This window comes from Procambarus clarkii, chromosome 19, assembly GCF_040958095.1.
Source record: "Procambarus clarkii isolate CNS0578487 chromosome 19, FALCON_Pclarkii_2.0, whole genome shotgun sequence".
In the NCBI taxonomy this organism is placed as follows: Eukaryota; Metazoa; Arthropoda; class Malacostraca; order Decapoda; family Cambaridae; genus Procambarus; species Procambarus clarkii.
In genome coordinates, this window is record NC_091168.1 from 41,189,942 (window position 1) to 41,319,670 (window position 129,729).

Here is a 129,729-nt window from a genome sequence, read left to right on the forward strand (position 1 = left end):
GGGTTTAAGGTGGTTTGTAGTGGTAGACCCCCATGCACAGATACCGTAATTAAGATAGGGGTAGATTAGTGCATAATATAGTGAGAGGAGAGCAGAGTTAGGAACATAATATCTTATTTTAGAGAGCATACCAACTGTTTTAGAGACTTTCTTAGTTATGTATAATAATAATAATAATAATTTTTATTTAGGTAAAGGTACATACATAAAGAGATTTTACAAAGTTTGTTGGCTTTATAGATATAAGCTAGTACATACAATGCCTAAAGCCACTATTACGCAAAGCGTTTCGGGCAGAGAATGTGTTGAATGTGGGTGCTGAAGTTGAGTCTCTTGTCTAGGAATAGGCCAAGAAACTTTCCATCATTTTTATTACTGATGTTAATGTTGTCTATCTGAAGCTGAATTGCATTCGATGATTTGCTTCCAAATAAGATGTAGTAGGTCTTTTTTATGTTTAATGTTAGTTTGTTAGTTGACATCCATAAGTGGACTTTTTTTAATTCAATATTCACAACATTATTTAGTGTATGTGGGTTGGGGTCTGAATAGATGAGGTTAGTATCATCAGCAAACAATATAGGTTTAAGAATATTAGAGACATTAGGCAGATCATTGATATATATAAGAAATAGAAGAGGTCCTAAGATGCTGCCCTGTGGCACTCCAACGGTTATCGGTAGAGTGGAAGAGGTTGTATCATTGATGGTTGTACATTGGTGTCTGTCACTAAGATAGGATCAGATGTAGTCAAGGGCAAGGCCTCGGATTCCATAATGCTGGAGTTTAAGTAAGAAGTAGTTGTGATTAACAGTATCAAAGGCTTTTCTTAGGTCAATGAAGAGTCCAATCGGAAACTCATTTTTGTCAAGGGCTGAGTAGATCACGTCAAGGAGACTAATAAGTGCATCATTGGTGCTCTTTTGGGACCGGAAGCCAAATTGGCAGGGGCTGAGTATCTTGAATTTTACGAGGTAGGAATAGAACTGTTTGTAGATAATTTTTTCAAATATTTTTGATAGAATGGGTAGATTTGATATTGGTTTATAATTGTTTATGTCCGCCGGATTGCCTCCTTTATGGGCTGGCGTTACTCTTGCTTTTTTAAGGATATCGGGGAAGGTGTGACACTCTATAGATTTGTTGAACAGTAGAGCTATGGGTGGGGCAAGGGCATGGGAGGCGCTCTTGTATACAATGGGCGGAATTTCACTGGTGTTCCCTGCCTTGGTTTTTAGAGTGTATGATGGACACAACATCTGCCGGGCTGACTGGTGAAAGGAGAAGAGAGTTTGGATAGCTGCCTGAGAGATATGTGTCTGGGTCTGTGGGATTTTACTGGCAAGATTAGCACCAACCGATGAAAAGAAGCTATTAAATTCATTTTCCATTTCTAAATCAGTTGACGGTGTATACCCATCCTTATAGAGTTTTATTTGGTTATGTGAGTGTTGTTTAGTTCCTAGGATACTAGAGATTGTTTTCCATGTGCTTTTCATGTTGCCTTTTGCTTCATTGAATCTATTCACATAATATGAAAGTTTTGTCTTTCTTATGATACTGGTAAGCATTGATGAGTACCTTTTAACTACTTCCTTTATAACTAGGCCATTCCTAAGTTTCTTTTCATATTCATGGTTCTTGTTGATTGAGTTGAGAATGCCACTTGTGAGCCATGGATTGTTTAATCTTTTGTCAGTTACTTGCTTGGTAAGAAGGGGACAATGAAGGTTGTAGAGGCTTAGAGTTTTGGAGAGGAAGAGGTTAGCTAATGAATTTATATACAGAGTATTATTGAATTCAGAATCCCAGTTAATATTGTAAAGTGCATTTGTAAGATTGCCTAAAGCTGATTCACTGTGTAACCTGAATGAAAGTTTCTTGCTTTTTGGTGGTGTTATGTCCATGTTTGCTATGAGAAAGGTAGGATACTGGTCAGTTGTTCTGTCATAGATTACCCCAGATGTAAGGGGAGCTGTTATGTTAGTCCATAAGTGATCCAGGGTAGTGGCTGATGTTTGAGTGACTCGGGTAGGTTTGGTGATTGTGGGGATTAGCATACAGGAGTTCATGCTGTTAAGGAAATAGTCAACTTGAGAGCAATTTTGTTGACCCAGGTCAATATTGAAGTTTCCTCCCAGAATGATGTAGTTTTTGTTGAGATTGTTGTTTATAATAAGATTCCTTAGGTTATCTGAGAAAGAAGCTATGTTAGTATTGGGAAATCTGTAGATGGCTCCAATAGTCAAAGAGGATTTAAGAGATTTAATTGTAAACTGAGCAGAAGTATATTCACAGTAGTCATCTCTATCACTAATGACACTGTTTCAGATAAATGTATCTCGGTAATATATAGCTGTGCCACCACCTTTTTTTATTAGGCCTACAGTTGTGAATGGCTTTATAACCAGCTAAGTTGTAGAGTTGGGTATAGTCTTTATTTAGCCAAGTTTCTGTTAAAATAATGAACGAAAAGTCAGTACCTAGTGCTGTGAGTAATGCATTTATATCGTCAAAATGTTTACCAAGTGATCGAACATTTTGGTTGTAAACTGATAAGCAGGTGCTATTTTGGAGTTTGTTTTTTGCCTGGTGTGCTGTGTAATACTTGCAATAATGATGATCAATGTGCTGGGTGGTGTAGATATGAGACAGAAGATATAGATCAGGATCAATATCAGTGTGCATGGAAATGCAGAGGGATCACGATACATTAAGACAAGCAATTACAGAAACAGTTAAATACTAAATCTGCTGTATAAACAAAGTAATTATAGCAAGGCACAAGAATAGAAGCAAATACACATAAAATAGTAACAAATTAGAAGTAAAATAAAGATCCAATAGATCCTTCCTGTAACCAGGAAGGATACAGAAGTTAGATAAAAGAAAAAAACAAAAAATCAGTAAAGACTGACAATATAAATGTAAAAAAAAATAAGAAGAAAAATAATAATCATAAAGTAAAATGATCTTAAAGATAATTAGCTTAGAAATGGTTAGTTAAAATCCTATAATTAGTATGGACCTAAGAAAGCAAAGTGAGCTCAAATAGATAATTCCCAAAAAATGACATATAAATCTAAGTAAATCTAGAAATTTACTCTAATATAAATTTAAGTGTGAAAATAAACAGGGTGAGAGTATATTTATGTGGAAGATTTTACTACGATACTAAATAAATAAAATAAATAAATAAACCCATATAGAATCACACCAGAAACAAATTCCTATTTCATATTCCAAGAGTACGACTTAACCAAACTAGAAATGCTCTACAACACAAGGGACCCAGAATGTGGAATGACCTCCCTATTCATGTCAAAGGCTGTACCTCTCAAACCATTTTAAGAATAGAACTAAGTACTACCTAATTGACTCCATGTAACCTACCTTACCCCCTAAATGTCAACCCGTCTTGCAATTCTAAACTATGCTGTTTGTTGACCAACTTGTACAGTTGCTAATTTCTGTCATGTTCCCCCCCCCCATTTTTTTTCTTTTTTTATTCCTTTTTTTCAACACAATTTATACTTTAATCCCAATTACTATTAAGTTTTAGTCTAAGTGTTTTCCCTCCAAACCCTGCCCGAAACTCTAGGCGTATTAGTGGCTTTAGGTATTGTATGTACTAGCTCTATCTATAAATCCAACATTGTGTTTGTAACTCATCATCTATGTATGTACTTTAAAGTGAATGTACTTTGTGTACTCTAGCTCTGCCTTTCCCTTCAAAAGGTTTTAACTTTAGTTAAAAAAAAAAGAATAATATTGTCATCTTTATTATTGTCTTTTTTTCTTTTTACTCCCATGTTCCATAGTACACTGGCTTTGCCTGTGTCCTCTAGTATTAACTTCATTATCCAGTGTTCCTGAGTGTATCAATATTTAAACTACCTCAGTTTGTTTTAGTGTAACTTTAGTATTCAACTATAGTGTACTTATAATAGTATAGTAAGCAAGCTTTTCATCTTATAGATTTCATAATTGTTTTTTTACTTTTTTGGTCATCTATTGTTATTAATTATTCTAGTTAATTTTTTACATTCCTAGTTCCCATTAAGTTTTTTTTTTCTTTTTACTTAAAATTACCATTAAGTTTATTTTACTTTAGAATTTTTAATCTACTTTTTTCTTTGTTTTCTATTTTGTAATTTGCCATTCTTGCCTTGTTTTCCTGCAAACAGCCTTTTTATGCAGACAAGTATAGACCCAGAACTAAACCTCTTATCCACTATCTATGACAGTCATCACTTCAATGATCAAAATTGCAGATATTTTACAGCACATGATGTAAACAATGTATTAACAGATAATCACAATATCTCTGTAATCAACTTGAACGTTAGATCCCTAAGTAAACACTTCGATGATGTTAGTGCCTTGATTGAAACTATTGACAACAAATTCTCTTTTATTATACTTACTGAAACGTGGTTGAAAGAGGATACTACTCAACTCTTTAACATGCCTAACTACTCAGCAATTCACAACTGTCGTCAAATGCAGAGAGGTGGTGGTACTGCTCTTTACTACCACCAAGAACTAACATGCTTAAAAATAATTAGAACTAGAGACTGCTGTGGGGAGTATATCTTTGCCAGTTTCAGAGTCAAGGGTGCCGAGTCTGTCCTGTCTGTGGGTGCAGTCTATAGAATTCCTAACACTGATGTGTCTGAATTCAACTCAAACCTTAGAAATCTAATACTAGATAACAGATTGAACAAAAACCATCTAATTATCGCAGGGGACTTTAATATTGACCTCTGCGAGCCTGAACACCCTACTGCTGTTAGCTTCCTCAACTGTATGAATTCCTGCTTCCTCATACCCTTAATCACTAGACCAACTAGAATCACTGATAGTACTGCTACGACTCTAGATCACATCTGGACCAACATAACCTCTCCGCTTACTTCAGGTATAATCACCGATAGCACTACAGACCATTACCCCACATTTCTCTTAACTAACATTAGCAAACCACCTCTAGAGACAAGGGAGTTAAGCTTTAGGCTGCACAATGAAACTGCTATAACCAATTTTATAACTGCTGCTGATAATGTCAACTGGGAGTCCGAGTTAGGTAACATAGGGGACATCAACCTAGCAGTGCAATCTTTTCTACAAACAACTCTTAGCCTTTATAACACCCACTGTCCTATGCTTACAAAACAAGTCACAAGCAAAAGACTTAACAATCCTTGGCTTACAAAGGGAATACTTAAATCCATTAACAAAAAACACGACCTTGAGAAGAAGTATAGGCTAGGAACAGTCTCCAAAGAATTCTCAAAGAATTACTCGTTATTGCTATCTAAAATAATTAGACGAGCCAAAACTAAATACTATGAAGATAAATTTACCCAAATAAAGAGCAACATTAAAAAAACTTGGAGCACAATTTCACAAATATTGGGATCAAAGAAGATTTTAAATAACAAACCAACACTCCTGTCCAATAACGTTGATCAGCTTTCAGCCTCTGATTCTGCTATTGAGTTAAATAGGTTCTTCTCTTCCATTGGGTCATCCCTTGCAAATGTTATTCCATCTTCCTGTACTGATGTTAAGGACTATCTTACAGGTAACTATCCTCAGTCTCTCTACCTAAAGCCTACTAGTTCCACTGATGTCAATGAAATAATCCTTTCCCTTAAAACCAAGTCTAGTGCCCTCGAGGAGATACCAACTTTAATTTAAAAAAAGCCTCCAGATCTCTAGCCCCTGCTATTGCAATGCTCTTCAACAAGTCACTTGAACTCCAAACCCTTCCTGACATTCTAAAAAAAGCAAGAGTAACCCCTGTCCACAAATGTGGCGATCTCACAGATGTTAACAACTACAGACCTATATCAATCCTGCCTAACTTGTCAAAAATATTCGAAAAACTAATCTACAAGCAGCTTTACTCTTTTCTAGCCAAACACAATATACTTAGCTCTTGTCAATATGGCTTCAGACCCAAAAAAAGCACTAACGATGCACTTATTAGTATGATTAACTTAATTCACGCAGCTCTTGATAAAAAGGAGTTTCCTGTTGGGTTATTTGTGGACCTGCGTAAGGCTTTTGACACTGTCAACCATCAAAACCTTCTTCTTAAATTACATCATTATGGAGTCAGAGGACACTCCCTGCAATACCTCAAATCTTATCTTACTGACAGGCTCCAGTATGTTTCTGTGAATAATACAATTTCTCCCACCCTACCCATCAACATTGGTGTTTCTCAGGGCAGCATACTTGGCCCTCTCCTCTTTCTCATCTATATTAATGACCTTCCAAATGCCTCCCAACACCTCAAACCAATTCTATTTGCTGACGACACAACCTTCATTTACCTTCAACTTACCATTTACCGTCCTGACCCCCTTGCTCTAAATGCCACAGTAAATACTGAGCTAGAGAAAGTCCATCTTTGGCTAACTGCCAACAAACTCACCCTTAGCATTGACAAAACGTTTTATATTCTGTTTGGCAATAAATCCTCTAATCAGATAAATCTCAAAATAAACAATACCCAAATTAGTAACAAATTAGATGGCAAATTCCTTGGCGTTCTCATCGACCACAAGCTGAATTTCCAGGGTCATATTCTAAATATATCAAAAAAAGTTTCAAAAACTGTTGGCATTCTTTCTAAGATCAGATATTATGTACCCCGCCCTGCCCTGGTTACTCTCTATTACTCCCTCATCTATCCATACCTCAACTATGGTATTTGTGCTTGGGGTTCTACTACCCAAAATCATTTACGTCCTCTAATTACCCAACACAAAGCTGCTATTAGGACAATATCCAACTCTGGCCCCAGACATCACTCGGTACCCTTACTCAAATCTCTGAATATGTTAGATATTAAGTCACTGCACATTCTCTCTTGTGTATTATACATATATAAAACGCTGAACTGTAATGCCAATCCTGACCTCAAAAGCTTCATTGAAGGTTGTAACAGAACCCATGAGCACCACACCAGAAATAAATACAGTTTTGATATTCCTAGAGTACGACTTAATCAAACTAGAAATGCTCTACAAATCAAGGGACCCAGAATGTGGAATGACCTTCCCAACCATGTTAAAGACTGTACCTCTCTCAACCAGTTTAAGATAAAAACTAAACACTACCTAATAAATTCCCTGTAACCTACCTCACTCCTCTATTGTCAACCCATGTCTGTTATTTTTTTTAATCAACACTGTCAACCTATTGTATTTGTGCTGCTTTTTCAGTCATGTTCCCCCCTTTTTTTTTATCTTTATTTGTATTTGTTCTCAACACTTTTTATTCTTTATTCTCAATTAGTATTAAGTTCTAGATATTAATGTTTTTCTTGCCCGAAACGCATTGCGTAATAGTGGCTTTAGGCATTGTATGTAAAATAAAAAAATAAAATAAAATAAAATAAAATGTTTATTTAGGTAAGGTACATACATACAATAAATTTTTACAAAGATTGGTTGACTTATAGGTAGAGCTAGTACATACAATGCCTAAAGCCACTATTACGCAAAGCGTTTCGGGCATGATAAACTTAAATGACAAGCTTAATACTAATTGAGCATAATGAGTAGAATGAAAATAAGAAATGAAAACATAGATGAAAAAGCAGAACAAATACAATTATGTCGACAAACAGCGCTCTTTAAAAAAAAACAGACATTGGTTGACAATAGAAGGGTAAGGTAGGTTACAGGGAATTTATTAGGTATAGCTTCGCTTTTAACTTAAACTGGTTGAGAGAGGTACAGTCTTTAACATGGTTGGGAAGGTCATTCCACATTCTGGGCCCCTTGATCTGTAGAGCATTTCTAGTTTGATTAAGTCGTACTCTAGGAATATCAAAACTGTATTTATTTCTGGTGTGGTGCTCATGGGTTCTGTTACAACCTTCTATGAAGCTTTTGAGATCAGGATTGGCATTATAGTTTAGCGTTTTATATATGTATAATACACATGAGAGAATGTGCAGTGACTTAATGTCTAACATATTCAGAGATTTGAGTAGGGGTACCGAGTGATGTCTGGGGCCAGAGTTGGATATTGTCCTAATAGCAGCTTTGTGTTGAGTAATTAGAGGACGTAAGTGATTTTGGGTAGTAGAGCCTCAAGCACAAATACCATAGTTGAGATATGGATAGATAAGGGAGTAATAGAGAGTCACCAGGGCAGGGCGTGGTACATAATATCTGATCTTAGAAAGAATGCCCACAGTTTTTGAAACTTTTTTTTGATATATTTAGAATGTGTCCCTGGAAATTCAGCTTGTGGTCAATGAGAATGCCAAGGAATTTGCCATCTAATTTGTTACAAATTTGTTACATGTACTATTTGTTACATGTACTACAATACAATACAATTTTATTTAGGTAAGGTACATACATACAATAAATATTTACAAGGATTGTTTAACTTATAGGTATAGCTAGTACATACAATGCCTAAAGCCACTATTACGCAAAGCGTTTCGGGCATGATAAACTTAAATGACAAGCTTAATACTAATTGAGCATAATGAGTAGAATGAAAACATAGATGAAAAAGCAGCACAAATACAATTATGTCGACAAACAGCGCTCTTTAAAGAAAAAAACAGACATTGGTTGACAATAGAAGGGTAAGGTAGGTTACAGGGAATTTATTAGGTATAGCTTCGCTTTTAACTTAAACTGGTTGAGAGAGGTACAGTCTTTAACATGGTTGGGAAGGTCATTCCACATTCTGGGCCCCTTGATTTGTAGAGCATTTCTAGTTTGATTAAGTCGTACTCTAGGAATATCAAAACTGTATTTATTTCTGGTGTGATGCTCATGGGTTCTGATACAACCTTCTATGAAGCTTTTGAGATCAGGATTGGCATTATAGTTTAGCGTTTTATATATGTATAATACACATGAGAGAATGTGCAGTGACTTAATGTCTAACATATTCAGAGATTTAAGTAGGGGTACCGAGTGGTGTCTGGGGCCAGAATTGGATATTGTCCTAATAGCAGCTTTGTGTTGAGTAATTAGAGGACGTAAGTGATTTTGGGTAGTAGAGCCCCAAGCACAAATACCATAGTTGAGATATGGATAGATAAGGGAGTAATAGAGAGTCACCAGGGCAGGGCGTGGTACATAATATCTGATCTTAGAAAGAATGCCCACAGTTTTTGAAACTTTTTTTGATATGTTTAGAATGTGTCCCTGGAAATTAAGCTTGTGGTCAATGAGAATGCCAAGGAATTTGCCATCTAATTTGTTACAAATTTGGGTATTGTTTATTTTGAGATTTATTTGATTAGAGGATTTATTGCCAAACAGAATATAAAAGGTTTTGTCAATGTTAAGGGTGAGTTTGTTGGCAGTTAGCCACAGATGGACTTTATTTAGCTCAGTATTTACTGTGGCATTTAGAGCAAGGGGATCAGGACTGGAGTAAATGAAGGTTGTGTCGTCAGCAAATAGAATTGGTTTGAGGTGTTGGGAGGCATTTGGAAGGTCATTAATGTAGATGAGAAAGAGGAGAGGGCCAAGTATGCTGCCCTGGGGAACACCAATGTTGATGGGTAGGGTGGGAGAAATTGTATTATTCACAGAAACATATTGGAGCCTGTCAGTAAGGTAGGATTTGAGGTATTGTAGGGAGTGTCCTCTGACTCCATAATGATGTAATTTAAGAAGAAGGTTTTGGTGGTTGACAGTGTCAAAAGCTTTACGCAGGTCCACAAACAACCCAACAGAGAACTCATTTTTATCAAGAGCTGTATGAATCGAGTTAAGCATACTAATAAGTGCATCGTTAGTGCTTTTTTTGGGTCTGAAGCCATATTGGCAAGGGCTAAGTATATTGAGTTTGGCTAGATATGAGTAAAGCTGCTTATAGATTAGTTTTTCAAAAATTTTTGACAAGTTTGGCAGGATAGATATAGGTTTGTAGTTGTTAACATCTGTGAGATTACCACATTTGTGGACAGGCGTTACTCTCGCTTTTTTTAGAATATCTGGGAAGGTTTGGAGTTCAAGTGACTTGTTGAAGAGCAAAGCAATAGCAGGGGCTAAAGATCTGGAGGCTTTTTTGTAAATTAAAGTTGGTATCTCCTCAAGGGCACCAGACTTGGTTTTAAGGGAAAGGATTATCTCATTGACGTCAGTGGAATTAATAGGCTTTAGGTACAGAGACTGTGGATAGTTACCTGAAAGATAGTCATTAATGTCTGTACTGGAAGATGGAATATCATTTGCAAGGGATGAACCAATGGAAGAGAAGAACCTATTGAACTCAGTAGCAGAATCAGAGGCTGAAAGCTGACCATCGTTATTAGACAGGAGAGTCGGTTTGTTATTTAAAGACTTCTTTGATCCCAATATTTGAGAAATTGTTCTCCAAGTTTGTTTAATGTTGCTCTTTATTTGGGTAAATTTATCTTCATAGTATTTAGTTTTGGCTCGTCTAATTATCTTAGACAGCAATAATGAGTAATTCTTTGATAATTCTTTGGAGACAATTCCTAACCTATACTTCTTCTCAAGGTCATGTTTTTTATTAATAGATTTAAGTATTCCCTTTGTAAGCCAGGGATTGTTAAGCCTTTTGGTTGTGACTTGTTTTGTAAGCATAGGACAGTGGGTATTATAAAGGCTAAGAGTTTTTTGAAGAAAAGATTGTACTGCAAGGTTGATGTCCACTATGTTACCTAACTCGGACTCCCAGTTGACATTATCAGCAGCAGTTATAAAATTGTCTATAGCAGTTTCATTGTGTAGTCTAAAACGTATCACTCTTGACTCAAGAGGTGGTTTGCTAATGTTAGTTAAGAGAAATGTGGGGTAATGATCTGTAGTGCTATCGGTGATTATACCTGAAGTAAGCGGAGAGGTTATGTTTGTCCAGATGTGATCGAGCGTCGTGGCAGTGCTATCAGTGATTCTAGTAGGTCTAGTGATTAAGGGTATGAGGAAGCAGGAATTCATACAGTTGAGGAAGCTAACAGCAGTGGGGTGTTCAGGCTCGCAGAGGTCAATATTAAAGTCCCCTGCGATAATTAGGTGGTTTTTGTTCAGTCTGTTATCAAGTATTAGATTTCTAAGGTTTGAGTTGAATTCGGACACATCAGTTTTAGGAATTCTATAAACTGCACCTACAGTCAGGACAGACTCGGCACCCTTGACTCTGAAGCTGGCGAAGATATACTCCCCATAGCAGTCTCTGGTTCTAATTTCTTTTAAGCATGTTAGTTCTTGGTGGTAGTAAAGAGCAGTGCCACCACCTCTCTGAAGTTGACGACAGTTGTGAATTGCTGAGTAGTTAGGCATGTTAAAGAGCTGAGTAGTATCCTCTTTCAACCATGTTTCAGTAAGTATAATAAAAGAGAATTTGTTGTCAATAGCTTCAATCAAGGCACTAACATCATCGAAGTGTTTACCTAGGGATCTAACGTTCAAATTGATTACGGAGATATTGGGATTATGAGTTAATACATTGTTTACATCATGTGCTGCAAAATATCTGCAATTTTGATCATTAAAGTGATAATTGTCATAGATAGTGGATAAGAGGTTAAGTTCAGGGTCTATACTTGTCTGCATAAAAAAAGCTGATTGCAGGAAAAACAAGGGAAGAAAGGCAAATAACAAGGTAGAAATAAGCTATAAAATAGGGAAAAAGATGTACACAATACAGAACAAAGCAAACTCAAAAGGGGCTTACAGGGGTACAATGGAGTAAGGGAGTATGGCTAGGCTAGGCAACCTAGGTAATAAATGAGATTAACGAAAAAACATATAAACATGGACTATACAAAACACAAGATATAGAAATACAAAACAAAAATATAAACAAGACTAAGCAATACAAAAACAAATTGAGCAAAAATGAAAAATGAGGTAGATTGCTTACAAGTACTCTCAGGTACACTGTAAGTAACAATTTGCAATTTGAGATACAGGCAAAGCCAGGGGTACAATGGAGTAAGGGAGCATGGCGAGGCTAGGCAACCTAGGTAATAAATGGAATCAAAGAAAAGTTGAATAATAAGCATAGGCAAATTTAAGCTAATGATTATTAATTATAAATAGTTCAGTTATGACTGTATAATTAATAAGACCTGAAGAACTATTTATGCACTCAATTAAATAATTTCAGTAAATGACTAGTTAAGAGTAAGTTAAAAATTAAGTCAGAAAATGAAACAATGAGACTTAGGAAACCTAGCCCCACTAGTTGACAGGGGGTTAATTAAGTTAATTCACTGGGAGTGATAATGAGCTGAGACAGACCACATTGGGAGAGGAAAGCGTTGAGGTTCTCTTCTTTAGTAATAGTGAACATTTTGCCCTCTGCGGTTTTTCTCACCTTTATCAGTCCATCTCTAACGAAGCACTGATGAATCGCATCTGGGTTTTTTTGACGGATTTGACGCAGGCGGTAGAGGAGGTGCTGTCTGTTCCTAGTCAAGCACTCGTTGATGTATAATCCCGTCCGTTGGGCTACAGCTGTCCAGACTAGATTGGATTTCGTGAACTGGGAAGACAGCTTCAGGCGAATTTTCCGTTGGTTTTGACTTGATGGATTCTTTTTGCCTACTCTGTAGGCAGCAATAACGTCAGATTTGTTTAGAATGAGCTGCAATTTGTCTTTTATGAGATCCAGAGCTATTTCGACACAGTTTTCACCATCATGTTCCACAGGTATATCTTGGGACGACACTATAACAGAATCTAGCAGCTTTTGCTGGTCTTGTTCATCCTGGGAGACAGAATGCTGGGCTGAAAATGTACTGATACATGCAGTCATTTTGTTGAGGGCTTCCTCCTGTTTTTTAATGGCTTCATCAGTTTTCAGAAGGTTGCTTTCCTCACGGAGATCATTTAAATCATGCTGTAGTTGGTCTTGGCTTGCCTTGCAGTTTCTAATTTCCTTGCGGAGGAGGGTTATTTCTTGTTGTTGTTGTTGGAGATTAGCGCGGATCGCTAGATTCTCATTTAGAAGACTCAAGATGATAGCATTTTGAGACTCGAGGACTTGGCACAACTTTTTGAACCACTGATTCTCGGCCCAGTTATAGAATTCCGGTGAGGGACCGGAAGCTCGCTTGAGTTGCTTATAGTTACTAGCTCTATCTATATATCAATCCATTAATGTAACATCACTTGTACGTATGTACCTTACCTGAATAAACATATTTATATTTATTTATTTATTTATTTATTATTTGAATAAAAATTTGAATTTGAGACGCTGGATCTGTCCAGCAGATCTCAGTGAACTGCTGGACAAATATTTAAGTCTACCCATTAAAACGTTTCATTTTCTTTTATTTGTTTATTCGCCAGAGAAGAAAACCATTTAAATAATTATAATTATAATTATATTAGTTAAAAAATTAAATTAAAATTAAAATTAAAATGTTTATTCAGGTAAAAGTACATACATACAAGATGAGTTACAAACATAATGTTGGACTAATAGATAGTGCTAGTACATACTATGCCTAAAGCCAACAATACGCAACAGAGTTTCGGGCAATGTGTGGGGAAAAAACACTTTAAAACTTAGTATTAAGTTTTAGTCTAAGTGTTCCCCCCCCCTCACCTTGCCCGAAACGCTTGGCGTACTAGTGGCTTTAGGTATTGTATGTACTAGTTCTTTCTTTAAATCTAACATTATGTTTGTAACTCATCTGCAATGTATGTACCTTTACCTGAATAAAGAATCTGAATATGAATCTTAATCTGAATCTGAATCTTGAAACCCAGGTCCCGTCTGTTGTCGATCACTATACTTCGGTCGTTCATCGCTGCCAGTATGACTTAGCTCTCTGCTCACTTCTGTGTCTGTTGTTGTCTCTGGCCATTGCTACCTGAAAAGATCTGGAATCTTCTTCATCATCCATCGAAGTCACTGAATCGTTGTTGTTGTTTAAGATTCAACTACTCGGAACAAAAAGTTCCACGTACAACGGGCTATGGTGAGCCCGTAGTGGACATACCTGGCACAAAAGCTGGAGGGCTGCCTGCGTCCCGCTATGTTGTTTGATCTTCCTGGACATAACAATAATATTATTTAGCTTAAGTTTATTTATTATTATAAGAATTAGAAAGTAAATATAATTTTAATTATAACTTTATTATGATAAGCATTTTTTCTTTTAAAATATTAAGTAATTACATAAACATTTTTTGCTGATAATATTTTGTAAATAAATTATATGTTGATTCATAAACGTGCTTTGATACGTTGTAATGAAATGTTTTTTTTCTGGAATTTATTTTTAACGGATTTTATCCATTTTATAAATATATAAAAAGATATAATTAGGTAAAATAGTATTAAGAATTAGAAGATGAATTCTAAAATGAGTAATGAAGAGATTTGATCTTAAGCAGGTCCTTAAAAGTATCAACACGAAAAATGGGAATAAATTGGGTGAACAAATCCACAAGGGCCGTGATGAGGGTTCGAACCTAAGTCTGAGAGGATTCCAGACACGCTTTAATCGACTGTGCCACGACATGGTAAAAGAATTGAAATCGGGAGTGCTACTTGCCACGACATGGTAAAAGAATTGCGCCCAGGCTCAACAAGCTGTTTTACCTCTTCGTCTTTACTTCATTACACACAGAAATAACAATAACATGATGCATCCAATGAACAAATGCACAAGGGCTGTGATGAGGGTTCGAACCTACGTCCGAGAGGATCTCAGACGCGACTTAATCAACTGTGCCACGGACCTTAGGGATTTGTTCATTTGGTGCACCACGTTAATGTGATTTGTGTGCGTAACTTGGGTAAGTTTAGATTTAAGAAAGACCTGGGTATATGATGTTGTTGTTTCAGTTTTAGCTACTCAGAACGAAGTGTCCATGTATCAAGGGCTATGGTGAGCCCGTGGGGTATATGAGGCAGTTCCTCTTTATATCCACCTAATCTCATGCATATCATCCATCGAAGTCACTGAATCGTTGTTGTTGTTTAAGATTCAACTACTCGGAACAAAAAGTTCCACGTACAACGGGCTATGGTGAGCCCGTAGTGGACATACCTGGCATAAAAGCTAGAGGGCTGCCTGCGTCCCGCTATGTTGTGGGAACCCCGCTATGCGTCCGATCTCCGCTAGCGTCCCCGCTATGTTATGTTCCCGCTATGTGGCGGGAAACGCTGGCGGGTGGCACCGGCTCCGACACTGCTGCTGAAAATTCGTGTTAATTTCGTCTCCACTCAACGTTGCATGGCCTAACTGCTGCCCAGCACGAGTTAAGTGCATGAAGACTTAATATGCCATAACTCACAGTGAACCTCAACAGTAATCAACCAAAATTAACCATTTTCGCCTGCCTTTCTACGACCCTTCTGCCAAGCGTTCCCTATACGCCCATCCCTACTATAATTCACCAAGTATCTACCTTTAGAAACACTACCAAGAATCTATTCGCCGAAAACATGCCCAAACATAACAACAAGCAAGGTAGGGGTGCCTCTCGCTCTGGATCCATTACTCCTAGAGATCTGAATGGAACACTGGCAACGCTGCAATCCCCGCCGATGTTGGTAAACACAGCATCCGCTTCCCCTCCTCACTCCCCCCCTTCAACTCACCTCGAATCTCTAGCTGTAGAATTCATTCAATCTATGGCTCCCTGTCTAAACTTCAAACCTCTCAGAAGTAACCCATGGCTTCAGAAACTGCACAACCTTGTGAAAATGCAATCTGAAGCTATTTCGGCCCTCCAAGCCACAGTCACCCGACAACAACATACCATAGACCGCCTCCTTGAATCGTCGACGAACAATAACCAAGAAATTCTCAACTTACAAACTGTTGCAAATGTTGCAATGGATCAAATACATAAGATTCAGGCCGAAGAAACCCTCTCAGCTCAAAGTGACCTTCAAAAGCTGGAAAAACAGATCAATCTCCTTGAGATTCACCAGGCGGCTTCCGAAGATGACCAAGAGCAACAACAACTTCATGACTCCCTGATAATTAGCTCTACTGATCTACCTGATGAACAACAAGATGAGAATTGTTGTAACATAGCCCACACCCTAATTAATTCAAAGATCAGAGTCAGTGTTGAAATCAAATCAGCTATTAGGATAGATAAAAACAGTCCCCGTAACAGTAGGAGAATGCTCATCAAACTTGCAAATCCCTCTGCGAAGTTTGACCTCATACAATCAGCTGCTAAGCAAAAAACCAACCTCTATATAAATGAGTGTCTTACAAAGCAGCGTGGATCCCTCCTCTTCAGGCTGCGTCAAATTCGCAAACAAAACCCTGGTGTTATCAAGCAGTGCTACACTAGGAATGGTACGATTTTTGTGAAGAAGGAAAGTGCAGGAAAAAGATATGAAATAAAATGTGACCAACAACTCCTGGCCTTCTTAAGTGATTGTGGTATATCTGAAAACCTGAACCCGACCAATGCCAGTACTTAAAATAACTCTTTCAGTGCCTGAGCCTAACCTAACTTAATCTAACTTTGTCCAAGGTGCTGTCTCTGCCTTACCATTTACCTAATGTTCTCTCATTCATATAATTTCCTAAATAATCCATCAAGTCTCCATGCACTTATGCAAGCATCTACCTCAGTTTCATTGTAAAATTTTACTCTTAAATCTAATCTTACCCTATTACATTTAAATTTTAAATTTAATTGTATTGATCTATGTCATTTATTGAAATCAATTATTGATCTCATTTTTGTTCTTTTAATTAAGTTCATACTAATTATAGGTTAAAACTAAGCTAAATAAAATTTATTATCTTTAAGATTATTTTACTTTACAATTATCATTGTCAATTTTTTTTTATATATTCATCTTGACAGTCTCTACTGATTTTTTGTTCTCTCCACCAAACTTGTGTATCCTCCATGGCTATCTAGTGACTTTAATTCTACCTCTAATTGTTTCAATTCTTTTGTTTACTTGCATTTATTGTTGTGTTTTGCCATAATTATTCTCTAATTTAGCAGACTCAATACTTTGTAAGCTCTTATTGTATTGTTATATTATTATATTGTTGTGTTTTGCTATAATTACTTTCTATTTTACAGCAGATTTAGTTTTCATCTGTTCCTGTAATTGCTTATCTTATTGTATCGTGACATTATCTTATCTATATGCTTACTGATATTGATCCTGATCGAAATCTTCTGTCCCATATCCACTCTAATCAGCACATTGATCATCATTATTGCAGGTATTACACAGCAAATCTTGCAAAAAACAAACTCCTAAACAGCACCTGCTTATCAGTTTACAACCAAAATGTTAGGTCACTTGGTAAACATTTTGATGATATAAATGCACTACTTACAGCACTAGGTACTAAATTATCTTTCATCATTTTAACAGAAACTTGGCTAAGTAATGACTATACCCAACTCTACAATTTAGCTGGTTATAAAGCCATTCACAACTGCAGGCCTAATAAAAAAGGTGGCGGTACAGCAATATATTACAAAGATACCTTCATTTGCAATAGTGTCATTAGTGATAGAGACGACTATTGTGAATATACCTTTGCCAAGTTCTCCAGTAAATCCCTTAAATCCTCCCTGATAATCGGTGCCATCTACAGATTTCCTAATACCAACATAGCTTTATTCTCTGACAATGTAAGGAATCTTATCATAAATAACAATCTCAAAAAAATCACATCATTCTGGGAGGTGATTTCAATATTGACCTAGGTCTTCAAAACAACCCTCAAGTTGACTATTTCCGTAACAGCATGCACTCCTGTATGCTAATCCCCACAATCACCAAGCCCACCCGAGTCACTCAAACATCTGCCACTACCCTGGATCACCTATGGACTAATATAACAGCTCCCCTTACATCTGGGGTAATTTATGACAGAACAACTGACCACTATCCTACCTTCCTCATAGCAAACATTGACACATCACCACCAGAAACCAAAAAACTTTCATTCAGGCTACATAGTGAATCAGCTTTAGGCAATCTCTCTAATGCACTTCACAATATTAACTGGGAATCTGAATTTAATAATTCACAGGATATAAACTCATCAACTAACCTCTTTCTCTCCAAAACTCTAAGCCTCTACAACACTCACTGTCCCCTCCTTACCAAACAAGTAACTGATAAAAGAAAAAATAACCCGTGGCTCACAAGTGGCATAATTAAATCAATCAACAAAAAACATGAATACGAAAAGAAATTTAGGAGTGGCCTAGTTTCAATGGAAGTAGTTAAAAGGTACTCATCAGTGCTTACCAGTATCATAAGAAAAGCAAAACTTTCATATTATGAGACTAGATTCAAAGAAGCAAAAGGCAACATGAAAAGCACATGGAATACCATCTCTAACATCCTGGGAACTAAACAACACTCCCACAACCAGATAACACTCTCTAAGGATGGCCTTACACTGTCATCTGACTTAGAAATGGCGAATGAATTTAATAGCTTCTTTTCATCGGTTGGTGCTAACCTTGCAAGTAAAATCCCACAGACTCAGACACATATCAACACATATCTCTCAGGCAGCTATCCAAACTCTCTTCTCCTCTCACCAGTCAGCCCGTCAGATGTTGTGTCCATCATACACTCACTAAAAACCAAAGCTGGGAACATCAGTGAAATCCCATCCATTGTATACAAGAGCGCCTCCCATGCCCTTGCACCACCTATAGCTCTGCTGTTCAACAAATCCCTTGAGTGTCATACCTTCCCTGATATCCTTAAAAACGCATGAGTAACGCCAGTTCATAAAGGAGGTAATCCGTCAGACATAAACAATTACAGACCAATATCGAACCTACCCATACTATCAAAAATATTTGAAAAAATTATCTACAAACAGCTCTACTCCTATCTCGTAAAATTCGACATTCTTAGCCCCTGTCAGTTTGGCTTCCGCTCTCAAAAGAGTACCAACGATGCAATTATTAGTCTCCTTGATATAATTTACTCAGCCCTTGACAAAAATGAGTTTCCAATTGGACTCTTCATTGACCTTTGATACTGTTAATCACGATTACCTCTTATGTAAACTCCATCATTATGGAATCCGAGGCCATGCACTGGACTATATCCAATCCTATCTTAGTGATAGACACCAATGTGTAGCCATCAATAATAAAATCTCTCCCATTCTACCAATAACCGTTGGAGTGCCACAGGGCAGCATCTTGGGACCCCTACTATTTCTTATATACATTAATGATCTGCCTAATGTCTCTAACATTCTGAAACCTATTTTGTTTGCTGGTGATACTACCCTCATTTACTCCAACCCCAACCCACATACACTAAATGATGTTGTTAATAATGAACTAAAAAAAGTCCACTTATGGATGTCAACCAACAAACTAACACTTAACATAGAAAAGACCTACTACATCCTATTTGGAAGCAAATCTACAAATGCAATTCAGCTTCAGATTGACAATGTAAACATTAGCAATAAAAATGATGGAAAGTTTCTTGGCATATTCCTAGACAAGAGACTCAACTTCAGTACCCACATACAACACATAACTAAGAAAGTCTCTAAAACAGTTGGTATACTCTCCAAAATCAGATATTATGTTCCTAACTCTGCTCTCATCTCTCTATATTATGCACTAATCTATCCCTATCTCAACTATGGTATCTGTGCATGGGGTTCAACCACTGCAAACCACCTCAAGTCCATCATCACCCAGCAAAAATCTGCTATCAGAATAATATCAAATTCTGCTTTCAGACAACACACAGCCCCCTTGTTTAACTCCCTAAACATGCTAAACATAATCTCACTCCACAAATTCTCCTGTGTCAACTACATTTACAAAACCCTGTTCTTAAATGCAAATCCTTGTCTGAAACTCTTCCTGGACAGATGTAATAGGACCCATTATCACCACACCAGAAATAAATATCTCTTCGATATCCCCAGAGTTAAACTTAATGGAACAATGGAACAACAAAAAATATTTTATACCCACAAGCATTGTGAAATTAAACATATTAGAAACGTGCGCATTCTCCTTTCTTTCTTTTACATTTAAATAAATAATAAATAAATAAATAAATGTTTATTCAGGTAAAGTACATACATACAAGAGGTTTTACAAAAATTGATAGATTTATAGATAGAGCTAGTACATACAATGCCTAAAGCCACTATTACGCAAAGCGTTTCGGGCAGGAAAAACATTAAAGACTAAGCTTAATACAAATTGGATTTAATCCGACTGAGCCACAGCAACGCATGGCGGGTACAGCTAGTATTGAAAATAAACGGTAAAAATATAGAGAGTTAATGTGGGGACCCATAGCCTCGGAGAAGAAAATAAAAAGTATTCAGAGGAGACCTTGTGGTCTCTCACTGAACACTAATATTATCCTAGAGAGTTAATATATATAAATATTTAGGCACATATGTTGGCTATACACATGAGAGTTTGGAAGCTGAGATGAAAAGACTGTTGGATCAATGTCAAAAGAGATTACAACCTCTGAAGGCCATAGTGTTATAGTTGTGGAGGCCGAAGAGAAACAATCTTTGTCCACATGGTTTTATTCTTAACCAATAACAACAACAAAGCAATTATCAGGTACATGAAATATTATTAACAAGATCATAAACAAAAGAGCATCTGCTCCAAACATGCTACCTCCAACATCTGTAGTACTCAATCCCAACATTCCTCCCCCTTTAAATAAACTCTACTCCTACAGGTTAAGGGGGCATCTCCCCCGAAATATTAAAGTTGTTGTAGGGTATTCATAATTTATTATCCTGATACATGTGAAAGGTGCTGCACCTAGGCCAAGTTTCAGCATCTCAGCCTAAATAGAGAAGGAGAAAAAAAAATAAAAATAAAAAAAAAAAATATTTTTCAACAATGTTCAATTGCTTTCACAGCCCACAATTGTGAACCAAAATCATTTCTACGACACTCGCTATGACCTTACTATATAATAAAGATTTGGTAGTATGATCTTTATCCCAGATGTATTTAGTGCAATAATACAGATTTTTAAAAGTTTCCCAAAAACGTATGCAACAAAATGAAGTGTATCATTATTTATAAAATCAATAAATCTACGTAGATAAGAAAACATACTAGAGTTTTTAGAGGCGTAAACTCTACATATAATGTGCAAGTTTCATGTAAATTGAATAATAAATAAAGGCTGTGAAGGCAGATCTAGTTGTAAAAGTTGGAGTTGCGTAGCGCGCGCGACAAGTTACTCTACCTGCGGTCACTCGTGACTGGTAAATACTACCTGCGGTCACTCGTGACTGGTGATTTACGCATTGCGACCAGCTCAGCTCGTATGCATCTAGCTGTCAATGCTTTTCTCTTGTTCGTTAGGTAAGTCATATTGCAGTACAAATAGCAAAAATAGCATGTTCTGGGATATATTGTGTGAGCGCGTCAGCATACATCCTCTCTCCATGAGAGACACGCAGTCACTGACGGGCACCACCCTCTCACTCACACGATACTGTTGCCATTTATGTGAGTTTATATTCATTTTATGCATAACATGTTATTTTCAACGCTATTACGAAAAATAAGACATCTACAACGTAATTAAGATACAATACCCCGCGGCGCACTCACGCCGCGAAGACCAGATTCACGAAAGTTGCAGCGGGAAATTTGACTCTAATTACGTTATTTTTCAAGATATCATTAAACGGTTTGGACCACAGTGTTGCCAGAACGTTGTAGTATTTTTCGTAATTTTTCGTAAATATTCCATTTTTCATCGGATTTTCGGGTACCATGGCCCCTCAAGTTCATGTTTTTTTATTAATAGATTTAAGTATCCCCTTTGTAAGACAAGGATTGTTTAGCCTTTTAGTTGTGACTCGTTACGTTAGCACAGGACATTGGGTGTTATAAAGATTAGGAGTTTTTTTTAAGAAATGACTGCACTGCTATGTTGATGTCCCCTATTTTCCCTAATTCGGATTCCCAGTTGAGATTAGCAGCAGCAGCTATAAAATTGCCTATAGCAGTTTCATTGTGCAGCCTAAAGCTTATCTCCCTTGCCTCTAGAGGTGGTTTGTTAATGTTGGTTAGGAGAAATGTGAGGTAATGGTCTGTAGTGCTGTTATAAATTATATGTGTGGGGCTTCTATGGGGTACTGGTACTATTAAGGGGTAAGGGTAGTTAGAAGACAAGAGTATCAAATATGGGAGAGCTAAAAGGCCCGGCCCCCAAAATAAACTATCCACAGTAGTAATAACTTGCTACTAGACCATATATGTTAGTCTAAGGGTTGATCAATGCGCTCCCACATAGGAAGAAGGGATACTCTGTAATTCATGTACTTATTTATTAACCCCTTAACAACCCCCCATATACACTCACACCAATAACAATAATAATAATAACTTTACCACACTATCTTACGTTAACAGCCTTGGTCCACGTAGGCAGGATACAAGGTTTACACTAATAACAAGCTAGGGTAAAGAACTACTGGATAAGCACTGAAGCTGGATGCAGCTTAGGGTAGTGAAACCACGTGGGACCCTAATACAAAACACAACACTTAGGGGTACCCAAACACTGGCAAAATACTATCCCCAGGTCTCACCAATCGGTACTACCAGAGTAGGCACACTTAACACCATATAATACTTAACTTAAGGGTACAGGAACTTAGGTAAGGGAAATAAGTAAGAGAAGGGAGAAGAGTAGGGGTGCAGCCACAGAGTAGGTCTTGTCCGCACGAACACCAGCCAGAGAAGAGAGCTCCTAGCGACCAGCTGGCCTCCCTCATGTCGTGGTGCCGGAAGGAGCCTAATTGATCGTGCAGCTAAGCACATTAAAGATCTTCCCCTATGCAACGTATTGTTACTCTATGAATGATTAGAAAGTATTAGTAAGCAAAGTTGGTGCCTATGTTATTATTTAATAATCAACCCCCAGCTCAGTCTTTAAATGCTCTTTGAGAAACAATAATAGTCTTACGTCTGGCAGGGAAGATACAAACAATTGCCGTCCAAGATGCACTCAACTGTACTACTAGAAAGTTTAATAGCTCAATTTTGACCTCTGGTTTCCACTGGAGAACCCAGGGTCGTAACACTCCTCCCCCCTTCAGAGAAAAAAAAATGTGACTACTAGAATAGTAGTCATATTTTTTTGTAAGAGTATACAGAGAATAAAAAGAAAAAACATATGACAAACAAAAAATCAATCAAAAACAATTTCTCTGCAAAAAAAAAAAAAAAAATTCAAAGGAGTTCTCTGAAAGAAAAAAAAAACATACACAAAAAAATAAAAGAACAGGGAAGTAAATACATTGGACACGGAATATTTAATGTCACAGGAGAACCTAAAAAAAATTAACTAAAGCATGACAGTTGGTAAATGGCTTTCTGTAGCTCAGATGAATGTTATTCAGGCAACCGGGACAGAGCGTCGGCTATCACGTTGAGTCTGCCCGGTAGGTGGGTAATGGAAAGATTGAAGTCCTGTAGGTACAATGCCCACCTGAGGATGCGTTTATTCTTACCCTTCATCTGAGTCAGGAAGACTAGTGGGTTATGGTCCGTGTACACTTCCACTATATTACCTGTGAGGTAAACTTCGAACTTTTTACATGTTAACACTAGCGCCAACGCCTCTTTTTCTACCACTGAATAATTGCGTTGCGCCTTGTCGAATTTCACAGAGTAATAATATACTAGGTGTTCCACCTGATCATCCCCAGTTTGCAACAACACTGCACCAGCACCCGAGTCAGACGCGTCAACATGAATTTTAAACGGTCGGTCGAACCTTGGACTAGCAAGCACTGGGGCGGAAGCTAAGATCAATTTCAAATTTTTAAATGCCTCTGCACAGTCTGATGACCACTTAAATTTAACGGCTTTCCGCAACAAAAAATGATTTGATGATTTGATATCGATGATTATCCCTGAAGTAAGTGGAGAGGTTATGTTGGTCCAGATGTGATCAAGAGTCGTGGCAGTACTGTCAGTGATTCTAGTAGGTCTAGTGATTACGGGTATGAGGAAGCAGGAATTCATACAGTTGAGGAAACTAGCAGCAGGAGAGTTATCAGGCTCGCAGAGGTCAACGTTAATAAGTCACCAGAAATAATTAAGTGGTTGTTCAGTCGGTTCTCTAGTATAAGATTTCTAACGTTTGAGTTAAATTCAGTCACATCAGTGTTAGAAACCCTGTAGACTGCTCCCACAGTCAAGACAGCATTGCTACCCTTGACTCTGAAGGAGGCAAATATATACTCTCCATAAGGGTCTCTAGATTTAATTACTTTTAAGCAAGTCAGTCCATGGTGGTAGTAAAGAGAAGTACCACCACCTCTTTGTATAGGATGCCAGTTGTGAATGGCTGAGTAGTTAGGTATGTTGTAGAGTTGAGAAGTGTCCTCTTTTAACCACGTTTCAGTAAACACAATGAAAGAGAATTTGTTGTCAACTGTTTGAATCAGGGCATTAACATCATCAAAGTGCTTGCTAAGAGATCTTACATTCAAGTTAATTACAGAAACATTGTGATTACACGCTAAAACATTGTTTACATCATGTGCTGTGTAATATCTGCAATTTTAATCATTAAAGTGATGATTGTCATAGATACTAGATAAGAGGTTAAGGTCTGGATCTATAATAGTTTGCATTAGAGGGCTGTTTTACAGAAAAGCCAAAAAGACAATGACAAAAGAACTAGCTATGGAAAAAAAAAAAATATATATATATATATATATATATATATATATATATATATATATATATATATATATATATATATATATATATATATATATATATATATATATATATTTTATTAAATATGACCGAAAAAGTAAGATTAATAATTCTAACTCGAATTTTCTCAATCTTTCGTACATTATGCTTCACTGTTGGAGGTAAATCAAAAATCACTTCTCCAAAATTCATTTTTATTTCTAGTCTGACGCGACACGGGCGCGTTTCGTAAAACTTATTACATTTTCAAAAACTTCACAAATACACAACTGATTAGAACTTGCGTTTCCCTGATTTTATATCTACATTTGAGTGAGGTGGGAAGGGTGATGTGGCATTACATTTGAGTGAGGTGGGAAGGATGATGTGGCATTAGAGGATATTAATAGGGTATTAAAAGTATCAACACAAGACAGAACACGAAACAATGGATATTGAATAGAAGTGTTTGTAGAAAGCCTATTGGTCCATATTTCTTGATGCTTCTATATTGGAGCGGAGTCTTGAGGTGGGTAGAATATAGTTGTGCAATAATTGGCTGTTGATTGCTGGTGTTGACTTCTTGATGTGTAGTGCCTCGCAAACGTCAAGCCGCCTGCTATCGCTGTATCTATCGATGATTTCTGTGTTGTTTACTAGGATTTCTCTGGCGATGGTTTGGTTATGGGAAGAGATTATATGTTCCTTAATGGAGCCCTGTTGTTTATGCATCGTTAAACGCCTAGAAAGAGATGTTGTTGTCTTGCCTATATACTGGGTTTTTTGGAGCTTACAGTCCCCAAGTGGGCATTTGAAGGCATAGACGACGTTAGTCTCTTTTAAAGCGTTCTGTTTCGTGTCTGGAGAGTTTCTCATGAGTAGGCTGGCCGTTTTTCTGGTTTTATAGTAAATCGTCAGTTGTATCCTCTGATTTTTGTCTGTAGGGATAACGTTTCTATTAACAATATCTTTCAGGACCCTTTCCTCTGTTTTATGAGCTGTGGAAAAGAAGTTCCTGTAAAATAGTCTAATAGGGGGTATAGGTGTTGTGTTAGTTGTCTCTTCGGAGGTTGCATGGCTTTTCACTTTCCTTCTTATGATGTCTTCGATGAAACCATTGGAGAAGCCGTTATTGACTAGAACCTGCCTTACCCTACAGAGTTCTTCGTCGACTTGCTTCCATTCTGAGCTGTGGCTGAGAGCACGGTCGACGTATGCGTTAACAACACTCCTCTTGTACCTGTCAGGGCAGTCGCTGTTGGCATTTAGGCACATTCCTATGTTTGTTTCCTTTGTGTAGACTGCAGTGTGGAAACCTCCGCCCTTTTCCATGACTGTTACATCTAGAAAAGGCAGCTTCCCATCCTTTTCCGTCTCGTAAGTGAAACGCAGCACGGAACTCTGCTCAAATGCCTCCTTCAGCTCCTGCAGATGTCTGACATCAGGTACCTGTGTAAAAATGTCGTCAACATACCTGCAGTATATGGCCGGTTTCAAGTTCATGTCGACTAAGACTTTTTGCTCGATGGTACCCATGTAGAAGTTTGCAAACAGGACACCTAGGGGAGAACCCATAGCGACCCCATCTACTTGCTTATACATATGCCCATCCGGGCTCAAGAAGGGTGCCTCTTTAGTACAAGCTTGGAGTAGTTTCCTCAGAATACTTTCTGGCATGTCAAGAGGAGTACAGGCTGGATCACGATACACTCTGTCGGCTATCATTCCGATTGTCTCGTCCACAGGTACGTTGGTAAACAGCGATTCTACGTCCAACGAGGCTCTTATCCCTGTGGCCCGTGCGCCCCGCAGTAAGTCCACAAATTCCTTTGGAGACTTCAGGCTGAAGGCGCAAGGAACATAAGGAGTCAGCAGGCCGTTGAGTCGCTTTGCCAATCTGTACGTGGGTGTGGGTATCTGGCTAATGATTGGCCGAAGTGGGTTTCCAGGCTTGTGCGTCTTGACATTTCCATACGCATATCCAGGTTTATATTCCCCAATGATCTTTGGCAGGTGGAGTCCGGATTTCTTGGCGTTCACAGTTTCGATCAGTTTGGAATATAAACCTGGATATGCGTATGGAAATGTCAAGACGCACAAGCCTGGAAACCCACTTCGGCCAATCATTAGCCAGATACCCACACCCACGTACAGATTGGCAAAGTGACTCAACGGCCTGCTGACTCCTTATGTTCCTTGCGCCTTCAGCCTGAAGTCTCCAAAGGAATTTGTGGACTTACTGCGGGGCGCACGGGCCACAGGGATAAGAGCCTCGTTGGACGTAGAATCGCTGTTTACCAACGTACCTGTGGACGAGACAATCGGAATGATAGCCGACAGAGTGTATCGTGATCCAGCCTGTACTCCTCTTGACATGCCAGAAAGTATTCTGAGGAAACTACTCCAAGCTTGTACTAAAGAGGCACCCTTCTTGAGCCCGGATGGGCATATGTATAAGCAAGTAGATGGGGTCGCTATGGGTTCTCCCCTAGGTGTCCTGTTTGCAAACTTCTACATGGGTACCATCGAGCAAAAAGTCTTAGTCGACATGAACTTGAAACCGGCCATATACTGCAGGTATGTTGACGACATTTTTACACAGGTACCTGATGTCAGACATCTGCAGGAGCTGAAGGAGGCATTTGAGCAGAGTTCCGTGCTGCGTTTCACTTACGAGACGGAAAAGGATGGGAAGCTGCCTTTTCTAGATGTAACAGTCATGGAAAAGGGCGGAGGTTTCCACACTGCAGTCTACACAAAGGAAACAAACATAGGAATGTGCCTAAATGCCAACAGCGACTGCCCTGACAGGTACAAGAGGAGTGTTGTTAACGCATACGTCGACCGTGCTCTCAGCCACAGCTCAGAATGGAAGCAAGTCGACGAAGAACTCTGTAGGGTAAGGCAGGTTCTAGTCAATAACGGCTTCTCCAATGGTTTCATCGAAGACATCATAAGAAGGAAAGTGAAAAGCCATGCAACCTCCGAAGAGACAACTAACACAACACCTATACCCCCTATTAGACTATTTTACAGGAACTTCTTTTCCACAGCTCATAAAACAGAGGAAAGGGTCCTGAAAGATATTGTTAATAGAAACGTTATCCCTACAGACAAAAATCAGAGGATACAACTGACGATTTACTATAAAACCAGAAAAACGGCCAGCCTACTCATGAGAAACTCTCCAGACACGAAACAGAACGCTTTAAAAGAGACTAACGTCGTCTATGCCTTCAAATGCCCACTTGGGGACTGTAAGCTCCAAAAAACCCAGTATATAGGCAAGACAACAACATCTCTTTCTAGGCGTTTAACGATGCATAAACAACAGGGCTCCATTAAGGAACATATAATCTCTTCCCATAACCAAACCATCGCCAGAGAAATCCTAGTAAACAACACAGAAATCATCGATAGATACAGCGATAGCAGGCGGCTTGACGTTTGCGAGGCACTACACATCAAGAAGTCAACACCAGCAATCAACAGCCAATTATTGCACAACTATATTCTACCCACCTCAAGACTCCGCTCCAATATAGAAGCATCAAGAAATATGGACCAATAGGCTTTCTACAAACACTTCTATTCAATATCCATTGTTTCGTGTTCTGTCTTGTGTTGATACTTTTAATACCCTATTAATATCCTCTAATGCCACATCATCCTTCCCACCTCACTCAAATGTAATGCCACATCACCCTTCCCACCTCACTCAAATGTAGATATAAAATCAGGGAAACGCAAGTTCTAATCAGTTGTGTATTTGTGAAGTCTTTGAAAATGTAATAAGTTTTACGAAACGCGCCCGTGTCGCGTCAGACTAGAAATAAAAATGAATTTTGGAGAAGTGATTTTTGATTTACCTCCAACAGTGAAGCATAATGTACGAAAGATTGAGAAAATTCGTGTTAGAATTATTAATCTTACTTTTTCGGTCATATTTAATAAAATATGTCTACAGGAAAGACTGCTACCAAAATATACTAATATATATATATATATATATATATATATATATATATATATATATATATATATATATATATATATATATATTATATATATATGACAATGTCAGACCACGGAGGAAAAATGAAACAGGAATTTCCTTAAGTACTTTCGTATATTAAATACATCTTCAGAAGGTCACATTTTTCCTCCGTGGTCTGACATTGTCACATTCTTAACATTCTTAATCACGTGTTTATTTTCGTGATATACACACACACACATATATATATATATATATATATATATATATATATATATATATATATATATATATATATATATATATATATATATATATATATATATATAAAACTATACACAAAAATGAGGTAGGTTGCTTAAGGACCTGCCCGAAACGCTGCGCGTACTAGTGGTTTTATAAGATTGTAAATACTATGCTATGTATTCTCACAAACCCAATGTACCTTCTTGTGTATATATAAATAAATAAATATTGATGGTGTTATCTCTAAATTCCGAGATTTTTTCACATTCCATTATATAATGACGCAAAGTACGCGAATAATTCTGCTGACAGTTTACATTTAGTCAATTCTACATCAGCAGATGTTACAAACTCCCAGAGGTTCTTGTAGCCGACCCGCCTAGCAGTGGTAACATCTAGAAGTCTGCTAACATTATTGGATGACCCATAGATGTGCGGTTCTTCCTGCATAATAGAATGATGATAGATGGAGCAGGTGGTGTAAATTTCACTTTGCCTCAAGTCTCCGAAATTTAGTTGATGTTCCTGGGATATTGCTGCCCTCAGGCTGCTCAAAGGCAGTCCAAGTTGGTAATAAATTCCCCTCTTTACGAGCAAAAGTCTTGGCTAACTCATCAGTTCTATCATGCATTCGGAGACCAATATGGGAAGGAATCTATAGGAGACAAACTCTGACTCCATCATTGATTATTTCACTATATCTGTGTCTAGCTTCAGAGATAAGCAAGTCACAGTTATGCCTTGGGGAGCTGAGGGCAGTCAAGGATGACAAGGAGTCACTTACAATTAGCGTGTCAACTTTGGATTCATATACGCGCTCGAGTGCAAGGATTATGGCAACCAATTCTGTTTGAAGAGTGGAGGCCCAGTTACTTAGACCCGCACCACACTCATGGGAGATGGAACCATCTCTCCCTGTCACAACAACTTCACTTCCAGCTGCACCATAGGACTGATGCAAGGATCCATCAGTGTCAATTATCTGGGAAAGGGAGCGCTTTCTGACAAAAGCATCAATTTGGCTTAAGGCATTGTACTTTGCTTCTTGTCGAAGCAAGGCTTGTTCTTTAATCAGCTTCTTTGGTGGGAAAGGGGGGACAGTAATTTGGAAAGGAGTGATTTCCCATGGGGCAGGAAAGTGTTGTTGTTGTTGTTGTTGTCTCTTGGTAGGAGTGATGAAAGTTATACATTCCGAGCACATTGGCAGTTACGGCAATCCATTTGGAGGGATGCTGATCTTCAAGGAAGAAGGCTTGGAGGGTTTCAGTGCAGGGGTTAGGGTGGATTAGCCTAAGCATCTTGATACCAATTAAAGCATTAATTTCAGTGACACGATCACTTACACATGAAATATTCAGTTCCTTCCTCATGTTTAGTAATTTAGTTGTACGGGGGCATCCGAGAATTATCCTCATGGCTTCGTTTTGCATCTTTTCCAGCCCTCCAAGCATTTTCTCAGGCACTAGAGCAAGCATGGGTGCAGCATAATCAATCAGAGACCTAATATATGAGAGATACATCATTTTGACAATTCTCACATTTGCATCATAGCTTGGAGGGTAGCCTGCCACCGCCTTGAGAGCACGGAGCCTCTCTCTACATTGGCGACCAAGTCTGGCTACAACATTGCGGTACAATGGAACTTCAAGACCAAGGTATTTGTATCTGGTTATATAGTCGAGCAGAGAGCCATCATGCAACTGTATTTTGGCTTTCTGCTTGACTATGTAACCAGATACAAATACAATTAAAATAAAAAGTGTAAAATTACATATCGGCCCGTGGAACATAATGCCCATTATGTGCCTCTGTAACCCTTTCCACTACCGCCCACAAGATGGGTATGGGGTGCATAATAAATGAACTAAGGCCCGTGGAACGTAAGTACGGTCATTTTCTGAGGTTGGAAGAAAACGCGCTCAGAGTGGGGACTTGTAGATTTTATAATAATAAATAAAAAATTGATAATAAATAATAAATTAATAAATAATAAATTAATAATAAATTATTATTATTATATAATAATAATAATAATAATAATAATAATAAACAGTATAATAAGCAATAATTTTAATACCTGATAGTACTCTTTAATCTAACAGATAATTTTAAGTAGGTAAATTCTAGCAGAATTAATAAAATAACAAATACATTGCAAGAAAAAAAATGAGATGAGAGAGATTAGTAAGTATATTAAAGCACATTGGTATATTAAAGCTCTGATTGATTACATTGACAGCTTGATTGGTAATTTAACCAAGATTAATAGACACCATACAGCAGATTGACAGCACATATTATAAGACAGCAATGATCACAATGGTAAAGATGTTCGGATTGGGTACATAAACATTGGGAGATTGGGTAGCAATAGATACAGTGCAATTTTAAAGCAAAAGGTAAAAAAAACTATGATGAAATTAGGTACTTTTTAGTATTGTTTTTGAATGACGCAAAAGTTGGACAGCTTTTTCAATTTAATAGGGAGTGAGTTCCATAGACTGGGTCCCTTTATTTGCATAGAGTGTTTACACAGATTAAGTTTGACTGGGGATATCAAAGAGATATTTATTTCTGGTGTGGTGATAATGGGTCCTATTACATCTGTCCAGGGAGAGTTTCAGAGCAGGATTTGCATTTAAGAACAGGGTTTTGTAAATGTAGTTGACACAAGAGAATTTGTGGAGTGAGATTATGTTTAGCATGTTTAGGGAGTTAAACAAGGGGGCTGAGTGTTGTCTGAAAGCAGAATTTGTTATTATTCTGATAGCAGATTTTTGCTGGGTGATGATGGACTTGAGGTGGTTTGCAGTGGTTGAACCCCATGCACAGATACCATAATTAAGTTAGGGATAGATTAGTGCATAACATAGAGAGATGAGAGCAGAGTTAGGTACATAATATCTGATTTTGGAGAGTATACCAACTGTTTTAGAGACTTTCTTAGTTATGTGTTGTATGTGGGTACTGAAGTTGAGTCTCTTGTCTAGGAATACGCCGAGAAACTTTCCATCATTTTTATTGCTAATGTTTACATTGTCTATCTGTAGCTGAATTGCATTTGTAGATTTGCTTCCAAATAAGATGTAGTAGGTCTTTTCTATGTTAAGTGTTAGTTTGTTAGTTGACATCCATAAGTGGACTTTTTTTAGTTCATTATTAACAACATTATTTAGTGTATGTGGGTTGGGGTTAGAGTAGATGAGGGTAGTATCATCAGCAAACAAAATAGGTTTCAGAATGTTAGACATTCGGCAGATCATTGATGTATATAAGAAATAAGAGGTCCCAAGATGCTGCCCTGTGGCACTCCAACGGTTATTGGTAGAGTGGGAGAGGTTATATTATTGATGGTTATACATTGGTGTCTATCACTAAGATAGGATTGGATATAGTCCAGTGCATGGCCCCGGATTCCATAATTATGGAGTTTACGTAGGAGGTAATTGTGATTAACAGTATCAAAGGCCTTTCTCAGGTCAATGAAGTGTCCAATCGGAAACTCATTTTTGTCAAGGGCTGAGTAAATTATATCAAGGAGACTAATAATTGCATCGTTGGTACTCTTTTGGGAGCGGAAGCCAAACTGACAGGGGCTAAGAATGTCGAATTTTACGAGATAGGAGTAGAGCTGTTTGTAGATAATTTTTTCAAATATTTTTGATGGAATGGGTAGGTTTGATATTGGTCTATAATTGTTTATGTCTGCCGGATTACCTCCTTTATGAACTGGTGTTACTCTTGCTTTTTTAAGGATATCAGGGAAGGTATGACACTCAGGGGGTTTGTTGAACTGCAGAGCTATAGGTGGCGCAAGGGCATGGGAGGCGATCTTGTATACAATGTATGGGATTTCACTGATGTTCCCAGCTTTAGTTTTTAGTGAGTGTATGATGGACACAACATCTGTTGGGCTGACTGGTGAAAGGAGAAGAGTGTTTGGATAGCTGCCTGAGAGATATGTGTTGATATGTGTCTGAGTCTGTGGGATTTTACTGGCAAGGTTAGCACCAACCGATGAAAAGAAGCTATTAAATTAAAACGTCATTTCTAAATTAGTTGACAGTGTAAAGCCATCCTTAGAGAGTGTTATCTAGTTGTGGGAGTGTTGTTTTGTTCCTAGGATATTAGAGATGGTATTCCATGTGCTTTTCATTATATATATTATATATATATATATATACAGTATATATATATATGTCGTACCAAGTAGCCAGAACGCACTTCTCAGCCTACTATGCAAGGCCGAATTTGCCTAATAAGCCAAGTTTTCATGAATTAATTGTTTTTCGTCTACCTAACCTAACTTAACCTACCTTTTTCGGCTACCTAACCGAACCTAACCTATAAAGATAGGTTAGGTTGGGTAGGGTTGGTTACGTTTGGTCATATATCTGCGTTAATTTTAACTCCAATAAAAAAAAATTGACCTCATACATAATGAAATGGGTAGCTTTATTATTTCATAAGAAAAAAATTAGAGAAAATATATTAATTCAGGAAAACTTGGCTTATTAGGCAAATTCGGCCTTGCATAGTAGGCTGAGAAGTGCGTTCTGGCTACTAGGTACGACATATATATATATATAATTATATATATATATATATATATATATATAATTATATATAATTATATATATATATATATATATATATATATATATATATATATATAATTATATATAATTATATATATATATATATATATATATATATATATATATATATATATATATATATTATATATAATGTTGTACCTAGTAGCCAGAACGTTGTACTCGGCCTACTTTGCAAAGCCCGATTTGCCTAACAAGCCAAGTTATCCTGAATTTATATATTTTTAAATGTTTTTTCTTATGAAATGATAAAGCTATCCATTTCATTATGTATGAGTTAATTTTGTTTAAATTTAAAACTAACGTAGATATATGACCGAACCTAACCAACCCTACCTAACATAACCTAACATATCTGAACCTAACCTAAACTAACAAAACTAAATCAATAACTTATGTTCTTAATATAATATAATAATATTTAAAATAAACCAATAGGAAACGATTTAAAGTAAAGAAAATTACTCAGCCTATTAGGCAAATCGGGCCTTGCGTAGTAGGCCGAGAAGTGCGTTCTGGCTACTAGGTACATTATAATATATATATATATATATATATATATATATATATATATATATATATATATATATATATATATATATATATATATATATATATTACATGCTGTGCCACAGAGTGGGCCTCTCGTGCAGGCCAATCACCTCAACCACCATCCCCAAAAGCCCACAAGCAATCCAGCTGGGATGGCCCCATTGTAGACCAAGTTGCCGCAGAGTGCCTGGGTGCTGCAACAACACAACACGACATTGCTCGCCTCACAGCAGTAGCAGCACCACATGCAGGGGATTTCCTGTTAGCCACCCCAATGTCGGCAACTGGCACGCGTCTCACACCACATGCCCTCCGAATTGCTGTGGCCCTCCGCCTTGCTGCCCCAATCCACACCAGATATAGGTGTATTTGCGGCGAGGTGGTGGCTGACAGGTACGGCCACCATGGCCTACACTGCCAAAGCACAGGGGGATGGCACTCGAGGCACAGTGAAGTTAACAACATCATCAAGAGGAGCCTCACCACAGCTGGATGCCCAGCTGAAAGAGAGCCCCGTTACCTAACGCCCCGTAACTCTGATGCTCTTATTGGTCGCCCGGATGGTATCACAGTGAACCCCTGGAAGAATGGCAAGCAGTTGGTATGGGACTACACGTGCGTATCAACCCTGGCTAACACCTACATTAACCTCAGTGTTGCACAACCAGGTGGCGCTGCCACCCACAGGGAAGCAGCCAAATCCCGTAAGTATAGAGAACTGGACCACCACTACAATTTTGTCTCCATTGCTTCTGAGACACTCGGTGCCTGGGGTAAAAGTGCTACCAGTTTTTTGAAGGAACTGGGTTCTAGGCTCATAGAAACAACAAGGGACCCAAGAGCTGCAAGCTTTCTTTTCCAGCGCCACAGTGTGGCGATACAGAGGGGAAATGCGCACTGCATCCAGGGTTCCTGCCCGCCATCTGAGGAGCTGGAGGAACTCGACAACCTATGATAACCATCTTTGTAACCCATATGTAACTCCTTTTTTGTAACAAAGTTCAAATAAAGTAAATATATATGTGTACATACAAAAGAATGGGGGTGGTAGAAGATAATATTAGTGTTCAGTGAGAAACCACAAGGTCTCCTCTGAGTACTTTTTATTTTCTTCTCTGAGGCTATGGGTCCCCACATTGGCACCAGAGGTGGTACCCTCACAAACTTTTATATATATATTAGTATATTTTGGTAGCAGTGTTTCTTGTAAACATATATTATTAAATATGACCGAAAAAGTAAGATTAATAATTCTAACACAAATTTTCTCAATATTTCTTATGTTTCTTTTCACTGTAGATGGTAATTGAAAAATCAATTCTCCAAAATTCATTTTTATTTCTAGTCTGACGCGACACTTGAACGCATTTAATAATAACTTATTACATTTTCAAAGACTCTAGTTTACACACACACAACTATAACCTGCAAACACTAAACAGAGTCCTACTGTGCTATAATTTAAACGGATTTCATTTTATATACCTGCATTTGGGTGAGGTGATATGTTACAACAGTTTTGGATGAGGTGAAAACACAAGACAGAACACGAAACAATGGGTATAATATTGGGTAAGTTTAAAGGGAAAAATGGAAGTAACTGCAAAGGGTCTATTGGCCCATATATCTTGATGCTTCTATATTGGTGCAGAGTCTTGAAGTGGGTAGAATATAGTTGTGCATTAATTGGCTGTTGATTGCTGGTGTTGACTTCTTGATGTGAAGTGCCTCGCAGATATCAAGCCGCCTGCTATCGCTGTATCTATTGATGATTTCTGTGTTTTTTGTTAAGACTTCTCTGGTTGTGGGAAGAGATTATGTTCCTTAATGGAGCCCTGTTGCTTATGCATCGTTAATCTTCTGGAAAGAGATGTTGTTGTCTTGCCTATATACTGAGTTCTTTGAGGCTTACAGTCCCCAAGTGGGCATTTGAAGGCATAGACGACGTTGGTCTCTTTTAAAGCGTTCTGCTTTGTGTCTGGAGAGTTTCTCATGAGTAGGCAGGCCGTTTTTTGGTTTTATAGTAAATCGTCAATTGTATCTTCTGATTTTTGTCTGTAGGGATAACGTTCCTATCAACAATATCTTTCAGGACACTTTTCTCCGTTTTATGAGCTGTGAAAAAGAAGTTCCTGTAAAATAGTCTAATAGGGGGTACAGGTGTTGTGTTAGTTGTCTCTTCAGAGGTTGCATGGCATTTCACCTTCCTTCTTATGATGTCTTCAACGAAACCATTGGAGAAGCCGTTGTTGACTACGACCTGCCTTACCCTACAGAGTTCTTCATCGACTTGCTTCCATCCTGAGCTGTGGCTGAGAGCACGGTCGACATAAGCGTTAACAACACTCCTCTTGTACCTGTCTGCGCAGTCACTGTTGGCATTGAGGCACATTCCTATGTTTGTTTCCTTAGTGTAGACTGCAGTGTGGAAACCTCTGCTCCTTTCCATGACTGTTACATCTAGAAAGGGCAGCTTCCTATCCTACATCTCGTAAGTGAAACGCAACACAGAATTCCACTCAAATGCCTCCTTCAGCTCCTGCAGATGTCTAACATCAGGTACCTGTGTAAAAATGTCGTCAACATACCTGCAGTATATGGCCGGTTTCAAGTTCATGTCGACTAAGACCTTTTGTTCGATGATACCCATGTAGAAGTTTGCAAACAGGACACCTAGGGGAGAACCCATGGCAACCCCATCTACTTGCTTATACATGTGCCCATTCGGGCTCAAGAAGGGTGCCCCTTTAGTACAAGCTTGGAGTAGTTTCCTTAGAATGTTTTCTGGTATGTCAAGAGGAGTACAGGCCGGATCACGATACACTCTGTCCGCTATCATCCCGATTGTTTCATCCACAGGTACGTTGGTAAACAGTGATTCTACTTCCAACAAGGCTCTTATCCCTGTGACCCGTGTTCCCCGTAGTAAGTCGTCAAATTCCTTCGTAGACTTCAGGCTGAAGGCACAAGGGACATAAGGAGTCAGCAAGCCGTTGAGTCGCTTTGCCAGTCTGTACATGGGTGTGGGTATCTGGCTGATGATTGGCCGAAGTGGGTTTCCAGGCTTGTGTGTCTTGACATTTCCATACGCGTATCCAGGTTTGTATTCCCCAATGATCTTTGGCAGGTGGAGTCCGGATTTCTTGGCGTTCACAGTTTCGATCAATTTGTTGACCTTTGCTTTCAATTCGGCTGTAGTGTCCTTCGTTACCCTTTGGAATTTAGTTTAGTCAGAGAGTATGAGGTTCATTTTCGCCAGATATTCGTCTTTTTTAAGAATGACATATATTGGCGACTTGTCACCTCTCCTGATGACTATCTCCTTGTTCTCACGAAGGCCCTTAGCTGCCGCTTTGAGCTCGGGGGACAGTATGGTGCTTCTGTAGTTGCCTCGATTCTTTGCTCCTTCTGCAATAAGGTCTGCTTGAATTGCCATAGGTCCTCCATATAATGTTGTTAGTTTCTTGATTATCCTGGTTTCGGTGCTGAGGTGATGTCGATCTGTGAGGATGTCGAGGTGTTGCTTGATACGAGTACGGAGGTTTTCGGCGAAAACCTCCGTACTCGTATCGAGCATAGTGTTAACCCTTAGACTGTGCAACACATATATAGATGATTTGAGAAACAAAACCAGGACCGCGTAATGCATTAATAGCTGTTTTAGTGTCTAACGCTGTAATTTTAACGCCCCGCATGGGATAGGGGCAGCTATAGTGCAGGCACGACCAATAGTTGACAGACGCCACCTAGAAAAAAAATCGTGGCCAACATTCCTGGGTGTGAGAGCTTCAGCATTGAGCGAGCCACCAAGGCTGATGCACGCATCATGAGCGCAGAGCACTGCTGTTCAGCTTGTGACCACAGCTTCGCCTAAAAATGTTAAAATATATATGTTCATGCTATTATTTAGTGATGATAGTATTACAGAAGACCCCTGACTGTGATAAAACTGACCAGGATTCTGATAATAGCAGGATTGTGGTGATATTTAGTGCTGTGCTCCATGGAGGGAGGAGTAATGCTGTGAGAGGAAGGGTGGTGGCATCATCTTCTGACTGTGTGTGGCCACCTTTTATTGACTGCACTCACCATACCCTTAACCCTTAAACTGCGCATGGCGTATATATACGCCCTGAGTAACATGTCCCATGGTGCGCATGGCGTATATATACGCCATAGGGTGCCAGGCCTCATTCAAATGGCCCGCGGCTACACGGGGTTCACAGTAGCTTCCTCAGGGCTCTTGTAAACAGATGACATTTTGAAAAAAAATCGTGGGCAATATTCTCAGGTGTGAGAGGCACAGTACTGTTGGAGCAACCAAGGCCGGCGCACACAGCATGAGCGAACAGCATTGATGTTCAGCTTGTGACCACAGCATCGCCGAAAAATGTCAAAATAAATATATAATTGTTATTATTTAGCGATGACAATATTACAGATGACCAATGACTGTGATATAAATAACCAGGGTTGTGATAATAGCAGGATTGTTGTAATAATTAGCGCTGTGGGAGGAGTGATGCTGAGAGACGGAGGGAGACAGCATCGTTTACTAACTGTGTGGCCACCTGTTATTGTTTGCATTCACCATACCAGGTCAGTGGTTCTCTATGGTGAACACAAATGTAGATACTTATATATAATGTGTGTATTAGTGTAATAACAGCAAAAGGATTATGCTGGGAGGAGCCATATGGGTGACGGAGGTGACGTCGTCTGCACGATTTGTCTAGCTGTTTAGAGGGTGGCCACTATGCTCTTTGGGCGCACTACAAGCTTAGGTGTACAGTTACGGTGCATAAAACATGTAGATATTTATATATAATATGTGTATATAGGTTAATAACACTGCAAAAGGTATTGTTGGAGGAGAAAGTTTAGTGCGTGTGACCTTGAAAGAGTGAGGGAGCCGCCAGCCGCCATCTGTGTATAGCGACGACTCTTAGTGCCTGAACTAACTATATCAGCTTGGCTGTACAGTTGTGGTGAACAAAATATACACATACTTATATATAACGTCTGTATATAGTGTAATAACACCACAACTGGTATTGTTGGGGATGAAAGTTTAGTGCGTGTGACCTTGAATGAGTGAGGGAGTCGCCAGCCGCCATCTGTGTATAGTGACGACTCTTAGTGCCTGAACTAACTATATCAGCTTAGCTGTACAGTTGTGGTGAACAAAATATACACATACTTATATATAACGTCTGTATATAGTGTAATAACACCACAAATGGTATTGTTGGGGGAGAAAGTTTAGTGCGTGTGTTGAGGGAGTGGCAGCGAGTGGCTGGCCTGTGTGTGGCGGTAACTCCTCGTTGCTTTTCGACTCTCAATACCAACTTAGTGGTTCGTTATGGTGACCAAAACATGCCAATACTTATATATAACCTGTGTATAGAGTGTAATAGCAGCAAAACTATTTGTTCATTGTTTTATAAACATAATAATTGAATCACTAATATGCACATCATACTTTTGAGTATAGCGATTATTAACCACTTTTATTATATAAATATATTACAATACACACTATTGAATAATATTACTGCAAAAAAACTAAGAAAAAATCAATCGGAGACATTGAAACAATTAGGTAATAATATCTTTGTGGCAACTCCCATCTGTCAACGCGGGTGACGCTGACCGGGTCTGACGACCGCTCTGTCAACGCCCACTTTTTGCCAGACTTCCTCGGTCAATTGCGCCCAAAATATGTCGCCTACGATTTTTTTTTTGTTTTTCCGTGCTCAGGGGACACAAATTAACATGTTTAGAAGACGAAAAAAAAATTTTGAATTTTTTTTTTCTTGCGCACAGGGGTGTAAATGTCCCAAGGACCCCTGAGCAGTGTAAGGGTTAAGAAACCGACAGTCCGTTGAGATCGGGTTCAGTGACGAAAGGGGGATTGACAATAAAAGGTTCCCCTCGCTCTCGACGTCAGGTACTACAGTTCTACGGGTGCAAGAGTATGCCGCCTCAAGCACCCGGGCGTCAAAATAGAAGAAGTCCAAGGGAAGAACCAGAACGAGCAAAAGGTCGGCAGGAAACGGCAAGCAGATAGGAGAAGAGGGGGGAGAAAAACGAAACAGAAGGAAAAGGAAAAGATGCCCAGCAGAACTGGAGAGGACGGCAGCAGGAGCACAAGGCTAGAAAAGGGCAGAGGACTGTCCCAAGGAGCATCACACCCCGGCAGCCGTCCACTAAGCCCCCACACGGCGACAACGAGCTGAGCGGGGAGGGGGTGTAAAATACATAAGAAATCGTTTGAAGATTCCTAGATGGACGAAATAATGCTGTGGTGCTGTGGTTAGTGCTGTAAGCATCGTGAACACCATTGATTCACTGATATTTGAACATTGTACACAGTCAATATCACACTCATTATCTTCTGTAATACTATCATGGCTAAATAATACCAGTTACATATGCAGGCAATGAGTCACAATAACATGGCTGAAGAATATTGACCCGACCACACACTAGAAGGTTAAGGGACGACGACGTTTCGTTTCCGTCCTGGACCATTCTGAAGTCGATTGTCTTGAGTCACAATCGACTTGAGAATGGTCCAGGACGGACCGAAACGTCGTTGTCCCTTCACCTTCTAGTGTGTGGTCTGGTCAACACCAATTACATATATATTTTGACATTATTAGGTGATGCTGTGGTCACAAGTTGAACAGCAGTGCTGTGAGCTCATGCTGCGTGCCCATCCTTGGTTGCTCAGTCCATACCGAGGCTCTCACATCCGGGAATGTTGCCCACGAATTTTTTTTTTAAATGGTGTCTGTTTACAAGAACCCTGAGGAAGCTGATGTGAACCCCATGAAGCCGCGGGAGTTTTGAGTCACCCGCACCCCCCCTCGAGCCCCTACAGGCACGTTGCACAGTTCAGTGGTTAACAGCTGATATCAGCCATGTATAAACTTAAAAGAAAATTGTAATCTTCTGTTTATTTAGTTAAAATTTCTTCTGCTGTTTTATTGCATTTTCTGCTCTTCCATCCATCATGTAATAATTATCATTCTCTGTTTCTTTCTTTCCTTTTTTCAATTCAATTTATACTTTTGATCTCAATTAGTATTAAGTTTTAGTCTAAGTTTTTCCCCACAACTTGCCCGAAACACTGTGCGTATTAGTGGCTTCAGGCATTTTATATTCTAGCTCTATCTGTAAATCCAACATTACATTTGTAACTCATTTCCAATATATGTACCTTTACCTGAATAAACATCTTATCTTATCTAGGTGGGCGGATGCCTCCTGAGAAGGGGCCACAACTACAAGTGTGCTAGTTTGGGTGGGGTTAAAAAACCAGTGTTGAATGTAATGAAACGCCATTTTCTGGGTGAGTCCCGGAGGCTCCCCGGAGCTATCCCAGGCTGATATGCTAATGTCAGACTTTGGCATCAGTCATGTGTATGGAGTACTTAGGCCTACCGGGGACCACGGCCAGAACCGGGCCCCCTCAGAGAGGCAAGGGGAGCAATGGCCTATAGAAGCCCCCGTGTAGTTGGAAGCATTCTGTGTCTGCCATCGACCGGAACAGGCACCCAGAAAGGTAAGTGCCCCAAAACAAACCCCTATTCTGGTTAAAATTGATACCAAAAACCGAACTAGTGGATAGAACTCCCCAACCGAAAACAAGCAAACTAGTGTGACGTCACACACTGCCGGCGCGGGGGGTCTGGGGCTCCCCCTCCCGGGAGGGGGAGCCCCAGACCCCCCGCGCCGGCTACCCACACCTCAGTTCTTGAGGCTGGATGTCAAAAACGCGAAAAACCGCCGACCGGAGGGAGGGAGGGATGCCAGGGAGCCTCCGGGACTCACCCAGAAAATGGGGTTTCATTACATTCAACGCTGGTTTTCTGGGGGGAGCCCCGTCGGCTCCCCGGAGCTAACTGCCCACAGACAGAAAAAGAGGGACTTACCCGGGAGGCGGTCGTCGCTCACCCCTCAACTCGAAGCCGAGACAACTGGCTGCAACCGCCGACCCAAAGCAACACAGGCCCGACGAGGCCCAGGGACATTCACAAGGTAACGAGCAGCCAGGACCCTGTTCGACCGCCAAAATCCCCGCGCCCGAATATCAGACCAAGACATATTCCCAAAGACGGCAGCAAGAGCCGCGAACTTACGAACGTCATGGGCACGGGGATAGACCGCAGGCTGGCTGGACCTAATAACCCTGCGGACGACCTGAGAGACCCGAACCCGCGAACAGGGAAGAAGGGAAACCGGATCAACCCACAGCGCGTCCCCGGACACAGAAGCTATGGCGCGCAAGTAACGGCGAAGCGCCGCAACCGGACACAAAACATGATGCACCCCCGGCCTGACCAACCAAGCATCAACCACCCATGGACCCCTCCGGAACGCAGCAGTCTCATTCTTCGCCAGAAAAGAAGGAGACGGCTGCAAACGAACAAAACTATCACTACGACCAAAAGAGCAGAAACCCCTGCGCCGGAGGAGAGCATGAAGCTCCCCTACCCGACCCCCAGAGGCCAAAGCCAACAAGAAAAGTGCCTTGGAAAAACAATCCTGGACCGAAGGGGCCACAACGAAACGAGGAGATGAAAGGAAAGCGAGCACTCTGTCCAAAGACCAGGACGGCTCAGGCGACGCATGAGCAGGCCGGAGGTGAAACAATGCATGAGACAGCTTGCGAAACGGCGCAGACGTAACATCGATACCGAAAGCAAGCTGAAGCGGCTCCGCCAGCGCCGCACGATACGAAGCGACAGTGTTAGGCATAAGATGACGGTCCTGAAACAACCACGAGAGGAAGGACAAGACCACCCGAACAGACAAGGAGCTAACACGACGAAGACGCAAAAAGAAACGGAAGGACCGCCAGGAAACTTCATACTGCCGCCGAGAAGAAGCCCTCAGGTGGGACACCAACAAGGAGGCCACCTGTTCACCATAGAGATGATGATAGACTCGAGTCAAAAAAACCATACGCGAAGACTCGAGGAGAAGATCGAACCAGCTACGTGACGTACCGGCCCGATCTGCTGAAAGAGGCGGAGCCGCGGGAAAACCCTCGGGTTCGGACACCGAGCAACCAGCGCCTGAAACCAAGGCTGGGCCGGCCACCAAGGGGCCAGAAGGACAACTCTCCCCCGGTAAGTCTCTAAGCGAGTCAGGACCTGGAGCAACAGCCGAACCGGGGGAAAGAGGTACAGGAACCCCCATCTCGACCAGTCTAGCCGAAAGGCATCGACCCCGACGGCCTCGCAATCGGGGAAGGGCGCCGCATAAACGGGAAGACGCCGCGACCACGCCGACGCGAAGAGGTCCACTTCGGGGCGCCCGAACGTCTGGCAAAGCCAACGGAAGGACTCGTCGTCGACCGTCCACTCCGTGGAGAGGGGAACGAAGCGAGACAGGGCGTCGGCCAAGACGTTGGACACGCCCAGTACGTGAACCGCCAGGAGAGCCAAACCCCGAGAACTCAGCAGACGAGTCACCCGAAGCGACCAACCCCAAAGAGACAAGGACCGCATCGAACCCCCGCGGTTCAGGCAATGAACCACCGGAGAGCAGTCCGAATGGAGCCGAATCGTCGATCCGCGGGCCACCCGAATCCTCCCCAGAGCAAGCCACACTGCCGCGAACTCCCGCACCGTGCTGTGAGCTCGACGGAAGGACGGATCCCAACGCCCCTGGCCGGCCTGGTGAGCACTGGTCACAAAACCCCAGCCGAGAGACGACGCATCCGTGTACACATCGAGCGAGGGCTCGGGTAGGCGCCAAGGCACTGAACCCCGAAAAACCCGAAGAGGAAGCCGGTGACGCAGCAACCGATGCAAGGCCCCCGGGGGTCGAACTCTGCGATCGCGAGAGAGGCGGAAGGGGGAACCCCGAAGGAACCAGAACAGCCGTCGAAGTCAAACCCGACCCGGCGGGTAGACCACCATCGCGAAGTTCAGGCTCCCGCACAGCCCCTCGAGCAACCGCCGGGTGACCCGAGGGCCCTCCAGAAACAGACGAAGGCGGGACCGCAGCCGCAGGAGAGACTCCGGAGGGAGAGACAAGGAGGCGGTTCGAGAGTCCCACACGAGACCCAGCCAAGTCCGAACCTGAGAGGGAACCAGATGGGACTTCCTCCAGTTCACCAAGAACCCGAACTCGGCGAGCTGGGAAAGAACCAAATCCCTGGCTAGCAAGCAAGCTGACTGGCTGGGAGCCCAAACCAGCCAGTCGTCGAGGTAGGCCAACACCCGAACACCTAGGAGACGCAAACGAGCCACCACAACCCGTGTAAGGCGCGTGAACACGCGAGGTGCCAGGTTCAACCCGAACGGAAGACAACAAAAGCGGTAACTCAGACGCCCCACAACAAAACCGAGCCAGTCCCTGAACCGCGGATGAATCGGGACATGCCAATAAGCGTCCCAGAGGTCCAGGGACACCATCCAAGCTCCCGGCTCCAAGAGGAGCCGAACCTGAGACAGCGTAGTCATCCGAAAGGAGGGGCAATGAACCCAGGGGTTCAGACTGGACAAGTCCAGAATGAACCGCAGATCTTTGTTTCCCGGAAACAAACGGGAAACCCATTTGAGGGACGACGTCGTTTCGACGACGCCCAAGCGTACACACTCCAAGATGACTCGACAGAGCGCAGGGGAAGAAACCTGCCCTGCCAGCCCCGACCCCCGAAAGGGGGGAGGGGCCACCCAACGCCACCGCAGGCCGCGAGACACGACCTGAAAGGCCCACGAATCGTGGGACCAGGCGCGGGCGAACAGCGCAAGCCGCCCCCCCATCGCCCCGTCAAGGGGGCAAACCGCGAAAGGGCCGGCGACCCTTACGAGACCCAGAACCCCGCACAGTGCGAACACCGCGCCGACCAGATACGGGAGGGTCCGCAGGAGGAGCCAAACCCAAACCTGACACCAGAGGCCTACCACGACGAGAGGAACCCCGAGCCCTGGCACGACCTTTCCGGGAAGACCCACCCCGGGACCCCCGGAAAACCAACAAGTCCGACATTGGACGACAAGCCGCCGACGCAGCCTGAATAAACTGCGCCACGGCCGACTCCCCAAACAGGAGAGGACAAAAAGGTGAAGAACGCCTAAGAGCCAGAGCCCAAGCAGATTCCACAGAGGAACCCAGCACCGCCTGCCGACAGGCGAGACGGGAAGCATAGAACAGGGAAACCGCATCCCGCAAAATCGGCGTGAACAGCTTCAACAAGGCAGCCGAGGACAAGGTGCCGGACCCCAGGACGGACCCAAGCGTCCCCACATCCTCCATGAGCCAATCCGAAGACAGCTCCAGGAGGGAAAAGAACCGCAAGGCCGAACACAAAAGGCCCCGGGCGCGCAAGTCCTCCGCAACGAGCGCCGCCGAAAGGGAGGGAACCTGCACATGGAGCTGAATAACGCCCACATCGCGGGGAAGGTCAGGGGCAAACAAGCACTCATTCAGGTACTCAAGTTCGCCCCCCAGGAAAACCTGAAGCACCGTGGAAGCTTCCCGCCACTCCAGCGTGCGGGAACGACAGAAGGAATGCCAGGAATCCAGACCAAACAAGGGGCAGTCTGCTAGCCAGGATGACTCCGGAACCTCGTAACGGAGCCAGAAAGGGAACGAAGTCCCAAACCTGAACGTGGACGGATCCATTTCCGAGGCATAATCCGGGTCACGCAGGAGGTAAGCTGCAAAGGCCGCTCGCACCACACCAGGTTGGATGCGATAAGCCGAAAACCTCCGGAAGGACGGAACCGACGTACCCGGGGGAACACGGAACCGAACCCGGGGAGGGGCTGACACCAAATCCATCTCGTACGCAGAGGGGGGAAAAGAAAACCCCACTCCTTGTAACAATAAGTCCCGCTCAGTGGGAAGAAAAACCCAGGCGGGGTCCAGCGGGGCCCAAGGCCCCCAAGTCAGCCCCTCCCCAGCCTCGAGGTCCGTCACCACAGGACCCGAGGCCGAGTCCTCTCCCCAAACCCCGACCCCACAAGACAAGGACGGAGCAGCCGGAAAAGGTGGAGGAAGGGGGGCCCACTGGTCAGACCCTGAAGCTTCGGCCGGGAGACAAGACTCGAATGCCTCTGCCGCCCCCCCGGAAGGGGCAACCCCCGAAGCTGCCCGAGTCTCGAGATCAAGTAACCCCTGCTCCGACCCCGAAACCCTCAGATGCTTCGGGGCCGGAAGCAGGGGCGGGGGACCAGAACGAACAGAAGGGGAAGGACGAGGAGGTGCGGACTGAACCAGGATCGAAGCGACCCCCACCCCCAAGTCCGGGTCTCGAAAAGCAAAGCGGGGCAGCCCCGGGGCATCCGGGGAAGCAACCAACCGAGCGCGTTGCAACAGACGAAACCTAGACTGCAACGCACGTGCCGCCTGTACCCGAATAGAATCATCAGAGGATTGGGTAAATTGAGTCACAAGCACAGCAACACTCACAGGACTCAGGGTCGAAAGTATCACCGACCCAACAGGCAGGGTGGCAGAGGCAAAAACAATGAGGGTCACCCTGAGACAAGGGGACCGAGCAACCCTCAAACTCGCACACAGCGAGTGGGGACTCCGGGGTCACATCCATCGGACCCACACGCCCCCTAGGGGATTCCCAGGGTCCTGAGCGTTTAGTTTAAGAGGACTCGCGCTCAGGTAGTCCCAGGCAGGGTGCTGCAAACCGGCGCCCAAAACTACCAAGCAAACTTCTAAAGCTGAACCCCAGGGACGTGTACACTCACGGGGGCCTAGCAGAGGGCGCCACCGAGGAGAACAGTGGAAGGGCAAAAACAAACTGAATAAAATGACAGAACCCCCCACCAGGCAAAAACAAAAAGAAAAACAAAACCCCACAAGAGGACAGCGAACCCCAAGGAACAGAGCCGGCCGCGATGTCGGGAAATACAAGCTGAGCAGCACCCTGCGCCCCTACCAGTGCAAACTGCCTCTTACCTGCCGGTAACAAGGGAGAACAGAACACCCAAGAGCCCAACAGGCGGCCGAAAAACCGAAAGGTAAAACGGACCAGCAGAGGCAGACCCCGAGGAGCCTGTGGAAGGTGGCCCCAAGCCCCAAGGGCAGTACTTACAGGGCACCTAGGGAAGGCAGCCCTAGGCGCATGCAGCCCGAGTACTGAAGATAACTCCTGGCTCTCGCACCCACAAAACTAACACCACACGCAAAGCACAGTGCAGTAGCGACACCGGAGCCAGAGCACACGACCATCGCCTATAGCATCAGCCTCAAGAACTGAGGTGTGGGTAGCCGGCGCGGGGGGTCTGGGGCTCCCCCTTCCCCCTCCCGGGAAGGGGGGAGCTGCGCAGACAGCGGCGCGGCAGTGTGTGACGTCACACTAGTTTGCTTGTTTTCGGTTGGGGAGTTCTATCCACTAGTTCGGTTTTTGGTAGCAATTTTAACCAGAATAGGGGTTTGTTTTGGGGCACTTACCTTTCTGGGTGCCTGTTCCGGTCGATGGCAGACATAGAATGCTTCCAACTACACGGGGGCTTCTATAGGCCATTGCTCCCCTTGCCTCTCTGAGGGGGCCCGGTTCTGGCCGTGGTCTCCGGTAGGCCTAAGAACTCCATACACATGACTGATGCCAAAGTCTGACATTAGCATATCAGCCTGGGATAGCTCCGGGGAGCCCCGTCAAATAACTTTGGAATGCCCTGAGTCAACCAAGTGCTTATGGATGTGCACATCATCAGGCAGGTATGATTATCATGACCAAAAATAGATCAAAATAGTTAAGCCACAAAGTGGGCCCAAACAAATCCTGAAACCCAGAAGAAGTGGAAGGAAGCAAACACAGACGAGCATGATGACTGCACAGTTAACGCCCATGAAAGAGAGGGGTAAATGGTGCAATTGTCACAATAGAAGATGGAGCTATACCAGGTGATGAGGTCATCACCACCTAGGGCTTGGAGCTCAATCCTGCCAAAGAAATGGGAGGGGAACAGAAAGGGCCAATTGGGATAGTATGAGACAAAGCCCGGTCTGGGCCCACCCCATCCAAAGCCATGGAGTCTGATCTTCCAACATGGCCTGACTTGGGGGTTTGGTCACCCACCTCACGAGTCTGAGAAGGGGAAAGAGAGTCAGATGAATACATAAAACTGAGAAAGACTTCGCTGCACAGTCTCCGTGACTCTGTGGGGTATACATGAGACTCACTAGCACATGGGCAAGCAACCCCAGGGATAACTGTAACAGTATATGTGAGTAACCATTGAGGAGCTGAACGATATCCCAGGGACCGATAGAGGTACCAAACCCACATTGCCCATTTGACTAATTGTTTAACTAGGCAGGGCTAACCAGACGAACCTATTGTTTCAGGTGGGCCTCACTGAACCGCTTGTTCTGCCCTGTCCCAACACCAAACAAGTGTGCTGCCTTCCCCCTTCCCCCAAAATCCCAGATGAAGGAACATAAGGGAATACACATGTCTCTATGCACTGCAACACATGGTGATGTATTTAGTTTGTGCACCGCCACAGCAGGCCGAAGAGGGGGATCAGGAGTTACCCGCTCCTAGTATCGAAAGGAGACAAGTAGTATGTAAGAGTACCAACACGTCCGATAAAGAACTGGGGTTAAGCTTCACCTGAAGGCGACAGACATTCCAATAATATTTTAAGGATCGAAGATTTTCTCGTACCTTTGGGAACCTTGATAATCAAGCACAAAATCATGGAGGCTCATGTGGGCCCATCAGCATCCAGGACCAATGGTTATGCAGTGATCCCGATACGATTTGAACATGATTGCGACATGATGTAGAAGAATACATGTCCAAGATAAAAAGGTTGAGAAAGCGGTTAAAATTACCCATAGGAAGGACGGACCTGAAGGGACACAGAACCAAATCTGGGGAGGGGCCGACGCCCAAACTAACTCGTACGCAGAGGGGAGGGAAAAGAGAATCGCACTCCTCATAACAGAAAGCCCCGCACAGAGGGTTGGAAAACCCAGGCGGGGTCCAACGGGGTCAGCCCCTCCCCAACCCCGGGAACCTACACATCAGGCCCCAGGAGTGAGTCATCCTCCAAAGTCCTGGCCTCACAAGAAAAAAGCCGGGGTTACCTTGAGGTGCTTCTGGTTACCTTGAGGTGCTTCCGGGGCTTAGCGTCCCCGCGGCCCGGTCATCGACCAGGCCTCCTGGTTGCTGGACTGATCAACCAGGCTGTTGGACGTGGCTGCTCGCAGCCTGACATATGAGTCACAGTCTGGCTGATCAGGTATCCTTTGGAGGATACCTGATCAACAGAAAAAGGGGTGGCCGAAAAAGCAGGAAGAGAGGGGGGGGGCCCCACTGGTCAGACCCCTGAGGTATGGCTGGATGAACAGGCTCGAATGCCTCCATTGCCACCCCGGAAGGGACAACCTAAGAAACCGCCCAAGTCTCAGAAACCTCTAAACCCTGCCCCGACCCCAAAGTCCTCAGATGCATAGGAGCCGGAATCAGTTGGGAAGGAAGGGGGGGGGGGGGCAGAATGAACCACAGCTGTGGAAGAACAAGGGGGTGTGGACTGAACCAAGACCGACGCAACCAAACCCCCAAGTCCGGGTCCCTATACGCAAAGCGGGGCATCCGGTTAAGCAACCAACATAGCACGTTGTAGCAACCTAAACCTAGCCTAAAACGCATGAGCTGCCTGCATCTGAAAAATTTCATCAGTAGAGTGGGTAAATCGAGTCACAAACAAGCAACAATGCTCGCAGGACTCCGAGTCGAAGGTGTCACCGACCCAACAGGCAGCATTACGGAAGCAAAAACTATGAGTGTCGCCCGAAGATAAGGGGACAGAGCAACCCTCAAACTCGCACAAGGCAAGAGGGGACCCAAGGGTCGCATCCATCAGACCCCATGTGCCCCCGTGGGGTTTCCCAGGGCCCCTAGACTGGTATCACTAAAGGTAAGCCCAGGCAGGGTACTGCTAAACAGCACCCAATGCTATCAAACAAACTGCTAATGCTGAACCCCCGGGAGGTGTCTACTTACGAGGGTGAAGCAGGGGTACCATAAAAAAACAGAAGGTCAAACCCTAATATAACTGCAGGAAGAGACACCAAGGCAGACCCCCACCAGCCAAAAAGAAAAAGAAAACCCCTTGCAAGAGGACAACGTACCCAGGAGGAATAGAGCCGGCCGCTGTTATAGGTGAAAACTAGCTGCGCAGTACCTCATGCCCCCTACCAGTGCCAAAACTACCACTTACCCAAAAAGTCAAATCAAATGAAATCAAATGTTTATTTAGGTAAAGTACATACATACAAGGGGTGATACAAATATTGATGAATTTGTAGATAGAGCTAGTACATACAATGCCTAAAGCCACTATTTCGCAAAGCGTTTCGGGCAGGAAAAACACTAAAGACTAAAACTTAATACTAATTGAGATTAAAGTATAAAATGTGTTGAGAAAATATAAAAATAAAAAAGTGGGAACATGGCAGAAAAACAGCAAAATACAATTTGGTCAACAAACAGCATTGTTTAAAAAAATAACAGATATGGGTTGACATTATAGGGGTATAGTAGGTTACAGGGAGTTAATTAGGTAGTGCTTAGTTTTTATCTTAAACTGGTTGAGAGAGGTACAGTCTTTAACATGATTGGGAAGGTCATTCCACATTCTGGGTCCCTTGATTTGTAGAGCATTTCTAGTTTGATTAAGTCATACTCTTGGAATATCAGAAAGGTATTTGTTTCTGGTGTGGTGCTCATGGGTTCTGTTACAACCTTCAATGAAGCTTTTAAGGTCATGATTGGCATTACAGTTCAGCATTTCATATATATATAATACATATGAGAGGATGTGCAGTGACTTAATATCTAACATATTCAGACATTTGAGTAGGGGTACCAAGTGATGTCTGGGGCCCGAGTTGGATATTGTCCTAATAGCAGCTTTGTGTTGAGTAATTGGAGGACATAAATGATTTTGGGTAGTAGAATCCCAAGCACAAATACCATAGTTGAGATAAGGAAAGATGAGGGAGTAATAGAGCATCACCAGGACAGGGCGAGTTACATAATATCTGATCTTAGAAAGAATGCCAATAGTTTTTGAAGCTTTTTTTGATATATTTAGAATGTGTCCCTGGAAATTCAGTTTGTGGTCAATGAGAACGCCAAGGAATTTGCCATCTATTTTGTTACAAATTTGTGTATTATTTATCCTGAGATTTATTTGATTTGAGGATTTATTGCCAAACAAAATATAGAAAGTTGTCAATGTTGAGGGTGAGTTTGTTGCCATTTAGCCAAAGATGGACTTTATTTAGCTCAGTATTCACTGTGACATTAAGAGCAAGGGGGTCAGGACTGGAATAAATGAAGGTTGTGTCATCAACAAATAGAATTGGTTTGAGGTGTTGGGAGGCATTTGGAAGGTCAATAATGTAGATGAGAAAGAGGAGAGGGGCCAAGTATGCTGACTGAGGAACACCAATGTTGATGGGTAGGGTGGGAGCAATTGAATTATTCACAGTAACATACTGGAGCCTGTCAGTAAGGTAAGATTTGAGGTATTACAGGGAGTGACCTCTGACTCAATAATGATGTAATTTAAGAAGAAGGTTTTGGTGGTTGACCGTGTCAAAAGTCTTACGTAGCTCCACAAATAACCCAACAGGGAACTCATTTTTATTAAGAGCTGCATGTATCAAGTTAATCATACTAATAAGTGCATCATTAGTGCTTTTTTTGGGTCTGAAACCATATTGACAAGAGCTAAATATATTGAGTTTGGCTAGATAAGAGTAAAGCTGCTTGTAAATTAGTTTTTCAAATATTTTTGACAAGTTTGGAAGGATTGATATAGGTCTGTAGTTGTTAACATCTGTGAGATCACCACATTTGTGGACAGGGGTTACTCTCACTTTTTTTAGAATATCTGGAAAGGTTTGGAGTTCAAGTGACTTGTTGAAGAGCAATGCAATAGCAGGGGCTAAAGATCTGGAGGCTCTTTTGTAAATTAAAGTTGGTATCCAGGGGCTAAAGATCTGGAGGCTCTTTTGTAAATTAAAGTTGGTATCTCCTCAAGGGCACTAGACTTGGTTTTAAGAGAAAGGATTATCTCATTAACATCAGTGGAATTTGCAGGCGTTAGGTACAGAGAATGTGGATAGTTACCTGTAAGATAGTCCTTAACATCAGTACTGGAAGATGGAATATCATTTGCAAGGGATGACCCAATGGAAGAGAAGAACCTATTGAACTCAATAGCAGTATCAGAGGCTGTAAGCTGACCATTGTTATTTGAAAGAAGTCAAATAATAAGGAGTCAAATTTACCCCAAAGTAAACAGGGGCGAAAACATCCCAAAATACTCAGGAGGCTCAATCGCCGAGCAGCAAAAGACCAACTGAGGTAGACCTCAAGGTGACTTGTGGAAGAGAACCCCAAGCCCCAAGGTTGGTACTTACAGGACACTCAGGGAAGGTAACCCCAAGCATATGCAGCCCGAGTACCTGTGAATATTACTCCCAGCTCGCTTGCCACCGTAAGAGCAGTACTGGACCCAAGGTACAGCACAACAAAAAGATTCTGGCGCTGGAGCCACACAACCATGCCACAATCACATCAGCTGAAGAACTGGTGGGGGTCTGGGGCTCCCCCTTCCCCCTCCCGGGGAGGGGGGAGCTGTGCAGACATGCAGCACGGCTTGTCATGCTTGTTTGCTCGTTTTTATTTGGGGAGTTCTGTCCACTAGTTGGTCTAATTAAGTTTGTTTTAACCAGAATAGGAGTTTGTTTTGAGGTGCTTACCTTTCTGGGTGCCTGTCCCAGTCGATGGCAGATATAGAATGCTCCAAATCCCTTGTGCATTTCTATAGGCCATTGCTCCCCGTGGCTCTCTGAGGGGGGGCCAGGTTTTGGCCGTGGTTTCCAGTAGGCCTAGAACTCCATTCACATTGACAGATGCCAAAGTTTTGGGATATACATATCAGCTTGGATAGCTCCGGGGAGCCGAAGAGGCTCCCCCCCAGAAAAGCAACATAATTTATTAATAAACAGAAAAGTCTTCTATTTATTCATATATTAAAACTTTCTTACAAAACTCTAATGTCAAAATTAAATCTAATGTATGAAAACATTACAACATGGCTTAGCTTAACTTTACAATTTGCAATATAATCCTATCCATTAATCAAAAGACCATGATACTTGGTTTATAATGAAAATCAATTAACTACAGTGTACAAAAAAGTAACAAATTTCTTTTAACAAAGCTTGTAAAGTTCTCTTTAAAAACTTTCAATCTATCCCACATCAAGGAATTTCCATTTAAATATTTAACCAAACAAATCTGGCATAAAAATCTTTAATAAATTCTTAAAAAAAAAAAACTGTACAGGTGTTTACTCAGGAGGCAGTTCAGCAAGAACCTTTTGTGCATCTTTAAGCTGATTTAATAAACTATCTGCTTGAGTTGCTGTCATTTCAACACACAAATCTTTGGTGCCTTTCATATTTTTTGGTGATGTATGTAGATGGAGTGTCAGCAAGCACTCATTGAGGTCCAATACCTTGTCACTTGCAATGGCCAGCTGGTGAAGAAAAATTTGCTTATGTCATCAGTACAGTATCCCATAAGAGATATCATAAGTAGGCAATTATGTACCAACAGAAAGCACTTAGCCAGGATGGCTATATAACAATGTTTATGTTAAAGAAAATTCCAGAGTTTCTAGATATCATTAAAGATGCCAATATGACAACAAAAAGAAATGAGTAATATCAAAAGAGGTATTGTCTATCCTCGCTAATCAGGATCATATGGGGTCCAATCCTTTAAGAGTTAGCCAGAAGCCAGATTAGCAAGAATTCTTACTGGGAGGGTCCAAAAATAACCATTCACAACAGTACTAATAGTACTCAAATAATTTAGATTTCAGGTTACCATATTGGAGTTGATCTGCTTGATCAATGAAGGGCTTCAACAATATTAATTTATTAACCTAACCCAACACTAAAATTGAGCCTGCCCCCAGGGTAAAGTGATTACCACGAGACATCAAACCCATTCTTACACCAACTGGATAGTTATTTAGATATTTGTGATGACCTGAAAACATATTACAGTTCCAATAAAAGTCTACTTGTAAACTGGCAAGTGAACCTTTGTCCTAAACTGAGAATATTCTCAAGGTATAACTTTATTGTAGTATCAATTGTTGGTTTAAAACATAAAAAGTTATGCTTAATTCATTTTCATTGAAATGATCTGAAGAATTTGCTTTTCTGAAAATGAAATTCTATGGGATACTTAAATAGTTATGAATTTCATATTTCTCATGTTTGAGAATAATGCACTGTATTAATGTAACAAAGTAATGAAACCAACTCTAATGTAACCTAGTGGTTCTGAAGTGATTACCTCAAGGGTACCTCCTCCTTGAGGACAAGTTTCTAAAATTACACTTCCCGATCCTCAGTTGTTTAGATACAAAAATTTCAACTTTAAAAAAAAAAAAAAGATCAATCTGACATTCCTATAAACATTATGTGTAACAAATATTAAGTGAACAAACTACATTTTATGACTCTAACCCCCTGGGAAGCGCAGTTATTAATAGCTAACAACACTGCTATGCGCAAGAGAGAGAAAAAAATTTGTTCCTTCAAAAATGTTAAAATGTGCTTTCTGATCACAGAAAACAAATTAACATTACTTAACATTGACATGAATGAGCTGAGAAATTTAACCTGTGACATCATCAAACTTGCTCGCTTATGCAATGTGTGTGTCACCATGGCGTCACGCGCGGCATTAAATTGGCCAGAGTTGCCACGAATTTATTCTCGTGCCATTATTTACAATGTCTATGATGTATTTTATCACATTTTAATTAACTGATATTGTTCAATATATTGTCACTTGATGTTCTATTATAATAAATCTTACATAAAATCAATACTCACTCTCATATTTGTGTCACACTTATGCATACACAAATGTTTCCTTTCATAGCAAATATAATATGTATTCTGATTTTTCATCAATACTGTATATACACTGTCACGAAAATCACCTGCATAGCAGTAGAACTGCCTTTTCCACTCCCCTTCCATGTCTCCATACTGGAAGTCTACCTCTATGACAACCAACATGAGTCATCTGACCTGCCACACGCTCCACAACTCCGTACCACCCTTGTGCCTGGTACGGCTTGTTGGCAGGCAGGGCGCCTCTGCTAACCAGTAGTTAGCCTCCGTAAACAAGCAGTTTGCCACTTTAACTAGCAGTGGTACAGCCTCTACACAGCAGTGCCGCCAGTCATAAACTAGCAGTTTGCCACCCAGTATCTTGAGGTTATCTTGAGATGATTTCGGGGTTTTAGTGTCCCCGCGGTCCGGTCCTCGACCAGGCCTCCACCCCCAGGAAGCAGCTCGTGACAGCTGACTAACACCCAGGTACCTATTTTACTGCTAGGTAACAGGGGCATTCAGGGTGAAAGAAACTTTGCCCATTTGTTTCTGCCTCGTGCGGGAATCGAACCCGCGCCACAGAATTACGAGCCTTGCACGTACTGCACGCGACAGTACTTGTTACAACTTGCGTTGACACCGTAAGTGATGTAATCACCGATGGGCTATATAAAGGGCACTGCCACCCTGAGGAGACAGTCTCTCCTGGTGCTCTTGGGTCATCATAGCTTCCCCTCACCTGTCGTCTGCTACCAGCCTATGTTGTGTCAAATGCTGTGGTGGTATGGTGGATGTTTTCAGCTCACCAGTATTTTCTTATTCATGGTATTCACTGTTCATTGCACATTTTATACATGTTCAAGATCTCATTTTTGAAGGGTATGATCGCCAAGTGTTCTCCGGTACCATTTTTGTTCATTAACCCTTTAAATGCGCGGCCTATAAATATGACACCCCCCCAGTGCGCAGGAAATAAATTCTCTTGAAAGTTTTTTTTTTTTTTTTAAAGTGTCAAAAACCCTTCCCCCAGTATGGGTATGTCAAAAAAAATGTGAACTTGTACTTACTTTGGCTGCTATGGGGTCCGTAAGTTGGCGCGTGACGTCATCATTCCCCGTTCGCCCGTGCAGTAAGCTCCCGGGGCCAGTAGGGCGCCCGGGGCGAGGCGCGTGAGTTGCCGTGAATATATTTATGTTCATTTTTTGCGCATAGTTCCAAATACATTTCATTTGTTTTTACGTGCTGATCCTATGTATAATGAACATGTACACTATATTATGGCAGTAAAACATCCGTACTGTCTGAGGACACTGTGTTACGTGCATGACACTTGTGTACACATATGTTGCACATATTTATCATGTATCATGCTAATTTATGTATATATACAATCTATTTACAGACTATACACTGTCACACACTATATACATTCACCATCAACACATTCAGAACACCGCGAGTGTGAGCAGCCACACTCAGCCAGCCCTCCCTCACTCCTCCAACATCTTACTCACCAACATTGCTCCTCCAAATCATAGTTATTCACACCAATGTTTCATGTTCATTTATGTATATTTACAACATAAGTACACACTATACACTGTCATACACTATATACATTCACCATCAACACACTCAGAACACCGCGAGTGTGAGCAGCCACACCCAGCCAGCCCTCTCTCACTCCAACATCTTACTCGCTAACATTGCTCCTCCCACCATACTGTTATTGTATTTATTACACGATTTACACATGTTATATATACCTATCTACATGTTTTATTTACCAGAACTATGCAAGTAAGCCGCTATTGCGTCCAAACAGTACAGTGGCCACCATACACTTCATCACAAGTCACACAGCAGACGACGCCACGATTACGATGTCACCTCCCTCACCAAAATAGCTCCTCACAACATACTCCTGGTGCTGTTATTACACTATTCACACACTGCATATACCCATGTACATGTGTGTTCTCCATAGCGAACCACGAAGCTAGTACGGTGAGCAAAACAAGAGTTACTGCCACACAGTGAGGCTACCTCAATTCTCTCCCTTCCTCACCAAAATTCCTCCTTCCTACCCACAACGCTCATTATAACCATAATCCTGGTCACTAATACCTGTAAATGAATAATTGACCACAAGTTTATTTTGAAAAGGAACCTAAAAAAGTCGTTTGAAGATTCCTAGATGGACGTGTAGCGAGTTAATCTTATACTCACTCCATTATATCATTATCTTAATAGCATAACTAATTACAGAAGCTACAATCCTTTCCCCAATTACAGGTAATACTCTTCTCACCTTGTTGGAGGAAGCCGAGGTGTAATCACCATATAAGCAACGATTTGATGAATAGAAGACAGTTCAATCTCCAGTCAACAATGTAGCACTCGGCGTGTACAGTCCTAATTGACCCAAGACGCTACAGCTTCGACACAGAGCAGACAGCAGACTACGACCGCATCGAGCCGCCACGCTCTCGCTCCCCAAGTTCAGACACTCACAATTCTCAATCAAGCCGCCACGCTCTCCCACATAGAGCTCCACGACTCCGGCCTCACTCAGCTCTCTTCTCTGCTCCAGGCTTCGTCTCAACGTCTACAACACTGCTGTATCCAGGACTACTAAATAAATATGAAACTCACTAAACACTGTATCTAATCAACCCAACAACGTAACATAATCGTACGTTACATTGGTGACCCCAGAGAGTTTCGACGATACCCAGCCACGATGGACTACAACATGGACTCTCACTGGACCTCTACTGCTACTGCTTGCTGTGAACTGCTGCCACCTGTCACGGAACGCTGCTAACACTTTCGCCACAGCTATGATTTTCACCGCGATCGTCTCTGCCTTTTCATCAACTACAGCTTGCTGCACAGCGAGCGTTACTCACTCATCTGTCAGTTTCATCAGCAACTACATCATGTGGAATCTACAGCCTGTCCCGCCAACTCTCCGTCGCTGCCAGGGCACTGCTTGTTCTACAGGGACTCCCACGAAAGCTGATCTTTCGTCAGATTCATCTACACGTTCACTGCATTCTGATACTCTGCCGACTCAAGCACTTTGCGCAGTACAGGAGTTACAGCTTGCATTTCCGACTCTTCGTCGCCTCCAGGACAATTCAACTCTAGCAATGATTCCCTCGTTGTCCCAACTACGTGCCTACATTACCTCCTATTGTCCTGGTGCCCGAGCCCATCCGCCCCGGATCTAAATGCTCCACCAACGACCCAAAGACGCAACAATCATGCACATTCTTCTCTCCTACTACACTGAGCTTGTCCACACACTGCCTGCATCTTTTGGTACTGGACTACATGTTCCACAGCGACCCAGGGAACAGTAGCCTCGTATTTTTTGTTATATGGCTTTTCTTCCATTCCCTGGCAGGGGGAGTCCTGTAGCGAGTTAATCTTATACTCGCTCCATTATCTCATTATCTTAATAGCATAACTAATTACAGAAGCTACAATCCTTTCCCCAATTACAGGTAATACTCTTCTCACCTTGTTGGAGGAAGCTGAGGTGTAATCACTATATAAGCAATGATTTGATGAATAGAAGACGGTTCAATTTCCACAGTCAACAATGTAGCACTCGGCGTGTACAGTCCTAATTGACCCAAGACGCTACAGCTTCGACACAGAGCAGACAGCAGACTACAACCGCATCGAGCTGCCACGCTCTCGCTCCCCGAGTTCTGACACTCACAATTCTCAATCGAGCCGCCATGCTCTCCCACATAGAGCTCCACGACTCCGGCCTCACTCAGCTCTCTCCTCTGCTCCAGGCTTCGTCTCAATGTCTACGACACTGCTGTATCCAAGACTACTAAATAAATATGAAACTCACTAAACACTGTGTATTTAATCAACCCAACAACGTAACATAATCGTACGTTACAGACGAAATAATGCTGTGGTGCTGTGGCTAGCGCTGTGAACATCGTGATCAGCATTGAATCACTGATATTTGAACATTGTACCCAGTCATTATCACACTCGGGCTCTTCTATAATACTATCATGGCTAAATAAAACAGATTATATATATATTTTGACGATATTAGGCGATGCTGTGGTCACACGCTGAACAGCAGTGCTGTGTGATCATGCTGCGAGCGCCAGCCTTGGTTGCTCACTCACTACTGAGGCTCTGACACACGGCAATGTGGACCACGATTTTTTTTTAAGATGGCGTCTGTTTACAAGAGCCCTGAGGAAGCTGATGTGAACCCCATGTAGCCACGGGAGTTTTGAATGGAATGTGAAAAATAAAAACACCCGGAGGCGCTTTGCGCACCCGAAGCCTGGGCCTGCAGGCGAGTTGCGCAGTTAAAGGGTTAACCCTTAACCCTTAAAGTGCGCATCACGTCATATGACGTGCTGGACGTTGTACCAGTAAACTGCGCATCACGTCATATGATGTGTTGGAGTACTACGCAAGATTTAAACAGCCCGCGGATACACGGGGTTCACCACACCTTCATCAGGGCTCTTGTAAACAGACACCATTTAAAAAAAAAATCGTGGGCCAAACTCCCAGGTGTTATTGGCCTCAGTATTGAGTGAGCAACCAAGCCTGACGCACGCAGCATGAGCTAACAGCACTGCTGTTCAGCTTGTGACCACAGCATCGCCTAAAAATGCCAAATTATACTTGTTCATGCCATTATGTAGCGATGATATTATTACAGAAGACCCCTGACTGTGATAAAACTGACCAGGGTTCTGATAATAGCAGGATTGTGGTGATATTTAGCGCTGTGCGCCATGGAAGGAGGTGTAATGCTGTGGGAGGGAGGGTGGTGGCGATGTCTTTTGACTGTGTGTGGCCACCTTTTATTGACTGCACTCACCATACCAGCTTAGTGGTTTGCTATGGTGAACACAAATGTAGATACTTATATATAACGTGCGTATAGAGGGTATAAACAGCAAGAGAAGGTTTGGAGCCGCCATTTTGGTGAGAGCGGTGGCGTCGTCTGCACGGTGGCGTCGTGCAGACGACGGTGTTGTTTACTGGTTACCACGATGGTCTTTGGGCACCATACCAGTTTATTTGTACAAGTATGATGAATAAAACAGGTAGATATTTATATATAATGTGTGTATATAGCGTAATAACACCACACAGTGTTGTTGGAGGAGAAATATTAGTGCGTCTGGCCTTGAGGGCGGCCGCCGATCAGCTGACTGTGTGAGTAGCCACATCTCTGTGCCTTTACTCACCATACAAGCTTAAATGTACAGTTATGGTGAACAAAACATGTAGATACTTATATATAACGTCTGTATATAGTGAATCATAACAAAAACATTATTGTGGGAGGAGAATGAGGGTGAGTCAGATGACTGGAGGGAGGGCGGGAGTGGCTGGCTGGTACACGGCGGTCACTCCTCATTACTTTTTGACTCATAATAGCTACTTAGTGGTTCGTTATAGTGAACAAAACATGCAAATACTTATATATAACCTGTGCTTATAGTGTAATAACCGACAAAGTATTTGTTCACTGATGAACATAATTGAATCAACAATATGCACACCATATTTTTGAGTACACCAACGATTCACTCATTTTATTATATAAATATATCAAACTACAAACTATTGAATAATATTACAGCAAAAAAAGTATGAAAAATCAATCAGAGACATTGAAATAATTCGGTAATTATCTCTTTGTGGCAACTCTGGCCTGACAGCTTGCGAGCAACAGACCGCCTGGGACGCACGCTGAGTCAGCGCCTATAATTTGCCAGACTTCCCCGCCCTATAGCGGGCAATATATGCCACTTACGATTTTTTTATTATTTTTCCCGTGATCAGTGAACACAAATTAACAGGTTAGAAAGAAATAATAATTTTTTTTTTTCAAAATGACATGCGCCTGTGGGGATGGCGGGATATTAGACCCCGAGCATGTTAAGGGTTAAAGTGCGCATCACGTCATATGACGTGTTGGACGTTGTTCCAGTCAACTGCGCATCACGTCATATGATGTGTTGGAGTACTACGCAAGATTTAAACGGCCCGCGGATACACGGGGTTCACCACACCTTCATCAGGGCTCTTGTAAACAAACGCCATTTAAAAAAAAAATCGTGGGCTAAACTCCTGGGTGTTATTGGCCTCAATATTGAGTGAGCAACCAAGCCTGACGCACGCAGCATGAGCTAACAGCACTGCTGTTCAGCTTGTGACCACAGCATCGCCTAAAAATGCCAAAATATACTTGTTCATGCTATTATGTTGCGATGATATTATTACAGAAGACCCCTGACTGTGATAAAACTGACCAGAGTTCTGATAATAGCAGGATTGTGGTGATATTTAGTGCTGTGCGCCATGGAGAGAGGAGTAATGCTGTGGGAGGGAGGATGGTGGCGATGTCTTCTGACTATGTGTGGCCCCCTCTTATTGACTGCACTCAGCATACCAGCTTAGTGGTTCGCTATGGTGAACACAAATGTAGATACTTATATATAACGTGTGTATAGAGGGTATAAACAGCAAGAGAAGGTTTGGAGCCGCCATTTTGGTGAGGGCGGTGGCGTCGTCTGCACGACACCACCGTGCAGACGACGGTGTTGTTTACTGGTTACCACGATGGTCTTTGGGCACCATACCAGTTTATTTGTACAAGTATGGTGAATAAAACAGGTAGATATTTATATATAATGTGTGTATATAGCGTAATAACACCACACAGTATTGTTGGAGGAGAAGTATTAGTGCGTCTGGCCTTGAGGGGCGGCAGCCATCAGCTGACTATGTGAGGTCCTACGTCTTTGTGCCTTTACTCACCATACAAGCTTAGATGTACAGTTATGGCGAACAAAACATGTAAATACTTATATATAACGTCTGTATATAAGATATATAGCGTAATAACACCACACAGTATTGTTGGAGGAGAAATATTAGTGCATCTGGCCTTGAGGGCGGCAGCCATCAGCCGACTGTGTGAGGTCCTACGTCTTTGTGCTTTACTCACCATACAAGGTTAGATGTACAGTACAGTTACGGTGAACAAAACATGTAGACACTTATATATAACGTCTGTATATGGTGAATTATAGAAAAAACAGTATTGTGGGAGGAGAATGTGAGTGAGTCAGATGACTGGAGGGAGGGCGGGAGTGGCTGGCTGGTACACGGCGGTCACTCCTCATTACTTTTTGACTCCTATAGCTACTTAGTGGTTCGTTATAGTCAACAAAACATGCAGATACTTATATATAACCTGTGCTTATAGTGTAATAACCGACAAAGTATTTGTTCACTGATTGATGAACATAATTGAATCAACAATATGCACACCATATTTTTGAGTACAGCAATGATTCACTCATTTTATTATATAAATATATCAAACTACACACTATTGAATAATATTACAGCAAAAAAACTATGAAAAATCAGAGACATTGAAATAATTAGGTAATTATCTCTTTGTGGCAACTCCGGCCAGACAGCTGGCGAGCAACAGACTGCCTGGGACGCATGCTGAGTCAGCGGCTATAATTTGCCAGACTTCCCCGCCCTATAGCGGGCAATATATGCCACTTACGATTTTTTTATTATTTTTCCCGTGATCAGTGAACACAAATTAACAGGGTAGGAAGAAATTTTTTTTTTTTTTTTCAAAATGACATGCGCCTGTGGGGATGACAGGATATTAAACCCCGAGCATGTTAAGGGTTAAATGGCGCCTGGCTATTTAGCATTTGTCACCCACATGCGCATACCACAAAAAAAAAAAAAAAAAAAAAAAAAATTTTTTTTATTTTTTCTTCCTAACCTGTAAAGTTGCGTTCCCTGATAACAGGGGAAAAAAATCAATTGTACTTACCGACAACGTAATTGAGCTGACAAGATAGGTGATGACGTCACGATTTGCATGTTCGCTCATGCACGGTGCGTCCCAGGGCGTCGTGCGCGGTCTTCAAGCAGCCAGAGTTGCCACGAATGTATTTTCGCGTCATTATTTACAGTGTCTAGGCCTGTATTATTTGCAATATTAGTCACTAATTGCGTTGCACATAATGTTACATCACAGTTATTGTCAAAAAATGTTGCATACATCGAGTATACACATGCGCACACAAATGTTTTTCCATTATGCCATTATATTATGTAATCACAATGTTCATTATTTTATATGTACACACTAGCATGCACTATGTACAGGTTTTTGCACTATTATTGCACATTTAGAATTCTTGAAGTGATTGGTAGTCGTTGAAGCAGTCAACAGCACACAATGCAACTCCACACCCTTCACACCATGTTTGCACCATTTTACGTTTCTGTTCTCTCCGTTTTGTTGTTTTACATACTAGGCATGCACGTTGGCCTACTGCACGCTTTCCACCTGGTGGCAAATTCTTTAGTCTGTGTTGTTGAAAGGCATATATGTGAGCGAGCCTGGGTGTTGCAGCATGCTGCAACACTGGGTTCATGATTGGTCTTTGTATGCCAGGGACATCTTTATCAAACTTTGCTAATAACTGTGTTGCAAGTGTAAAAGGAAATGAACGGAAAATAGATTTACATCCAGTTTTCACCAGATACAAATTATAGCAGTTCAACATGCTCATGTCAACAAGATGGAAAAACACTTTTTTCGTCCATTTCAATGTTTTCCGCACACACTCAATAGTGCCAACCATCATGTCAGCCTTATCAATCAAATGCATGTTGACATTGTAGTCAACACAATCTGGCTTATATACTGGTTCTTTTGTTACACGGTGCACCTTGCCACTGTTCACCATTGTACCCTCATGAACGTGTAACACGGGTTCGGGTTCCTCTCTCTCTACTTCTCTTATCTTCTACTCCCTCTACCCGTATTCTTACTTTTTATTCTCTACCAAGGGACTCCAAAACTTTTACCAAAGCCAACTCCACGCCACGTGGTCCTAAGACGATTGACCGACTTAGGATTCTACACCCAGTATGACGTGACCTAGGCTCTGATCAAAACCCTAGAGTCGCCTTTACGCTGCCACCACCAGACCAGTAACACAAGAGCAATGATCGAGGTCTGGATCGATCACGCTAATTAATCAACCTAGGGGCTTGATCCCCACTATAACCGATGACCTTGAGTGTGGAATAAATTACACGGTAATGATAATTCCGATTCGATGTTAGAATCGGCGCCCAATACAACTCTGCCTCGTGTGGACCACGTGACCAGGACAAGTATACACATAACCAAATGGAAACAATAAAAATGCAAATTCTTAACTTAATTAATTTATTAAAAGAAAACTAAAACAAAAATCTAAATATGTTCACTCCCTGTCACTTTAACACTCCCTACTTGACCTGAGTGGCAAATGAGAAGACTATCCCTATAATTAACAATAGCAACTATACCTTGGGCGACCAGCTCTAGATGTTGGGCTGGTCTTGGGGAGAGGTAAGATGTTTGACCTCTTATCCCAGCTGCTCCCGTTTCCACACTGATCTCTTCCTTGTCTGGTCTACCCCAGACAGAGTATTGTATCCTTCCGCCTAGTCAAAGTTCTACCAAGTTACTAGCAAGGTTTAAGTTATAACAATTAACCTCTGTTGTACTTAATTGATCCAGACTGGTTGAATTATTTTACTGAATTAAGTTACACAAACATCTATGGCAGAGCTGTTCCCGATCCCCAAAATGGTTAATTGAACTTTGAGAAATAGACATGTCAACCCTGCTGACCTATGACCGCCGGTCACTCCGCCTTACAAGTTAGATCTGATTCGTGACGTCACTGATAGTGACTTCAACTCAATAATTAGAATACTCTTGATATTGTATCCAGTACTATTATACAATACAATTTTAATGCAAAATGAATAAAGGCTAATTTTCTCTAAATTACTGAATACTATAGGATGATTCATTATACGCAGCTATGAACAAAGCGTCGGTTATTTCCACCGCGAATCCCCCTGGGGGTCAGGTCACCATGCGGGCTCAGCTTCCCATTCTCTTTTGTCGATAAACCACTCTGGATAATTCTTACAACAGCCTAGTTTGTTACAAACGGTTGTCAGCAGGTTCACTTCTCTCTTGTCTTTCCACTGTACCGAGAGTATTTGATCACATTTCTGTACCTGGCACTCACCAACTGCAAGTCTACCATCAAACACTGGCATTTCCCTTCGTGCCTTTACTGTGCCAACCAATCCGGTTCTACTTTCAATCAAGAACCTAGCTACCAATGGACTTGTATAGTAATTATCTGTGTATAGGATGTGGCCCTTTTTCATCCATGGTGCCATCAGTGACTTCACTACACTACCTGAGAAACCATGTTCGTCATTACCGGGAATGTCTACATCGCTAGCTGAATACAAAATAAAAAAATAAAATAAAATGTTTATTTAGGTAAGGTACATACATACAAGAAATTTTTACAAAGATTGGTTGACTTATAGGTAGAGCTAGTACATACAATGCCTAAAGCCACTATTACGCAAAGCGTAATCATAGTTACAGAATCATGTGTAACACGTATCCTGTTTCACAGTAACACAGTACAAAGAATTTCAATCCAAATCTGTTTTGTTTGGAGGGAATATACTGCTTGAATGAAACACATCCTTTGAAAAGTACAAGGGATTTGTCAATCACCAGCTTTTGTGCTGGTACATAATAATCTCTGAATTTTCCAATCACTTCATTCATATAGTGCCTGACCCGCCAATGTCTATCATCCTCTGTCCGGTCCTCATTACTTGCAAAATGCAGACACCTGAGGAGTATCTGAAATCTGTCTTGGGACATATATTTCCTGAAGAAAGGTGTTGGAATAGTCAGATCTTTGTTCCAGTAATCTGTGATAGCGTGTTTGACACAGTGTTTCATCAACATACATATTGCTAAAAACACATACATTTCACCTACATTGGTGGTTTTCCAACGTTGCAATCGTGAAAAGTCTGTTATCTCTCGTCTAATGAGATGAGCCGCATGAAGGTTCTTTTGGTTTACAATATATTCCATGATCGGTTCATCATAGAATGCTGTAAAATAATCCAATTTACTCATATCCTCTCCATTATCAGGGAAAAGCTCTGTAATCCCAACGTCTTTATTGTCAAAGGCAGGAATTCGAGGAATAAAACCAGCACCATCACTCCACACTAGTACACCTGGTGTCCTGCGAGACGCAGGGGACACAACAAGGGCACTACAGCGAGGAAGCGATGCACCCCGTGGACCAGGAGCTGAAGCCCGTCTACGCACAGTATGGCCGCTACGTGCACGTGAGGTGGAAGCACGTGAACATGAGGCTCTTGGTGCCTCATGTTGTTCCATGCGGTGGTGCTTGGCTGGCGAGACGCTGCTGACGCGACAAATTCTCGCCCAGTAACACCACTGGTACTGGCACCAGGCTCGGTAACACTATGTTCTGATTCCACTTCACTAAAACCAGAAAGAGAGTCACCTTCCTCTGACTCGTCACCGAAAATATCCTCAGACTCTATATAAGCACAGGAACTATGTGGTCGAGGGTGAATTGGAGTAGACACTGTAATTACCTAAGTGTAATTACCTAAGTGTAGTTACAGGATGAGAGCTACGCTCGTGGTGTCCCGTCTTCCCAGCACTCTTTGTCATATAACGCTTTGAAACTACTGACGGTCTTGGCCTCCACCACCTTCTCACTTAACTTGTTCCAACCGTCTACCACTCTATTTGTGAAGGTGAATTTTCTTATATTTCTTCGGCATCTGTGTTTAGCTAGTTTAAATCTATGACCTCTTGTTCTTGAAGTGCCAGGTCTCAGGAAATCTTCCCTGTCAATTTTATCAATTCCTGTTACTATTTTGTATGTAGTGATCATATCACCTCTCTTTCTTCTGTCTTCTAGTTTTGGCATGTTTAATGCTTCTAATCTCTCCTCGTAGCTCTTACCCTTCAGATCTGGGAGCCACTTAGTAGCATGTCTTTGCACCTTTTCCAGTTTGTTGATGTGCTTCTTAAGATATGGGCACCACACAACAGCTGCATATTCTAGCTTTGGCCTAACAAAAGTCATGAACAATTTCTTTAGTATATCGCCATCCATGTATTTAAAAGCAATTCTGAAGTTAGAAAGCATAGCATAGGCTCCTTGCACAATATTCTTTATGTGGTCCTCAGGTGATAGTTTTCTATCTAGAACCACCCCTAGATCTCTTTCTTTATCAGAATTCTTTAAAGATTTCTCACATAATATATAGGTTGTGTGGGGTCTATGTTCTCCTAATTGTTGGAAATTTCCAACACTAAATACAACACTTGTATTCTTATTAATTCTTACTAATTCTACTAATCATTGTAGTGATTAAAATTAACCAAGCGTAGAGTTCACATGTACTAATAATTACATCTGTACAATAAGGCTAGAATTCTTACGTCACCAGACGCCAGTATTGCGTCAGATTCCATTGTAATAAACACATTTATATCCATTGTGTCTGAGAATTGAATTTGATTCTCTATAAAACAACGGTGTTCTGTGTGATAATTAATTACAGATAAACTGATCCCCAACTAAAGCCAAATAGAGCGTTTATAGTTATAACTGTTATCTAGTAATAAATTTAACGTCACGCGTGAATGCCTTGGAGAGACTTTAATTCATCTCCATTGCTCGTTTCCCATCGTAAACCGGGCAAATAATAATATTTAACTCCTCTGAATAATAAACCCGTCTTTATCCGAGCATTTCAATCACAACTGCGAGAAATGATAATATCCGTAATAAATAATTTGTGTAGCAAACGCGGGACGCGGAGCGGGGAGAGGAGACGCCATTACCCCAGCCACCAGGGTAGACGCCATCAAGAACTCCAGAAGAAAGTCGCCACTGTGAGGTGTGAAGAACCTTTGCAGACATTAACTTTGCTGGTGTCAGTGTCACTTTACATAACAAGTTGAATTGTCAAGCGATTTAATTTGACATTCGGCCAGAACCTGTTAAATTTGGTTCTATCTAATACCACGTGATCGGCGAGAGGAGCGCGTCAGTATCTAGGATAGGCTGGACACCACGTGTTCTTTATTAAGAAGCCGGAGCCTAGGATGCGAACTTCGGCAAGCCTTAACTTACACAGTGCCCATATTAGCTAAGTACCTTTATCCTTATTTGATGCATCATCTAGGGGGTGGGTTTATAGCTGGGTAGCTTGTCGTGACGCCGTGCGACAATAACAAATTACAGGTCATTATTTACTCTTATTATTAATCTCAATTTCTTGAACATAGATATCTAGCAGCTTAATCTGTTGCTACTGAATACCATTTGATTTACAGCGTGTGTGAAGAATTCTCCGAGCTGTCATTTCCCATGTTAATCAACTCCCAGTGTTCCATGACGAATCCAGGAGAATTAGAGGATGAGTCGTAACTAACTTCTCGGAAATCGTCTTCAAGCTAAGACTCCTTTCGTATTCCTTTGATTTCTATTATCTGTATTCCTTTACATGCAGAACCCTGTTTCATTGGATTGACATGTGTTTATTATAATTATTAATTTTTATGTTCTTGATCTATGTTCTCATTGATGATAAAGATAATGACTCTATAAATATTCATAGGATTAGATTATTATACATTGGACTGGTGAACGAACCACACTAGTTCCTGGACGTATTGAGTTCCAGTAATAACCCCCCAATGTAGGTGTTTGAGGCTTTGATTCAGTTAATTATACAGCCCATTAATTATATAAGTGATCATATTCTCTAGTATTTTATCCATAGTTACTGGTTCATCTAGGAATTTTCAAATGATCATATTTTCTTAGTTTCCCTCTTTACTATAAAAGCGGGTGGTCCTTCGTAATTGTTTTTCACTACATTAATATTTAAATATATCGAGTCAAGCCCCAAATGTCCCACACCTATTCCACATTCCATAACATGACATTTATTAACATTAAATTCCATTTGCCAAGTGGTGCTCCATCTACTTATTTTGTCCAGGTCTTCTTGAAGGGCATGACAATCATCTAAATTTCTTATCCTTCCTATTATCTTTGCATCATCAGCAAACATGTTCATATAATTCTGTATACCAACTGGTAGATCATTTATGTACACAATAAACATCACTGGTGCAAGAACTGAACCCTGTGGTACTCCACTTGTGACATTTCTCCATTCCGATACATTGCCTCTGATTACTGCCCTCATTTTTCTATCAGTCAGAAAATTTTTCATCCATGATAGAAGCTTACCTGTCACCCCTCCAATATTTTCCAGTTTCCAGAACAACAAGGGAGCCGGTCGGCCGAGCGGACAGCACGCTGGACTTGTGATCCTGTGGTCCTGGGTTCGATCCCAGGCGCCGGCAAGAAACAATGGGCAGAGTTTCTTTCACCCTATGCCCCTGTTACCTAGCAGTAAAATAGGTACCTGGGTGTTAGTCAGCTGTCACGGGCTGCTTCCTGGGGGTGGAGGCCTGGTCGCGGACCGGGCCGCGGGGACACTAAAGCCCCGAAATCATCTCAAGATGACCTCAAGATAACTCAAGATAACCTCTTATGTGGAACTCTGTCAAAAGCCTTTTTTAGGTCCAGATAGATGCAGTCAACCCAACCATCTCTTTCCTGTAATATCTCTGTGGCTCGATCATAGAAACTGAGTAAATTAAATACACAGGATCTTCCAGATCGAAAACCATACTGTCTGTCTGATATTATATCATTTCTCTCTAGGTGTTCTACCCATTTAGTTTTGATTAGTTTTTCCAATACTTTCACTATTACACTTGTCAATGATACAGGTCTATAATTGAGGGGGTCTTCCCTGCTGCCACTTTTGTAGATTGGAACTATGTTAGCCTGTTTCCACACGTCTGCTACGATTCCTGTACACAGGGGTGCCTGAAAGATCAGATGAAGTGGAATGCTGAGCTCAGATGCACATTCTCTCAGAACCCATAGTGAAACGCCATCTGGGCCAGCTGCTTTGTTCTTACCGAGCTCCTTGTGCATTTTTTCCACTTCGTCTCTAGACACCTCTATGTGCTCTATGTTGTTCTCTGGAATTCCTATTGTGTCTGGTTCCCTAAAGATTTCATTTTGTACAAACGCACTTTGGAACTTTTCGTTTAGTGTTTCATACATTTCCTTTTCATTTTCCGTGAATCTATTTCCCATTTTCAACCTCTGAATATTATCCTTTACCTGCAATTTGTTGTTTATGAATTTATAGAATAGACCTGGTTCTGTTTTACATTTGTCTGCAATCCCTTTTTCAAAATTTCTTTCTGCCTCTCTCCTCACTGCCGTGTAGTTGTTTCTCGCATCTTTGTATCGCTGGTATGTTTGGGGGTTCGACCTCTTCCTGTATTGATTCCATTTTTGTGTCTTTTGGTCTCTAGCCCTCTCGCAATTTCTATTGAATGAATCATGTTTCCTAGTTCTGCATCTCTGTTTTGGTATAAATTTTTTTGTGCCTTTATCATATATTTCACAAAACTTGACATACATCTCATTCACTTCCTTGCCTAGCATCAAGTCTGTCCAATTATACTCACTAAAAAAAATTTCTAAGGTCACCATAATGTCCTCTCCTGAAGTCTGGTTTTTCAACTGCTTCAACCTCCTTATTTTCTTCCAGCTTATAACGGATTGCATACTTTATTCCCAAAAAGACATGGTCACTTTTACCCAAGGGAGGAAGGTACTGAATGTCAAATATCTCTTCCTCCTTCCTGGTAAATATAAAAAAAAAACTTCTTGTGGATTGGCAGTCATTATTTCGTTCACCTTTAGGTGTTCTTTTACCAGCACAGCAACGCCACCGCCTTTCCTAATTTTTCTGTCCCGTCTCCAAATTGAGTAGCCCCTTGGGAATATGACCTCATTTAAAATTACATCTTCAAGTTTTGTCTCCATGAGTGCAACAATGTCTGGTGTCTGCAGCTGTATTACATCACTTAACTCCAGTATCTTCGATCTCACTCCATCTATGTTGGTGTATGCAATCTTCAGGAACTTGTTCCCCCTCTCCTTATTCTTCACTCCCCCTCTCTCTATTGATTTTGTTGGTTTGCCTTTATGTACCACTTTACTGGTTTGCCTACCCCAATCACTTTGTAGAAAAAAAGAATTTATTTCTTCTTCATTCCTGCTCTCATTTAAATGTTTTGCCTCGGCGAGGTTCAGTTTCAGCTTCTCTCTATCTTCTTTTGAAAGATCTCGTCTTAACGACCACCCTTTCCCATCCTCATCACTTTGCAATTTTCTAGCATTCCTTAGTACTTCTTCCATCTGTTTGGCACCATTTAGGGTGATCCTCAAAGGTCGATCTTTCCCTTTTACGTACCTGCCTATTCTCCTGTAGTCGCACACATTCTCTATGGTTGTAAGACCTTCCACGAGGCCAACAATTTTATCTACTACTTTAGCTTCTTCTACAGCTCTTTCTGACCTACATGTTATCGCCTTTTCTTTGCAGCCAAAAATGATCAGGGACTTACTCCGATCAACTGTGTTTTGCACCAACTTCGGGTTAGATGCCAATTCTTTCCTCACTTCCAGCCTAATGTTTGTTTTATCTTGGTTGCTGCAGTGTTTGACTTCCTTTACTACTGCTTCTATTTTTTCCTTCTCCTTGGCCACTTGTACATAAGTGAGTTGCATATCTTTCTTGCACTGTTCTATTCCCTGTGTAACTTCCTCCATCTGTGCTGACAAAAGCTGTTTCTCCTGTTGAATTTCCTTACCTAACCTATTGTAGTCATTTATGTTTAAATTTACTTTAACTTCTTCCAAAGCTATTTTTAAGAGTTTATTTTCTTCTTCCATGGCTTTGCAATTTGTTTCCAATTGATTCTTATCCTTGCGCAAGTCTTTCACTAAACCCTCAAGACATAAAACTTTGCTATTCAAATGGTCATTATTTTCTTTCAATTTACTAATTATTTCTACATGAGAGTTCACTATAGTATCTAAATTTACCAACTTGTTATGTAGACTACTAATATCAATGCTTTCTTCATTAAATCCCTCAAAATCAAGCTCTGTTTTGTTTTTCCCCTTGCCAGTGGCCATCTTGAATGTTCTTCTCTGCACTGTAAACACTAGGGCAACTTTTTCTCATCCGATTTTTCACTTCCCTTAGCACTTTCCAGTTATCTCACCTATTTTTCAAGAGCACTATACCTTTATGTTCTCTGGGACACCACTCACTACCATCAACCTGTACTACAATACTTAGGATTGTTGAAATATGCTGGAGCTCCTCTGCTGCAAGTGTTGACCCTAGGGGTGTCACTTTTTGAATCTGTGTGTGCTGTGCAAAACTGTGAAAAAGTGTGCGAGGTGGCATGGGTGAGTGTATAGGCCTCACCATGAGGCGGCTGTATCTCATTTTCACTGTCCGTGCTATCATCATCGGTCACTTGTGTGTAGTCTTTATCAATGTCAGAGTCATCAAAATCACTTTCCTCACTATCGGAAAATAATTCACTGGTTATTTGCTCTTGGGTGGCTGCTGGGTAACTGATGGTAGCGTGGCGTGAGCTGGATTTTTTTTCAAAATGGCGAATGTTTACTATAGCCCCTGGGCAGCGTATGGAGACACCCTATATCCCGCGGGCCTTTCAAATCTTGCGCGGTACTCCAAAACATCATATGATGCGGAGTGCAAGTTACTGCAAGTCACTCAACTCATCATATTATGTCTTGCGCAACTAAAGGATTAATATTAGTAAATTGTATTAATTATTTATCTGATGGTTTTCTTTTGTTTCTATCTGCGACTTACACACTGCAAGGGCCAAAGCAACTTATTTTTTATTTGTGTGACAGAGAGCCACACCACTCTGACCCAGTATTGCCTGCACTACTGTATCACATCACCTAGATTTGGGGACCTGTCCTAGAAGCTGATCTCAGGGGCTATTCCTAGCAACCTTTGCTTAACCACTGCACTGCTCGACCTTAAAATACAGTGGTACCTCGGATTACGAGCGTTCCTGCTTACGAGTTTTTCGGGTTACGAGCAGGATTTGCTCGGAAAATTTACATCGGGATACGAGCGTTGCCTCAGGATACGAGGGTGTTGATACGCGTATGGGCCGACCTAGCGCATGGTGGCACAGCGAGCACCCTTCAGTTTACCAGTGCCTCGCACCCAGTGACAATCCAGCCTGAATTCTTCACCAGGATTTACAGTGTTTTGTCAAATATTTGGCCATTTGAGCATAAAAGTTGTTATTATATATCTCACAATGGAGCTTCTATATTATATATCACTTTAGGGAGCCTATGGGTCTCACCCATATGTTGGCATTTCTTTACATTCAACTCTGGTTTTTTATGCTTAGTGACTAAATTATATTTCAGTTTCTCTTGCATTTATAAAATGCACTATTTTGAGGCTATCTACTAAAGAACATCAATTTGAAGATTTGTTTTAATGATTACACAAATATCAGCCAATTCAAAAACTTACTCTAACATTCCAGTCGAAGTCCTTTAGGTGATGTGTATTTTTTAAAGATTCTCTCAACAGTGCATCAACAAGTTCGCCTTTTCTTGCCATCACAATTTCATAAATTTGTTCTGCTTTCTCCTGACCAAGTGGCAACAACCAACTTATGACCTAAAAAAAAATAAAAGAAAATCACAAACATAAGGTAGAGTTAATACCTGAAACAAACCAAGCTCAAATATGATTTTGACTCGATATTGTGGTAATATCTGCCATGCCCTTTAACAAAAATGCATGACTACATATTGATATTGACACTATAAGAAACTGTTCAAGTGGACCCTATCAGACCATTATAGGTGATAAGAGAGTTACAGGAAATGAGTCAATTCATCTCTGCATGACTAAAAGGTTCATTAAAACATCAGCATTGAATGTAATGAAACACCTCTTTCTGGTAGTGTGTTTCCTGAAGCTACTTTGCTGAGACTACTCCCCAAGTCACATCAGTCATAGAAGTCCTGTTGACCTACTAGAGATAAGAGCCAAAACCTGGCTCCCCTCAGAGGCGCAGAGAGCTTGGGATGGATATATCACCCACATCGAGATAGCCTCCAGAAAGTAAGTGAAGCAATACAGACAACTGCACAAAAACAAAGAACTAAACCAGACAACACACACACTCTGCAAATACTTCATTCAAATCCAAATGGTTCATTTGAAGTTAACCTCTGTGATGCGCTGCTTTTATTGTGACATTCCCTCTGTGCGCATAAAATCAAGTGTTCGCAAAATATTTTTTTTCTTTGTAAAATGATAAATTCCCTTCCCAGAACATGTACATGTTAAAAAAAAAAAAAAAAATTCCACCTACTTTGGTTGTGAGGATGTGGAGAAGGTGCAACGTGACATCATTACAGGCTGGTCGCCCGTGCGTGGAGCTCCCAGACGCGGTCGCGTGGGCCATTCAAGCCTTGCGAGTTGCCACAAATATATTTACAAATAATATTTCTATGTATTTTCAATGCTTTATAATGATTTTTCTGGGGGGAGCCCCGTCGGCTCCCCGGAGCTATCCCAGGCTGATATGCTAATGTCAGACTTTGGCATCAGTCATGTGTATGGAGTTCTTAGGCCTACCGGGGACCACGGCCAGAACCGGGCCCCCTCAGAGAGGCAAGGGGAGCAATGGCCTATAGAAGCCCCCGTGTAGTTGGAAGCATTCTATGTCTGCCATCGACCGGAACAGGCACCCAGAAAGGTAAGCGCCCCAAAACAAACCCCTATTCTGGTTAAAATTGCTACCTAATACCGAACTAGTGGATAGAACTCCCCAACCGAAAACAAGCAAATTAGTGTGACGTCACACACTGCCGCGCCGCTGTCTGCGCAGCTCCCCCCTCCCCGGGAGGGGGAAGGGGGAGCCCCAGACCCCCCGCGCCGGCTACCCACACCTCAGTTCTTGAGGCTGATGCTATAGGCGATGGTCGTGTGCTCTGGCTCCGGTGTCGCTACTGCACTGTGCTTTGAGTGTGGTGTTAGTTTTGTGGGTGCGAGAGCCAGGAGTTATCTTCAGTACTCGGGCTGCATGCGCCTAGGGCTGCCTTCCCTAGGTGCCCTGTAAGTACTGCCCTTGGGGCTTGGGGCCACCTTCCACAGGCTCCTCGGGGTCTGCCTCTGCTGGTCCGTTTTACCTTTCGGTTTTTCGGCCGCCTGTTGGGCTCTTGAGTGTTCTGTTCTCCCTTGTTACCGGCAGGTAAGAGGCAGTTTGCACTGGTAGGGGCGCAGGGTGCTGCTCAGCTTGTAATTCCCGACATCGCGGCCGGCTCTGTTCCTTGGGGTTCGCTGTCCTCTTGCGGGGTTTTGTTTTTCTTTTTGTTTTTGCCTGGTGGGGGGTTCTGTCATTTTATTCAGTTTGTTTTTGCCCTTCCACTGTTCTCCTCGGTGGCGCCCCCTGCTAGGTCCCCGTGAGTGTACACGTCCCTGGGGTTCAGCTTTAGAAGTTTGCTTGGTAGTTTTGGGTGCCGGTTTGCAGCACCCTGCCTGGGACTACCTGAGCGCGAGTCCTCTTAAAGTAAACGCTCAGGACCCTGGGAATCCCCTAGGGGGCGCGTGGGTCCGATGGATGTGACCCCGGAGTCCCCACTCGCTGTGTGCGAGTTTGAGGGTTGCTCGGTCCCCTTGTCTCAGGGTGACCCTCATTGTTTTTGCCTCTGCCACGCTGCCTGTTGGGTCGGTGATACTTTCGACCCTGAGTCCTGTGAGTGTTGCTGCTTGCTTGTGACTCAATTTGCCCAATCCTCTGATGATTATATTCGGGTACAGGCGGCACGTGCGTTGCAGTCTAGGTTTCGTCTGTTGCAACGCGCTCGGTTGGTTGCTTCCCCGGATGCCCCGGGGCTGCCCCGCTTTGCTTTTTGAGACCCGGACTTGGGGGTGGGGGTCGCTTCGATCCTGGTTCAGTCCGCACCTCCTCGTCCTTCCCCTTCTGTTCGTTCTGGTCCCCCGCCCCTGCTTCCGGCCCCGAAGCGTCTGAGGGTTTCGGGGTCGGAGCAGGGGTTACTTGATCTCGAGACTCGGGCAGCTTCGGGGGTTGCCCCTTCCGGGGGGGCGGCAGAGGCATTCGAGTCTTGTCTCCCGGCCGAAGCTTCAGGGTCTGACCAGTGGGCCCCCCTTCCTCCAGCTTTTCCGGCTGCTCCGTCCTTGTCTTGTGGGGTCGGGGCTTGGGGAGAGGACTCGGCCTCGGGTCCTGTGGTGACGGACCTCGAGGCTGGGGAGGGGCTGACTTGGGGGCCTTGGGCCCCGCTGGACCCCGCCTGGGTTTTTCTTCCCACTGAGCGGGGCTTATTGTTACAAGGAGTGGGGTTTTCTTTCCCCCCCTCTGCGTACGAGTTGGATTTGGTGTCGGCCCCTCCCCAGGTACGGTTCCGTGTTCCCCCGGGTACGTCGGTTCCGTTCTTCCGGAGGTTTTCGGCTTATCGCATCCAACCTGGTGTGGTGCGAGCGGCCTTTGCAGCTTACCTCCTGCGTGACCCGGATTATGCCTCGGAAATGGATCCGTCCACGTTCAGGTTTGGGACTTCGTTCCCTTTCTGGCTCCGTTACGAGGTTCCGGAGTCATCCTGGCTAGCAGACTGCCCCTTGTTTGGTCTGGATTCCTGGCATTCCTTCTGTCGTTCCCGCACGCTGGAGTGGCGGGAAGCTTCCACGGTGCTTCAGGTTTTCCTGGGGGGTGAACTTGAGTACCTGAATGAGTGCTTGTTTGCCCCTGCCCTTCCCCGCGATGTGGGCGTTATTCAGCTCCATGTGCAGGTTCCCTCCCTTTCGGCGGCGCTCGTGGCGGAGGACTTGCGCGCTCGGGGCCTTTTGTGTTCGGCCTTGCGGTTCTTTTCCCTCCTGGAGCTGTCTTCGGATTGGCTCGTGGAGGATGTGGGGACGCTTGGGTCCGTCCCGGGGTCCGGCACCTTGTCCTCGGCTGCGCGTTCGTCGGCTGCCTTGTTGAAGCTGTTCACGCTGATTTTGCGGGATGCGGTTTCCCTGTTCTATGCTTCCCGTCTCGCGTGTCGGCAGGCGGTGCTGGGTTCCTCCGTGGAATCTGCTTGGGCTCTGGCTCTTAGGCGTTCTTCACCTTTTTGTCCTCTCCTGTTTGGGGAGTCGGCCGTGGCGCAGTTTATTCAGGCTGCGTCGGCGGCTTGTCGTCCGATGTCGGACTTGTTGGTTTTCCGGGGGTCCCGGGGTGGGTCTTCCCGGAAAGGTCGTGCCAGGGCTCGGGGTTCCTCTCGTCGTGGTAGGCCTCTGGTGTCAGGTTTGGGGTTGGCTCCTCCTGCGGACCCTCCCTCGTCTGGTCGGCGCGGTGTTCGCGCTGTGCGGGGTTCTGGGTCTCGTAAGGGTCGCCGGCCCTTTCGCGGTTTGCCCCTTTGACGGGGCGATGGGGGGGCAGCTTGCGCTGTTCGCCCGCGCCTGGTCCCACGATTCGTGGGCCTTTCGGGTCGTGTCTCGCGGCCTGCGGTGGCGTTGGGTGGCCCCTCCCCCCTTTGGGGGGTCGGGGCTGGCGGGGCAGGCTTCTTCCCCTGCGCTCTGTCGAGTCGTCTTGGAGTGGGTATGCTTGGGCGTCGTCGAAACGACGTCGTCCCTCAGATGGGTTTCCCGTCTGTTTCCGGTTCCGAAACGGGACTGCGCGGACCTGCGGTTCATTCTGGACTTGTCCCGTCTGAACCCCTGGGTTCATTGCCCCTCCTTTCGGATGACTACGCTGTCTCAGGTTCGGCTCCTCTTGGAGCCGGGTGCTTGGATGGTGTCCCTGGACCTCCGGGACGCTTATTGGCACGTCCCGATTCATCCGCGGTTCAGGGACTGGCTCGGTTTTGTAGTGGGGCGTCTGAGTTACCGCTTTCGTTGTCTCCCGTTCGGGTTGAACCTGGCACCTCGCGTGTTCACACGCCTTACACGGGTTGTGGTGGCTCGTTTGCGTCTCCTAGGTGTTCGGGTGTTGGCCTACCTCGACGACTGGCTGGTTTGGGCTCCCAGCCAGTCGGCTTGCTTGTTAGCCAGGGATTTGGTTCTTTCCCAGCTCGCCGGGTTCGGGTTCTTGGTGAACTGGAGGAAGTCCCATCTGGTTCCCTCTCAGGTTCGGACTTGGCTGGGTCTCGTGTGGGACTCTCGGACCGCCTCCTTGTCTCTCCCTCCGGAGTCTCTCCTGCGGCTGCGGTCCCGCCTTCGTCTGTTTCTGGAGGGCCCTCGGGTCACCCGGCGGTTGCTCGAGGGGCTGTGCGGGAGCCTGAACTTCGCGATGGTGGTCTACCCGCCGGGTCGGGTTTGGCTTCGACGGCTGTTCTGGTTCCTTCGGGGTTCCCCCTTCCGCCTCTCTCGCGATCGCAGAGTTCGACCCCCGGGGGACTTGCGTCGGTTGCTGCGTCACCGGCTTCCTCTTCGGGTTTTTCGGGGTTCAGTGCCTTGGCGCCTACCCGAGCCCTCGCTCGATGTGTACACGGATGCGTCGTCTCTCGGCTGGGGTTTTGTGACCAGTGCTCACCAGGCCGGCCAGGGGCGTTGGGATCCGTCCTTCCGTCGAGCTCACAGTACGGTGCGGGAGTTCGCGGCAGTGTGGTTTGCTCTGGGGAGGATTCGGGTGGCCCGCGGATCGACGATTCGGCTCCATTCGGACTGCTCTCCGGTGGTTCATTGCCTGAACCGCGGGGGTTCGATGCGGTCCTTGTCTCTTTGGGGTTGGTCGCTTCGGGTGACTCGTCTGCTGAGTTCTCGGGGTTTGGCTCTCCTGGCGGTTCACGTACGGGGCGTGTCCAACGTCTTGGCCGACGCCCTGTCTCGCTTCGTTCCCCTCTCCACGGAGTGGACGGTCGACGACGAGTCCTTCCGTTGGCTTTGCCAGACGTTCGGGCGCCCCGAGGTGGACCTCTTCGCGTCGGCGTGGTCGCAGCGTCTTCCCGTTTATGCGGCGCCCTTCCCCGATTGCGAGGCCGTCGGGGTCGATGCCTTTCGGCTCGACTGGTCGAGGTGGGGGTTCCTGTACCTCTTTCCCCCAGTTCGGCTGTTGCTCCAGGTCCTGACTCGCTTAGAGACTTACCGGGGGAGAGTTGTCCTTCTGGCCCCTTGGTGGCCGGCCCAGCCTTGGTTTCAGGCGCTGGTTGCTCGGTGTCCGAACCCGAGGGTTTTCCCGCGGCTCCGCCTCTTTCAGCAGATCGGGCCGGTACGTCACGTAGCTGGTTCGATCTTCTCCTCGAGTCTTCGCGTATGGTTTTTTTGACTCGAGTCTATCATCATCTCTATGGTGATCAGGTGGCCTCCTTGTTGGTGTCCCACCTGAGGGCTTCTTCTCGGCGGCAGTATGAAGTTTCCTGGCGGTCCTTCCGTTTCTTTTTGCGTCTTCGTCGTGTTAGCTCCTTGTCTGTTCGGGTGGTCTTGTCCTTCCTCTCGTGGTTGTTTCAGGACCGTCATCTTATGCCTAACACTGTCGCTTCGTATCGTGCGGCGCTGGCGGAGCTGCTTCAGCTTGTTTTCGGTTTCGATGTTACGTCTGCGCCGTTTCGCAAGCTGTCTCGTGCATTGTTTCACCTCCGGCCTGCTCATGCGTCGCCTGAGCCGTCCTGGTCTTTGGACAGAGTGCTCGCTTTCCTTTCATCTCCTCGTTTCGTTGTGGCCCCTTCGGTCCAGGATTGTTTTTCCAAGGCACTTTTCTTGTTGGCTTTGGCCTCTGGGGGTCGGGTAGGGGAGCTTCATGCTCTCCTCCGGCGCCGGGGTTTCTGCTCTTTTGGTCGTGGTGATAGTTTTGTTCGTTTGCAGCCGTCTCCTTCTTTTCTGGCGAAGAATGAGACTGCTGCGTTCCGGAGGGGTCCATGGGTGGTTGATGCTTGGTTGGTCAGGCCGGGGGTGCATCATGTTTTGTGTCCGGTTGCGGCGCTTCGCCGTTATTTGCGCGCCACAGCTTCTGTGTCCGGGGACGCGCTGTGGGTTGATCCGGTTTCCCTTCTTCCCTGTTCGCGGGTTCGGGTCTCTCAGGTCGTCCGCAGGGTTATTAGGTCTAGCCAGCCTGCGGTCTATCCCCGTGCCCATGACGTTCGTAAGTTCGCGGCTCTTGCTGCCGTCTTTGGGAATATGTCTTGGTCTGATATTCGGGCGCGGGGATTTTGGCGGTCGAACAGGGTCCTGGCTGCTCGTTACCTTGTGAATGTCCCTGGGCCTCGTCGGGCCTGTGTTGCTTTGGGTCGGCGGTTGCAGCCAGTTGTCTCGGCTTCGAGTTGAGGGGTGAGCGACGACCGCCTCCCGGGTAAGTCCCTCTTTTTCTGTCTGTGGGTAGTTAGCTCCGGGGAGCCGACGGGGCTCCCCCCAGAAAACCAGCGTTGAATGTAATGAAACGCCATTTTCTGGGTGAGTCCCGGAGGCTCCCCGGCATCCCTCCCTCCCTCCGGTCGGCGGTTTTTCGCGTTTTTGACATCCAGCCTCAAGAACTGAGGTGTGGGTAGCCGGCGCGGGGGGTCTGGGGCTCCCCCTTCCCCCTCCCGGGGAGGGGGGAGCTGCGCAGACAGCGGCGCGGCAGTGTGTGACGTCACACTAATTTGCTTGTTTTCGGTTGGGGAGTTCTATCCACTAGTTCGGTATTAGGTAGCAATTTTAACCAGAACAGGGGTTTGTTTTGGGGCGCTTACCTTTCTGGGTGCCTGTTCCGGTCGATGGCAGACATAGAATGCTTCCAACTACACGGGGGCTTCTATAGGCCATTGCTCCCCTTGCCTCTCTGAGGGGGCCCGGTTCTGGCCGTGGTCCCCGGTAGGCCTAAGAACTCCATACACATGACTGATGCCAAAGTCTGACATTAGCATATCAGCCTGGGATAGCTCCGGGGAGCCTCCGGGACTCACCCAGAAAATGGCGTTTCATTACATTCAACGCTGGTTTTTTGTATCATATCTGATGCATATATGTGTCCTATACAATATTTATACAGTAGAACGTTCATAATGTTCCATAGAACTGTGATAAATGTGTCAGTAATGTGTCCACAATGTTTATTGCCGCAATATTACTTGTTCAAAATTCACAAAAATTACGGTATGTACAGTTTCACACATGATTTATACAGTCACGCATTGTATTACACAATCAGTACTCGGAAGCGAGTGATAATCAACGAAGCAGTCTATGGTACACAGCACGACTTCGCTCTCGATGCACCAGGTACAAACAGATTTTTGCTTCCTGTTTCTTCATTCTGTGTGCTTGCAAATAATGCACTCACGTACACTTTGGCTTTAGTACCTGTAGGTGGTATGTAAGTAATTAATTATCAAAAGAAGGCACCAAATTGGGAAGGCTATGTAGTACCATCAAATGTGCGGAATAATCAGAGGGCGCTAAATATCACCAAGGATGACAATATGAGAACAAAAACGCTTAAGGGAACGATATCAAAAGTATCTGAGTCACCAAGAATTCTATTGAGGGACAGGCGACCGCAAGGGGCGGTCGGAAAGCAAAACACATGCTCGTCCTGGAAGTCAGGACATTCAAGAAGGACATGCACGACTATAAGAGGGACAATGCAATTAGGACAATAAGGCGCAGGGCGGCGCTCCATCAAGTGACCATAGGTTAAGCGAGTATGGCCAATACGCAACCTCGCCAGAGCTGTTTCCCATCGCCGGTTACGATGGTAGGAGGATGGCCACGAGGAGACACAACATTTAAGAGTACGTAGTTTGTTACCAGTAATAGATGACCAACAAGCCTGCCAACGGGTAAGGATGGAGGAGTGGATAACCGGGTAAAAGTCGGAATATGGAATATCTTTACGAGAGATGGGACAAGAGCGGGCAGCTTCCTTGGCGGCAGCATCCGCATACTTATTTAAAGACACACACCGATATGGCTGGGAACCCAACAAAACTCAACCGACTTAAATTTACTGTGAACAAGAAACAGCCAATGCTGGATCTCGACAGCTACCGGATGAACCGGATTAAAGTACCTGAGAGCCATGAGGGCACTACGAGAGTCAACAACAACTACAAAGGAAGACCGACAATGAGAAAGCAGGAGACAAAGAGCATAGAGAACAGCATAAAACTCCGCTGTAAAGATGCTAGTCTCCGGAGGTAAGCGACACATATAAGTGCGATCAGGAAAAACAACAGAGTAGCCAACAGCGTCCGCAGACTTAGACCCATCAGTGAAGACATAAACTGAGTGGGAGTGAGAAGAAAAGTGCTCAAAGAAAAGGCATTTTAGAACCGTAGGAGGGGTAAAAGCTTTAGTGATGCAGGTCAAGGATGTACAAAACTGCGGAAGGGGGGGGGGACTCTCCACGGGGGCAAAGAAGGAACAACACGAGGAGAAACATTAGAAACATGAACGGAAAGAGAATCCTGTCAGCGAGATAACCGGACAGAAAGAGGGAGGCAGTGAAGAGGTACAGGAACAGCAGGAGGGGTAAAAGTTAAAGCACGACAGAGGCGAGAGGAAGGATGTTGTAAGGACCGCGCAAGATAGCGAAGACGGTAGCGATCACGGCGGTCCTGGAGAGACAGGAAGCCAGTGTCAACATACAAGTTAAGGACGGGCTAAGGACGGGAGTCAAACGAAAGGAACCAGAACTGAGGCGCAACCCAGTATGGTGCAAAGCATCAAGACGGCGAAGAGTAGAAGGAGAAGCAGACGAGTAAGCAGGGCAACCATAATCGAGCTTAGACAGGACGAGAGAGGAATGTAAAGCAAGGAGAGTGCGCCTATCCGCTCCCCAAGAAGTATGGGACAATACCCGAAGGAGGGTAAAGACCTTAGAGCACTCAACACGGAGGCAAGAGATATGGGGAGACCAAGACAAACGAGTGTCAAGGAATAACCCCAAAAGCTTTGCGGAATCTTTGTACTTAAGGAGATGACCATAAAGTGACAAAGAGGGACGAAGAACGACCCATTTCCGAGTAAAAGACATGGCACAAGTCTTAGAAGTAGAGAACTTGAAGCCATGATCGATGGCCCAAGACGACACGGCATCAATCGCAAGTTGAAGCCGGCGCTGAAGGAGAGGCGAATCATCACCCTGACAGCAAAGGGTAAGATCATCGACATAGAGAGCGGAGAAGATACCTGAAGGAAGAGAGGAAAGAAGACCATTGAGGGCAACCAGAAAGAGAGTAGTGCTCAGAACACTACCCTGGGGCACACCTTCGTATTGCTGAAAAAAGGCAGAGAGAGCGGTACCAAGACGCACCCGAAAGGAACGACGAGAGGGAGATGACCACGAAGGCCAAAAGAATGAAACTGGGATAGAATATGATATGGCCAAGTGGTGTCGTAAGCCTTATCTAGATCAAAAAGGATGGCAACAACGGAGGTCCTCGCAGCAAAAGCAGTACGAATATAGACCTCCAAGTTCACCAGGACATCTGTTGTGCTGCGGCACTTGCGGAAACCAAATTGAGAAGGGGAGAGGAGGTGATGGTGTTCCAGGAACCACATCAGACAAACGTTAACCATACGTTCAAAGAGTTTGCAGACACAACTTGTGAGAGCAATAGGGCGAAAGTCCTTAGGGGAAGTACCCAGAGACCCCGGTTTGCGAACAGGGAGGACAACGGCATCGAGCCAGTCCTCAGGGACTGACGACGACTCCCAGATCCGATTATACAGACTCAGTAAATACTGAGACGTGCACGGAGGGAGATGGCGAAGCATCTCATAATGAATACCATCGGAGCCCGCCGCCGTAGAACCGCAGAGGGCCAGGGCAGAACGAAGTTCAGAGAGAGAGAGAGAAGGGATCATTATAGGAAAGGCGAAGACGAGTGCAGAAATCTAAAGGATGAGACTCAAGGACAGGTTTACGAAGAAGGAAAGATTGGGGAAGATGAAGACCAAAGCTAACAGAAGAAAAGTGGGAACCCAGTTCGGTAGCGACCTGCAACGGGTCCGCCACAAGAGTACCACGGAGGTGAAGGACCGATGAAACATCGGGAACGAACTTACCCGCTATCTTGCGGGTAAGTATACGCTTCCAGATCTGTGGCAGGGGAGTTTTGGACGTAATGGTGGAGACATAAGATGCCCAACATTCACGTTTAGCCGTACAGATGGCCCTATGGGCCACCGCACTCGCCTTCCGAAAGAAAAGAAAAGAATCGTGTCTGCCGACGGCAGTGTCTCTTCCAGGCTGCACGCTTACAGCGGACATGCCCGAGCACAGTCTGCATTCCACCAGGGAACGCACTTCCGTGTACCCCGTGAGGAAGAGCGAGGAATAGAGTGAAGGGCAGCGTCGAAGACAGTGTCATGAAAAAGGAGGAGAGAGTAGCACTGAGGGTAAAGAGGTTCCAGTCCATCCTGGACCATTCTCCCATCGACTTGAGAATGGTCCAGGACGGACCGAAACGTCGTCGTCCCTTCAATTTCTAGTGTGTGGTCTGGTCAACATACTTCAGCCACGTTATTGTGACTCATCGCCTGCACAGGTTCCAGTCCGCTTTCTCAAACTGCCACCTAGGAAAGGAGAGGGGAGGGCGAAAAGAGTAAAAGGTAACAAGGATGGGGAAATGGTCACTGCCATGGAGGTCATCAAGAACCTGCCACGTGAAATCTAAGTAAAGAGAAGACGAGCAAAGAGAAAGATCAAGACTGGAAAGGGTGTGAGTCCGAGAGTCCAAATGCGTGGGCTCACCAAAATTCAGAAGAGACAGGGAAGAAGAGAGGATAAACGGCTCAAGAAGGAGACCCCGGGTGTTCGTCAGAACATCACCATAAAGGGAATGACGACAATTGAAATCACCCAGCAGGAGCACAGGCTCTGGCAAGGAGTCCAGTAAGTGTTTCAGATCAGGAAGAGAAAGCGGGACACTCGGGGGGAGATAAATGGAACAAACAGTGTACCATTTCCCCCACAAAGATACGAGCAGCAGAACAATGGAGAGGCGAAGGAAAAAGTAAGGGGAAAAAGGGAACATCAGAGCGAATCAAGAGAGCAGAAGAGTTAGGAGTCCCAGCAACAGCTGGGGGGGGGGAGGGGGAAGAGAGAAAGGAATAGCCACGAAAGCGACCAGGACGAGCACCAAGCATCGGCTCCTGGAGACAGACACAAAGAGGTGAAAATCGTAAAATCAGAAGTTGGAGTTCAAGGAAATTGGCGCAATAACCCCGAACGTTCCATTGAAGAATAGACATCGACGAGAAGAGAAAGGACAACAGCAGAGAACAAGGAAGAAACAAAGGCGATAGAGCAACATAGCACGTTAACCCTTAAAGTGCGCATCACTTCATATGAAGTGTAAATCGTTTTACCAGTCAACTGCGCTTCACTTCATATGAAGTGTATGGGTACCGCGCACGATTTGAATGGCCCGCGGTGTAGCTGGGGGTCCCATACGCTGCCCAGGGGCTCTAGTAAACAGCGGCCATTTTGAAAAAAAATCCAGCTCACGCTCCGATGGCATGGGAGGCCTCAGTTTAGCGAGAGTCACCATGGCGAGCGCACGGTCAAACGCCTCACAGGCACGCACCACTCAGTCCCTCACCCCAGAGCAAATAGCCCACGAATTATTCTCTGAAGGTGAAGAAAGTGTGTTTGACGATTCAGACAACGATGAGGATTATACACAGTTGTCGGGAGATAGTAGCAGCAGCAGTGAAAGTGAGAATGACCGCCATGCCATGGCGAGGCCTATACGCTCTCCCATGCCTCCTCGCCCATTTTCTACCCCAATTCTACCACGACCTCACAGTTCCTGTGGATATTTTCTGTTTGAGGGTGACGAGTCAGAGGGAGGTGACTCCTTTTCTGGGTTTAGTGACTCAGATCAAAGTTTTATTGAGCCTGTGGCTGGTACCAGTGGTGTAACTGGGCGAGAAATTGTCGCGTCAGCAGCATCTCGCCCAGCCAAGCGCCACCGCATGGCACCACATGAGGGACCAAGACCCTCGTGTTCACGTGCACCCACCTCACGTGCACGTAGCCGCCGTGCTTCTCGCAGACGGTATTCAGCTCCTGGTCGCCGGTATGCATCGCTTCCTCGCCGTCTTTCCTCTGCATCTCGCAGGACGCCTGGTGTACTTGAGTGGAGTGATGGTGACGATTTTATTCCTAATATTCCTCACTTTGACGATAAAGATGTAGGGATTACAAACCTTTTCCCTAATCAAGGTGAGGACATGGCTGAGATGGAATATTTTACAGCATTCTATGATGAACCACTCATGGAATACATTGTACACCAAACGAACCTGCATGCTGCTTACCTGATTGAGAGGGAAATCACAGAATTTTCACGACTGCAGCGTTGGAAAAATACCACAGTGGCGGAAATGTATGTGTTTTTGGCACTCTGTTTGTTGATGAAGCACTGTCACAAACATGCAATAAATGACTATTGGAGCAAGGACAAGACAATACCAACACCTTTATTCGGGAAATATATGTCACGAGACAGGTTTCAGATACTCCTCAGGTGTCTACATTTTGGAAGTGTTCAGGACCGAACACCTGATGATAGACTGTGGTGAGTGAGGCACTACATGAACGATGTTATTGGAAAATTCAGAGATTTTTACGTACCAGCACAGAAGCTGGTGGTTGATGAATCTCTCATACTTTTCAAGGGACGTGTTCCATTCAAACAGTACATTCCCTCAAAACGAAACCGATTTGGCCTGAAATTTTTTGTTCTTTGTGATTGTGAGACAGGATACGTGTTACACATGATTCTGTACTCGGCTAGTGATGTAGACATTCCCGGTAACGACGAACATGGATTCTCGGGGAGTGTAGTGAAGACCATCATGGCTCCGTGGATGAACAAGGGACACATTTTATACACAGATAATTACTATACAAGTCCCTTGCTAGCTCGGTTCTTGCTAGAAAATAGAACCGGATTGGTTGGTACAGTAAAGCCACAACGAAGGGAAATGCCTGTGTTTGACAACGACATTGCAGTTGGGGAGTGTCAGAGAAGGAAAAGTGATAACATTCTGTCAGTTCGGTGGAAAGACAAAAGAGAGGTGAACTTGTTGACAACAATTCATGATGGAACAATGGTGAACAGTGGGAAAGTGAGCCATAAAACAAACGCACCACTATATAAGCCAGACTGTGTTTTAGACTATAATATCAACATGCGGTTGATTGATAAATCAGACATGATGATTGGCACTGCAGAGTGTGTGCGGAAGACATGTAGGTGGACGAAAAAAGTGTTCTTCCATCTTGTGGACATGAGCATGCTGAACTGTTTCAACATGTACCTTGTGAGAACTGGACGTAAGCCCACTTTCCGTGACTTTGTATTTGATGCTGCAATACAGTTATTAGGAAAGTTTGCAAAAGATGTCCCAGGTATTCAGCGGCCCATCATAAACCCACTGTTGCAGCATGCTGGTACTCCACGCCTCGCTCACACTGAAGGCTTCCTAGCACACAAACTTAAGTATTTGCCACCTGGTGTGAAGCGTGCAATAGCCCAACGTGATTGCTTGGTGTGTAAAACAACGACACGTAGAGACAAGAAACGGAAGCTTGTGCAAACATGGTGTGAAACGTGTGGTATCCCATTATGTGCTGTCGACTGCTTCAATGACTACCACAGTCTAGAAATCTTCTAAGTGTGCTTCAAAGTGTGTATAGCGTGTGCGAGTGTGTAAATATGTAAACATATAAGCAGAACATATAATATAATAGACTGTAATGACATATTATATTGCCGTAATTGAAAACATTTGTGTGCGCCTGTGTATACTCAAATATGCAACAATTATTGATACAAAATATGTTCAAACAGTATTTGAAACACAATTAGTGAAAAAAAATTAGATAAAATGCGCTTAGACATTGTAAATAAATAGCGCGAAAATATATTTGTGGCAACTCTGGCTGTTTGAGGACCGCGCGCAACACCTTCCGGGCGTGTACTGCATGAGCGAACATGCAGATTGTGACGTCATCGCAGAGCTTCTCGGCTCTATTGCAACAAAAGTAAGTACAATAGAATTTTTTTTTTATTTTTCCCGTGATCAGTGAACAGAACTTAACAGATTAGCAAAAAAAAAAAATTTATTTTTTTTTCTAAATGACATGCGCCTGTGTGGATAGCAGGATATTAGACCCCGAGCATGTTAAGGGTTAACCCTCAAACCGCTAGGGGGCCCAAATGGAATTCACACCCAAGGCGCAACAAAAAAAAAAAAATTTCAAAAAATTCTTTCGTCTTATAGAAGTGTTCATTTTTGTTCCCTGATCACGGAAAAAATAACAAAAAAATCGTAGGTAGCATACTTTAGCTGCAGTAGGGTAGGGAAGTATGGCAAAAAACCAGCGTTGAATGTAATGAAACTCCATTTTCTGGGTGAGACCCGGAGGCTCCCCGGAGCTTTACCAGGCTCCGGGGAGCCTGGTATGCTAATGTCAGACATTGGCATCAGTCTCCAAAGTCTTTGGCATCAGTCATCAGCATCCAGAAAGGTAAGCATTCCAAAACAAACCCCTATTCTGGTGAAAATTGCTATCTAAAGCCGAACTAGTGGATATAACTCAACAGAAAACAAGCAAACTAGTATGACGTCATACGTCACCGCCCCGCTGTCTGCGCAGCTCCCCCCTCCCCGGAAGGGGGAAGGGGGAGCCCCAGACCTCCCACGCCGGCTATCCACCCATCAGTTCTGAGGCTGGATGTCAAAAACACGTGAAGAACCGCCGACCGGAGGGAGGGAGGGTTGCCGGGGAGCCTCCGGGTCTCACCCAGAAAATGGCGTTTCATTACATTCGACGCTGGTTTTCTGGGGGGAGCCCCGTCGGCTCCCCAGAGCTACCCACAGAGGAAGGACAAAGGGACGGAACTGGGAGGCGGACACCACGCACCCCCCACGGAAGTGAGACAACCGGCAGCAAACGCCAACCCAAGGTGCCACAGCCCCGAAAAGTCCCAGGAACAACACGAGAACAACGAGCAGCAAGGCCCCTGAATGAACACCAAAATTCCATGCCCGAAAGACCGCAAGGACACAGCGCCCAGATGGCAGCGAGAGCAGCGAAGCCACGAACACCACAGGCATGAGGGAAGAACACAGGCAGCTTAGCCACAAGAACACGGCTGACAACCCGGGACACCATTACCCGCGAACCGGGAAGAACAGAACCGGATCAACGCAAAACGCTCTCTGGACCCAGACGCCGTGGCACGCAAACAACAGCGGAGGGCCGCCACTGAACACAAAACACGACACACCCCCAGCCCGACCAACGAAGCACCAACAAACCCTGGACCCCTCCAGAACGCAGCAGCCCCACCCCGCACCAGAAAAGATAGACTGCTGCCACCGAACAACCAAAATGCTAAAACCGAAGGAGCAAGAAAACGCAGCGACCCGACCCCCAGAGGCAAATGCCAAAAAGAAAAAGAGCCGACGAAAAAACACACCGGAACCGAAAGGGCACTACCAACCGAGGAGAAGACAGAGCACGCTGACCAAAGACCAGGATGGTGCAAGCGGCGCATGAACAGGCCGGAGGTGAAACGATGCAAGAGACAGCTTAATAACGGTGCAGAAGCAACACCAAGACCGAAAGCAAGCCGAAGCGGCTCCGCCAGCGCCGCACGAAAAGAGGCGACAGTATGTGGCAAGACGACGGCCCCCAACTCCCACCAGAAAACCAAGCCGAGAGTAAACCAAGCTAACAAGAGTAACCACCTAAGAAGGGACAGAAAAAGGAAGGACCGCCAAAATACCCCATACTGTCGCCAAGAGAAGCACGCAGGTGGGACACCTACCACGAAGCCACCCGACCACCAACCGGAGGCGAGGCCGTGAGGCAGAACATAAGCAGCCCCGACAAGGCCCCTCCGAACCCAGGAAAGGCGGAGCCGCGGGAAGATTTCGGGCGCGACCACCGAAACCCAGGCGGCACAAGGAGAGGGAACGTCTGCCGAACAGAAAAAACTCCCCAAAGCAAGCAAGCCCGCCAGGAGTTCAGAAACGACGGGTCCAACGCGAGACATCGCAAGACCCCAAAAATACCAACCGGCAGGGCAAGCCAGGAAACCAAAGAAGGCGGAAGGGTTGCCACCAGAACAGTACCCGAACCAAGGGGTACGAACAACTGTAATAGACCGAGACAAAGAAGCACACCACAGGACACAGGCTGAAAAACGCCCAAGAAGCCCAGGAACACACACAGAACACCCTTGCTGCAGAGGAGGCAGGAAGAGTGAGCAGAAGCACAAAAACCCCAGGAAAACAACCAGGGGTGGACAATCAGGCAGGGACAGAAAAAAACCCACGCACATGAGAGGGCCAAAACAGGTACCCGAACACCACGAAAAACAACAAGCATACCCCCATACGCAAACCCCAGGCACAAAACAGCAGCAAAGTGCCACACCACAACTGGACACAGGAACAAGGACACGCCATCGCGAAACACGGTACCAATGCACACGTGCAGTAGCAGCAACAGGCACCACCACAACATGCAACATGTAAAGAGCAACTCCCTTCTGCAAAGGCAGAGAACGGAGCAGGCAGACCCCAGACAGGGCCAACAGACACACGACAAAACCCAGCAGGCCCAGAAACCTGCACACCAGGCGACCGACGGCGAAGAAACCCCACTCGATACCTGCTGGATGGGGTACTGGGAGCTCATTTACACTCCAAGCCCGGCCCGAGGCCAGGCTAGACCGGCCAGAAGGTGGCCCACCAGGCAGCTGCTTGGAGCGGCCCGCAGGCCCACATACCCCCACAACCAGGATGGGCCGGAACATCTATTCGAAAACAGGCTAGTGTGCCCCGGAAGTACACGGACTTACCAGCAATAAGGCTTATGCTCGCAAGTACGTCATGTAACAACCGCAGACCTCTGATGGTTATACAGTGTTCCCCAATTGTGCCTATAGCACCACTGCACTCCACTGGTACTATCCTGCAAGTTCTACCAGATAGGCGGGACTCAAGAGCCAGAGCTCAAACCCTGCAAGCACAGCTAGGAGCCTTACCAGGCAAGTACAGAACCAACCCCACAACCCCCACACACCACACAACATGAAAAAAGGTGGGTCCCCTAAACGACTCTAGCATGGGTTGGACATGCACATGAGGGGGAACAGGAAGGGTTGAAAAAGGGACAGTCACTGGTTGTGCGAACGGTCTCAGTCGTACAAAAATATACCTAAATAAAGACAGGTATATAAACAACACCGCATCCAGCACCCGGCCAAAAGACGACTCAACCGGGCCCAGAAGAACCTGGGAGCACCGCCAGATGAATTCGCCAGAGACGGACCCGGTCGGACCCGCAGGAGAGCAGGTAGAGGCAAAGGAGGCGGCCCACACCCATGACACAGGGAAAACTGCGGCTTCCTCCCCACAACTGGGAACCAGGACACCCCCGGAGCGAAGGGGCACAAACCGCAGCCAGGGAGAAGAGCGAGAGGCGAAGCACTGTAGCAAAAAGGGCGCAAAACACCAGCACTGAAACACCGCCCAGACCAAAACAAACTACGGCGCATGCGCATGACACGCTGGCCGAACCGCACAACCCACTCTGCGGGAAGGCGCCAACCAGGACTACTGCACTAGAAAAGTAGCCAAAAGAGGAAGCAGGAACAATAAAACCGGCCAACGAAGCAAAGACAGAGCCCAAAAAAGAACCCAACCGGGCCACAAGCAGCCTAACAAAGCAACAAGTAGCCCAACAGGGCCACAAGCAGCCCAACCGGGCCACAAGCAGCCCAACCGGGCCACAAGCAGCCCAACCAGGCCACAAGCAGCTCAACCGGGCCACAAGCAGCCCAACCGGGCCACAAGCAGCCCAACTGGGCCACAAGCAGCCCAACCGGGCCCCAAGTAGCCCAAAACGGCGACAAGGACGAGGAGCTGACAGACGTTCCAATAATGCGGGAAGTAGCGAAAAACCTTCCTGAACCCTCGAGAACACATTAGCCAACACTAGTTCCGAAGGCACACAAAGGTGCAGGCGCACCCGAGACCAGAAGTCACGTAGAACCCCAAGAACGGGGAAACATGATGAAGACACCGTCCCAAAAAAGGGTGGGAGGAAACATCCACCCACAGGACGGAACCAACCGACTCAAAGGCCAAGGAACCGAGCCCGGGGAGGGGCCGACGCCCAACAGCACATACGGCGAGTGGGGAGGAAATACCCCACTCCGCGTAACCACAAGCCCCGCCTAGAGGGGGATAAAAAAAAAAACCCACGGGGTCCAACGGGGCCAAGGCCCCCCAAGTCATCCCCTCCCCAGCCCCGGGAACCTACACGACAGGCCCCGGGGCCGAGCCGTTCCCCCAAAGCCCCGGCCGTACCAGAAAACCGGGGAAGCTGTGAAAACACTAAGGAAGGGAGCCCACTGGCAGACTCTTACAACACAGCTGGAGGAACAGGCTCAAATGCCCCCGTCACAACCCAGGAAGGGGAATTCCCCGAGACTGCCCGAGTCTCAACACCATCAAAACCCCACCACGAACCTACAGACGGTAAGGAACCGGATACAGGCAGGAAGGGTGATCCAGGGAAAAGACAAGGGGGCGTGGATGGAACCGAAGGAACCAACACCCCCAAGTCCTAAAACGAACCAAAACGGAGCAGCCCCGGGGCTCCCGGGAAGTAAACCACGAGAACGTTGCCACCACCAAGGCTCAAGTGCAACGCCCCTGCTGCCCGCACCCGCTTTGTTAGCACAACTGGGTAACCGAGCCACAACGAGCAACCAAACTCGCAGGACTCCGGGTCGAAGGTGTCACCGACTCCACAGGCAGCAGATGGAGGCAAAACAGAGAGTCACCCAGAGACAAAGGGCGAGAGCAACCCTCAAACTCGCTGGAAGTGAGGGGGGACTCTGGGGTCACATCCATCGAACCCACGCGCCCCCAGGGGTTTCCCAGGGTCCTGAGCGTTTACTATAAGAGGACTCGCGCTCAGGTAATCCCAGGCAGGGTACTGCTAACCGGCACCCAAAGCTACCAAACAACTTTCTAAGAGCTGAACCCCCGGGACATGTACTCTCACGGGGACCTAGCAGGGGGTACCACCAGAAAATACTCAGAACACAAGGGACACAAGGGGCAAGAACGAAGGCAGACCCCCCCCCCAGGTAGATAAACAAAAAGAAAAAAGAAAACCCCGCAAGAGGACAGCGTACCCAAGCGGAACAGAGCCGGCCGCCATGATTAGTAAAGACAAGCTGCACAGTACCCTGCGCCCCACCAGTGCAAAAACTGCCACTTACTCTAAGGCGAACAAGAGAGACAGAACACCCGAGCACACAAAGAGCGGCCGAAAACCAAGCAGAAAACGGCCCAGCAGGGGCAGGACCCAAGGAAATTGTGGAAGGTGGCCCCAAGCCCCAAGGGCAGTACTTACAGGGCACCTAGGGAAGGGAACCCTAGGCGCATGCAGCCCGAGTACTGGAGAATCACTCCCGGCTCACGCACCACCTAGAAAACAGACACCACACTCAAGGTACAGTGCTGAAACAACCACTGGAGCCGGAGCACATAACCGGTGCCTATAGCATCAGCCGAAGAACTGATGGGTGGATAACCAGCGTGGGAGGTCTGGGGCTCCCCCTTCCCCCTCCCGGGGAGGGGGGGGAGCTACGCAGACAGCGGCACGGTGTTGTATGACGTCATACTAGTTTGCTTGTTTTCTGTCGAGTTCTATCCACTAATTCGGCTTTAGGTAGCAATTTTCACCAGAATAGGGGTTTGTTTTGGAATGCTTACCTTTCTGGATGCTTGACCCAGTCAATGGCAGACATAGAATGCTTCCAACCACACGGGGGTTTCTATAGGCCATTGCTCCCCTTGCCTCTCTGAGGGGGCCAGGTTCTGGCCATGGTCCCCGGTAGGCCCTAGAACTCTATACACATGACTGATGCCAAAGTCTGAAATTAGCATATCAGCCTGGTAAAGCTCCGGGGAGCCAAAGGGGCTCCCCAAAGAAAAGGGGCGTTGGCAGAGCCTTCGCCAGACGAGGTCTACTCCGCCCGAGCTGTCAGACGGCAGTTGCCACAAATATATTATTACCTAATTATTTCAATGTCAATGATTTTTTCTTAGTTTTTATTTGCAGTAATATTATTCCATACAGTGAATTGTGGTATATTTATATAATAAAAATGTGTGAACCATTGCTGTACTCAAAATTATGGTGTGCATATTAGTGATTCAATTATTATGTTCATAAAACAATAAACAAATAGTTTTGCTGTTGTTACACTATATACACAGGTTATATATAAGTATCTGCATGTTTTGTTCATCATAACAAACTACTAAGTTGGTCTTGTGAGTCAAAAAACAACAATGAGTGACCGCCAAACACTAGCGAGCCACTCGCTGCCACTCCCTCCCTCAACACCACTTCACTCACCCTCATTCTCCTCCCACAATACTGTTTTTGCATTTATTCACTATACACAGACGTTATATATACGTATTTACATGTTTTGTTCACCATAACTGCACGTCTAAGCTTGTATGGTGAGTAAAGGCACAAAGACGTAGCTACTCACACAGTCAGCTGATCGGCGGCCGCCCTCAAGGCCAGAGGCACAAATATTTCTTCTCCAACAATATTGTTTGTGGTGTTATTACGCTATATACACACATTATATATAAGTATCTACCTGTTTTACTCACCATACTTGTACAAATAAGCTGGTATGGTGTCCAAAGACCTCAGTGGCCATCAGTAAACAACATGCCAAGTCGTACAGATGACGCTCCTCCCTCACCAAAATGGCGGCTCCCAACCTACTCCTCTCGCTGTTATCTCACACTATACACACGTTATATATAAGTATCTACATTTGTGTTCACCATAGCGAACCACTAAGCTGGTATGGTGAGTGCAGTCAATAAATGGTGGCCACACACAGTCAGAAGACGACACCACAACCCTCCCTCAACAGCCTTACTCCTCCCTCCATGGAGCACAGCGCTAAATATCACCACAATCCTGCTATTATCAGAATCCTAGTCAGTTTTATCACAGTCAGGGGGCTTCAATAATACTATCACTGCTAAATAATAGCAGTATCATATATATTATGGCATTTGTAGGCGATGCTGTGGTCACAAGCTGAACAGCGGTGCTGTGAGCTCGTGCTGCGTGCGCCAGCCTTGGTGGCTTGCTGAATACTGACTCACTCACACCCAAGAATGTTGGCCTGGATTTTTTTTCTAGATGGCATCTGGCAACTATCGGTTGTTGCTGTGCTATAGCTGCCCCTATCCCAGGCGGGGCGTTTAAATTATAGCACTAGAAACGAAATCATATATAAATGATGTGCACGGATTCGGTTTTGTCACTGATATCATTTATATATGATATGCACGGTTTGAGGGTTAACCCTTAAACTGCGCATGGCGTATATATACGCCCTGAGTAACATGTCCCATGGTGCGCATGGCGTATATATACGCCATAGGGTGCCAGGCCTGATTCAAATGACCCGCGGCTACACGGGGTTCACAGTAGCTTCCTCAGGGCTCTTGTAAACAGATGCAATTTAAAAAAAAAAATCGTGGGCAATATTCTCAGGTGAGAGGGGCACAGTACTGTTGGAGCAACCAAGGCCGGCGCACGCAGCTTGAGCGAACAGCATTGATGTTCAGCTTGTGACCACAGCATCGCCGAAAAATGTCAAAATAAATATATAATTGTTATTATTTAGCGATGACAATATTACAGATGACCAATGACTGTGATATAAATAACCAGGGTTGTGATAATAGCAGGATTGTTGTAATAATTAGCGCTGTGGGAGGAGTGATGCTGAGAGACGGAGGGAGACAGCATCGTTTACTGACTGTGTGGCCACCTGTTATTGTTTGCATTCACCATACCAGGTCAGTGGTTCTCTATGGTGAACACAAATGTAGATACTTATATATAATGTGTGTATTAGTGTAATAACAGCAAAAGGATTATGCTGGGAGGAGCCATATGGGTGACGGAGGTGACGTCGTCTGCACGATTTGTCTAGCTGTTTAGAGGGTGGCCACTATGCTCTTTGGGCGCACTACAAGCTTAGGTGTACAGTTACGGTGCATAAAACATGTAGATATTTATATATAATATGTGTATATAGGGTATTAACACTGCAAAAGGTATTGTTGGGGGAGAAAGTTTAGTGTGTGTGACCTTGAAAGAGTGAGGGAGCCGCCAGCCGCCATCTGTGTATAGCAACGACTCTTAGTGCCTGAACTAACTATATCAGCTTAGCTGTACAGTTGTGGTGAACAAAATATATACATACTTATATATAACGTCTGTATATAGTGTAATAACACCACAAATGGTATTGTTGGGGGAGAAAGTTTAGTGCGTGTGACCTTGAATGAGTGAGGGAGCCGCCAGCCGCCATCTGTGTATAGCGACGACTCTTAGTGCCTGAACTAACTATATCAGCTTAGCTGTACAGTTGTGGTGAACAAAATATACACATACTTATATATAACGTCTGTATATAGTGTAATAACACCACAACTGGTATTGTTGGGGGAGAAAGTTTAGTGCGTGTGTTGAGGGAGTGGCAGCGAGTGGCTGGCTGGTGTGTGGCGGTAACTCCTCGTTGCTTTTCGACTCTCAATACCAACTTAGTGGTTCGTTATGGTGACCAAAACATGCCAATACTTACATATAACCTGTGTATAGAGTGTAATAGCAGCAAAACTATTTGTTTATAGTTTTATAAACATAATAATTGAATCACTAATATGCACATCATACTTTTGAGTATAGCGATTATTAACCACTTTTATTATATAAATATATTACAATACACACTATTGAATAATATTACTGCAAAAAAACTAAGAAAAAATCAATCGGAGACATTGAAACAATTAGGTAATAATATCTTTGTGGCAACTCCCATTTGTCAACGCGGGTGACGCTGACCGGGTCTGACGACCGCTCTGTCAACGCCCACTTTTTGCCAGATTTCCTCAGTCAATTGCGCCCAAAATATGTCACCTACGATTTTTTTTTTATTTTTTCCATGCTCAGGGGACACAAATTAACATGTTTAGAAGACGAAAAAAAAATTTTTAATTTGTTTTTTTCTTGCGCACAGGGGTGTAAATGTCCCAAGGACCCCTGAGCAGTGTAAGGGTTAAAGAAGATCAGGGTCGGGATCAGGGTCAGCAAAGTCAGGGTTAAGGGGCATGGGTAAACTGAGCAAAGACGGAGGGAAGGAAGCGGGAGAACAGACCAGAGTCGGACGGGCGGGGTCCAGAGGAGGAGGAGGAAGAGGAGACAACCGAGGGGAGCAGTCAAGGACAGCAGCAGGAAGAGGGGGAGTAGAAAGGGGGTAGCGCACCTCAGCAAGGGCAGCAACCAAGAGGGAAGCGGGGGCCAAAGAAACCTCCATAGCAGGAACAGGGGGCACAACCACTGAAATGGGAGGGGAAGGAGCAATAGAGGCAGAAGTAGGGCCCGAGGAAGAAAGCGAAGCCTTCTTACCCGCCGGGGAGGAGGAAGGAGAGGAGCCAGGCTTATGCTTCTGATTTAAAGAGACAGGTGTCCCAGCAATCACGTACTGGGCAACGGATTCCAGCGTCTCAACAGGAGAAGCTGAACGAGAGCACACACACTGACTGTTTGGAGAGCGATGGACATCAGCCTGCACCGACAGGCAGCGGGGAGAGTCAATAGACGGAGGGAAAGGATGGGAAGGAGGATCGGAGGGAGATGAGGAAGAAGACACAGGAGACATGACAGACCGGATAGAAAGAAGGGGAACACCAGACAGAGGACCAGGAGGGGGACCCTTTGAGACAGAACTTGAAGGAACAGAGGAGGGGGCAGTGGGCGTATCAGGGTCCAAGGCCCGGAAACGGTTGTGAGTTTGAGGAAGGTGGGAAGGACGAGGAGAGGAAGAGTGCACCACGCGAGCATAAGAGATGTTAGCGTAAGGCAGGAGCCGGCGAACCTGGCGCCTCACCTCAGGAAAAGATAAACGCTCTCGGTGCTTCAAGTTGAGGACGGCTGCCTCAAGCTTGTAATGGATACATGCACGGGAGAAGGCAGGATGGGCCTCACCGCAGTAGAGGCAGCAAGCCTGGGGAGAAGTGCACTCCGACTTAGAGTGGCCTTCGCCCCCACACAAAGGACAGAGACAGTCCCAGAGCAGCAGAGGGTACCATGCCCAAACCTCCAGCATTTGTTACAGAGCCTAGGAGATGGAATGTAATCCTGGACAGAGCACCTGGCACCAGCAAGAATGACAGAGGGTAGAAGGGTCCTACCATCAAAGGTAATCTTCACAACTCGAAGGGGTTGACGGTGATGACCACGAGGGGGACGAGTAAACGAGTCTACCTGGAGGACAGAATGGCCTTGGGCATCAAGGATATGCCGAATATCATCGTGGCAGTCCTGCATATTCTGAACACTGGTCGCAACATGGGGCGGGAGAAGAATAGTGCCAAAACTGGCATTCAACCAAGCGTTCTTTGAAACCTGAACAGGGATCTCGCCAAAGCAGGATAAGGCAGCCAAGCGGGAAGCTGCATCCTGAGAAGGAGCAGCAACGACACGTGTACCGAGACGAGTGGGGCTGAAGGTAACAGAGGCATCCACAGAATCAACAAGATGCTGATGGAGAGAGAAATCGTCAGGAGGTGCAGAATCAAGAGGGAGGAGATCAAAGTATTTGACCCATGAAGCGGGACCAAACAAGGCCTGATACGCATCAGTACGAGAAGGAATCGAGCGAGTGCGGCCGTGGCGCGAATGGCATTGAGAACCCCCAGAGAGAGAGGGGTTAAAAGGCGCAGTAGTCACAACGAGAGACTTAGCCGCACCAGGGGATGAAGTGGTCACCACTAGGAGCTTGAGGCTCGATCCAACCACAGAGGAGGGAGGGGAGCTGGGGGAAGAAGTCAGGAGGGTCAAAGGAGGAGCAAGGTCGGGGCCCAACGCAGCGGGGGCTACAGAGCCCGGTCTTCCAATACAGGCCAACTCTAGGGCTTGGTCGCCCACCCCATGAGCCTGAGAGGGTACAACAGAAACATTCAACGACATGAATACGAAGAGTGACAAATTCATCCACGAATATGCCCCCATACCCACCATGGAGCCACAATTCGAGGCAGGACACCCAACAGGAAGCTATCACCGATCATGCCGGGGTCCCCTAGGGGTGCGTCGTGAGTATACGCCCCACAAATGCCACCTTAAGAACTGTCAGTCTGTCGAGATCGGGCTCAGCGACGAAAGGGGGATCGACAATAAAAGGTTCCCCTCACTTGAGACGTTGGGTACTACAGTTCTACGGGTGCAAGAGCACCCGTAGAACTGTAGAACCTCCTCAAGCACCCGGGCATCAAAATAGAAGAAGTCCAAAGGAATAACCAAAACAAGCAAAAGGTCGGCAGGAAACAACAAGCAGATAGGAGAAGAGGGGGGAGAAAAACAAAACAGAAGGAAAGGGAAAAGTCGTTCAGCACAATTAGAGAGGACAGTAGCAGGAGCACAAGGCCACAGAAGGACAGAGGACTGCCCAAGGAGCATCACACTCCAGCAGCCGCCTACCAAGCCCCCCTCACGACAACAACGAGCTGAACAGGGAGGGGGTATATCCCATGAGCGGCTAATCGAAATATGCGGTAAAATAGTCCATTTCACACATATCTACACCTTTATCATGGAAAAGGTCTGTAATCCCAACATCTGAATTATCAAAAACAGGAATTTGTGGAACAAAATCTGTCCCATCACTCCACACAAAACACCTGCTGTCTTTCGAGAGGCAATAGCGGCACCACGGCAAGGAAACCGCAGATCAGGAGCTGAAGCAGGTCCAGGAAGAGTTGGGGTGGGCAGGGACAGTGACAGAAAATTACTTGATGTTGAGGGTCTTTGTTCATCAGCGTCCCCATGTGGTCCCATGCGGTGCCACATGGATCGGCCAGATGCTGCTGACGCGACAAATTGTTGCTTGGCAACACCACACATTCCACTGGCACTAGCGGCACCAAAACTATTTTCCGATTCTAAGTCACTAAAACCGGAAAATGATTCACCTTCCTCAGACTCGTCGACTAAAACATCAATATCATGCAATGTAGCACATGAACTGTGTGGTTTGGCATGAAGTGGGGTCGAGTGAGGGCGAGGAGGCTTGGGCGAGATGCTAGGCCTAGCCCTCGTGGAACCTGCAAGTTCACACTCATCGTTGGTCGTATCCACTTCTGAGGGCTGTGTGTAGTCATGATCAATGTCGGAGTCGTCAATATCAGATTTATCACCATCCGGGAACAAATGCTTATTAATTTCATCATCGGTCAAAGTTCATGATGAACCCCTCGTCGAGTCGGTCGGTCGTTGGAACTTGATACGCTTGCCATGGTGTCTGCCGGGTAACTGAGGCCTGTACACAATGGCGGCCTACGCTGGATTTTTTTCCCAGGTGGCGTTTGTTTATGGTCGGGTGCGGCTCACCTATGACTACCCCTATCCCACCCAAGGCAATCACAACAACTAAAACAGGGCAGCCTCGGGGCTTCCGGGGAGCAAACAACCTAGCTCGTTGCAACCACCTGAACCCAATGTGCAACACCTGTGCTGCCTGCACCCGCATAGTCAGCATAGGACTGGGTAACCGAATCACAAATAAGCAACAAAACTCGCAGGGCTCCGGGTCGAAGGTGCCACCGACCCAACAGGCAGCAGACGGAGGCAAAAACAGAGAGAGAGAGTCACTCTGAGACAATGGGACAGAGCAACCCTCTAACTCGTACAAAGCGAGGGGGGACTCAGGGGTCACATCCATCAGACCCATGCGCCCCCGTAAGGATTTCCAGGGTCCCGAGACAGAACTCATGCTCAGGAAAGCCCAGGCAGGGTGCCAGCTAACTGGCGCCCATGTCTACCAAACAACTTTCTAAGAACTGAACCCCCAGGACGTGTATACTCACGGGGACCTAGCAGGGGGTACCACCAGAAGAAGGAAGAGTACACAGGGGGCAAGAACCAAAGCAGAACCCCCACCAGGGAGGCAAACAAAAAGAAAAAGAAAACCCTGCAAGAGGACAGTGCACACAAGCGGAACAGAGCCGGATGCTATGATTAGTGAAAGCAAGCTGCGCAGTACTCTGCGCCCCCTACCAGTGCAAACTGCCCCTTACCCTAAGGTGAACAAGGAAGACAGAACACCCTAGCACACAAAGGGAGGCCGAAAACCAAGCAGTATACAGCCTAGCAGAGACAGAACCCAAGGAACTTGTGGAAGGTGGCCCCAAGCCCCAAGGGCAGTACTTATTGGGCACCTAGGGAAGGAAACCCTAAGTGCATGCAGCCTGAGTACTGGAGAATCACTCCTGGCACACACACCACCTAGAACTGTGCCTGTGCCTTGTGTATCACCATACACAAGGCAGTGCTGAAACTTCGTCTGGAGCCAGAACAGCAATTTTAGCAATTTTCACCAGAATAGGGGTTTGTTTTGGGATGCCTACCTTTCTGGGTCCCTAACCCGGTAGATGGCAGACACAGAATGCTTCCAACCACACGGGGGTTTCTCTAGGCCATTGTTCCTCGTGCCTCTGTGACGGGGGCCAGGTTCTGGCTCGTGGTCCCCAGTAGGCCCACAGAACTCCATACACATGACTGACGCGAAAGTCTGACATTAGCATATCAGCCTGGATAGCTCTGGGGATCCAACGGGGCTCCCCCCCAGAAAAATTGTACTTTAGGGCAGTTGTCAACCAAGGTTCCACTAAATATGGAAGGTGAAATACCTGTACTAAAGAAACTGTTCGTGACTTTTGTGAGACCAAAACTCAAATATGCAGCAGCTGGTGCACACATCTTAAGAAGCACATAAAGAAACTGGAAAAGGTGCAGCGGCATGCTACAAAATGGCTTCCGGAACTGAAAAACAAGAGTTACGAGGAGAGACTACAGACATTAACCATTGCACTGAGCCAAACGACAAATGCCATTTGCCAATTACGGCACCAACCGACAAAAGTATTTTTAATTTTTTCATACATGGTTGAAATGAGCTCGCGGTAGGTTGCGTACGAAATGGACTCTTGGGACCTCCAGTGAGAGGCAGCCATCTTGGAAAAAATTCCCAGAATGTCCAAGGACTGCTGGCTGGATTAGTACTGAGTGAGCAACCATGGGTGGCACACGTGCCTTTGGCTCCCAAACACCTGTCCGACGCGGTGTTGAAAGATTGCTCTCTGTCGGTGAAATTCAGACCTTATTGCTTGAAGAACGTAAGGGGTCATGATACTGATGAAGCTAGGTACAATAAGAACCTAACACAAAGGTTGGATGCAAGCGATACAGCACCTATTAGCACAATACAGCGAGCATATCCAGTTGTAGCTCTGAGCGCCACCCTTGCCCACCAATGCCATCTCCAATTTATATACAGTATCCACTGGATTTAACGGCCTATATGGGGCTGTACCCAGGTCGTTAAATGCGGGGCTTGGGTATTTCCAAAGTTGTTAAGTGTCGGTAATATTTCAAGTAACATTCAGGTAAGATATATTTTGTACAGATAGTCACTTGGTCTACCACTCTAGTACCTTCTACCCTGTGACATCACCATGGCACATTGTTTTGTTTTGTCATGAGGCTAGAGTGTTCATTATGTGACTTTGTTGGACATATCTGCGCAATTAAGGGACATCCATGCACCACGTTGGCTGCAAATGCACTCACTGTGTCAGTGATGGCTGACTGGTGGGTGGATGCGCAGGCAGAGTGGGCAAGCGGGCGGGCAGGGAGGGAGGGAGGGAGGCAGGCAGGCGGAGGCTGGGAGGTAGACAGGGAGGGAGAGGCGGGGAGAGGATGGAGATAGATGGAGGGATGGATGCATGGATAGAGGGATGGATGGATGGTTGGAGGGATGGCAGAATAGATGTACGGAGAGATGGATGGATGGATGGAGGGAGGGATGGAAGGAAGGATGGATGGATGGATGGATGGATGGATGGATGGATGGATGGAGGGAGGGAGGGAGGGAGGGACGGATGGACGGAGGGATGGATGGATGGATAGATGGAGGGAATGATGGATGGAGGGAAGGATGGATGGATGGAGAAAGAGGGATGGATGGAGGGAGGAATGGATGGATGGATGGATGGGAGAGGAGGGATGGATGAATGGATGGATGGGTGTTGAGTTGAACTACGTAACCTTGAAGCAGAGAGAGTGTACATGGGATGTAGGGGAGGGGAGGGACCTGCTCACTCCGATAAGCCTAACACACTCGACCCCGTTAACCAGATTTGTTTCTTAAATTCTGGATGTACATCATCATATATATTTTTGGTTACAGATTTTGTTTAGTAATATTATTAGGATAATAAAAAGATATAAAAATACTTGTTTCATGAATGTTTTATTGTATTAGATGAAGATTCTCCAGGCTGTCTCTGGCTGACAATCTACTGAGCCACGTCCCAGAAGGGTCACTTGGGAGGGGGGGGGGGCGAAGCTGGAAGTGAGGGTGTGGAGGGAGAATTGCAGTGAGGGTGAGGGTGTGGGGGAGAGATGCAGTTAGGGTGAGAGAGAGGACGATAGAGGTCGGCGGACTGCTTGCCATGTGAGGACCCCCTGATGCCAAAACAAACCCAATACCGATCTACGGTCCTATCAACCGCCAGACCGGCATACGAGGTTCCAGATACCGGTCTCCCAAACCGGTCGTTATTACCGGCAGATCGGTAAATAAAAGGCCGTTAAATCGAGTGGATACAGTAGATGATACATAAATGAATCATTTTCTGGATTCAGTGATCATGCATCTGATACAAGTAGCATAGATGAACAGTGTTAGCGGCTTCCATTGTGATGTTTTCCATAGATACAGTATTTTCAAGAATAGCTGATTCTCTTCCAGAATGGCTGAATCTCTTCTAGATTGACTGACACTCTCCAAAAATGATTGAATCTCTTCCAGAATGGCTGAATCTCTTCCAGTCAGGGACCATACAAAGCCATCTTTTCAAGACTACCTTATAAATTGATCATTTCCAATAATCTTTTCAAGACTACCTTATGCTTTACAAGCTTGGCTACATACCACCTACAAGCACTAAAGCCAAGGGTGTATGGGAGTGTGTTATGCAAGCACACAGAACGAAGAAACAGGAAGCGAAAATCTATCTGTATCTGGTGCAACGAGAGCGTAGTCGCTCTGTGTACCATAGACTATCTTGAGGTTATCTTGCGATGATTTCGGGGATTTTTTTTTTTTAGTGTCCCCACGGCCTGGTCCCCGACCAGGCCTCCACCCCCAGGAAGCAGCCCGTGACAGCTGATTAACACCCAGGTACCTATTTTACTGCTAAGTAACAGGGGCATAGGGTGAAAGAAACTCTGCCCATTGTTTCTCGCCGGCGCCTGGGATCGAACCCAGGACCACAGGATCACAAGTCCAGCGTGCTGTCCGCTCGGCCGACCGGCTACCAGCAGATCACAATAGACTACTTCGTTAATTATTACTCACTTCCAAAGAACTGAGTGTAATACAGTGTATTACTGTGCAGTGTGAAACTGTACATATTGTAATTTGTGAATTTTTAACAAGTAATATTGCGACAATAAACATTTATTGTGGACACATTACTGACACATGTATCACAGTTCCATGGAACATTATAAAGATTCTATTGTATATGTATTACATATTGTAAAGAACACAACACCCTACACCCCTATATATTGTAAAGAACACAAATATGCATCATATACGATAAAAAACAAATAATACCACATTGGAAATACATAGAACAAATAATTGAAAATATATTTGTGGCAACTCGCAATGCTTGAATGGCCCGCGTGACTGCCTCTGGGAGCTTCACGCACGAACGATCAGCCGTGATAAAGTCACAGCGCACCTTGTCCACGTCCCCACAGCCAAGGTAAGTGGAATTTTGTATTTATTTTTACATAGACATGTTCAGGGAAGGGAATTTATCATTTTACAAGGAAAAATAATTTTTGGGGGAACACTTGATTTCATGTACACAGGGGAAATGTCACAATAAACTCGGCGCATCACAGTGGTTAAAGATGCCAAAACTAGAAGATAGAAGAAAAAGAGACAATATGATCACCACATACAAAATTCTAACATTAACCTACCAAATTGACAAGGATAAATTCCTTAAACCAGCAACATCACAAAAAAGAGAACACAGATTTAAGCTAAGGAAACAAAGGTGCCAAAAAACATAAAGTTTTCTTTTGCAAACAGAGTGATAGATGACTGGAACAAGTGAGAAGGTGGTTTAGGCCAAAATCATCAATAGTTTTGAAGTGTTATAAGTACAACAAAGAGTACTGGGAAGACGGGACACCACCTTGAGGTTACCTTACCTTCCTTGAGGTTACCTTGAGGAGCTTCCGGGGCTTCCAGGTCCCCGCGGCCCGGTCGTCGACCAGGCCTCCTGGTTGCTGGACTGATCAACCAGGCTGTTGGACGCGGCTGCTCGCAGCCTGACGTATGAGTCACAGCCTGGTTGATCAAGTATCCTTTGGAGGTGCTTATCCAGTTCTCTCTTGAACACTGTGAGGGGTCGGCCAGTTATGCCCCTTATGTGTAGCGGAAGCGTGTTGAACAGTCTTGGGCCTCTGATGTTGATAGAGTTCTCTCTCAGAGTACCTGTTGCACCTCCGCTTTTCAACGGGGGTATTCTGCACATTCTGCCATGTCTTCTGGTCTCATGTGATGTTATTTCTGTGTGCAGGTTTGGGACCAGCCCCTCTAACATTTTCCACGTGTAAATTATTATATATCTCTCCCGCCTGCGCTCAAGGGAGTACAGATTTAGGCTCTTTAGTCGGTCCCAATAGTTTAGGTGTTTTACTGAGTGAATTCTAGCAGTATAGGCTCTCTGCACGCTCTCCAGGTTGGCAATTTCTCCAGCTTTGAAAGGCGCTGTCATTGTGCAGCAGTACTCCACTCTAGAGAGCACAAGCGTTTTGAAAAGTGTCATCATCGGTATAGCATCTCTAGTGTGAAAAGTTCTTGTTATCCAACCTGCAACCACAGAGCATAGTTCTCATCCTGCAACTACACTTAGGTAATTACATATGTGATGGCACACACTGCTGCACATTAGGCAGTGATGTGGTGGAGGCAGACTCCGTACAGTTTCAAATGAAGATTTCAGTGAATGAAATTTCAGGGAAATAAGCACAACTAGGTGAATACAAATAGGTGATTACAAGATACACTTTAACCCTTAAACTGCACAAATTATATTATATATATATATATGTCGTACCTAGTAGCCAGAACGCACTTCTCGGCCTACTATGCAAGGCCCATTTTGCCTAATAAGCCAAGTTTTCATGAATTAATTGTTTTTCGACTACCTAACCTACCTAACCTAACCTAACCTAACTTTTTCGGCTACCTAACTTAACCTAACGTATAAAGATAGGTTAGGTTATGTTAGGTAGGGTTGGTTAGGTTCGGTCATATATCTACATTAATTTTTACTCCAATAAAAAAAAATTGACCTCATACATAATGAAATGGGTAGCTTTATCATTTCATAAGAAAAAAATTAGAGAAAATATATTAATTCATTAAAACTTGGCTTATTAGGCAAATCGGGCCTTGCATAGTAGGCTGAGAAGTGCGTTCTGGCTACTAGGTACGACATATATATATATATATATATATATATATATATATATATATATATATATATATATATATATATATATATATATATATATTTTGTGACAATCTCTTTCAAGAGAGATTGAGCCTGCTCTTCTCTACATAAAGTTACGTATATTATACAACAATAAGATGCTACCTTCAAGATACGTCTACCAGTAGCACAAAACGTTTTGACCAGGAGGCAAACGTACCCAAGACTCCCCCCTACTCCACACTCCCTCCATGCCGGCTCCGTCATCAACCAGCAAACTACCATTCCCAGCTTGCCTGCTTCCGATTGGTGACTCACCGACTGCACACCTGCACCTCAGCGCCCTCTACAAGTCGATGTCTGGGCTTGAACCAGCTATTGAAGTCAGAATATCCTTGTGTTCTCAAGCCGTGAACAACTAACTGATATACGCTGTCTATCAGGTGGATGTATCTCAGCTAGCGCTATATTCTCAGCACCTCTTTAATCACTTTGTCTTTATATTATTGTAGAGTAACGTCATCCCTATTCTTTATTCTTATGTTATATTTTTTTACTTGTTTGTTTGCACTGTACATAGCCAAGGGATTGTCTTTGTTTTTAATTTGTTTTCTATGTTAAAGTTTCATTGCTCATACTATGTGTTTTGCGTGTCTTCCCTTACTTTACCACAGATAAACAGCCAAGCAGTCTATCTTTTTTTTTGTAAGTGTGACTAGGCATTGACACCTGCCATTGGAGGACTGCCGAACATCAACACTCCTACACTTTTCCGTCACATTATATTATATATATATATATATATATATATATATGCATGCATATATATATATATATATATATATATATATATATATGCATGCTTTCATTGGCAAAACCGAAACTGCGCATGTCATATATATATGATTTCGTGTCTAGCGCTATAATTTAAACACCCCGCCTGGGATAGGGGCAGCTATAGTACAGCGACGACCAATAGTTGCCAGATGCCACCTAAAAAAAAAATCCAGGCCAACATTCTTGGGTGTGAGAGCGGCAGTATTGAGCAAGCCACCAAGGCTGGCGCATGCAGCACGAGCTCACGGCACCGCTGTTCTGCTTTTGACCACAGCATCGCCTACAAATGCCATAATATATATATGATCACGCTATTATTTAGTGATGATAGTATTATAGAAGACCCCTGACTGTGATAAAACTGACCAGGATTCTGATAATAGCTGGATTGTGGCGATATTTAGCGCTATGCTCCATGGAGGGAGGAGTAAGGATGTGGGAGGGAGGGTTGTGGTGTCGTCTTCTGACTGTGTGCGGCCACCTTTTATTGACTGCACTCACCTCGTAGCCTAGTGGATAGCGCGCAGGACTCGTAATTCTGTGACGCGGGTTCGATTCCCGCACGAGGCAGAAACAAATGGGCAAAGTTTCCTTTCACCCTGAATGCCCCTGTTACCTAGCAGTAAATAGGTACCTGGGTGTTAGTCAGCTGTCATGGGCTGCTTCCTGGGGGTGGAGGCCTGGTCGAGGACCGGGCCGCGGGACACTAAAGCCCCGAAATCATCTCAAGATAACCATACCAGCTTAGTGGTTCGCTATGGTGAACACAAATGTAGATACTTATATATAACGTGTGTGTGTAGAGTGTGATAACAGCAATAGGAGTACGTTGGGAGCCGTCATTTTGGTGAGGGAGGTGTGTCGTTTGCACAACTTATCATGTTGTTTACTGGTGGCCACTATGGTCTTTGGGCACCATACCAGCTTATTTGTACAGGTATGGTAAATAAAACAGGTAAATAAAACTTATATATAATGTGACAAAATAATTTTTTGGAATTTTTTTTTTTGTTGCGCCTGTGGGTGTTAAATCCATTTGGGCCCTTAGCGGTTTGAGGGTTAAATAACCATGAAGATTGACAAAAGGGGAAAGAAAAATTGTGATTAGTTTTATGCTTACCTTTTCTTTTGATAACTTTCCCAGTGCAATATCGTGTGCAACAGTCTTCACTTGCTGTACAGCCAGCCAGAACTTGTCAAGTGGACAGTCTTTATACATCTCCTGGGAAACAGCTATTCCCCCACACATACCGTCTATTACATGATGGACAAACTGGTGAAAGAATAAGAAATTAAAACAATAAGTACAATTTCATACTGGCCTATACAGTACTGGATATAAAATGCAATATATACAATGGGGGTAAATGAAAATCTAGCACTTTTAGTGCCAAGGATATGACAGACTTTAGATACGTTATTTGCAAACTAACCTAATGTTTGAAGCTATAATCAAGTTTTTATTTAGCCTAATAGTATAAGCTAACAAGATATTTAACAATTTATATGCAAAATTATATTATAACATTATAAATAAATGAGTTAACAGAAGTAACGTATTAGAAAAGACGGTTGTCAAGGACTCGTTCACACCCATGGACCGAAGAGACCATGGACAACACTCCAACAGGGAGTCCTGTAGCACAGTGGTCTGGGTACTTGACTTACAGTTGAGGGACCCAGGTTTATTTCCCAGATAAAGGACACAAAGTTGGGCATGTTTCCTTTCACCTCATGCCTCTGTTCATTGTTATGCCTAAGTGTATTTGCCATACAGAACTTAAATATACAGTGGTACCTCGCATAACGATCGCCCCAAAAGGCGAACATTTTGGGTAACGAACGGCCCGATCGGCATCAAATCGTCCTGTATAGTGAACACTCGTTTGAGTAACGAGAACACCACATGGTGGGGTCGCGCTGCTTCTTGCACATTCTCGGACGCCTCCGACGATGCACATAAATTATGTTGTTCTTGTTTAACCCTTAAACTGCGCATGGTGTATATATATGCCATGAGTAACATGTCCCATGGGGCGCATGGCGTACATATACGCCATAGGGTGCCAGGCCCGATTCAAATGGCCCGCGGCTACACAGGGTTCACATTAGCTTTCTCAGGGCTCTTGTAAACAGACGCCATTTAAAAAAAAAAATCGTGGGCAATATTCTCAGGTATGAGAGGCACAGTACTGTTGGAGCAACCAAGGCTGGCGCACGCAGCATGAGCAAACAGCATTGCTGTTCAGCTTGTGACCACAGTATTGCCGATTGCTATTATTTAGCGATGACAATATTACAGATGACCCCTGACTGTGATATAAATAACCAGGGTTGTGATAATCGCAGGATTGTTGTAATTATTAGTGCTGTGGGACAAGTAATGCTGAGAGACGGAGGGAGATAGCATCGTTTACTGACTGTGTGGCCACCTGTTATTGTCTGCATTCACCATACCGGCTCAGTGGTTCTCTATGGTGAACACAAATGTAGATACTTACATATAATGTGTGTGTATTAGTGTAATAACAGCAAAAGGATTATGCTGGGAGGAGCCATTTGGGTGACGGAGGTGACATCGTCTGCATGATTTGTCTTAGCTGTTTAGAGGGTGGCCACTATGCTCTTTGGGCACTCTACAAGCTTAGGTGTACAGTTACGGTGCATACAACATGTAGATACTTATGTATAATATGTGTATATAGGGTAATAACACTGCAAACAGTATTGTTGAGGGAGAAAGTTTAGTGAATGTGACCTTCAATGAGTGAGGAAGCCGCCATTCTGACTGTGTGTATAGCGACGACTCTTAGTGCCTGAACTATATCAGCTTAGCTGTACAGATGTGGTGAACAAAATACAGTATATACATACTTATATATAACATCTGTATAAAGCGTAATAACACCACAAATGGTATTGTTGGGTGAGAAAGTTTAGTGCGTGTAACCTTGAATGAGTGAGGGAGCCGCCAGCTGACTGTGTGTATAACGACGACTCCTAGTGCCTGAACTATATCAGCTTAGCTGTACAGTTGTGAACAAAATATATACATACTTATATATAACGTCTGTATATATTGTAATAACACCACAAACGGTTTGTTGGGGGAGAAAGTTTAGTGCATGTGACCTTGAATGAGTGAGGGAGCCGCCAGCTGACTGTGTGTGTAGCGACGTCTCTTAGTGCCTGAACTAACTATATCAGCTTAGTTGTACAGTTGTGATGAACAAAACATGTTGATTCTTATATATAACGTCTGTATATTTTGAATAAACCATAAAACAGGATGGTGGGAGGAAAAAGTGGGCGAGTGAGGCGTTGTTGAGGGAGTGGCAGCGAGTGGCTGGCTGGTGTGTGGCGGTCACTCCTCGTTGCTTTTCGACTCTCAGTACCAACTTAGTGGTTCGTTATGGTGAACAAAACATGCAGATACTTATATATAACCTGTGTATAGAGTGTAATAGCAGCAGAACTATTTGTTTATTGTTTTATGAACATAATAATTGAATCACTAATATGCACACCATACTTTTGAGTATAGCAATTATTCACCACTTTTATTATATAAATATATTACAATACACACTATTGAATAATATTACTGCAAAAAACTAAGACAAAATCAATCAGAGACATAGAAATAATTAAGTGATAATATCTTTGTGGCAACTCCCACCTGTCAGCGCGGGTGACGCTGACCGGCTCTGACTATTGCTCTGTCAACGCCCACTTTTTGCCAGATTTCCTCTGTCAATTGCGCCCAAAATATGTCACCTACGATTTTTTTTTCCCATGCTCAGGGAACACATATTAACATTTTAAGAAGACAAAATAATTTTTTAGAATTATTTTTCTTGCGCACAGGGGTGTAAATGTCCTCGGGACCCCTGAGCAGTGGAAGGGGTTAAAGATGCTAATGATGCTATGATATAATAAAGGGGTGACCGCTGAGATGTTGCCAAGCACTGACGTTTTTGTAGAAAAAATAAATGAAATTTTTGAACTACAACAAATGCCAAAAAGGTTCGTTCAGTGTTCTGCAAGTAGGCTGCTTCATTATAACAATCTTTGTTTCAAATGTGTTCCATTTGTTTTGTATTTGTCATTTATGTCTCAATAATGGAGCAGCCTACCTTACATACACTGAACAAACCTTTATGGCATTTTCCTTTCTTCAAATGTGTTCAATATTTATTTTTCACTTGTCTTATAGCGAAAGGTTCATTCAGTGGTCGGCAGGTAGGCTGCCCCATGTTTCTTACATAAAAAAATGTAAATAATAAAAAAAATGAAGAAATTTGAAAACCAAACCAAAAGTCAAAAAGGTTCGTTCGGCGGTCTACAGGTAGGCTGCTCCATGTTTCTTATATAAAAAAAATAAAAATAAAAAAACATTTGAAACAATTTGAAAAATGGACAAATGCTATAAAGATTCATTCAGTGTTTGTCGGGTAGGCTGCACCATTATTGAGACATAAGTGACAAATACAAAACAATTGGAACACATTTGAAACAAAGATTGTCATAATGGAGCAGCCTACCCAACAAACACTGAACGAATCTTTTGCTATAACAAATATGAAAGACTAGGGCTGCTGGCTGGGTTAGTGCTGCGTGAGCAACTATTTGTAGCACACGTGCCTTTGGCTCCCAAACACCTGTCCAACACGGTGTTGAAAGATTACGCTCAGTCGGTGAAATTCAGACCTTATTGTTTGAAGAACATAAGAGTCATAATATTGGTGAAGCTAAGAGCAATAAGGATTAAACACAACGGTCGGATGCAAGTGATACAGCACCTATGAGCATGATACAGCGAGCGTATCCAGTTGTAGCTCTGAGCCCCACCCTTGCCATCTCCAATTTATATAGATGATACATAGATGAATCGTTTTCTGCATTCAGTGATGATGCATCTGATACAAGTAGCATAGATGAAGAGTATCAGCAGCTTCCATGGTGGTGTTTTTCATAGATATTTTCAAGAATACCTGAATCTCTTTTTGACTGACGGACACTCTTTGAGGCCAGCTGAATCTCTTCCTGTGTGGAACCTTACAAAGCGATCTTTTCAAGACTACCTTACAATTTGAGCTTTTCCTATAATCGTTTCAATAATACCTTGTGCTTTACAAGCTTGGCTACATACCACCTACAAGTACTAAAGCCAAGGGTGTACGCGAGTGCGTTATTTGCAAGCACGCAGAATGATGAAACAGGAAGCGAAAATCTATCTGTAGCTGGTGCAACGAGAGCGAAGTCGTGCTGTGTACCATGGACTACAGTACTTCTTTGATTATTATGCACCTCCAAAGTACTGAGTGTGTAATACAGTGTGTTACTGTGTAAATAATATGTGAAACTGTACATATTGTAATTTTAGTGAATTGTTATCATGTAATATTGTGACAATAAACATTTATTGTGGACACATTACTGACACACACATGTATCACAGTTCCATGGAACATTATGAACATTCTACTGTATACATATCGTAAAGGTCACAAATATGCATCATAGACAATAAAAGAAACAAATAAAACCGCATTGGAAATACATAGAAGAAATATTTGAAAATATATTTGTGACAACACACAGTGCTTGAATGGCCTGCGCGACCGTGTCTGGGAGCTTCACACACATGGGCGACCAGCCCCTGATGACGTCACAGCGCACCTTCTCCACGTCCTCACAGTCAAAGTAAGTGGAATTTGGTAATTATTTTTACATAGACATGTTCAGGGAAGGGAATTTATCATTTTACAAAGAAAAATGATTTTTTTGGAACACTTTATGTCATGCACACTGGGGGAATTTCACAATAAACACAGCGCATCACAGTGATTAAATGGGGACATTCGTTTTGTATGACGTCCGTTTCACATGACGAACACGGCGCCGGAACGGATTAAATTCATTATTCGAGGTACCACTGTATACTTGTTCCTAACTTTATAAAACCAGAGTTGAATGTAATGAAATGCCATTTTCTGGGTGAGACCCAGAGGCTTCCCAGAGATATCCAGGCTGATAATAATATATTAGACTTTGGGATCAATGTGAATGGAGTTCTAGGCATACCAGGGACCACGAGCCAGAACCTGGCCCCCCTCAGAGAGGTACGAAGAGCAATGGCCTAAAGAAACCCCCATGTGGCTGAAAGCATTCTATGTCTGCCATCTGCATATTAATTGGAGTGGAACGCTCAACTCAGTTGTACATTCTCCCAGCACCCAAGATGAAACTCTGTCAGGTCCAACTGCTTTATTTTTTCCTTGGCCCTTTGAGTAATTTTTTAACTTCGTCTTGAGATTCTATGTATTCTATGGCGTACTCTGAAATTGGTATTGGATCCGGCTCTCTGAAATCCTCACACTGTACAAACACAACTTGAAACTGTTCATTTAGCATTTTACACATTTCATTTTCATTCTCAGTAGTCCTGTTCCCCTGTTCTCAATCTCTGGATTTTATCCTTTACATGCAGCTTGCTTTTAATGAATTTATAGAAAAGGCCTGGATCTGTTTTACACTTGTTCACTATACCTTTCTCAAAGTTCCTTTCTGCCTCTCTTCTCACTGCTGTATAATTGTTCCTTGCTTGCTTATAGTGCAAGCAAGCTGCTATGTTTGCGGGTTAGGCCTCTTACGATATTAAGCCCATTTTCTAGTCTATTCCTCTCTGGCCCTCCCTCTCACAATTTTTGTTGAACGAATCCTGTTTTTTAGTCCTGCATCTCTGTTTTGGTATGAATGTGTGTGTGTAATTACCTAAGTGTAATTACCTAAGTGTAGTTACAGGATGAGAGCTACGCTCGTGGTGTCCCGTCTTCCCAGCACTCTTTGTCATATAACGCTTTGAAACTACTGACGGTCTTGGCCTCCACCACCTTCTCACTTAACTTGTTCCAACCGTCTACCACTCTATTTACGAAGGTGAATTTTCTTATATTTCTTCGGCATCTGTGTTTAGCTAGTTTAAATCTATGACCTCTTGTTCTTGAAGTGCCAGGTCTCAGGAAATCTTCCCTGTCGATTTTATCAATTCCTGTTACTATTTTGTATGTAGTGATCATATCACCTCTTTTTCTTCTGTCTTCTAGTTTTGGCATGTTTAATGCTTCTAACCTCTCCTCATAGCTCTTGCCCTTCAGTTCTGGGAGCCACTTAGTAGCATGTCTTTGCACCATTTCCAGTTTGTTGATGTGCTTCTTAAGATATGGGCACCACACAACAGCTGCATATTCTAGCTGTGTACAGATTCCTGAGCTTCTCGAGCTCTATCATATCTACATTTGAAATTGTGTATGGAGTCAGCCTCCACCACTTCCTAAGGAATTCCATTTACTAACCACTCTGACACTGAAAAAGTTCTTTCTATTATCTCTGTGGTTCATTTGGGTACTCACCTTCAACCTGTGTCCCCTCGTGCATGTACCACCTGTGTTAAATACTACATCCTTATCTACCCTGTCAATATTCCTGAGAATTTTGTATGTGGTTATCATGTCAGCCCCCGCTCTTCTTTTTTTTTTCTGTCTTCCAGTGACATGAGGTGCAGTTAACACAGCATTTCCTCATAACTCATGCCTCTTAGTTCTGAGCCTAGCCTAGTGGCATACCTTTGCACTTTCTCCAGGTTCATTTTTTCTTATCTGAATTTACATGAGGATACGATGAGAACTCAAAGCCAGCGGATTGTCGAAAATCCCCCCCATTTGTCCTGATAATCTTTTCCAGTTGAATTTAAAACTCGGCAGAGTTTTGGCGTTTACGGCTTCAGTGAGTAGGCAGTTCCATGGGGTTTACAATCCCATGGTGAAAAAGCATCTCCTGTTTCCTGTCCGACATTGTGATTTGTTGAGCTTGAACTCGTTGTTCCTCGTTTGTGTTACATTTTGAAGAAATTGAAGAAATTGACATCCTCCAAATTTTTAATATGTTAAAGGATGTTAATGGGATGTGCCCCGTCGTGCCTGATTTTCAGTGTTGTTAGTCCAGTGGCCCTCAACCGTTCCTGATACGTGAGAAGACTGAACTCTGGTATGATTTTTGTTGCCCAGGGTTGCACCTTCTCCAGAACAGCAATGTATTTCTGAAGATGAGGTCTCCATGCCTGGATGCAATAATCCAGGTGGGGACGCACCACAGACTTATACAATTGAATGACTACTTTCCTTTCCTTGAAAGTAAAGATACGCTTCATTATTCCCAGGGTTTGGTTCGCTTTCTTTACTGCTGCTTCCACTTGTTGTGCAACTTTTAATGAATGATCGATTCTGACTCAAAAGTCCTTTTCTTCATCTATCTGTTGTAAGGTAGTGCTGTCAATTTGGTAGTTGTGACATGGATTGTTGTGCCCCACATGTAAGGTCTTGCATTTATTGACTTAAAATGCATTTGCCAGTCATTTGACCATTTTTGGAGTTTATGTAGATCATTTTGTAAGGTCTCAATATCCCCTTCACTTCCCACTTTACCATAGATTTTGGTGTCATCTGCAAATTTGACGATGTGGTTTGTAATACAGGAGCACCTAGGTTTTTTAATTTAATCCGATCCTGGAGATGGTTCGTAACCGAAAAATCTTACACCGAAGCCAATTTCCCCATAAGAAATAATTGGGAAATGAATTAATTCGTTCCCGACTCCCCAAAAAACTTCACTTCAAAGTAAATTTTATACCTAATTCACCCAAATCTTCACTACAAAAGTATGTACAAGTTATTACTTACTTTTACTGGTGACTCCTGTTGGCATATGGAAGACGGTGAGGAGGGGGGAGGACGAGAGGTGTTACTGTTTGGAAGGAGAGTCCCCTTCCATTATAACATCAGGCAGTGAGGACTTCTCTGGGGTACTCACTCTGGCACGTTTTGCCTGCATACCACTAGGACCTGTTTATGGCTCTCTGCATAATTTTCTCATTTTTTTCTTGATTGTTTTCCCTTCTTTGTAACACTTGTCTGTAGTGAGACATCACATTGTCATTAATAAGATCAATGCAATGGCCTGTTAACCACCGTGCTGCGCCGAGTTTATTGTAATTACCTAAGTGTAGTTACAGGATGAGAGCTATGCTCTCATCCTGTAACTACACTGTGAAATTACCCCGGTGCGCATGAAATAAAGTGTTCCCAAAAAATGATTTTTTCTTCGTAAAATGATAAATTCCCTTTCTTGTACATGTCTATGTAAAAATAAATACCAAATTCCACTTACTTTGGCTGTGAGGACGTGGACAAGGTGCGCCGTGACATCATCAGGGCCTGGTCGCCCGTGCGTGAATCGCCCAGACACTGTCGTGCGGACCATTCAAGCATCGGGTGTTGCCACTGTGACGGTAAGGCGTTGGTGTTCGGCTGTTTCAAAAGCTAGGGGCAGGGCCTCGTCACATAATCAAAAAAAAAAGAGAAAAGTTGGTCCTTTCGTCTGTGGTAAGGTAATGGGAAGACACACAAAACACAAGTATATAAACAATGAAATTTTAGTTACTCTAGAAAAACAAGACATGAATAAAGGTAATCTCATAAAAATATGCAAGACAAGTCAACAAACAAAATAACATGAATAATCACTGGCAAATGAAAAGTTACGTTAAGACAAGTAAGTTACAGTGATAGCAAAATAAAATATGAGTGCTGGAATACTGGCTTCGAGCTGCCACCTCCCTTAGTACACGAAAGTCAAGGCTTAGTCTACTAGCGAGAGATGTCAACTGCATGGAGCACTGAGATATTCTGACGAGACTGGCGCACTGCAGCCCAGACGTCGACTTGTGGTGGTGGCGGAGGGCAGGTGCGACGAGACACCAGCCAATCAGCAACAGGCAGGCAAAGGATGAGCAGTTAGCTGGTTACGGCGGTGGCCAGGTGTGCTGGGTACGATTTGCTCTCTGGGCAAAACGTTTGGCGATACTTGGTGGACGTATCTTGTATATAGTATCCTGTATTTTGACGTAATTATGTAGGGAAGAGCAGGCTCAATCTCTCTTGAAAGAGATTATCGTCACACCACAAATATATTTTCAATTATTTGTTTTATGTATTTCCAATGCAGTTTTATTTGTTTTTTATCGTATATGATGCATATTTGTGTTCTTTACATTATGTATACAGTAGAACGTTCATAATGTTCCACGGAACAGTGATACATGTGTCAGTAATGTGTCAACAATAAATGTTTATTGTCGCAATATTACCTGTTAAAAATTCACTAAAATTACAATATGTACAGTTTCACACACTATTTACGCAGTAACACACTGTATTACACACTCAGTACTTCAGAAGTGAGTAATAATCAACGAAGTAGCCCATGGTAAACACCACGATTTCGCTCTCAGTGCACCAGGTACAGATAAATTTTCGCTTCCTGTTTCTTCATTCTGTGTGTTTGCAAATAATACACTAACGTACGCCCTTGGCTTTAGTACTTGTAGGTTGTATATAGCCAAGCTTGTAAAGCATAAGGTAGTATTGAAAAGATTATAGGAAAAGATAAATTTGTAAGGTAGTCTTGAAAAGATCACTTTGTGTGGTCCCATACAGGAAGAGATTCAGCTTACCTCAAGAGTGTCCGTTAGTCAGAAAGAGATTCAGCTAGCCTCAAAGAGTGTCTGTCAGTTAGGAAGAGATTCAGGTATTCTTGAAAATATTTAAGGAAAACACCACCATGGAAGTCGCTAACACTGTTCATCTATGCTATTTGTATCAGATGCATCATCACTGAACACAGAAAACGATTCATCTATGTATCATCTAAATAAATTGTAGATAGCATAGGATTGCAAGGTTGACGCTCTGAGCTACAACTGGATATGCTCGTTGTATCATCCTCATAGGTGCTGTATCACTTGCATGTTATTTTTCTGTTAGGTCCTTATTGCACCTAGCTTCACCAATATTATAACCCTTATGTTCTTCAAACAATAAGGTTTGAATTTCACCGACAGAGCGTCGTCTTTCAATACCCCGTCGGACAGGTGTTTGGGAGCCAGAGGTGTGTGCACCACCCATGGTTGCTCATTCAGTACTAACCCAGCCAGCAGCCCTAGGGCATTCTGGGAATTTTTTCCAAGATGGCTACCTCTCACTGGATGTTTTAAGAGTCCATTTCGTACACAACCAACCTCATACACATTTAGAATTGGTACCAAAAAATCAAAGAGAGTTTTCTCAGTTGGCGCAGTTTTCCACCGACCGAGAATACTCGGTTGGCGCAGTTAAGTGGCGCAGTTAGCTTTATCTGGATGATTCGTTTCAGCAAAACTCTGCAGTTCTTCCCTTACTGCACACATTTTCCAATTAATGAGGAAGGGACATTCTCTACTGCCTCCTCCCCTGACAATTTGTTATACTGCCTAGCTAGTTCAACAACACGTGTACCATTTTCATATTTATGAATGATTTCTTGTTTTTCCTCTATGGTCATTCTCAAATGTGATTTCTTGCCTTGAACCTAAACACTGGCTTTCTTGGGACCCATGGCGAAATACATAATAACTTCTATGCTCAAATAGCCAAAAATCCGAAAAAAACTGTAAATTCTTGCGAAGGATTCAGCCGGGATTCAGGTCACTGGGCGCGAGGCACTGGTAAACTGAGATGGCGATCGCCGTACTGCCACGTGCTAGGTCAGCCATACATGTATCAAGAAACTCATATCCCGAGGTAAACTTCGTTACCCGATTCAAATTTTCCGAACAAATCGGACTCGTAACCCGAAAAGTTTGTAAAGAGGGGCGTTCGTAAACCAAGGTACCACTGTATTCTCATTTATGTCATTGATGTACAGCGGGGCCTTGACTTACGATGGTAATCCATTCCCAGAGACGGATCGTAAGTCGAAATATCGCAAGTTGAAGCGATTTTTCAACTTGAAGCTATATTAAGCTGGATTAGGGCATGGCTAAACCAAAGGAAACAAAGTTAGTATAAATGGAGTCAAGTCAGAGTGGGAAAATGTTGTAAGTGGAGTGCCTCAAGGCTCTGTCCTGGGACCTCTGTTGTTTATAATTGATATAAATGATTTAGATTCAGGTTTGAGTAGCAACATTTGCAAATTTGTCGATGATACAAAAATCGGTAGGGAAATTAATTCAGAAGAAGACTCACTATCACTTCAAGTTGATCTAAATAGGGTTTTGAAATGGTCAAAGGATTGGCAGATGCAGTTTAATGCTGATAAATGTAAAGTTCTGAGGCTAGGTAATGATGATAGAGTTACAAGATTCGAGCTAGATGGTGTTGAGATTGCGAAGTCGGATTGCGAAAGGGATCTGGGAGTTATGATTAATAAGAATTTAAAACAAAAGGATCAATGCATGAATGTTCGTTATAAGGCAAATAGGACACTCGGATTTATTAATCGAAGCGTTAGTAACAAGACACCTGGTGTGGTTCTTAAGCTATATCTTGCTCTGGTTAGGCCCCATTTAGATTATGCAGTTCAGTTTTGGTCACCGTATTATAGAATGGATATAAATTCACTTGAACGTGTCCAGCGTAGGATGACTAAGTTAATTCCCCAAATTAGAAATCTTTCATATGAAGAAAGATTAACAAAGCTTAAGTTGCATTCACTGGAAAGGCGAAGAGTTAGGGGTGACATGATAAGAGGTTTACAAGTGGATGAATGGACACAACAAAAGGGATATTAATAGGGTATTTGTCAACACTGGTCAACAGTGGGTTGACCAGTGTTGGACGGGTCCACTTGGGGTGGGGCAGTTATAGCACGTTATGTAGGCTGCCAGGAGGAAAAACTCATAATATTTTTGAAGGAAACTTCAGCCTGTGCACATTGCTTTTAGGAACTTATTTATTTGTTATTACATAATTACTAGTACTTATTTCATTTGTTTTTGGCTATGATTAATTGTTCTAAAATTAATGGTAATTCCTGTACCCAGGTGGTCCCTCCCGACACCACCCACCCACCCCACCCCGTCCTCTACCATGTGTCTTGAGCCACAGACGGGATTAATACGGTATGGCCAAATTTTCATCCGGCTAAATCAGCTTTTATCCAGTTCCTGTGACCATTTTGGCCGGATATTGTGATAACTTTATCCAATCACGATTTTGGCCGTATAAGGGCATTTTCCGGATGTTTGAATCTTGGATAATCACGTGGTTACAGTAGTTCCAAGAACTGAACCCTGTGTGACTTCACTGGTGAAGCCTTCCCACTCTGAGACCTCACCAATCAGAGTGACTCACTATCTTCTGTTGCTTAGGTACTCCCTTATTCAGTGGAGTAACTTCTCTTTCACTCCTGCCTGCATCTCCAGCTTGTGTACTAGTCTCTTGTGTGGTACTCTGTCAAAGGTTTTCTGGCAATCCAAAAATATGCAGTCTGCCCAGCCCTCTCTTTCTTGCCTGATTTTTGTTGTCTGGTCATAGAATTCAATTAATCCTGTGAGGCAAGATTTGCCACCCTGGAACCCATGCTGATGCTGTGTTACAAAGTTCTTTCACTCCAGATTTTCTAATAGTTTTTTCGCGCAATCTTTTCCATCGCCTTGCATGGTATGCAAGTTAACACTTTCGCCCGGGCATGACGCAGCATTGCGTCATCCGTTTACTGTCGGTAATGCCGGGGATGACGCAGCATTGAGTCATCAACATTAAATAAACGCCAAAAATCAGGTTTTTATCCGATTTTTTTGGGACTGGTTTTAAAATGCGTGCCGATGTCTTCCCATTTTCTTTGTTGAGCTTCGTGGCCCTCAGGCGGCTTGGCACACGCCGTGGGCCCATTGTTTTCGCTCCACTGTTGTGACCAATGTCGCCTCCCCTTGCATCTCAAACGTGTGAACATTTCGGCTATTTTCCGTGGCTATATTTCTTACTGCAGCTTTAGAAACTATCTACGCTTACTCCACGATGGATAGTGATCATGAACAAGGCCCTTCCAGGAAGAAAACTGCGAAAGAAAGGCTTGAAAAGGGCGGGAATTGGGAGTGTAGCTGGAAGGCATCTGAGCGCTCACTCGCGGCTAACGCATGGCCTGTCTTCAACTCGTCGGCGGTTGGAGCGTGACCAGGTTTTTTATTTTATATGCTAATGTTCCTCTAGAGAATTCTATTGCAAACCCATTGAGACCAAAATGAAAGATCTAGGACGAAAACTGAGGTGACCAGAGTGAAAATAGTGAAAACATTTTATCGCGTTTCCGCGCTCCTGGGTAACCCGTTCGCACTTTCTCTGTTTGCTGCGGGTAATTAGCCGAGCTTTTGGAGTTTATATGCATTTAGTGCTGTAGAGAATTCTATTGCGAACACAATGATACAAAATTTAATCTCGTAGGACGAGAATTAAGGTGACAAAGTTGAAGAGAGTATACACTTTTCAGAATTTACGCGCGCTCCCGTGACACCCTGGGTCCCATATCGCACAGTTGAGGGGTGGCGCGCGGGGTACGCCAAAGTGTTAAACACACTGGCCTGTAGTTCAGTGTCTCCTTCAGTGTCACCCTTCTTGTATATCGGGACTACATTAGCCATCTTCCAAATTTTTGGCAGTTCCCGTTTCCAGTGATCTATTATACACCAAGAAGAGTGGCAGGCACAGTGCTTCTGCTTCTTCCTTTAGTATCCATGGAGATTTTCCATCTGGGTCTATAGCCTTCGTCACATCCTACTCTAGCAAATGCTTCTTACCTCCCCACATGTAATCTCGAACTCCTCTAGTTGTGCCTGGTTAGATATTCCCTCTCTTATCTCTGGAATTTCTCCTTGCTCTAATGTGAAGACCTGAAATTTCTTATTGGGTTTCTTGCACACTTCTTTGTTGTTTGTAGTGAATCTGTCTGCTCCTATTTCAGTTTCATTATCTGTTCCTGCACTGTTGTTTTCCTCCTGATGTGGCTGTGCAGCAATTTAGGTTGAGTCTTTGCCTTGCTTGCTAAGTAATTTTCACATTGTCTTTCTGCCACTTTTCTCACCCTGACATATTCATTCCTGGCTCTCTGGTATCTTTCTCTACTCTTTAGTGTTCTGTTATTTCTATAGTTTCTCCACACCCTGGTACTTAGTTGCTTTTGCAAGCTTACATCCCCTGATTAACTCATGGGGTTTCTCGTTATCATTTAGGTTTTGCTCTTCTTGACTGGGACAAACTTGTCTCGCTGTCTCCTTACACTTCCGTGTGATATAGTCCATCATGTCTTGGGCCATCTTTCGTCTGAGCTCTGTTTCCCATGTTATACAGTGGTACCTCCAATTACGAATTTAATCTGTTCAGAGATGGGTCGTAACTCACAACGAATTTTCCCATAAGAAATAATATAAATTGAATTAATCTGTTCTACACACCCAAAAATATTAACTTAAAAATACATTTTATAAAAAATACTACTCTTATTTTTCATACACAACACAATCACAGACCAATAGTATTGGTTTGCTACGCCAATAGTATTGGTCTGCTACTACGCACTGTAGTAAAGAATTACAGAACAATATCAAACCTACACATTATAAAAAATATTTGAAAAAATTATTTACAAACAGCTCTACTCCTACCTCATAAAATTTGACATAATCAGCCCCTGTCAGTTTGGCTTCCGCTCCCAAAGAGTACCAATGATGCAATTATTTGTCTGCTTGATATAATCTACTCAGCCCTTGACAAAAATGAGTTTCCGATTTGACTCTACACTGACCTGAGAAAGGCCTTTGATGCTGTTAACCACAACTACCTCTTACTTAATCCTCAAACCGTGAGGAATCCAAATGGCTTCAACACCCACAGGCGCAAAAAAAAAAAAATTCCAAAAAATTCTTTTGTCTTATAAAAGTGTTCATTTGTGTTCCCTGATCATGGAAAAAATAACAAAAAATAGTAGGTGGCATATTTTAGCAGCAATAGGGTAGGGAAGTCTGGCAAAAAAGGGGCGTATAAATAATGTGTGTACATAAATAATGTGTGTATATAGCGTAATAACACCACAAACAGTATTGTTGGAGGAGAAATATTAGTGCGTCTGGCCATGAGGGCGGCAGCCAGCTGACTGTGTGAGGTCCTACGTCTTTGTGCCTTTACTCACCATACAACCTTAGATGTACAGTACAGTTATGGTGAACAAAACATGTAAATACTTATATATAACGTCTGTATATAAAAGCAAAAACAGTATGGTGGGTGGAGAATTGTGGCAAGTCAGGTGAGGTGAGGGAGGGAGGGAGTGGCAGCCAGTGGCGGACTGCCACTGCCACTGCCACTCAGCATACCAACTTAGTGGTTCGTTATGGTGAACACGAATGTAGATACTTATATATAGCGTCTGTATATAGTGAATAAAAGCAAAAACAGTATTGTGGGAGGAGAATATGGGTGAGCCAAGTGACTTGAGGGAGGGAGCAAGTAGCAGCCAGTGGCAGGCTGCCACTGCCACTCAGCATGCCAACTTAGTGGTTTGTTATGGTGAACACGAATGTAGATACTTATATATAACGTCTGTATATAGTGAATAAAAGAAAAAACAGTATTGTGGGAGGGCGTGAGTGGCTGGCTTGTACGCGGCGGTCACTCCTCGTTACTTTTTGACTCATAATAGCAACTTAGTGGTTCGTTATGGTGAACAAAACATGCAGATACTTATATATGACCTGTGTATAAAGTGTAATAACCGACAAAGTATTTGTTCATTGATGAATATAATTGAATCAACAATATGCATACCATATTTTTGAGTACAGTGATGATTCACTCATTTTATTATATAAATATATCACACTACACACTATTGAATATTACAGCAAAAAAACTACGAAAAATCAATCAGAGACATTGAAATAATTAGGTAATTATCTCTTTGTGGCAACTCCGGCCTGACAGCTGGCAAGCAACAGACCGCCTGGGACGCACGCTGAGTCAGCGCCTGTTTTTTGCCAGACTTCCCCGACCTATAGCGGGCAATATATGCCACTTACGATTTTTTTATTATTTTTCCCATGATCAGTGAACACAAATTAACAGGATAGGAAGAATTTTTTTTTTTTTTTTTTTTTTTTTTTTATGCGCCTGTGGGTGTCAAATGGTATATAGCCATGCGCCATTTAAGGGTTAAAAAATGTCATACAAGTAGGGATGTTTTTGGGAGTGGAACGGATTAAATGTATTTCCTTTATTTTAAATGGGAAAATTTATTTCTTAAGACGAGTTTTCCACATAACGAGCTCGGTGCCAGAATGGATTAAACTCGTTAATCGAGGTGCCACTGTACTCTCATAACCCCCAGTGTACCTTCTTGTAAATAAATAAATAATAAATTAAATAATAATAATAATAAATCAGATATAAATATAAACCATAAATAAAATAAGAACATTTAAATGCACTTTACTTTTACTGAGGACTCTTGTTTGCATATGGTAGATGGTGAGGAGGGCGAGAGGGAGGTGGGATGTTGATGTACTCACCTAGTTGTACTCACCTAGTTGTGTTTGCGGGGGTTGAGCTCTGGCTCTTTGGTCCCGCCTCTCAACCGTCAATCAACAGGTGTACAGATTCCTGAGCCTATCGGGCTCTGTCATATCTACACTTGAAACTGTGTATGGAGTCAGCCTCCACCACATCACCCCCTAATGCATTCCATTTGTCAACCACTCTGACACTAAAAAAGTTCTTTCTAATATCTCTGTGGCTCATTTGGGCACTCAGTTTCCACCTGTGTCCCCTTGTGCGTGTTCCCCTTGTGTTAAATAGACTGTCTTTATCTACCCTATCAATCCCCTTCAGAATCTTGAATGTGGTGATCATGTCCCCCCTAACTCTTCTGTCTTCCAGCGAAGTGAGGTTTAATTCCCGTAGTCTCTCCTCGTAGCTCATACCTCTCAGCTCGGGTACTAGTCTGGTGGCAAACCTTTGAACCTTTTCCAGTTTAGTCTTATCCTTGACTAGATATGGACTCCATGCTGGGGCTGCATACTCCAGGATTGGCCTGACATATGTGGTATACAAAGTTCTGAATGATTCTTTACACAAGTTTCTGAATGCCGTTCGTATGTTGGCCAGCCTGGCATATGCCGCTGATGTTATCCGCTTGATATGTGCTGCAGGAGACAGATCTGGCGTGATATCAACCCCCAAGTCTTTTTCCTTCTCTGACTCCTGAAGAATTTCCTCTCCCAGATGATACCTTGTATCTGGCCTCCTGCTCCCTACACCTATCTTCATTACATTACATTTGGTTGGGTTAAACTCTAACAACCATTTGTTCGACCATTCCTTCAGCTTGTCTAGGTCTTCTTGAAGCCTCAAACAGTCCTCTTCTGTTTTAATCCTTCTCATAATTTTAGCATCGTCCGCAAACATTGAGAGAAATGAATCGATACCCTCCGGGAGATCATTTACATATATCAGAAACAAGATAGGACCGACTACAGAGCCCTGTGGGACTCCACTGGTGACTTCACGCCAATCGGAGGTCTCACCCCTCACCGTAACTCTCTGCTTCCTATTGCTTAGATACTCCCTTATCCACTGGAGCACCTTACCAGCTACACCTGCCTGTCTCTCCAGCTTATGTACCAGCCTCTTATGCGGTACTGTGTCAAAGGCTTTCCGACAATCCAAGAAAATGCAGTCCGCCCAGCCCTCTCTTTCTTGCTTAATCTGTGTCACCTGATCGTAGAATTCTATCAAGCCTGTAAGGCAAGATTTACCCTCCCTGAATCCATGTTGGCGATTTGTCACGAAGTCCCTTCTCTCCAGATGTGTTACCAGGTTTTTTCTCACGATCTTCTCCATCACCTTGCATGGTATACAAGTCAAGGACACTGGCCTGTAGTTCAGTGCCTCTTGTCTGTCGCCCTTTTTGTATATTGGGACCACATTCGCCGTCTTCCATATTTCTGGTAGGTCTCCCGTCTCTAGTGATTTACTATACACTATGGAGAGTGGCAAGCAAAGTGCCTCTGCACACTCTTTCAGTACCCATGGTGAGATCCCATCTGGACCAACCGCCTTTCTAACATCCAGATCCAGCAGGTGTCTCTTGACCTCCTCTCTCGTAATTTCGAACTCCTCCAAGGCCGCCTGGTTTACCTCCCTTTCTCCTAGCACAGTGACCTCACCCTGTTCTATTGTGAAGACCTCCTGGAACCTCTTGTTGAGTTCCTCACACACCTCTCTGTCATTCTCTGTATACCTGTCCTCGCCTGTTCTAAGTTTCAATACCTGTTCTTTCACTGTTGTTTTCCTTCTGATGTGACTGTGGAGTAGCTTTGGTTCGGTCTTGGCTTTGTTTGCTATATCATTTTCAAAAATTTTCTCTGCTTCTCTTCTCACCCTGACGTACTCATTCCTGGTTCTCTGGTATCTCTCCCTGCTTTCTGGTGTTCTGTTATTCCGGAAGTTCCTCCACGCCTTCTTGTTCAGTTTCTTCGCTTCCATACATGCCCTATTATACCATGGATTCTTTTGTTGCTTCTCGGATTTTTCCCTTTGGGCCGGGATGAACCTGTTTACTGCCTCCTGACACTTTTGGGTAACATAGTCCATCATACCCTGTACAGACTTGTCTCTGAGGTCTGTGTCCCAAGGTATTTCACTTAGGAAACTTCTCATCTGTTCATAATTCCCCTTTCGGTATGCCAGCCTTTTGATTCCTAGTTCTTTTTGGGGGGAGATAAGTCCTAGCTCTACCAGGTACTCAAAGTTCAATACACTGTGGTCACTCATTCCCAAGGGCGCTTCCATCTTAACTTCCCTTATATCCCATTCATTTAGGGTAAATATCAAATCAAGCATTGCTGGTTCATCTTCTCCTCTCATTCTTGTTGGCTCTTTGGTATGCTGGCTTAGAAATTTTCTTGTTGCCACGTCCAGCAGCTTAGCTCTCCATGTTTCTGGTCCTCCATGCGGGTCTCTGTTCTTCCAATCTATCTTCCCATGGTTGAAGTCTCCCATAATTAGTAGTCCAGATCCATTCCTGCTAGCAACAGAAGCTGCTCTTTCTATTATGTTAATGGTGGCCATGTTGTTTCTATCATATTCCTGTCTAGGTCTTCTGTCATTTGGTGGTGGATTATATATGACTGCGACTATAATTTTTTTCCCTCCATTTGTTACAGTACCTGCTATGTAGTCACTGAAACCTTCACAGCCCTGAATATCCATCTCCTCAAAATCCCAGCCTTTTCTTACCAGCAGAGCTACACCACCCCCACCTCTTCCTTCCCTCTCTTTCCGCATAACATAATAGTCCTGTGGAAACACTGCATTTGTTATTGTTTTCGTGATCTTTGTTTCTGTGAGGGCTATTATGTCTGGGTTTTCCTCTAGTACCAGTTCTCCAAGCTCATTTGCTTTATTTGTAATTCCATCTATGTTAGTGTACATCGCTTTGAGGCTCACTTTCTTCTGTCCCTTCTCAAATCGCCTCCTTGGTGAGTGTTCTGCTGGTGGGGGAGGCTGTTCCATGGGTGTGAGGACCTGTGAGGTGGGTAACAGGATCTCAGAGGATACTGGAATGAGGGGCGGGGGATCCAGTGAAGGGGGAGGGACAGGGAGGGTATGGGGTGAAAGGGGAGGGAGGACGGGAAGGAAAGGGGGGGAGGGAGGACTCGGGAGTAGGGGAGGGGTAGAAGGGTGGGGATTGGGTGTGGGGGGAGGGAGATTTGGCTGAACTTTTGAGTGGGGGCAGGGAGGGTTTGGGGTAGGGGGGTTTTCTATGCAGAGGAGGGAGGCGGGGTTGTCCTCCCTTCTGGTGTTACTGGGTAGCTGGTTGTGGGTTCCCCCCTCGCCTCTGGGGGTGTTGTGTTGGGAGCTGTGACTTCCTGGTTTTCCCCCTCTCGCCCTGCGCCTCTTCCTTGCTTCTGCCGCCACGGCTCTCTCCTCCCTTGTCATGTCTCGCTGGAGGAATACATTTTTTAATTTTCCCACGTTTTTCAGGGAGCTCTTCCTTGATAGGATCCTCTCCTTTGTGTTCTCGTTTGCAAACACTATCTTTATCATTCGGTCTCGGTCTTTGTTGTACCGGCCTAGCCTGAAAACCTTCTCAATGCTATGCTCGGTCCCTTCCATGTCTAGTGCCTTTAGTACTTCATTCACTGCTGCTTTGTCCTTGTCATTCCACTCTGTCCTATTGGTTCCTTCCTGTTCCCTAATACCCACAGCAACCACTGATCTTTTCCTCTCCAGCAGTTGGCTAGTGGAGCGTGCCGCCTCCTGCGAGGTGGCTGCTTTCATGGCCACCTCCATCACTGCAGTCATTACTTCAGAGTTATTTTTTTTTAGTATTTCCACAAATGTTGCTTTTATTGTGGCATTCTCATCCAGAAAACTATTACCACCTTCTCCCTGGGTGGTTTTCTGACTCTCAGCCTCGATACCATTCTCTTTGAGGGTTCTAATCTCCTCCTTTGCTGCTGTCAGCTCTCTTTTCAGGTTGCTTATTTCGTTCTTCATTTCCTGCATCATTTCTTGCATCTCACTCTTGATGTCCTCCAGAAACTGGGCGAACATTTCCTTCATCTCGTCACCTTGGCTCCTTCCTGCTCCCCTGGGACCTCTGGCTGCCATCTTGACCCTGTTGGGATATGAGAGAGTGTGAGTGTGTGTGAGTGTGTGTGAGTGTGTGTGAGAGTGAGTGAGTGAGTGAGTGTGTGTGTGTGTGTGTGTGTGTGTGTGTGTGTGTGTGTGTGTGTGTGTGTGTGTGTGTGTGTGTGTGTGTGTGAGAGAGAGAGAGAGAGAGAGAGAGAGAGAGAGAGAGAGAGAGAGAGAGAGAGAGAGAAGAGAGAGAAGAGAGAGAAGAGAGAGAAGAGAGAGAAGAGAGAGAGAGAGAGAGAGAGAGAGAGAGAGAGAGAGAGAGAGAGAGAGAGAGAGAGAGAGAGAGAGAGAGAGAGAGAGAGAGAGAGAGAGAGAGAGAGAGAGAGAGAGAGAGAGAGAGAGAGAGAGAGAGAGAGAGAGAGAGAGAGAGAGAGAGAGAGAGAGAGAGAGAGAGAGAGAGAGAGAGAGAGAGAGAGAGAGAGAGCAGGAGAGAGAGAGAGAGAGAGAGCAGGAGAGAGAGAGAGAGAGAGAGCAGGAGAGAGAGAGAGAGAGAGAGCAGGAGAGAGAGAGAGAGAGAGAGCAGGAGAGAGAGAGAGAGAGAGAGCAGGAGAGAGAGAGAGAGAGAGAGAGAGCAGGAGAGAGAGAGAGAGAGAGAGAGAGCAGGAGAGAGAGAGAGAGAGAGAGAGAGCAGGAGAGAGAGAGAGAGAGAGAGAGAGCAGGAGAGAGAAGAA

General features: G+C 44.0%; 1 protein-coding gene across 2 annotated transcripts; it reads right to left on the minus strand.

Annotated features, from left to right (window-relative positions):
* Positions 1-53,121: 53,121 nt before the first annotated feature.
* On the minus strand, positions 53,122-117,537 carry LOC138366284 (COMM domain-containing protein 8-like). Of its 2 annotated transcripts, XR_011229130.1 has the most exons (5): positions 116,721-117,534; positions 108,613-108,765; positions 73,518-73,667; positions 62,914-63,064; positions 53,414-53,653 (listed from the first exon to the last, which is right to left on the minus strand). XR_011229130.1 is itself a non-coding variant. In XM_069327310.1 (4 exons), exons 1-4 carry the CDS (start codon positions 116,811-116,813, stop codon positions 53,465-53,467), a joined length of 585 nt encoding a protein of 194 aa, XP_069183411.1. In that variant the 5' UTR covers positions 116,814-117,537; the 3' UTR covers positions 53,122-53,464. The 2 variants fall into 2 exon arrangements, 1 of the variants encoding a protein (XP_069183411.1); XM_069327310.1 differs by lacking the exon at positions 62,914-63,064 and having other exon boundaries at positions 53,122-53,653; positions 116,721-117,537.
* Between the last annotated feature and the right edge of the window lie 12,192 nt (positions 117,538-129,729).

Coding starts and splice junctions, on each gene's coding strand:
- LOC138366284 (XM_069327310.1), bottom strand. CDS start 116,813: ATGGTCCGCACGACAGTGTCTGGGCGATTCACGCACGGGCGACCAGGC. Junction 108,766..116,720: donor TCCACGTCCTCACAGCCAAA/GTAAGTGGAATT, acceptor TTCTTTCACCAG/TTTGTCCATCATGTAATAGA. Junction 73,668..108,612: donor GAAAGTTATCAAAAGAAAAG/GTAAGCATAAAA, acceptor ATTTTTTTTTAG/GTCATAAGTTGGTTGTTGCC.